General features: G+C 44.6%; 2 protein-coding genes across 10 annotated transcripts; both read left to right on the top strand.

The window, feature by feature from the left end:
- The first annotated feature begins 27650 nt into the window (after positions 1–27650).
- Positions 27651–45364, top strand: LOC125537871 (phototropin-2). Of its 9 annotated transcripts, none has more exons than XR_007296132.1 (25): positions 27659–27938; positions 28506–29035; positions 29112–29294; positions 29378–29469; positions 29569–29818; positions 29903–30113; positions 30199–30269; positions 36274–36380; positions 36516–36565; positions 36682–36786; positions 37191–37250; positions 37639–37728; positions 38447–38523; positions 38933–39017; positions 39115–39195; positions 39379–39482; positions 40970–41019; positions 41203–41309; positions 42255–42377; positions 43197–43248; positions 44004–44116; positions 44379–44519; positions 44607–44745; positions 44841–44970; positions 45052–45364. XR_007296132.1 is itself a non-coding variant. In XM_048701196.1 (24 exons), exons 2-23 carry the CDS (start codon positions 28596–28598, stop codon positions 44697–44699), a joined length of 2685 nt encoding a protein of 894 aa, XP_048557153.1. In that variant the 5' UTR covers positions 27651–27938; positions 28511–28595; the 3' UTR covers position 44700; positions 45052–45364. The 9 variants fall into 9 exon arrangements, 6 of the variants coding, with proteins under 6 accessions (XP_048557153.1, XP_048557150.1, XP_048557154.1 ...); XR_007296130.1 differs by having other exon boundaries at positions 44826–44970; XM_048701196.1 differs by lacking the exon at positions 44841–44970 and having other exon boundaries at positions 27651–27938; positions 28511–29035; positions 44607–44700.
- A 24298-nt stretch (positions 45365–69662) lies between these two features.
- On the top strand, positions 69663–75746 carry LOC125537870 (UDP-N-acetylglucosamine transferase subunit ALG13 homolog). Its single transcript, XM_048701192.1, has 4 exons — positions 69663–69964; positions 71305–71488; positions 74629–74725; positions 75306–75746. The coding sequence occupies exons 1-4, from the start codon at positions 69678–69680 to the stop codon at positions 75560–75562; spliced, it is 825 nt and encodes a 274-aa protein (XP_048557149.1). The 5' UTR covers positions 69663–69677; the 3' UTR covers positions 75563–75746.
- The last annotated feature ends 67156 nt before the right edge of the window (positions 75747–142902 follow it).

The following is a 142902-nucleotide window of genomic DNA, read 5'->3' as shown; positions in this document are numbered from 1 at the left end:
CTTGGTCCAGCATCCCTCCTGGGGCTCGAGTGCCAAGAGTAGACGCGCTCCCAAAGTCGGGCCACAGGCTGGGGCTCCCGCGACAGGTGGCCGCGGGAGCTCCTCCCGAGGCTGCGTTGTCCTTTAAAGCGGTGGTGTCGCCGATGGCTTGAAGAGCCGCTCCTCGAAGACGCTGGGCTCTTGGGGTTGTCGCTTGGATGCCCTTCTGGCGATGTCATAGGCTTCCTTATTGGTTCCCCGGGGCACGTGCTGCAACTCCAGGCCCAGGAATTGCTTCTCCATCTTGCGTACTTCCGTGAGGTATGCCTCCATGTGTTCGTCCTTCGGCTCGTATACCTTGTTGGAGAAGTTGACGAGGAGCTGCGAGTCCCCCCTGATAGTGAGACGCTTCACCCCCAGTGCCACCGCACCCTTCAGGCTAGCTATGAGGCCTTCGTACTATGCAATGTTGTTGGAGACCTTCTCGCCCTGCTGGAAGCAGAGCTGCACGGCGTTGTAGAGCTTGTCCTGAGTGGGCGAGATGAGCACTGCTCCAGCCCCCGCGCCTTGGCGCGCGAAGGCACCATCGAAATACATGACCCAGCCGTCGGGCGCCTCACTTCCCTGCGAGAGGGACCGGTCCTCACCTATCTCAAGCGTTGGGGCATCCGTCCATTCTGCCATGAAATCGGTGAGCGCGGCTCCCTTGATGACCCCGGTGGTGCTGAACTCCAACTAGAATTCCTGCAGCTCGATGTTCCACTCGGCGACCCTCCCGGCGGAGTTGGGGCTCCTGAGCACCCTCTCCAGTGGGTAGGCTGAGACGACTTTGATAGGGTAGCCTTGAAAGTAGTGCCGCAGCTTTCGTGAGGCCACCAGGAGTGCTAGTAGGAGCTTCTGAGGCATGGGGTACCGTGCTCTTGCATCCCGCAACATCGTGCTGACGAAGTATACCGGGTGCTCGACAAGGGTAGGCGCGCTGATGAGGCTTGCACCTTCCAAGAGTTGGGGTGCCTCTTGAGGCGGTGGAGCCCCCAACGCTTGATCGCTTGTCGGGGCCTTCGCGGGTTTGGGTGCGTCGTCCTGCTGAGCTTGATCCTCTACGGCCCTTGTGGCACCCTCCTGGTCTTGCGTCGTCTCTGCTGGGGGCGTAGCATGGCGTGATGCGCCCTTGGCTTGGTGTTCTTCCCGAACCGCCACTAGTGTCACGCTGGCGGAGTAGGAAGTTGCGGCAAGATAAAGCACTAGGGGCTCAAGAGGTCGCGGCGCCACCATCACTGGAGGGCTGGTCAGGTATCTCTTGAGGTCTTGAAATGCTCGGTCGGCCTCCGGGGTCCACTCGAATGGGCCCTTCTTATTCATCAGCTTGAAGAAGGGTAGGGCACGCTCTCCCAACTTGGAAATAAAGCGTCCCAACGCAGTCACCCGTCCAACAAGCTTCTGCATTTCCTTGAGGGTTTGCGGTGGGCTCATGTCTTCAATGGCCTTGACCTTCTGTGGGTTGGCCTCGATCCCCCTATGGGACACAAGGAAGCCTAGCAGCTTGTCAGAAGGGACGCCAAACACGCACTTCTCCGGGTTGAGCCGCAAGTCCACCTGGCGGAGGCTTTCAAAGGTCACCTCCAGGTCTTGGATCAAGGCCCTCGCCTCCCGAGACTTCACCACGATGTCGTCAACATAGGATTCGGCGTTTCTCCCGAGCTGCCGCCCCAAGGCGATGTGCATGAGCCGCTGGAAGGTTGCGCCCGCGTTGCGCAGCCCAAACGGCATGCGAGTGTAGCAGTACACCCCACACGCGGTCAGGAAGGCCGTCTTCTCCACATCTTCTACCGCCATCTTGATCTGGTGATATCCTGAGAATGCATCCAGGAAGCATAGCAAGTCGCACTCGGTAGTGGAGTCGACGGTCTGGTCGATGCGTGGAAGAGGGAACGGATCTTGGGGGCAGGCCTTGTTTAGGTTGGTGAAGTCGATGCACATCCGCTCCTTCCCGCTTTTCTTGGGGATGACGACGGGGTTTGCCAGCCACTCGGGATACCAAACCTCGGGAATGACACCCGCAGCCTCCAACTTGCGGGTTTCTTGGACGATGAAAGCTTGCTTCTCCATGGACTACCGCCTCGCCTTCTGCTTCACGGGGCGTACGTTGGGGCACACCTTCAGGTGGTGCTCTATCACCCCTCTTGGGACCCCTACCAGCCGATCGGGCTCCCAAGCGAACACTTCCTTGTTTGCACGCAAGAACTTCACTAGCGCCTCCTCCTGACCAGGCTCAAGGTTGGCGCCTATGGTAAAGGTTGCCCCCGAGGACCCGTCCTCCTCGACTGGCACTTGCTTGGTTTCTGCCTTGTCTTGAGTGAAGAACTGCTTCTCCTTGGTTGGTGCGGCTCCCTTGGCCTTGGAGGTATCCGCGTTGGCGGGGTGTGCTGTCAAGGAGGTCTTGAGGGCGAGCTTGAGTGTCATCAAGGCCTCCTTGGTGTCCCCAACTACCATGAGGACACTCTTGTTCTCGGGCATCTTCATGAGGTTGTAGGCCGGATGGGTCGCCGCCATGAACTGAGACAGGGCCAGGTACCCGAGGATGGCGTTGTACGGGAGGCCAATGTGGGCGATGTCGAAGTCGATGAGCTCGGTGCGGTAGTTGTCGCGCGTGCCGAAGGTCACGAGGAGGTGGATCTGCCCCAAGGAGCATGCGGAGCCTCCACCAACCCATGAGAAAGGCTTGCTAGGGCGGAGCCGCTCGAGCGGTACGTGAAGAAGGCTGAAGGCCTCGACGGAGAGCACGTTGAGGCCAGCGCCGCCGTCGACGAGTGTCTTGGTGATGGATACGTGGTAGATGGTGGGCGTGCAAAGCATTGGGAGCGCACCCGAGCCGACGGTGGAGGCGGGATGATCCCCTGAGTCGAAGGTGAGGTCAGCCTCGGGCGCGGCCCAACCCGGTGGAGCCCCAGGGCGCTTGGAAGTGGCGCCGATCTGGTGAAAGAACGACTTGACGTGACGATCCGAGGGCGGTGCTTGTGAGCTACCGAGGAGGGCCGAAACCGCGTGGTGCACCGGCGAAGAGGTCGTGCAACTCCTCCCAAGATGCCACCGTGTATCCGGGGAGGTTGAGCAGCCAGGCGCGCGGTGCGCCAGTGAGGGCCATGGGAAGCCAGTTGGCCATGACCTTGTCGTCGCCCCCGGCCTTAAGGACGGCCTCCTCATACACCAGCAGGAAAGCCGACGGGTCCGCCATGCCGTCGTAGCGCGGCGGCATCTATGGCTTGAACTTGGGTGGCCACCACACCTGCCACAAGGCGGGAGCAAGGGCTCAGAGCCCCCGAGCGCCACTGTGGGCACCCATAGATCCAGCCGGAAGTGCGGCGCCAGCCATGGAGAATCGACGCGAAGATGGTGGAGCGCGAACCGACGGAAGGAAAACTCCGGCGCACCCCTACCTGGCGCGCCAAATGTCGGATTTCGGGTTCCGGCAAAACCCTTAAGGTTTGAACACTGGAGTGTGCACGAAGATCTCTCCCTCACCGATCACGCCCTCACACACTTCGCGATTTCTAAGGCTAGCTCGACAAACTCACAACACAAGGGACACAAGATTTATACTGGTTCGGCCACCGTTGCGGTGTAATACCCTACTCCAGTGTGGTTGTGGTGGATTGGCTCTTGGGCTGATGATGAACAGTACAAGGGGAAGAACAGCCTCCTGAGGAGAGGTGTTCTTGTGCTTGGTGAACTTGTGGTTGTTCGGATTGATCTCCCTCTCTCTCTCTCTCTGTGGTGGCTAGTCCTATTTATAGAGGCCCTGGTCCTCTCCCCAAATATTGAGCGGGAAGGGAGCCAACAATGGCCAATTTTGAAAGGGGACAGCTAGTAAAAGTTATCCTGACAAAAGGTGGTCTTCGCCTGCCAAAGGCTCTGGTGGTGACGCCGTCTTGGGCTCCACAGTGACCTCCGTCCTGCCGTCCTGCTGGTCTTGGTATCGTTGCACCGATATGGAAACCTTTGCCTGATGCCTCGGAACTCCTCGCCTGCGCTTGCCTCCTTGGAACCAAAGAGGAAACAAAGACACTGTGCATGCCGGCGCCCGCCTGGCTCCCGCCTGGCCTTGGTCGTCATGGCTCACATCATTGGAACCTCGCGAGGTTTTTTTTGCCTTGATCTCTCCGCCCCTCGCGAGCGAGCCTAGTGAGGCCGCTCCTGAGGAGGTCTTGTGTCGTTCACCTCCCGAGGCTTGGCCCCTCACGAGGGTATTGAATGCTTGTTGGTGAAGATGGGTCGTACGTGCCCACTTGTAGAGCCACGCCATGGGCCGCAGGCAGGCAAGTCTAGGGACCCCCGTTCCCAAAACGCCGACAGGGCGCGCCTAGGAGGGCCGGCCTCTCCCCTCCTCCACTCTTTATATACGGGGGAGGGGGCACCCCATAGACACACAAGTTGATCATTGATTTTTTAGCCGTGTGTGGTGCCCCCCTCCACCATAATCCACCTTGGTTATATCATAGCGGTGCTTAGGCGAAGCCCTGTTCCGGTAGAATCATCATCACCGTCATCACGCCGTCGTGCTGACGAAACTCTCCCTCGTAGCTCTACTAGACCGTGAGTTTGCGGGACGTCACCGAGCTGAACGAGTGCAGATCGCGGAGGTGTCGTACCTTAGGTGCTAGATCGATCGATCGTGAAGACGCACGACTACATCAATCGTGTTGTCATAACGCTTCCGCTTATGGTCTACAAGGGTATGTACACGATACTATCCTCTCTTGTTGCTATGCATCACCATGATCTTGCGTGTGCGTAGGATTTTTTTTGAAATTACTACGTTCCCCAACAAGAGCTTGCACATTCGAAAATAAAAAGCGCACGATAGCCTCTGCTTCCCTTTGCGAAGGGTCTATCTTTTACTTCTTTGTATTTACTTTTATGCAAGAGTCAATAATGTGCATCCCTATTTCGCTCTATTTATTATCTAGTTAGCAAGCATCATGTGGTGGGGAAAGTTCCAGGCATATGTATCTAGTTGGATGTAGGTGATCAGAGTTATTGTTGTTGACATTATCCTCGAGATAAATAAGTTGGCAGTGAAAACTATAAACCCCCATCTTCCTATGTGTTTGACTAAAACTTTTCCTCTATAAATATGTCGTGAGTGTCAGCAATCATAGAAGATTATATGATAGTTGAGTATGTGAACTTGCTAAACAAAGCTCTTACATAGACTCTTTCTCAAAATATGATGGATTGTAATAGTTACAATGACTAAGATCATAGTTTGATAGTTTCCAATGAAGTTTATGGTTCATACTTTAGCATGTGGATGAATTGTTACTTTATCATGAGAAAATTTACGATAATATATTGCTGTTATGATAATGATCATGATGCTTTCATGTTTGCATTTTGTTTTTATCGACACCTCACTCTCTAAACATCTGGTCATGATTATCGAGTTCGGCTTTCAATTTAGGACAAGCGAGGTCTAAGCTTGGGGGAGTTGATACGCCCATTTTGCGTCATGTTTTCCTACTGTTATTTATTATGTTTTGGATTGATATTTCACTTTATGATGCAATTCTAATGCCTTTTTTCTCTTATTTTGCAAGTTTCACATGAAGAGGGAGATTGCCGGCAACTGGAATTCTGGACCTGAAAAGGCTACAACAGAGAAAACTATTCTGCACAACTCCAAATGACTTGAAAATTTATGGAGAATTATTTTGAAATATAAAAAAAATACTGGAAGAAGAATTACCAGAAGGGGGTCCACCAGGGAGCGACGAGCTCAAGGGGCGCGCCCTATAAGCTTGTGGCCCCCCTGGGTCGCCTCCGATACCCACCTTCTCCTATATGAATCCATTTTCCCTAGAAAAAAAATCAGGAGAGGACTTTCGGGATGAAGCGCCGCTGTCTCGAGGCGGAACCTGGGCAGTAGCACTTTTGCTCTCCGACGGAACGATTCCGCCAGTGAAACTTCCCTCCGGGAGGGGGAAATCAAAGCCATCAACACCACCAATGATCCTTTCATCATGGGAGGACCATTCTTCATAAACACCTTCACCAGCACCATCTCATCTCAAACCCTAGTTCATCTCTTCTATTCAATCTTTGTCCCAAAACCTCAGATTGGTACCCATGGGTTCCTAGTAGTGTTGATTACATCATGTAGTGTTGGGAACAAAGTATTTCAAAAGTTTTCCTACGACCATGGAAGATCTATCTAGGAGATGCATAGCAACGAGAGGGGAGAGTGTGTCTACGTACCCTCATAGACCGAAAGTGGAAGCGTTTAGTAACGTGGTTGATGTAGTCGAACGTCTTCGCGATCCAACCGATCAAGTACCAAATGCATGGCACCTCCGCGATCTGTACACGTTCATCTCAGTGATGTCCCTCGAACTCTAGATCCAGCTGAGGACAAGGGAGAGTTTCATCAGCACGACGGCGTGTTGACGGTGATGATGAAGTTACCGATGCAGGGCTTCTTCTAAGCACTACGACAATATGATCGAGGTGGAAATCTGTGGAGGGGGCACCGCACACGGCTAGAAAATCAACTTGTGTGTATATGGGGTGCCCCCTCCCCCGTATATAAAGGAGTGGAGGAGGGGGCCGGCCGGCCTCATAGGGCGCGCCCCAAGGGGGGATCCTACTCCAACTAGGAGTAGGTTCCCCCCTTTCCTAGTCCAACTAGGAGGGGAAGGAAAGGGAAGAGGGGAAGAAGGAAAGGGGGGCGGCCCCCCTCCCCAATTCGGATTAGGCTTGGGGGTGCGCCCCTCCTCTTGGCCTCCTCCTCCTCTCTACCACTAATGCCCATGAAGGCCCATTAACCCCCCGTACTCCGGAAAATGCCCGAACCTATCCGAAACCTTTCCGGTGTCCAAACATAACCTTCCAATATATCAATCTTCATGTCTCGACCATTTCGAGACTCCTCGTCATGTCCGTGATCACATCCGGGACTCCGAACAACCTTCGGTACATCAAATCACATAACTCACAATACATATCATCATCGAATGTTAAGCGTGTGGACCCTACGGGTTCGAGAACTATGTAGACATGACCGAGACTCATATCCGGTCAATAACCAATAGAGGACTTGGATGCTCATATTGGTTCCTACATATTCTACGAAGATCTTTATCGGTCAAACCGCATAACAACATACGTTGTTTCCTTTGTCATCGGTATGTTACTTGCCCAAGATTCGATCATTGGTATCATCATACCTAGTTCAATCTCGTCACCGGCAAGTTTATTTACTTGTTTCGTAATGCATCATCCCGTAACTAACTCATTAATCACATTGCTTGCAAGGCTCATAGTGATGTGCATTACCGAGAGGGTCTAGAGATACCTCTTCGACAATCGGAGTGATAAATCCTAATCTCGATCTATGCCAACTCAACAAACACCATCAGAGACACCTGTAGAGCATCTTTATAATCACCCAGTTACGTTGTGATGTTTGATAGCACACTAAGTGTTCCTCCGGTATTCGGGAGTTGCATAATCTCATAGTCATAGGAACATGTATAAGTTATGGAGAAAGCAATAGCAATAAACTAAACAATCATAGTGCTAAGCTAACAGATTGGTCTTGTCCATCACATCATTCTCTAATGATGTGATCCCGTTCATTAAATGACAACACATGTCTATAGCCAGGAAACTTAACCATCTTTGATTAACGAGCTAGTCTAGTAGAGGCATACTAGGGACACTCTGTTTGTCTATGTATTCACACATGTACTAAGTTTCCAGTTAATACAATTCTAGCATGAATAATAAACATTTATCATGATATAAGGAAATATAAATAACAACTTTATTATTGCCTCTAGGGCGTATTTCCTTTAGTCTCCCACTTGCACTAGAGTCGATAATCTAGATTACACAGTAATGTTTCTAACACCCATGGATCTTGGTGCTAATCATGTTTTGCTCGTGAGAGAGGCTTAGTCAACGGGTCTGCAAAATTCAGATCCATATGTATCTTGCAAATCTCTATGTCTCCTTCCTTGAATTGATCGCGGATGGAATTGAAGCGTCTCTTGATGTGCTTGGTTCTCTTGTGAAATCTGGATTCCTTTGTCAAGGCAATTGCACCAGTATTGTCACAAAAGATTTTCATTGGACCTGATGCATTAGGTATGACACCTAGATTGGATATGAACTCCTTCATTTGCTGCTTCCGAAGAAGCTATGTATTCCGCTTCACACGTAGATCTTGCCATGACGCTCTGCTTAGAACTGCACCAACTGATAGCTCCACCATTCAATAAAAATATGCATCCGGTTTGTGACTTAGAGTCATCCAGATCAGTGTCAAAGCTTGCGTCGACGTAACCATTTACGACGAGCTCTTTGTCACCTCCATACATGAGAAACATATCCTTAGTCCTTTTCAGGTATTTTAGGATGCTCTTGACCGCTGTCCAGTGATCCACTCCTGGATTACTTTGGTACCTCCCTGCTAAACTGATAGCAAGGCACACATCAGGTCTGGTACACAACATTGCATACATGATAGAACCTATGGCTGAGGCACAGGGAATGACTTTCATTTTCTCTCTATCTTCTGCGGTGGTCGGGCATTGAGTCTGACTCAACTTCACACCTTGTAACACAGGCAAGAACCCTTTCTTTGCTTGATCCATTTTGAACTTCTTCAAAACTTTATCAAAGGTATGTGCTTTGTGAAAGTCCAATTAAGCATCTTGATCTATCTCTATAGATCTTGATGCCCAATATATAAGAAGCTTCTCCGAGGTCTTTCATTGAAAAATTATTATTCAAGTATCCTTTTATGCTATTAGAAATTAAGTATCATTTCCTATCAACAATATGTCATCCACATATAATATCATAAATGCTATAGTGCTCCCACTCACTTTCTTGTAAATACAGGATTCTCCAAAAGTCTATATAAAACCATATGCTTTGATCACACTATCAAAGCATATATTCCAACTACGAGATGCTTGCACCAGTCCATAAATGGATCGCTGGAGCTTACACACTTTGTTAGAACCTTTTGGATCGACAAAACCTTCTAGTTGCATCATATACAACTCTTCTTTAAGATATCCATTAAGGAATGCAGTTTTGACATCCATTTGCCAAATTTCATAATCATAAAATGCGGAAATTGCTAACATGATTTGGAAAGACTTGAGCATCGCTACGGGTGAGAAGGTCTCATCATAGTCAACTCCTTGAACTTGTCGAAAACCTTTTGCAACAAGTCGAGCTTTGTAGACAGTAATATTACCGTCAGCGTCAGTATTCTTCTTGAAAATCCATTTATTCTCTATGGCTTGCCGATCATCGGGCAAGTCAACCAAAGTCCATACTTTGTTCTCATACATGGATCCCATCTCATATTTCATGGCCTCAAGCCATTTCGCGGAATCTGGGCTCATCATCGCTTCCTCATAGTTCGTAGGTTCGTCATGGTCAAGTAACATGACTTCCAGAACAAGATTACCGTACGACTATGGTTGACCTACGAGGTTCAGTAGTAACTTGATCAAAAGTTTCATGATCATCATCATTAGCTTCATCACTAATTGGTGTGGGAATCACTGGAACTGATTTCTGTGATGAACTACTTTCCAATAAGGGAGCAGGTACAATTACCTCATCAAGTTCTACTTTCCTCCCACTCACTTCTTTCGAGAGAAATTCCTTCTCTAGAAACGATCCACTCTTAGCAACGAATATCTTGCCTTCGGATCTGTGATAGAAGGTGTACCCAACAGTCTCCTTTGGGTATCCTATGAAGACACATTTCTACGATTTGGGTTCGAGCTTACCAGGTTGGAGCTTTTTCACATAAGCATCACAACCCCAAACTTCAAGAAACGACAACTTGTGTTTCTTGCCAAACCACAGTTCACATGGTGTCGTCTCAATGGATTTCGATGGTGCCCTATTTAACGTGAGTGCAGCCGTCTCTAAAGCATAACCCCAAAACGATAGCGGTAAATCAGTAAGAGACATCATAGATTGCACCATATCTAATAAAGTGCGGTTACGACGTTCGGACACACCATTACGTTGTGGTGTTCCAGGTGGTGTGAGTTGTGAAACTATTCTGCATTGTTTCAAATGAAGATCAAACTCGTAACTCAAATATTCACCTCCACGATCAGATCGTAGAAACTTAATTTTCTTGTTACGATGATTTTCCGCTTCACTCTGAAATTTTTTGAACTTTTCAAATGTTTCAGACTTATGTTTCATCAAGTAGACATGCCTATATCTGCTCAAATCATCTGTGAAGGTCAGAAAATAATGATACCCGCCATGAGAATCAACACTCATCGGACCGCATACATCAGTATGTATTATTTCCAATAAGTTTGTTGCTCGTTCCATTGTTCCGGAGATCGGAGTCTTAGTCATCTTGCCCATGAGGCATGGTTCGCAAGCATCAAGTGATTCATAATCAAGTGATTCCAAAAGCCCATCAGCATGGAGTTTCTTCATGCGCTTTACACCAATATGACCTAAACGGCAGTGCCATGAATAAGTTTCACTATCATTATTAAACTTATATCTTTTGGCTTCAATACTATGAATATGTGTATCACTATTATCAAGATTTAGTAAAAATAGACCACTCATCAAGGGTGCATGACCATAAAAGATATTACTCATATAAATAGAACAACCATTATTCTCCTATTTAAATGAATAATCGTCTCACATTAAACAAGATCCAGATATAATGTTCATGCTTAACGCTGGCACCAAATAACAATTATTCAGGTCTAAAACTAATATCGAAGGTAGATGTGGAGGTAGCGTGCCGACGGCGATCACATTGACTTTGGAAACATTTCCCACGCGCATCGTCACCTCGTCCTTAGCCAATCTTCGCTTAATCTGTAGCCCCTATTTTGAGTTGCAAATATTAGCAACAGAACCAGTATCAAATACCCAGGCGCTACTGCGAGCATTAGTAAGGTACACATCAATAACATGTATATCAAATATACCTTTCACTTTGCCATCCTACTTATCCGCCAAATACTTGGGGCAGTTCTACTTCCAGTGACCGGTCCCTTTGCAGTAGAAGCACTCAGTCTCAGGCTTAGGTCCAGACTTGGGCTTCTTCACTTGAGCAACAACTTGCTTGCCGTTCTTCTTGAAGTTCCCTTTCTTCCCTTTACCCTTCTTCTTGAAACTGGTGGTCTTGTTGACCATCAACACTTGATGCTCCTTCTTGATTTCTACCTCCGCAGCCTTTAGCATTGCGAAGAGCTCGGGAATTGTCTTATCCATCCCTTGTATATTAAAGTTCATCACGAAGCTTTTGTAGCTTGGTGGCAGTGATTGAAGTGAAGGAAATATGCCCTAGAGGCAATAATAAAGTTATTATTTTTTTTCCTTATATCATGATAAATGTTTATTATCCATGCAAGAATTGTATTATCCGGAAACATAATACTTGTGTGAATACATAGACAAACTAAACGTCACTAGTGTGCCTCTACTTGACTAGCTCGTTAATCAAAGATGGTTATGTTTCCTAACCATAGGCATGTGTTGTCATTTGATTAACGGGCTCACATCATTAGGACAATGATGTGATTGACATGACCCATTCCATTAGCTTAGCACACGATCGTTTAGTATGTTGCTATTGCTTTCTTCATACCTTATACATGTTCCTATGACTATGAGATTATGCAACTCCCGTTTACCAAAGGAACACTTTGTGTGCTATCAAACGTCACAACGTAACTGGGTGATTATAAAGGATCTCTATAGGTGTCTCCAAAGGTACATGTTGGGTTGGCGTATTTCGAGATTAGGATTTGTCACTCCGATTGTCGGAGAGGTATCTCTCGGCCCTCTCGGTAATACACATCACATAAGCCTTGCAAGCATTGCAACTAATGAGTTAGTTGTGAGATGATGTATTATGAAACGAGTAAAGAGACTTGCCGGTAACGAGATTGAACTAGGCATTGAGATACCGACGATCGAATCTTGGGCAAGTAACATACCGATGACAAAGGGAACAAAGTATGTTGTTATGCGGTCTGACTGATAAAGATCTTCGTAGAATATGTGGGAGCCAATATGAGCATCCAGGTTCCGCTATTGGTTATTGACCAGAGACATGTCTCGGTCATGTCTACATTGTTCTCGAACCCGTAGGGACCGCACGCTTAACATTACGATGATAGTTTCATTATGAGTTTATATATTTTGATGAACCGAAGTTTGTTCAGAGTCCCGGATATGATCACGGACATGATGAGGAGTCTCGAAATGGTCGAGACATAAAGATTGATATATTGGAAGCCTATGTTTGGACATCGGAAGTGTTCCGGGTGAAATCGGCATTTTACCAGAGTACCGGGAGGTTACCGGAACCCCCCGGTAACCTAATGGGCCTTAATGGGCCTAGTGGAGGAAGATGAGAGGTGGCCTAGGGGCTGCCGCGCGCCCCCCCCCCCCCCCCCCCAAGTCCAAATTGGACAAGGAGGGGGGCGACGCCCCCCCCCCTTTCCTCTCTTCCCTCTCCTTCTTCCCCCCCAAGTCCTAATCCAACTAGGGAAAGGTGGGGAGTCCTACTCCCGGTAGGAGTAGGACTCCTCCGGCGCGCCTCCTCCTAGGGCCGGCCGCACCCCCCCTTTTGCTCCTTTATATACAGAGGCAGGGGGCACCTCTAGACACACAAGTTGATCCTGGTGATCGTTTTCTTAGCCGTGTGCGGTGCCCCCTTCCACCATACTCCTCGATAATATTGTAGCGGTGCTTAGGCGAAGCCCTGCGACGGTAGAACATCAAGATCGTCACCATGCCGTCGTGCTAACAAAACTCTTCCCCGACACTTTGCTGGATCGGAGTCCGGGGATCGTCATCGAGCTGAACGTGTGCTAAAACTCGAAGGTGCCGTAGTTTTGGTGCTTGATCGGTCGGGCCGTGAAGACGTACGGCTACATCAACTGCGTTGTCATAATGCTTCCACTGTCGGTCTACGAGGGTATGTAGACAACACTCTCCCCTCTCGTTGCTATGCATCACCATGATCTTGCATGTGCGTAGGAAAATTTTGAAATTACTACTTTCCCCAACAGTGGTATCAGAGCCTAGGTTTTATGTGTTGATGTTATATGCACGAGTAGAACACAAGTGAGTTGTGGGCGATATAAGTCATACTGCTTACCAGCATGTCATACTTTGGTTCGGCGGTATTGTTGGATGAAGTGGCCCGGACCGACATTACGCGTACGCTTACGCGAGACTGGTTCTACCAACGTGCTTTGCACACAGGTGGCTGGCGGGTGTCAGTTTCTCCAACTTTAGTTGAACCGAGTGTGGCTACGCCCGGCCCTTGCGAAGTTTAAAACATCACCAACTTGACAAACTATCGTTGTGGTTTTGATGCGTAGGTAAGATTGGTTCTTGCTTAAGCCCGTAGTAGCCACGTAAAACTTGCAACAAACAAAGTAGAGGACGTCTAACTTGTTTTTGCAGGGCATGTTGTGATGTGATATGGTCAAGACATGATACTAAATTTTATTGTATGAGATGATCATGTTTTATAACCGAGTTATCGGCAACTGGCAGGAGCCATATGGTTGTCGCTTTATTGTATGCAATGCAATTGCGTTGTAATGCTTTACTTTATCAATAAGCGGTAGCGATAGTCGTGGAAGCATAAGATTGGCGAAGACGATAACGATGCTACGATGGTGATCAAAGTGTCGCGCCGGTGACGATGGTGATCATGACGATGCTTCAAAGATGGAGATCGCAAGCACAAGATGATGATGGCCATATCATATCACTTATATTGATTGCATGTGATGTTTATCTTTTATGCATCTTATGTTGATTTAATTGACGGTAGCATTTTAAGATGATCTCTCACTAATTATCAAGAAGTGTTCTCCCTGAGTATGCACCGTTGTGAAAGTTCTTCGTGCTGAGACACCACGTGATGATCGGGTGTGATAGGCTCTACGTTCAAATACAACGGGTGCAAAACAGTTGCACACGCGGAATACTCAGGTTATACTTGACGAGCCAAGCATATACATATATGGCCTCGGAACACGGACCCCGAAAGGTCGAGCGTGAATCATATAGTAGATATGATCAACATAGTGATGTTCACCAATGAAACTACTCCATCTCACGTGATGATCGGACATGGTTTAGTTGATTTGGATCACGTGATCACTTAGAGGATTAGAGGGATGTCTATCTAAGTGGGAGTTCTTTAGTAATATGATTAATTGAACTTAAATTTATCATGAACTTAGTACCTGATAGTATCTTGCTTGTTTATGTTTGATTGTAGATAGATGGCCCGTGCTGTTGTTCCGTTGAATTTTAACGTGTTCCTTGAGAAAGCAAAGTTGAAATATGATGGTAGCAATTACACAGACTTTGTCCGTAACTTGAGGATTATCCTCATTGCTGCACAAAAGAATTACGTCCTGGAAGCACCGCTGGGTGCCAGTCCTGCTGCTGGAGCAACACCAGATGTTATGAACGTCTCGCAGAGCAAAGCTGATGACTACTCGATAGTTCAGTCTGCCATGCTTTACGGCTTAGAATCGGGACTTCAACGACGTTTTGAACGTCATGAAGCATATGAGATGTTCCAGGAGTTGAACTTAATATTTCAAGCAAATGCCCGGATTGAGAGATATGAAGTCTCCAATAAGTTCTATAGCTGCAAGATGGAGGAGAACAGTTCTGTCAGTGAGCATATACTCAAAATGTCTGGGTATAATAATCACTTGATTCAATTGGGAGTTAATCTTCCAGATGATTGCGTCATTGACAGAATTCTCCAATCACTTCCACCTAGCTACAAGAGCTTCATGATGAACTATAATATGCAAGGGATGAATAAGACAATTCCCGAGCTCTTCGCAATGCTGAAAGCTGCGGAGGTAGAAATCAAAAAGGAGCATCAAGTGTTGATGGTCAACAAGACCACTAGTTTCAAGAAAAAGGGCAAAGGGAAGAAGAAGGGGAACTTCAAAAAGAACAGCAAGCAAGTTGCTGCTCAGGAGAAGAAACCCAAATCTGGACCTAAGCCTGAAACTAAGTGCTTCTACTGCAAGCAGACTGGTCACTGGAAGCGGAACTGCCCCAAGTATTTGGCGGATAAGAAGGATGGCAAGGTGAACAAAGGTATATGTGATATACATGTTATTGATGTGTACCTTACTAATGCTCGCAGTAGCACCTGGGTATTTGATATTGGTTCTGTTGCTAATATTTGCAACTCGAAATAGGGACTACGGATTAAGCGAAGATTGGCTAAGGACGAGGTGCCGATGCGCGTGGGAAATGGTTCCAAAGTTGATGTGATCGCGGTCGGCACGCTACCTCTACATCTACCTTCAGGATTAGTATTAGACCTAAATAATTATTATTTGGTGCCAGTGTTGAGCATGAACATTATATCTGGATCTTGTTTAATGCGAGACGGTTATTCATTTAAATCAGAGAATAATGGTTGTTCTATTTATATGAGTAATATCTTTTATGGTCATGCACCCTTGAAGAGTGGTCTATTCTTATTAAATCTCGATAGTAGTGACACACATATTCATAATGTTGAAACCAAAAGATGTAGAGTTGATAATGATAGTGCAACTTATTTGTGGCACTGCCGTTTAGGTCATATCGTATAAAGCGCATGAAGAAACTCCATACTGATGGACTTTTGGAACCACTTGATTATGAATCACTTGGTACTTGCAAACCGTGCCTTATGGGCAAGATGACAAAAACACCGTTCTCCGGTACTATGGAGAGAGCAACAGATTTGTTGGAAATCATACATACAGATGTATGTGGTCCGATGAATGTTGAGGCTCGTGGAGGATATCGTTATTTTCTCACCTTCACAGATGACTTAAGCAGATATGGGTATATCTACTTAATGAAACATAAGTCTGAAACATTTCAAAAGTTCAAAGAATTTCAGAGTGAAGTTGAAAATCATCATAACAAGAAAATAAAATTCCTACGATCTGATCGTGGAGGAGAATATTTGAGTTACGAGTTTGGTGTACATTTGAAACAATGCAGTATACTCACGCCACCCGGAACACCACAGCGTAATGGTGTGTCCGAATGTCGTAATCGTACTTTACTACATATGGTGCGATCTATGATGTCTCTTACTGATTTACCACTATCATTTGGGGGTTATGCTTTAGAGACGGCCACATTCACGTTAAATAGGGCACCATCAAAATCCGTTGAGACGACGCCTTATGAACTGTGGTTTGGCAAGAAACCAAAGTTGTCGTTTCTGAAAGTTTGGGGCTGCGATGCTTATGTGAAAAAGCTTCAACCTGATAAGCTCGAACCCAAATCGGAAAAATGTGTCTTCATAGGATATCCAAAGGAAACTATTGGATACACCTTCTATCACAGATCCGAAGGCAAGACTTTTGTTGCTAAATTCGGAAACTTTCTAGAGAAGGAGTTTCTCTCGAAAGAAGTGACTGGGAGGAAAGTAGAACTTGATGAGGTAACTGTACCTGCTCCCTTATTGGAAAGTAGTATATCACAGAAACCAGTTTCTGTGACACCTACACCAATTAGTGAGGAAGCTAATAATGATGATCATGAAACTTCAGAACAAGATACTACTGAACCTCGTAGATCAACCAGAATAAGATCCGCACCAGAGTGGTACGGTAATCCTGTTCTGGAAGTCATGCTACTAGATCATGATGAACCTACGAACTATGGAGAAGCGATGGTGAGCCCAGATTCCGCAAAATGGCTTGAAGCCATGAAATCTGAGATGGGATCCATGTATGAGAACAAAGTATGGACTTTGGTTGACTTTCCTAATGATCGGCAAGCAATTGAGAATAAATGGATCTTTAAGAAGAAGACTGACGCTGACGGTAATGTTACTATCTACAAAGCTCGACTTGTCGCAAAAGGTTTTCGACAAGTTCAAGGGATTGACTACGATGAGACCTTCTCACCCGTAGCGATGCTTAAGTCTGTCCGAATCATGTTAGCAATTGCCGCATTTTATGATTATGAAATTTGGCAGATGGATGTCAAAACTGCATTCCTCAATGGATTTCTGGAAGAAGAGTTGTATATGATGCAGCCAGAAGGTTTTGTCGATCCAAAGGGAGCTAACAAAGTGTGCAAGCTCCAGCGATCCATTTATGGACTGGTGCAAGCCTCTCGGAGTTGGAATAAATGCTTTGATAGTGTAATCAAAGCATTTGGTTTTGTACAGACTTTTGGAGAAGCCTGTATTTACAAGAAAGTGAGTGGGAGCTCTGTAGCATTTCTGATATTATATGTAGATGACATATTACTAATCGGAAATGATATAGAATTTCTGGATAGCATAAAGGGATACTTGAATAAGAGTTTTTCAATGAAAGACCTCGGTGAAGCTGCTTACATATTGGGCATTAAGATCTATAGAGATAGATCAAGACGCTTAATTGGACTTTCACAAAGCACATACCTTGACAAAGTTTTGAAGAAGTTCAAAATGGATCAAGCAAAGAAAGGATTCTTGCCAGTGTTACAAGGTGTGAAATTGAGTAAGACTCAATGCCCGACCACTTCAGAAGATAGAGAGAAAATGAAAGATGTTCCCTATGCTTCAGCCATAGGCTCTATCATGTATGCAATGCTGTGTACCAGACCTGATGTGTGTCTTGCTATAAGTCTAGCAGGGAGGTACCAAAGTAATCCAGGAGTGGATCACTGGACAACGGTCAAGAACATCCTGAAATACCTGAAAAGGACTAAGGATATGTTTCTCGTATATGGAGGTGACAAAGAGCTCATCATAAATGGTTACGTTGATGCAAGCTTTGACACTGATCCGGACGATTCTAAATCGCAAACCGGATACGTGTTTACATTAAACGGTGGAGCTATCAGTTGGTGCAGTTCTAAACAAAGCGTTGTGGCGGGATCTACATGTGAAGTGGAATACATAGCTGCTTCGGAAGCAGCAAACGAAGGAGTCTGGATGAAAGAGTTCATATCCGATCTAGGTGTCATACCTAGTGCATCGGGTCCAATGAAAATCTTTTGTGACAATACTGGTGCAATTGCCTTGGCAAAGGAATCCAGATTTCACAAGAGAACCAAGCACATCAAGAGACGCTTCAATTCCATTCGGGATCTAGTCCAAGTGGGAGACATAGAGATTTGCAAGATACATACGGATCTGAATGTAGCAGACCCGTTGACTAAGCCTCTTCCACGAGCAAAACATGATCAACACCAAAGCTCCATGGGTGTTAGAATCATTACTGTGTAATCTAGATTATTAACTCTAGTGCAAGTGGGAGACTGAAGGAAATATGCCCTAGAGGCAATAATAAATTTATTATTTTATTTCCTTATATCATGATAAATGTTTCTTATTCATGCTAGAATTGTATTATCCGGAAACATAATACTTGTGTGAATACATAGACAAACTAAACGTCACTAGTGTGCCTCTACTTGACTAGCTCGTTAATCAAAGATGGTTATGTTTCCTAACCATAGACATGTGTTGTCATTTGATTAACGGGATCACATCATTAGGATAATGATGTGATTGACATGACCCATTCCATTAGCTTAGCACCCGATCGTTTAGTATGTTGCTATTGCTTTCTTCATAAAGTATACATGTTCCTATGACTATGAGATTATGCAACTCCCGTTTACCGGAGGAACACTTTGTGTGCTACCAAACGTCACAACGTAACTGGGTGATTATAAAGGAGCTCTACAGGTGTCTCCAAAGGTACATGTTGGGTTGGCATATTTCGAGATTAGGATTTGTCACTCCGATTGTCGGAGAGGTATCTCTGGGCCCTCTCGGTAATACACATCACATAAGCCTTGCAAGCATTGCAACTAATGAGTTAGTTGCGAGATGATGTATTACGAAACGAGTAAAGAGACTTGCCGGTAACGAGATTGAACTAGGTATTGAGATACCGACGATCGAATCTCGGGCAAGTAACATACTGATGACAAAGGGAACAAAGTATGTTGTTATGCGGTCTGATCGATAAAGATATTCGTAGAATATGTGGGAGCCAATATGAGCATCCAGGTTCCGCTATTGGTTATTGACCGGAGACATGTCTCGGTCATGTCTACATTGTTCTCGAACCCGTAGGGTCTGCACGCTTAACGTTACGATGACAGTTTCATTATGAGTTTATATATTTTGATGAACCGAAGTTTGTTCGGAGTCCCGGATATGATCACGGACATGACGAGGAGTCTCGAAATGGTCGAGACATAAAGATTGATATATTGGAAGCCTATGTTTGGACATCGGAAGTGTTCCGGGTGAAATCGGCATTTTACCGGAGTACCGGGAGGTTACCGGAACCCCCCGGTAACCTAATGGGCCTTAATGGGCCTAGTGGAGGAAGAGGAGAGGTGGCCTAGGGGCTGCCGCGCGCCCCTCCACCCCCCCCAAGTCCGAATTGGACAAGGAGGGGGGGCGGCGCCCCCCCCCCCCTTTCCTTTCTTCCCTCTCCTCCTTCCCCCCAAGTCCTAATCCAACTAGGGAAAGGTGGGGAGTCCTACTCCCGGTAGGAGTAGGACTCCTCCGGCGCGCCTCCTCCTAGGGCCGGCCGCACCCCCCCTTTTGCTCCTTTATATACGGAGGCAGGGGGCACCTCTAGACACACAAGTTGATCCTGGTGATCGTTTTCTTAGCCGTGTGCGGTGCCCCCTTCCACCATACTCCTCGATAATATTGTAGCGGTGCTTAGGCGAAGCCCTGCGACGGTAGAACATCAAGATCGTCACCACGCCGTCGTGCTGACAGAACTCTTCCCCGACACTTTGCTGGATCGGAGTCCGGGGATCGTCATCGAGCTGAACGTGTGCTAAAACTCGGAGGTGTCGTAGTTTCGGTGCTTGATCGGTCGGGCTGTGAAGACATACGACTACATCAACCGTGTTGTCATAACGCTTCCGCTGTCGGTCTACGAGGGTACGTAGACAACACTCTCCCCTCTCGTTGCTATGCATCACCATGATCTTGCGTGTGCGTAGGAAAATTTTGAAATTACTACGTTCCCCAACATGAAGAACTCTGTCAATGACACTATCAACCGAAAGATTAACTCCCAGTTGAGTCAAGTGATTGTGGTACCCAGACATTCTGAGTATGTGTTCACTGACAAAACTATTCTCCTCCATTTTGCAGCTGTAGAACTTATTGGAGACTTCATATCTCTTAATCCGGGCATTTGCTTGAAATATCAACTTCAACTCCTGGAACATCTCATATGCTCCATGACGTTCAAAACGCCGCTGAAGTCCCGGTTCTAAGCCATAAAGCATGGCACACTGAACTATCGAGTAGTCATCAGCTTTGCTCTGCCAGGTGTTCATAACATCTGGAGTTGCTCCTGCAGTGGGTTTGTCACCTAGCGGTGCGTCCAGGATGTAATTCTTCTGTGCGGCAATGACGATAATCTTCAAGTTACGAACCCAGTATGTGTAGTTGCTACCATCATCTTTCAACTTAGCTTTCTCTAGGAATGCATTAAAATTCAACGGAACAACAGCACATGCCATTTATCTACAACAACATAGACATGCAAAATACTATCAGGTACTAAGTTCATGATAAATTAAAGTTCAATTAATCATATTACTTAAGAACTCCCACTTAGATAGACATCCCTCTAATCATCTAAGTGATCACGTGATCCATATCAACTAAACCATGTCCGATCATCACGTGAGATGGAGTAGTTTTCAATGGTGAACATCACTATGTTGATCATATCTACTATATGATTCACGCTCGACCTTTTGGTCTTAGTGTTCCAAGGCCATATCTGCATATGCTAGGCTCGTCAAGTTTAACCCGAGTATTCTGCTTGTGCAAAACTGCCTTGCACCTGTTGTATGTGAATGTAGAGCTTATCACACCCGATCATCACGTGGTGTCTCGGCACGACGAACTGTAGCAATGGTGCATACTCAGGGAGAACACTTGTACCTTGAAATTTAGTGAGAGATCATCTTATAATGCTACCATCGTACTAAGAAAAATAAGATGCATAAAGGATAAACATCACATGCAATCAAGATAAGTGATATGATATGGCCATCATCTTCTTGTGCCTTTGATCTCCATCTCCAAAGCACCGTCATGATCCCAATCGTCACCGGCTTGACACCTCGATCTCCATCATAGCATCGTTTTCGTCTCGCCAACTATTGCTTCCACGACTATCGCTACCGCTTAGTGATAAAGTAAAGCAATTACATGACGATTGCATTTCATACAATAAAGCGCAACCATATGGCTCCTGCCAGTTGCCGATAACTGTGTTACAAAACATGATCATCTCATACAACAATTTATATAATCAAGCCTTGACCATATCACATCACAACAAGCCCTGCAAAAACAAGTTAGACGTCCTCTACTTTGTTGTTGCATGTTTTACGTGGCTGCTACGGGCTTAGCAAGAACCGTTCTTACCTACGCATCAAAAAACCACAACGTGGTATAGTGATTGCTTTTTGATCTTCAGAAAGAACCCTGTTCATTGAATCTGATTCAACTAAAGTAGGAGAAACTGACACCCGCCAGCCACCTGTGTGTGCAAAGCACGTCGGTAGAACCAGTCTCATGAACACGGTCATGTAATGTCGATCCAGGCCGCTTCATCCAACAATACTGTCGAATCAAGAAACAACTAGTGACGTCAAGCAATATGTATATACCCACACCCACAACTCCTTTGTGTTCTACTCATGCATATAACATCTATGCATAGACCTGGCTCGGATGCTACTGTTGGGAGCGCATTATTTCAAAAAAATTCCTACGATCACGCAAGATCTATCTAGGAGATGCATAGCAATGAGAGGGGAGAGTGTGTCTACGTACCCTCGTAGACCAAAAGCGGAAGCATTGAGTAACGCGGTTGATGTAGTCGAACGTCTTCGCGATCCAACCGATCAAGTACCGAACACACGGCACCTCCGCAATCTGCACACGTTCAGCTCAGTGACGTCCCTCGAACTCTAGATCCAGCTGAGGCCGAGGGAGAGTTTCATCAGCATGACGGCGTGTTGACGGTGATGATGAAGTTACCGGCGCAGGGCTTCTCCTAAGCACTACGACAATATGACCGAGGTGGAAATCTGTGGAGGGGGGCACCGCACACGGCTAAGAAATCAACTTGTGTGTCTATGGGCTGCCCCCTCCCCCGTATATAAAGGAGTGGAGGAGGGGGCCGGCCGGCCTCATAGGGCACGCCCCAGGGGGGAATCCTACTCCTACTAGGAGTAGGTTCCCCCCTTTCCTAGTCCAACTAGGAGGGGAAGGAAAGAGAAGAGGGGAAGAAGGAAAAGGGGGGCCAGCCCCCCAATTCAGATTGGGCTTGGGGGCGCGCCCCTCCTCTTGGCCGCCTACTCCTCTCTTCCACTAAAGTCCATGAAGGCCCGTTAACCCCCCGGGGGGTTCCGGTAACCCCCCCGGTACTCCGGAAAATGCCCGAACCTATCCGAAACCTTTCCGGTGTCCAAACATAACCTTCCAATATATCAATCTTCATGTCACAACCATTTCGAGACTCCTCGTCATGTCCGTGATCACATCCGAGACTCCGAACAACCTTCGGTACATCAAATCACATAACTCACAATACATATCGTCATCGAACATTAAGCGTGCGGACCCTACGGGTTCGAGAACTATGTATACATGCCGAGACTCATCTCCGGTCAATAACCAATAGCGGAACCTGGATGCTCATATTCGTTCCTACATATTCTACGAAGATCTTTATCGGTCAAACTGCATAACAACATACGTTGTTCCCTTTGTCATCGGTATGTTACTTGCCCGAGATTCGATCATCGGTATCATCATAGCTAGTTCAATCTCATCACCAGCAAGTCTCTTTACTCATTCCGTAATGCATCATCCCATAACAAACTCATTAGTCACATTGCTTGTAAGGCTCATAGTGATGTGCATTACCGAGAGGGCCCAGAGATACCTCTCCAACAATCGGAGTGACAAATCCTAATCTCGATCTATGCCAACTCAACAAACACCATCGGAGACACCTGTAGAGCATCTTTATAATCACCCAGTTACGTTGTGACGTTTGATAGCACACTAAGTGTTCCTCCGGTATTCGGGAATTGCATAATCTCATAGTCATAGGAACATGTATAAGTTATGGAGAAAGCAATAGCAATAAACTAAATGATCATAGTGCTAAGCTAACGGATGGGTCTTGTCCATCACATCATTCTCTAATGATTTGATCACGTTCATCAAATGACAACACATGTGTATGGCTAGGAAACTTAACCATCTTTGATTAACGAGCTAGTCTAGTAGAGGCATACTAGGGACACTCTGTTTGTCTATGTATTCACACATATACTAAGTTTCCGGTTAATACAATTCTATCATGATATAAGGAAATATAAATAACAACTTTATTATTGCCTCTAGGGCATATTTCCTTCATGTAGTTGATGCTAGTTGGTTTGTTTGGTGGAAGATTAATTATTTAGATCCTAAAGCATATTCAATACACCTTTAATCTTGAACATTAATATGATTTGTGAGTAGTTACTTTTTTTCTTGAGGACATGGGAGAAGTCTTGTTATAAGTAATCATGTGAAGTTGGTATTCGTTCAATATTTTGATGAAATGTATGTTGTTCTTCCTTTAGTGGTGTCATGTGAACGTCGACTACATGACACTTCACCTTACTTGGGCCTAAGGGAAGGCATTGGGGAGTAATTAGTAGATGATGGGTTGCTAGAGTGACAGAAGCTTAAACCCTAGTTTATGCGTTATTCCGTAAGGGGCTGATTTGGATCCATATGTTTCATACTATGGTTAGGTTTATCTTAATTCTTCATTCATAGTTGCGGATGCTTGCGAGAGGGGGTAATCATAAGTGGGTTATTTGTTCAAGTAAGAACAACACCCAAGTACCAGTCCACCCACATATGAAATTATCAAAGTAACGGACGCGAATCAACTAAACATGATGAACGTGACTAGATGACAATTGTCATGTGTCCTCGAGAATGCTTTGCTTTATATAAGAGAACTCTCCGGCTTGTCCTTTGCTATAAAAAGGATTGGGTCACCTTGTTGCATCTTTGTTACTATTTCTACTTGTTACTTGTTACAAATTACCTTGCTACAAAACTATCTATTACCGCTTCTTTTAGTACTTGCAGAGAATACCTTGTTGAAAACCGCTTATCATTTTTTATCCTCGTTGGGTTCGACACTCTTACTTATTGAAAGGACTACGATTGATCCCCTATACTTGTGGGTCATCACCACCATGACTTCTCCCTTCACCGGCTCGATGCCGGCTTGTGACTTGACTCTTTCTTTTATGTCTTCCATTTACCTGTTTGAGTAGTTGTACTAGTTCTCGGGGATATGGATGAACTTTATGTATTTACCTGATGCGATCAATTATCTTCTTGTTCATGTTTGAGTTATAGCCGTCACGAATGCTGAGAGGAGAGCTCGCTCGCATTATCGCCGTGATTGGCCGTGAAGCATATTATTATCATTGCAGGAGTTAAGATGTCGAGGTAATTAGAGGTGACAATAAAAGCCTCAATTCCGCGCCTTTACAATTGTAGGGGAGTAATAGGGAAACCATGGGGAAACACTTAATTAACCATATGTGATAACCAGTGTAGAAAAACTACGGTTGATGGCGTATGTGATATGAAGTCTACCTAGAGTAGAACATATTCTGTACCGAAGACCGCCCGCTTATGCGCATGAAGAGTGGATTGGAGTTAAGTTCATATTAGTAGTGATGATCCCAGAACCCTCAATAACGCTTTACTGCTCAAGCACCGTCTCGACTAACTTAGTGTCTTTTATTTCCTATTTTTACCTTATCGTTTATAGTTTAGTAAACCCCCTTTTATTCCGTTTCCCCGGTAACTTATAACATAGACTAGTTCCAAACTCCGGTTTGGGTGTGTATGGAACTGCGTAAGTGACAACTTAGTTGCGGGATTTGTGGTGCCTTCCTATTCACTCCATGTGGGATCGACAAACCTTACTTACAGCAAAATTGCTACAATATGTTGAATCTGTTGTGAATACTTTCCTCTCTCTACGTTCTCTGTCTGTGTTGTGAAGACTATCACAATGATCCTTTTTATTCCGCTGCATGTGACATGTCTTAGTTTATCTTCACTATTATTACAATGTGTGTAGTTTGCTCTATGTTAGACTGTGCTTAGATAGTTTGTCTTCGCTACTGATACTCTGTTTATCCTCCCTGATTTTCTTCTGATAGTTTAGTTGACTAGAAGTTTTAAAATCTCTCATTCACCCTCCTCTAGTCGATATTTTCTCTTATAGAAGGTCAATGTCTTAGCCTCCTTAATCGAGGTGATGATGTGGTGGTGCCCTTCTACCAATTCCCTCTATGGATCCTTCTGGAGGTGAGTTTTTCTATTTCTGGTTCATGGTTTTGGCTCAGCATGGGAATGGACCGACCCAAACCTAGCCAATTCGAGAGGCCACGGGTCGTCCCATATAAAGAGTAGTCAGCGGCCTCGTAGTTCCGATGGGTATTTTGGGTTGACCCAAATTCTTGTTTTACATTGCCTTGTGGACAAACAAGATGTGTAAATTAGACACGGTTTAATTCACTCCGACTAGTGTAAGAATTACAATTTCTGTAAACACAAAGAATTAAGATTTCTAATACATGGTTAATGAAAAAATCATGTCGTCTATTTGTAATTTTGTACGTGCACATATTGCTGAAACATATCAAGATAATTTTGTAATTCATATATGGAGCATTCATATGACAGTTTGCGTAGTAAAGTTGGGTCCTACGACAAGACCGGTGCAACGGAGATTTGCAGTTGCTGCGAGTTATAAGACTATAAGGTGGGCTGATCCTGCTGGACCCAGCGGGTCACCCAATGCCGGTTCTGTTGACCCAAATCTCGTTTGAGACCAACCCACATGACCCATTGTCCTCGAGTTTTTGGGTTAGATCAGCAACCCGGCGGGCCGACTCAGCTCATCTCCTTCATGAATTTTGGCCTTTTTGTTCCTTCTTTGCGAGATCCAATCACACGAGTGTAAAACAGTTGACCGGATGGTAGCGGCGCCATATGGTACAAGCATCGCTACGAGTGGGGGATGCTCATACCACACGCCGCCTTCTTCTCTGGAAGTTCCTACACAATTGGTTTTCTTCCCACATGATCTTCTCTTCATGGTAGATTATTATGATGTTAATTAGCATGATTTTCATCCAGAAAGTACTCCCTCCGGTCCTTTTTACTCTGCACATTGGATTTGCCGAAAGTCAAACTTTCCTAAGTTTGACCAAATTTGTATTAGAAATTATCAGTATCTATAATAATATGAAAATATATTTCAAGATGAACCTAACAATATTGGTGTTGTTATGTAAATGCCCATAATTTTTTATATAAACTTGGTCAAAGTTGAATGAGATTGACTTCGAATAAACCTAATATGCAGAGTAAAAAGGACCGGAGGGAGTATTCAATGCTCAAAATCTCCTACTTCTTTAAAAACCTGGCCTGTGCCAACACCTATTTTATTTTAAGTTCTTACAAGTATCATGAAAAATAATGGAAATTCAATTTGGCTCCACGGAGCACATGCTCCCGAACCCAATTTTTTTCGAATGTCAAAAAAATCAAGCTAAATTTTTTATGTGATCTTAGTCACACACAAATGCTACTTGCAAATTTTAAGGCAAAAAGGTTAAGCATTTTGGCCTGTGAAAAAAAAACAAATTGAAGACCAAATGTCACCCATTTTTTTCACCGACGAAACACTGTTGTTCCATTTCACATGAAATTTGTCAAGCATGCTTGCGACACTAATACAAACATCTACAATTTTTTTTTTGAATTTACTGTTCATCCAGGAGTATATGCTCCCGGGAGACAAAACGCCCTCCTTTGATAAATAAAAGGCACAAAGTGATGCAAGAATTCTGAAATTCCTACTACTACTACTAGATAAGGCGGCATTTAGTACTTCTCGGATAGTACTACTAGAGGTGATAATCGGCAAAAGATCTGCAAGTGTTAGAAGATAGCCATCTCATTGAGTTTTCTTTTTCATAGAACAGTGCAGCCGTTTTGTCTCCCTTCTCCTAATCACGCTGAGCGGACGGTCCACAAGAGAAGCTAGTGGGTGTCCCCCAGCACAACCCAATCATCTCATCTGCAATCATCATAGGTTTGTGACGCGGGAAAATCCCCCCCATCCATACACAAAACTGTACTCTTTCTTGTTAAATCTCTACTGCTAAAAAAGAAGACCTCGAATGAAGGCGCAATTTTGTAACGCGTGTCGTCCCATCGTATTTGTACCCGATTGTTCCTAGTTATCCACAGCAGCCGGCCACACTGATCTCGCCCATCGCCGTCCCACACTCAGGAACAACCTCGCGACAGCGAAGCTCAGGCGGACCTCCCCGGCAGCCCGTCATCCACTGGATCCCCTCGCGCGCTCCCGTGGCCGCACACCCGCCCCGAAAAATCTCCCCGTCGCCGTCGCCGTCGCCGTCAACACCACCCCCACCCCCACCCCTGGGCAAAACGCGTCCGCACGATGCCTCGCTCGCTGGCTCGCTGGCGACGACGCCTCCCCGTGTCGCACCGGCCGGGGTCCGTACGTGCCTCCATCGCTGGCCACAAAACGGGGGCGCCAGGGCGAGGCGACGCCCGTGAGTCGACCACGGGCAGGATTGCATTATCCTCTCCCTTGCGCCACGCCCGCCATTCTTTTCCGCTGCCGCTCTGCTTTCCATTTCCAGGCGCAGCAGCAGCACCTGATTCCGCACGGACTAGATAGGTCCAGCTGCTCCTCTCTGCTCTGCCATTGGGAGGTGCCGCACCTGACACCTGATTCCTCAAGGTTGGTCTGGTTGATCCTCCTCTGCCTTTTGCTCTTTTTGGTTGGGCCGTGCACTTGTGTCCTTTGATGCTTGGTCCGTTGTCTTGCCGCTTTCCTTTTACGTATGTTCTTGCCGTCTCTGTACACCGGTATTCCGTGCTGGAGCTGGAGCTGGACGTAGCCTAGCTGCCAACGGGGCGTTCAGAGTATTTCATTGGTCTGCTTTGGATAATGGAACAGTGAGGGTAGGTTCCACTGTACTATATCTATCAGGTTCGGTATGTTGGAAGTAGTTCTTGACTTATCTCCACTCACATGTCGGTTGTGTTTCCTTAAAAATATACATATCCAATTCCCCTGTTCGGTTTTGTTTGGAGCCCTTGATTGGTCACTATACTACAGTAGAAAAGTGGTTACTCAAATTTTCACCTGTTGGAGTTGACAGCCTCAAATGTACGTGCGATTTGATTGGATTTCTCTTCATTCTCCCCAAATCACGGACACGGTGTGCTGAGTGAATTTTACGACAAGATCATAGCAACACTGCCTGCGAGATACGTACCTGAATTTTGCGTTTCTTCTTTTCAGCGCAGAAACTCAGCAGATGGTTGTTCCACCATAGCTGCTGCACCGCTGATCAAATCAGTCTCGTCAGCGGCGTAGCACGTGACGTAATCCATGGCGGGCGCGGGCAGCTCCAAAGATGTAGCCGACTCGGTGGAGAAGTGGATGGCGTTCCCGTCCGGGTCCGGGTCCGGCGAGGAGACCAGCTTCACCCTCCCGACGCCGCCGTCGCTGTCCAGCGGGAAGGAGATCGTCGAGGAGCCGGGCGGTTCAGGCAGCGGCAGCAAGCCGCAGGGGTGGTGGCCCAAGCCGGAGCAGCGGCGCCGCAGCAGCAGCGGCACCGGCATGGGCAGCGCCAAGCCGTCCATGGAGGGGCGCGGGTCGTCCGACGCGCTGCCGCGGGTGTCGCAGGAGCTCAAGGACGCGCTGTCCAACCTGCAGCAGACGTTCGTCGTCTCCGACGCCACCCGCCCAGACATCCCCATCATCTACGCCAGCGCCGGCTTCTACACCATGACTGGGTACTCCGCCAAGGAGATTATCGGACGCAACTGGTACGTGCGCCATCGTCGCCGGTTTCTTGGTCGACCGATCAGTGCGATGCATGTTTGAGCTCTGCTTTTTGTGCAGCCGGTTTCTTCAGGGCCCGGAGACGGACCAGAACGAGGTGTCCAAGATCAGGGACGCCGTGAAGGCCGGCAAGAGCTTCTGCGGCCGGCTGCTCAACTACCGCAAGGACGGCACGCCGTTCTGGAATCTCCTCACCGTCACCCCCATCCGCGACGACAACGGCAAGGTCATCAAGTTCATCGGGTACGCGCTCACCTTATACTTGTCCAATGCCATTACATGTTGTTGCTCGAGCTGCGCTCTTATTTGTGATGATGGACGCGCAGGATGCAGGTGGAGGTGAGCAAGTACACGGAAGGGCTGAGCGACAAGCGCATGCGGCCGAACGAGCTGCCGGTGTCGCTCATCCGCTACGACGGTGAGCCACGCGCAACAACTCTGCCTTGGCCGTCGTCGGGTCACTCTCGACTCGATCGGCGCTGAAACTGACAATTCTCTGCACTCCGTGGGAACGCAGACCGGCAGAAGGAGAAGGCCATGTCCTCGATGACGGAGGTCGTGCAGACAGTGAAGCACCGGCGCGCGGACTCGCCGGAGCGGGAGCCGCCCAAGGCCAGCGACGCGGACAAGATGAGCTCGCCGCTCGTGGCTCCTGCCACCCCGTCCGGCGGCGGCTACAAGTCGCCCTACTGGGACCTGAAGAAGGAGGAGTCACGGATGAGCAAGATGATGAGCGGGCGCAAGTCCGGCCGCTCCTCCCTCATGGGGTCAGTCACCTGATCGCCGCACAGGTACTGTACACTGAATGAATTGGAACCTCGTCCTCACAATTGCAGAGGCTGTATGTGCAGATTCAAGGTGGGGAAGAGGAGCTCCGTGGGGAGCAGGGAGCCGGCGGTGGTGGAGGCGCCGGAGTTGAAGATGACGGTGGAGCGCACCAACAGCTGGGAGCGCGCGGAGAGGGAGAAGGACATCAGGCAGGGGCTGGACCTCGCTACCACGCTCGAGCGTATCGAGAAGAACTTCGTCATCACTGACCCCAGGCTCCCAGACAACCCAATTGTATGTAGTCGTAGCTGAAATCAGTTTTTACTTGTGCATGATGAAGACTAGTACAGTACTGATGGAATGGTCTTTTCTTGGGCAGATTTTCGCGTCTGATAGCTTCCTGGAGCTGACGGAGTACACGCGCGAAGAGATCCTAGGGAGGAACTGCAGGTGAGAAAAACAAAACTACAAATCCTGAAATACTTCCGTTTTGTGAATAAGCCTCGCCTTCTCAACTCACTAGATCATGAGTAGAAGTAACCAAACATATTGGTGCAATGGTAGTTTCCTAGTCAAAAAGCAAAGAAAAAAAAAATGCATTCTTGAACAGATTTAAAACCTCCGATAATTCGCTCGGTATCCGGGCTCATCTACACCTGGTGAACAGTAAAGAAAATTCCTATTTCTTGTGTGGCGCTAGATGCTCGAATGTGACGTTTGTGCAAAATTTCGAGGTGTTTGAACATTTGAAGAGCTCGTGGCAAAAAAAAGACAAAATCGGACGTGAACAATGTTGTTTCCAAAAATTTCTCCGGCACCCGAAAATCTTATTTTTTGCTATAAACTCCTCGAATGTTCAAACTTCATCAAATTTTGCATGGGCATCACGCACCTGGGCATATTGCACCACAAAATAATTCATATTTTTTTACCATTTAAAATGATTTTACTGTTCACACCCACTCATATGAGCCCGGGTGCAGAATAGCCGCGTCCTAAAACCTTCCCCTTCAAGGGTGTTTCGAGGACAACTCCGCTCCATAGCTTCACTAGTTGAGGAGATATGTTTGTCCTAAAAAAAACTCAACTTGCTATTGTAGGTAGAGTAAAATTACAATGACCACTAGTTGATTTGACTAGAGATGCTTCACGTGCCCAGAGCTTGGAGTTATATGAAAACGCCCATCAATGATACCGAGTGACTCCAAGTCACTAGCCCACCCACTGCCTGTTTTCTCTCTAACTACCCTATGTCTTCCTCAAATCTTTTTCATGGCACAGTATGACAACACCTAGGGTTAGGGTTTGTCTTCACAGGCTTCCTAATGATCCTCATCTTCTCAAAAGCTTCAATCGCTTGTCCTCTCTTATCCCCTTCTTGTTTCTTCCGTCTCCCACCATTGTCAGTAATGGACTAACATGTTGTTGTCACCTCGTTCTTCTAAAGTACATCGTCAATGCCCCTCATTCTCCCATAGTACATGTTGTTGCCGTCTCATTCTTCTAGAATTTTTCTCAATCTCATCACCGTCTGATGGAGGGAGGATCGACTTCGTCCCCTGCTAGAGCACTCCACCGACCAAGACTTTCTGCCAACGAACTTCACCATCACCTTCTTGATCACACTCCGGACAAACACATGATGCTTAGCAAGGAAAGTGATACACAAGCATATTGATTGAAAAAACAAGAAAATAGGTAGTTAGTTTAGACATTTCACAACAACTTCTCCCTAATATGAAATTTGGAGCTAGTTTGATAGCCAGCACACATTTCACACCTTTATAATCTAGGGGTGGAGTGGAATTTAGAGATAGAGTGGGAGATGAGGTGGAGATTTCTCAAACTTACTTCTTAGCTAATCGTGGGCTTGTCTCGTCTAGGGTGGAGTTTTTTGTCAAGATAAATGACCCTACAAAAGGATATATTAGAATCAAGACAATATATCTCAAAATTCTTATCAAAACCAAAGGCGAACTTGTCATCGTTATGCTACCATAGCTCTTGTAGACGATTGACAACATCAATAAATTTAGCCACTAAAGCACCCGCAAAAGCGTATGGATGACCAAACCTTGTTGAATTGCCACAATTGTAGACTACCTTGTAGAAACGAAGATTGACAATAGCGCCAACATATCAGGTGAACTACCCCAATATAGGTAAACAATGGTGGTTGTACCACTAGGTCAGGCTCATGACCTTTCTCGCGAAGGTTCGAAAAAGAAGAGCGCATTGAAGAAGAATAAGGATGGCAGTGCAGTGGGTTTGGCCGCGTATAGCTCCTCTAGATCACCCATATCAAGCTACTCATTCTTGTTTCTAGCCACGTTAATATCCATGTGGCACAAATTCCTATGCATGCACACAACTTCCAGATACCCAACTATTCATGGATATTCATGGAGCAAATGCAAAAAGCATTAGCAACAATGGCAAATAAAAGCCCCAAACACAATAAGAGTTACATATTACCAATATAATACAAATATTTAATCATGGATATATGCCATTGGATTTCTAGACCATCTATAAGGCTTAGGGTCACTATCATGTGGAATCTACCTGTTAGATAAGTATCTACAACAAAATCTACATCATGGCCAATCCTTGAGCTCGTGGATACCCATCATGAAAAATAGTGGGCATAAACTGCCCTCCAAACCACACCTTACATGCACGGTGTCCATGGGTATTGGGATTCATAATAATATTGCCCCTACCTTTTTTATTATGATTTCGTCGGAAATACACATGGAGCCATGCCGCTGACAAACACGGAGTATCATCATGTCATCAATGAAGAATGATGAGAACAATAAGGCCTACAAGTTTCTCCAGGACACCGCACATATCATCGACGAAACATTGGAGACGAAAGATTCTTATTCGAGACTACGTCACCATCACATCGCAGCGATATCACCACAACACCAATAGCTAAGGGCAACTCTAATCGATCCCCAAAACTTAACTCCAATGGATAAGAGCAACTCTAATCGATCCCCAAAATTTTACTCCTAAACCCGTTTTCAAAACTTAATCCCAAAAATTCAGTGTATTGGAAGGGTGTTTCTAATCGATGCCAACATTAATCCCCAAAAGACACAATTCCAAACCAGACCATTCCAGCGTTTGTGCACCCACATGATTTGCCCCTAGTTTTTAACATACTTAACATAAACTACTGATCATTTTAACATCCAATTGCTATAAATGGAAGCTCCCAGTTTCTATTAAATTGAGCTGCTCATTAAACCACATATTTGAATCAAAAGCTTTCGTGCTAATTTGTGCAACTAGCTCAAACGAAATATAATCTAAACTGAACTAAAATTAAAAGTTACTCCCTTCATCTCCCAAAAGGTCTACAAATTTTGTCTCAAGTCAAACAGTGTAAAGTTTAACTAAGTTTATAGCAAAAAATATTAATAACTAAAATACAAAATTACTATAACTAAATACATAATAAATTTATTTTTGTATGATATTATTTTGTATCTTAGTTGTTGATATCTTGTTCTTATAAACCTCGTGAAACTTTGCACAATTTGACTTAAAAAAATTTAGAAGAGTGGACTAACGGGAGAACGTTATATTTTTAGAGATATATACAAACACCTTATCTTTTCCTCCTCATATGCACATGCATGCATACACTAGAGGACAAAAGCTAGTGTCATACTGATTCTTCTCATTTCAAAAATTCAAAATGTTTTGTAACTCAAATCGGTGGTCGACTTCAAGCCAGATTCCATGTTGGTATGTTTCAATGATTTTTATTCGGGTCCAAAGTTACCACGTCTAGATTATGTAAGTTATCATGTTTGTGTACATAAGTTATCATAGCAAAAGAGCATGTGCATTGCAACGAGAGAGAGAGAAACTACCACACGCCCCTAACCCAATAACCATGATTCAAGACCCCAATAGACTCACGTGCTTTATTTCAAACACATGTCATTCCATTTGTGTTTTTGCTTATCCTTCTTCTCACCGTCGTCGACGATGGCCTCAGTGCTCACACAATTTCAGCACGGTTGAATGTGGTCAATCATAAGGTATCTCTCTCGCGCGGCATAAGATGAGAAATCTGTTTTTACTGTGAGGTTTTGATCAGGCGTGCATGCGTGATCAAAGATGGTTTCTTTCATCTCCACTTTGATTTTGGTGAGGTATTCATTTTCAATTTGGATTGACACTAGTACGAAAGAAAGACGGACCATGCGCTACTGGTTTAGGTTGCACCCTAAATATCATTTAAAAATTTGCAAACACGTAAAATAACATATTCAGACTGTACACATTTTTCTAATTAAGTTCCATATATAAAAAGTTAAATTTGGAGTTAGGGTTTAAAAGATATGGATTTTTTTTAAAAACATTTAATATGAACTGTGGGTTGATTAACCTAAATATGAGGCGGTTTGTTGCAAAAGTGAAAATCTGACTCAAAACTTGACTTAGGGTTGATTAACGAAAATGTTAGGGTTTTTTTTGCAAAAGGGAAAATCTAACTTAAATCTAGACTGCAAATTGATTCTCAGAAAAGTCAAGGCTTTTCTGCAAAATACATGACGAACGGGCAGAAACAATCCTCCCTTTATTAGTAGGTCTAGATGTTATTTACACTGAAATTAGCGGGGCATAAAATAGGTTTCCCAACCTTCTCCCACATGCAATAAAGGACAAAAAACGGATGCTATCCTAGATTCTCCTCATTTCAATAATTAAAATGTTTTGTAGGTCAAACAGCCTGTCTGATTTAAAATCTATTTTTATATTGAACCCGTCACGACAAAATCTTCAAAACTAGATCCCTTGATGATATGGGGCTGTTTGGTTCTAATAAGTCACCTGACTTATAAGTCAGGTGACTTAAAACCACTGACTAAGTCATGCCTGTTTGGTTGTCACCTGACTTATAAGTCATCTGAGCATACCTTCCCACCTTGTTTTTTATGTAAAGGTGGTGGGACCCATGTAAAAGAGGGTGACTTATAAGTTTTAAGTTGGGGTGGAGCAACTTATGACTTATAAGTTAGGTCTATTTGGCAAAATAAGTCATTTTTTACACTTTTCGACTTATAAGTTGGTGACTTATTTAGAACCAAACAAGGCCTATGTTTCATGGGTTTTTTCGGATCCAAAGTTAGCGGGTACCTAAGTTGTCCCGTGGTACGTATGTTGCCACACTTTTTACACAGAATTTAATGGTGTTTGTTTTCAACAACTTTTTTTCATGAGTCAATGTTACCATTGTGTTGTACTTAAGTTATCAGGTCTGCGGTGCGTAAATTATTATACTTCACACAGAAGTACGAGTCAATGTTGCTATTGTGTTGTACGTGAGTTATTAGGTCTGCGTTGCTTAAATTAACATGCTATTCAAACAAAAGTTATTGTGATATGTTTCAATAATTCCTTTTCTTTTTCATTATTAAGTCCATTGCGATGAGATCTTCAAAAACCGGATCTCATGTTTCTGTCGAGGGTCTCTCGATTGGCTGGTCTGATTAGTAACAAGGTTCGCTTGTATACAAAGAAAATCATAGTTTAGAGTTGTACCAAAATATTGTCCTAGTTGACTAGAGATGCAATCTCTCAACTCCCAGGCCACAGTTCAATTCTTAGTTTTATCATGCTTCTTTTCCTATTAAAACTGCAGGGCGCTACATCCACCACACTCATGTAAAAAGGAAACAAATCTTGATCAATACAAAGTACCAACTAATCAACTATCCCTGTAAAATGAAATCTCGTTAAGGCCTTGTTGGGTTTCATAGGATTTTAAGGGGTTTGAAGGGGATTGGAAGGGATTAAATCCTGAGCAAGTCAAAATCCACCTCAAATCCCTTCATTCCTCTCCAATCCCCTTGCGGTGAGGATTAACTGAACGTGCCCTAAAGCGCCAACAAATCGCAGTGACTCATTACAGCCGCACGATCACGGTCGGACGGATCCAAAGCCGTTCGGATCTATCTCAAACAGGCGCTGTTCTCCATTTAACCATGAACAGAGAAGCTTAGCTTCGCGAGGAGATTGATGTCCATCGTCAGCGTCGCGGGGGACTCCTCCCCTCCCTCTGCCCCGCGGCGCCGGAGCTGTGGCCGGAGAGTATGGGAGAGGAGTTTGATCTGGATATGGCGGCTAGGGCTTTGGAACGTGAGCACGGTGCGGCCGGAGTTTAATTGTGCCCCGGCCTTGCATGAGAGGCTGAATCCTGACTGATATCGAGTCCCCGCCATCAGCCACATACCGTCAGACCTTCGTGCAAGAGCAGCGCCACCGCCCCATGGCGGAGGTCGCCGCATTTCTAGCCACCACATTTTTGCAATGCTTGTTTCCCCCCTTCGATTTTCCCATGTCTCTTCTGCTTTAGTTTCCCATGTGTTCTTGTCAGTCTCTTAGCCTTAGGTGATGTAATGTGGATTGATTTTGTTGGTGCTTGCAGATTTCTTCAGGGGTCAGAGACCGACCAGACCACCGTTGACAAGATCAGGGAGGCCATCAGGGAGCAGAAGGAGGTCACCGTCCAGCTAATTAACTACACCAAGAGCGGTAATTTTTGCATCATCTAGTGACAGATTCCTGGACTCACATTTTAGTTCTGCTCCCTCCCCTATAGGCAATCCAGTTTCTAGGATGTAGTGGGATATTTGCTTACCATATCTGCTTTTGCTTCTGATGGATCAGGGAAGAAGTTCTGGAACTTGTTTCACCTGCAGCCTATGTGGGATCAGAAGGTAGCGAAATGTTATCCAAATGCTGAATTTGTTCTGGAGCTTGCAGTTACAGTTACATAGATGGAGCCAGCATGGTGCTGTAACGATTGTGCATTTGTATGCTACTATGGATACAGGGGGAGCTTCAGTACTTTATCGGCGTGCAACTTGATGGAAGTGATCATGTTGAACCCCTCAGGAACCGACTCTCGGAGAACACTGAGATACAAAGTGCCAAACTGGTAGGTCAGCTCAGCTTGAGTAATTTCCCTTTTGAGGATGTGAAGGTACTTTGGTTCAGAAAAAAATATGTTGGGAATCGAAGATAAAATTAATCTAGAGACCTATAATTAGTCAGCTGGATATCATTTGGGTGCTTAAGCTCCATGGCCTTTTTTACTGTAGATGATTTGTTTTGTAAATTAAATGCAACGTTCCAAAAACACACAACAGATTGTGTATTTTCAAGAAGCGTGGGTTGTAGTAATGTTTCTGCAGTCAACAGCCTCTGTAAGAAATTCTAAAATAGGCTGGAAGGTTCCAAAATCATTGCAATATGGGACTACTTAAAAACCTAGACACGTAATGTTCCTGTAATAGTAACACTTGAGTTTTGCTAACTATTTGTAGAATGAGATCTAACCAGGTCAAAGCTACAGCAGGGAATGTGGATGAAGCAGTCAGGGAGCTTCCTGATGCCAACTTGGTAAGGTACATCTACTTTTTGTTTATTTAATGTTCCTAAAGGAATCTGAACTCAACATTGCTTTGGCATGTTTTGTTCTTGATTGGTATATGAAAGAGTGGATAGATGATTGTCGAAGTCAATTTAAAGACCGAATAAAGTCTTAGTTATTCCTATGCAAATAATACAAAAACCAGAATATGCAACATAAGGTATAACATCGTAAATTTATACGAACACATGCTGGCATGCACATTGGACTGATCAGATAGGTTGCTACTTGGTCCTTGCAGTACACAATAGATTTTTTTCCTGGATATTGTTACTTGATATGAATATATTGGAAAAGTTATTTGTTTAGCCAGTTCTTTGTGATTGGTGGACGTCATGCTATCTGTTACTTTCCCAGAGACCAGAGGACCTGTGGGCAATGCACTCACTATCTGTTTCTCCAAAACCTCACAAACAGAATAACTCTTCTTGGAAAGCTATAGAAAAGGTATATTCTATCTGTTGTTTGACAAGATAGTTCTGTATTCTTGCAGTAGCAATAGCAGAGTCAAATTGTCTCAACCTACATGAACTTGAATATATTAGTATAATAGTTGATGAATTAGAAATAAGAGAGGGGTTTATCTGGACCTACGAGCACCAGCTCTAATGTCCTCCTAGACCCCCATGATGTCATCATGATTTGGGTCATATTAACCATTGAAAGCGCATTCGCAAAAAAAAACCCCATCAAAAATGCAGATGCTTTTTGATTATGATGTGTGCAACATGGTATTAAAAAATGATAGAGATACATTGTGTTCAACATGGCCAAAAGTTAGCTTCTGAAAGAAATTCTTCATTTTCTTAGTTCCTAAAACAATCTTAGTTAATTAGATTTTCTTAGCTATAAGGGTGCATGCATCTCGAGACGAGGAGTTATGAATTGACAGCTTGGAGCTGCAGCCCCTAGGTTCAGCCAATCATTGCCCTTAGAAACAATAGAACCCCTACCTTAGTATCCACTAATTTAACTTGGGACTTCGTTTAGTGCTTCAAGGCACATCATTTAGTGCGTGACCAATAGGGTCTTATCTCTTATGTTATCTTTTTTGACATGCCTGCCCGGCAAGCGTGCTTTTAAGTTGCTAGAAAGAAGGCAAGGAACAAAAGGGGGAGATTGTTAATTACCCACATACTTTTAATGTTTTTTTTTGGCATTGCAGATTATAGAAACTGGGGAGAAGATTGGCTTGAAACACTTCAAGCCAGTTAAACCTCTGGGGTGTGGGGACACTGGCAGGTACAACTCCTCAACGGTGTCTAAACTTTTTAGCTAATCTCCATTTCTACTGTTATGAGAGCATGGGGCTGCAAGAACAGTGTGTAGTTCAAAATAGTACCTATGTCTACGTAGACAGGTCTGGTTAATTCAGTAAGCTTGGCTGTGTCATGTCTAACTTATTTATGTGGTAGCCATCTTGTATGATTTTCCTGCAGTAAATTCGGTGTTTTAGGCAATCCTGTTCAAATTTATCCCTATTTATGTAGGCAGGTCTGGTTAATTCAGTAAGCTTGGCTGTGTCATGTCTAACTTATTTATGTGTGGTAGCCATCTTGTATGATTTTCCTGAAGTAAACTTCGTGTTTTAGGCAATTCTGTTCAAATTTAGCCCTATTTCTGCTATCAAATTATTCTTTTTTGTCTTCAGTGTACACTTGGTTGAGTTGCAAGGTAGTGGTGAATTATTTGCGATGAAGGCAATGGACAAATCAGTGATGTTGAACCGCAACAAGGTATTTTTTTATAAATAAATATTGACATGCTATTATAGATTATCTTTCTGTACAATCTTTTGCATTGAATATCTTAATGAAGTTCTGTAATGCGCAGGTGCACCGAGCTATTATTGAAAGAGAAATATACTCTCTGTTGGATCATCCTTTTCTTCCAACATTGTATACTTCATTTCAGGTTTGTTTCATGACCTTATGCCTTACCTGAGTTATTTTACATTTCTAGTAAACAAAATATGGAAGGTAATATGAAGATTTAAGCCCCATTAGTTGCTTCCTGTTAATCTCCACAATGGCCAATACTATATTTCAAGATAACTTTATTGGAACATTTATGCTAATTCTTATTGTCTATTTTCAGACGCCAACACATGTTTGTCTTATAACAGACTTTTGTCCCGGAGGAGAATTGTTTGCGGCACTGGATAAGCAACCCTTGAAAATTTTCAGAGAAGATTCTGCAAGGTAGCTGCTCAAATCGTAACATCTGGGCTAGTCGTTACATGCACGGTATTTTCTAGAAATTGTAATTTGCTTCCAAAGTTGCCCTTTAATTCACTCTTTACTTATGGGCTTTGTGCTTCCAAATTTAGCTTCTTCTAAGGAAAATACTAACTAATCCTACACTTAATCCCATGATCCTGCAACTGCTGTTCCCTATTTTCCACGTGGAGATTATATTTGTCGATATGTAATCAAAAGTGCTTTCGTTGTTATATTCATACTATTAAAATGACGGTCAAAATTTCATCATGTAGACTCTGGACACTGAGAGCTGGAAAACCAAAAATCATTTATTTGTAATGGAGGGACATCTTTTCCTTCGGGCATTTCCAGTGGTTCAAATTTTGTATGTGCTGATTCCCTGAAAAGGGAACGTGAGGTCTTTCCAAAAGGTTGGAAAACTTAAGTTTTAGCCGTGGGAAATAAGAGGAATAGCTCTAGCAGCCAGTCATGATTCTTTTCTTGCCCAGGCTGTTGTGGCCAAATGGTAGAAATGGGAACAATTGACCGCACAACTTTTTGCAAGTTCCCTTATAACTGAACCAACCCATATGGTAAGATTTCTGGTCTGACAGTATAGGGCAGGGATAACAAAGACAGCAGAGATCACGGGAGCGAAGGACACTTTGGGATTCTCTCTTTTTACTCTCCCATCCAAACCTGTATTACAACTCCTTTATATGATAAGCAAACTGGCAATCTAGATGGAAACTAGCTTAATGTCTTTCTGTAAAAAAATAGTAACAAAGTCAAATGATTTATGGTCAGCCTATTCCTTCCTGAACTCAAATAGTAATTATTTCAACTGGCTCTAGAAAATTACTGAGTAAAACATGTGGTATTTTTTTGATAATACCTTGTATTTACAGGTATTGCAATATCTGAATATTTTACCTGATATAAGCTTTTTTACTCACTATGGCACTAAGACGATATATCTAGGCATCTTTTGCTAATACAGTCGCTCTGATACACTTTTTCATACTGCTTTCTTTTCTGAGAAAACATAAGAGCTTTGTGTATCCATGCATTGATAGAAAGAAATAGTTTTGGACAAGCCTACAGGTAGGTCGGTTAGAACCAGAGCCCAGCTACACCCCTGAGCGCTAAGCTTGGTAGTGATGTTATGAGGCTAGCTGCCCCTGCAGTAGCCTGTGAGCAGCGCTATACTCTTTCTTACTATTCCACTGAATGAAACTGCTTCTAGCAAATATTATCATCAAATTCTTGTAGTTTGGAGTACATAACTTGCTTGTGTGAAGGAAAAATCTAGCTGCTCAAAACCACAGGACTGTTCACTATTTTTGCTCTTCTGTTTCCCATTATAGAAATAAGCAATTGTTTAGATTCTGCAGTGATAAGATCATGTCTTAACAATATGCGTCTACTATATTCAACTTACACATTTTCTTTTTCTGTAACATTCTTTTGATCTATGTTTTCTGTAGGTTTTATGCTGCGGAGGTTGTAATTGGTCTCGAGTATCTTCATTGTCTTGGTATAGCCGTGACTTCCTAACTTAATATTTTATTATTGACAAAGTTTCTTAGAAGACCGTGCATTAGTGTTTCACTGTTAACAATGTGGTGCTGTACTTGTATATGTTCTTTAAAGAGACCGACTTGGTATTTCTGTTATGATGTATGAGGTTGATAATTTGCATGCACTATTTCTGATGCAGGTATTATATACCGTGATTTGAAACCAGAAAACATTTTGCTCCAAGCCGATGGGCACATTGTGCTGACTGATTTTGACCTCTCATTTTTGACTTCTTCGAAACCCCATGTAAGTTGAGGAAACACATTTTAAGTGCTGTAAAACTTTTCTAGAATACTTAACTGATTCCTTATCAGCTGGTGAGTTGTTTCACACAGATAGAATTTGAAACATTTTGAAGATTAAATCAAAAGCATTCCTCATACTCAAGTAACCATCTTTGACTTTTTCACATCCATCGTATTCAAAGTGAAGATAACAGATTACCTAATTGCCAAGAACATTTTATGTAGACTAGTAGTACTTTTTTGACCTATATTAAAAACCTGGACTGGACCGCCTGTTCGACCAAAAAAGAACACAACCAGCAACCTTCTCAGCTTAGAGATCATCCATGCAGATGTGAAAAATGGGCAGGAGGCTGGCTTTTTACCTGAACCGCTGACCTGATCTGTCTGATAGTGAATTATTTGGATGAAGGCCGCAGTCGCTTACCACGTGTTTCTTGTCAAACTCTTACATGGTGCCTTCTTCCCTTGCTGAGGTGCAGGCGTGCAGTGGTGCACGGTGCACCGCCAGCCGTGCAAGGTCTGCACAATTGCCTTGGCCCATCTGAAGTAGTCTACTAACAGATATGGAGCCCACAGGCCAAAGGGCACACACCAGCCAGCCAGTGCTTGTATTGCATGGCATCTTGCTTGACATTTCCGTGCCCGAGCTTGAACTCCATAGTTAGCAAATTTGTCTCACTTAGAAAAATGGAAGTTAGCAAATCTATCACTTTTCTCAACCAACTCTCTGTATTTTCTGAACTAACTAATGCTATATGAGTATAATATCAAAAATTCAAAAACTGGTGACTGAATTATTTAACCGATATCCTGACTGTTCATTTGCCTGTCCAGTTTTAAAGTTGCTTTTTGTTTACTACAATTATACATCTTTATATTTTCTTGTAAGGAATCGCTTCAAACAAAATATTTATAAAATTCATGATGGGCATCTCTCCTGCAGGTTATAAAGCATTCAACATCACTAAAACGAAGGAGATCTCAAGAATTTACGCCGCCTTCATTTGTCTCGGATCCTTCCACTCCATCGAATTCGTTTGTTGGAACTGAAGAATACATTGCACCAGTACGATACCTTGCTCTCAGTCATAGCATGTCAACTTGTTGGTTTACATATAGTTTTTTGTTGGAACTCAATAATTTTCATTGTTGGAGTAATTGTTTACAATATAATCTTTAACGTAACCTGCATCATCATAACATCCTAATGTACTACGGCCTCCATCACAAAACAGATCACTTTTGGCCTAAACTTCCCATCTCCATATATACGTTTGGCCTGTTTCAGGTTTTGAAGGTATACAAAAGATAGATTATACTCACTTTTGGCCTAGACTTAGTTACAGTAGATAGATTAATCCACTCAGATTCAAACTTAGTTACAAAAGATAAATTATAATCTATCACAACTGTTTCAGGTTTTGACATTCCATTTTCACTTTTAGCCTGTCTCAGGTTTTGGCCTAAACTTAGTTACGAAAGATAGATTCAACTTACCTTTCGCCTGTTTCAGAAGATGGAATGTCAAAATCTGAAACTTGCGATGATAACCCATTCTCTCTTTCATGTATATTCTATTGTCTCTAATAGTTCTATAAAATTTAATGTTCCCAACATTGTCTCACTGATATTCATGACCACAATAAATAGCATGGTCATCTTTTGAGAAAATATGAATCTTACATCGCCAAAACACTATTTTATAACATGAACTTTATGCTAAAACATCATCTATTTCAAAGTGAAGGGAGTTTTATAACAGAGTAAGTTGTTTTTTGATCTTCCACGTAGTCTGAAATGTACTATTCTAAACCACCTGATGTTATTGTAGCTATTTCCTAATAATTAACACAATTGCCTTGCCTTTTTTTGTGTGTTATTTTAGGAGGTCATCACAGGTGCAGGACATACAAGTGCCATTGATTGGTGGGCTCTTGGTAAAGCTATAACACTAATAAATATATTTTATTATATATAAATTATCTGATGTACCAGTGTAGTAAACCACGAGTAAAAAACGGTTAATTTTTTTCTCCTCTCTTCTTAGTAGGAGTAGCAATCACCTGAAAAGGTGTAGATAGCTGAAATTTCTGAGGGTCAGCTACATCTCAGCCATATATATTGTCAGTTTGACTACAAAAAGTCTCTGTACACTAATATAAGACGTTTTTGCAGTTCAATTTGAACCGCAAAAACATCTTACATTAGTTTACAGAGGGAGTAGTGGTTAAGTTGATTGTTTCTCGAACACATTTAAGCCGAGTGTTTAGTTTCACAGTATTGTTTATATCTCATGTAGTCACGTGGAAACATTTCAGCAAACTGGGTTTGCAGTGATAAATCAGGGATAAATCCTTAAGGTTTACATACCTGTTCTTTTCATGTTGTTTCCTGCTTTTTTTCTGTATAAGAACTCTTAAGGTTCACATAATTAAATCAGGGATAAATCCCTTCTATCAAAAAATATTATATGCATACTAAATTCTTTGGTTCCAACTTGAAGCGGATAAACCATGTGATGTTTGTATGATGTAGAGTGGTGCATATGATCCTATATCTGCAATATCTAGATAATTATGAAATGTGTTAGAAACGAGATGTATTCTTAAGTATCTCCAACCATTCTAATTGTAAGGTGACGTTAATAGGTAATACTACTGTGAAGTCAGCTAACATCCTTTCCATGCTATAGGAATTCTATTGTATGAGATGCTGTATGGGCGTACACCTTTTCGAGGAAAGAACAGGAAGAAGACATTTTATAACATCCTGCACAAAGATCTTACCTTTCCTAGTAGCATCCCGGTAAGATTTTTTTCTTCCCTATCTATAAAACAAAGAGCTGAGTATTTTGTGATGTAGGCCAATTATTCTTGCTCAATATATTCAGTTCTAAATGGTAAAACTTGAATGTAAGTACAATCTCTTGAGCAAATTTCGGTTGTTACACAGCTGTATTTTACAGCGTGGAATGAATAACGACACGTCATGTCTGTCTAAAACTGCTTCAGTATATAGTACATTTTGTTTGTTTGTGTCAATTTGTTAACTGAAGTACGTTCTTCAGGTTAGCCTGGAGGCGAAGCAACTAATCCATGGACTGCTTCAGAGAGATCCCTCTTCTCGCATAGGTTCAAATACTGGTGCAAATGATATCAAGGAACATCCATTTTTTGAAGACATCTATTGGCCACTTATACGTTGCATGGTGATCTAAAAGTTTTTGGTTGCAGAAAGCTTCCAGAGTATGATAGCTTAGTTTGTTATTAATGTTTAAATAAGTTTGGATTTGCAGAGTCCCCCGGAGCTTGATGTTCCGTTGAAGCTGATTGGCAAGGAATCTCAACCAAAAGTGAAGCCCGAGGAAGGTGTTATCGATACATTTTAAGGTGGAAATGACGCAAGATAATTTCACAACATGTTCTCCGTGTCAAGTAATGTTTGTCATTGTCAATGTTTTGTTACGAACTTGCAAGAAGATGAATAATTGACATTTATAATGATTAAAATATAGTCAAACTCTAATTAGATAATGAGAAAACGGGGGCGAGTATGAACAAGCGGATGAGTATGCGTGGACATATCATACGCGAAGGCTTGGTCTGTGCCTAGTAAAAGCAGGTCTTGTGTAATCAAAGCAGGCCGTCGTACTGAAATAAGTACTACATTACTTACAGTGTAAATTTTTTCTTGATTTATGTTTTTTCTTGTTTGTAAACTGATATTATTGATTTTTGCAGGACTGTTTGCACGACGTCCATGTGGTAGGAACGGTTGTTCTTAACCAAATAAGAGGCTTGCAAGTCCTGTGAAGTGATAGAAGGAAGCGTGGCCTTCAGTGTTTTCACTTTGAGATGCCTCGAGATCCTGTACATGAGCTATTCTTTTGGTTAGATTAGGAGCTTAATGTATCCTGTAAATAGGATATTATTCCTGTAAAGTTTCACTCTTCCTGGAGATGGTATGGTAAGATGTACGCGGCACGGATAATGTACTTTGAAAAGATCTGAAAATTTGCTTCTTTACAATAAAGCTTGTATTTACAAACCATCAGGATTACTGTAATACCTGTTTTAAGGATTTTCGGCTCATTGGATCCTCCTTCGATAGCTAAAAAGGAAATAATTTTCTACACGACAAAATACAGAAATCCGTTGCCGCATCTCGGTCTCGAATCTATTTTGTTCTACATAGAAACTATTTCTCTGTCAAACATTTCAAGCCAGTACCTTAGCAGGTCCATAAAACTCATGGTAATTTCAAGTAAACTATTCTAGCTATCTATATACTCCTATATACCAAAACTAAATTCTGCACAAGGTGTTATTGCTGGAGCCTCTCGGCCATACGACTGAAAAGAAAAAAAAAACGGCAGTCCGAGGATTGGAGTACATCAGACATCGAGTAAATTACATAGAAGTACCACAATTGAGGCATTGGAAGCAGATTGGTATCAAGATTGGTAATTTTTACATGTCAGTACCAAGATTGGGGCGAGCCGTTGCAAAAAATACTAAAGCTGCGTTTTATACGTATTGACAGAAAAGCTGACCGGTTGGGCCCGCCTGTCAGGCGCCACGCTGGCCAGTGCGCGCGTGCCCGCGCGCTGACTCGGACGAGCCCGGGTCGAGCCGTTTAGGGCGCGGCTGGTGCGGTCGAGCCACACCCCGCTCACTCCCCCCGCTCTGCTCTGCGTTCTTCTTCCTTCTCTCTGCCTCGCCGCCGCCTGCGCCCGCCCCCGCCGGCCGCCACACGAAGCTGCCGCAGCCATGGTTTTTGAAGACGAGAGCAGCGACGACAACTCAAGCCTCCCGTACATGCACTCGGAAACCTCCACCGATGGGCTCAACCAGGTCAGTTACTCCATTGGAGCTAGGGTTAGGGCTAGGTTTAGAAAAAATTGGGGATTTTTCTGTGTAGGTGGTCTTTGGTGTGAGGATTTCGTTTGATTTGCTTTGTCCTCGTCCTCTGCACATGATGCTAACTTGGATTTTGCTTGGGCAGGTGCCTTTCTCTCTTGAGGACCCGGATTACAAGGGTCTTGAGCTAGATCTGATAGTGCTGTGCGAGAAGCATGGGAAGCCACCAGAGAGGCTTGTTGCATTTGAAGGAACAATGACTGGGAGAAGGTTCTTAGCATGTGCAGAGCCGGTATTTTTCTTGCCTTATTGATTATGCACAGGATATGTTCATTGGAAATGACAGAGTCTTGTTTGCCAATTGTGATTCAGTTATGTGTATGGTAATTTTGTTATTCATATATGTCATACTGTAGTGCTCATTGTAGGAATGGTGAATATTATGGTCAGTGGAGTGCATTTAGGCTAAATATAGGCTCAAGCATGCTCTGTTGTGTGCACATGAATGCTCTGTTGTGTGCACATGCTATTTATTTATGCTTGTATGCAATGTTGCTTAGTACTCACATTAGCCCCTCCATTAGCTGATGTGTGACTCTTAATAAGTAACTGTTGCTTACTGCTGACAGTAGGTACTGTCATTAGCTAGTTTGTTCCTGTAGGCTAATGTAGTGTATTTAGCTAGGCTAATGTAGTCTGGTTTGATAACTCTTCATTCAGTAATTTCTATGTTCCATTTGTTAGTGATATATGGCAAAGTAGTTCACTGCTAGAGTGGTAGTGCAGATTGTAGGATTCCATTATATTAATGGCCAATTGTAAGTTGGTTATTATGCAAAGTTGAATGGAGTGTTACTCTGCTAATTATATACTGATCACCCTCTTGCTTAGCACATGGCTGTGCAAATTCAGTGTTGGTCAGTACCAACATTAGCTACTGGCATGAACTAACTGTTGCTTACTACTCATAGTAGTTGTATTGTACTAAATTTTGCCTTGTTATTTTTCCAGAAAGGTTAGAATTGTGGGTTTGTTCAGTGGGTTGATGAGCAGTGGCCCCCAACAATGAAGAATGCATTGCTGAAGCTTTGGTCAATGGTTGAAGAGAGCAAGTCTGCTAGGGTGAATGATAATCTTCAAAGTGCTTTAACTATTCACCATTTGACAGAAGAAAAGAAGAAGCTGGATGCAGATTATGACAAGTTAGTGAAATATGTGCATCAACTTGTGGACTTTCAGCAGGATAGGGTTGTGGATTTTAGTTATCTGCAGTCAGCTGTCACATATCAGCACGAATGCAGAGCTGAATTGGTGGCTCGTAAGAATGCAGAAATGGCAAAGAAAGATGCAGCTACAGAGAAGCTTCAACAGAAGTATGAAATCCTGTGCAACCTGACAAGTGCTCAAGCAATTGCCATCCAAAACCTCAAGTTGAAGAATATGAAAGAGAAGGAATTGCTGAGTGAGGCTAGGATGAATTTGGAGTTGAAGAATGCAGAGTTCACAAAGTTTGAGGAGAAGCTCGCCCAAGAGAAGCTAGAGTTGAAGTTCCAGGTTGCTGATCTGCTGAAGCTCAAGGAAAACCATAATGAAGAGAAGCAAATGCAAGAGTTTAAGATAACTGAGCTCATGAAGGCAGAGGAGAAGCTGAAGGAGAAGATCAAGGGGATCTAGGCCATCTTGGAGAACTGAACAAGATGAATTGAGATTAGTGGGCATTGCAGACCTTTTGAGAAGGATGGTTGTGCAATGACCTAGTAACTTAGAAGTATGGTTGTGTAATGTATGGTTCTAGTACTAATTGTGAACTCTGGCTGTTTATCTACCTAGTAATATGCTATTCATCCTTTTGTGAGAAAAGGATGGATTGTGCATTTGAACTCCACCATGTAATGTGAACTCCAATGATGCTTATGTTAGACTGAAAATGTTTACATACTGATGCTTATGTTATTCTGATGGTTAAATGCTTCTTAAATGCATATAGTTACATATGTTAGAGTGATTCTTAAATGCTTAAATGCATTTGCAAAAGAAATAGTTTGTTATGGTACAGTGATGCTTTAGGTGGTTTCATCGACCCCGAGCCACCGTAGACCCTAGTTGATGGCTTTAGGTGGTTTCGTCGACCCCGAGCCACCCTAGACCCTAGTTGATGGCTTTAGGTGGTTTCGTCGACCCCGAGCCACCCTAGACCCTAGTTGATGGCTTTAGGTGGTTCCGTCGACCCTGAGCCACAAAAACCCAAATTGATCGCTTTAGGTGGTTTTGTCGACCCCGAGCCACCGTAGACCCTAGTTGATGGCTTTAGGTGGTTTCGTTGACCCCGAGCCACCGTAGACCCTAGTTGATGGCTTTAGGTGGTTTCGTCGACCCCGAGCCACCCTAGACCCTAGTTGATGGCTTTAGGTGGTTCTGTCGACCCCGAGCCACAAAAACCCAAAATGATCGCTTTAGGTGGTTTCGTCGACCCCGAGCCGCCATAGACCCTAGTTGATGGCTTTAGGTGGTTTCGTCGACCCCGAGCCACCCTAGACCCTAGTTGATGGCTTTAGGTGGTTCCGTCGACCCCAAGCCACAAAAACCCAAAATGATCGCTTTAGGTGGTTTCGTCGACCCCGAGCCACCGTAGACCCTAGTTGATGGCTTTAGGTGGTTTCGTCGACCCCGAGCCACCCTAGACCCTAGTTGATGGCTTTAGGTGGTTCCGTCCACCCCGAGCCACCGTAGACCCTAGTTGATGGCTTTAGGTGGTTCCGTCGACCCCGAGCCACCCTAGACCCTAGTTGATGGTTTTAGGTGGTTCCGTCGACCCCGAGCCACAAAAACCCAAAATGATCGCTTTAGGTGGTTCCGTCGACCCCGGGCCACAAAAACCCAAAATGATCGCTTTCGGTGGTTTCGTTGACCCCGAGCCACCGTAGACCCTAGTTGATGGCTTTGGGTGGTTTCGTCGACCCCGAGTCACCCTAGACCCTAGTTGATGGCTTTAGGTGGTTCCGTCGACCCCGAGCCACCAAAACCCAAAATGATGGCTTTAGGTGGTTTCGTCGACCCCGAGCCACCCTAGACCCTAGTTGATGGCTTTAGGTGGTTCCGTCCACCCCGAGCCACCAAAACCCAAAATGATGGCTTTAGGTGGTTCCGTCGACCCCGAGCCAGCCTAGACCCTAGTTGATGGCTTTAGGTGGTTTCGTCGACCCCGAGCCACCCTAGACCCTAGTTGATGGCTTTAGGTGGTTCCGTCCACCCCGAGCCACCAAAACCCAAAATGATGGCTTTAGGTGGTTCCGTCGACCCCGAGCCAGCCTAGACCCTAGTTGATGGCTTTAGGTGGTTTCGTCGACCCCGAGCCACCCTAGACCCTAGTTGATGGCTTTAGGTGGTTCCGTCGACCCCGAGCCATCAAAACCCAAAATGATGGCTTTAGGTGGTTTCGTCGACCCCGAGCCACCAAAACCCAAAATGATCGCTTTATACAACATATCAATAGGATCAACATATCAATCATATAAAGAACATTTTCAGCATACACAACATATCAATAACTCCATTAATATATCCAGCATATCAATAACTCCATTTTGAGTACTCATCAACATATGAATCATAAAAAGAACATACACACTATGAAGATATCCAATATAATGAGTACTCATCAATAACTCCAAAATATCAATAACTCCAGCAATATATCCAATAATATATTGAGTACTCATCAACATATCACATGAAGATATCCAATAATATGCATCCACATGAACAAAAGCCATACATGGCATTGATTCTTAAAGTACATCATCAAAGCAAGATCACCGTTGTATCATAGGATGCAAGAACACACACATGAAGTATCTAGTTGCCACTTGCATAGAAGTACCTCCTCCATCCACTATGTGTAACACCAGCACCTGTCCCAGCAGTAGATGTGGATGGACCAGATTGCCTTGGGGCAGAGAATGTACCTCTCCCTCTCCCGGCACCTCTCCCAGCACCTGCAGCTGCAGCACCTCTCCCAGCACCTCTACCAGCTCCTCTCTCAGCTCATGTCCCAGCACCTCTCCCAGCACCTCCTGTTCCAGCTGTTGGTGTTGTTGTAGGAGTTGGTTGAGAAGTTCTTGCTGCTGGTGTAGTAGCAGCAGCACCAGCATTGGGATTCCTTGCAAGAGGCTTGCATAAACAAGAAGGAAAATGAGTTAGTACTTAAAAAATGGAATGTACAAGAAGGAAAACATGTTACTACTTATAAGAGGATTACCACATGTTTGTTCTTCCTCAAAGCCAGCTCAGGCTTCAACTGCTTCATGCAGCTAGTGTACCTATGTCCTTGTAGTCCACAATTGCCACATGTTATAGTCCCCATTCTGGATGTGTCCTTAGGCTTTGGAACTTCAATTTTCCCCTTGATCCTTTTCTCTTTCTTTCTTCCTCTCTTCACTTTAAATGCAGGTGGGTCAATGTCAGAACCAGGGGTCCTTGTCCAGTCATGCTCACCAGGAACTGGATAGTGTTGGGGAACGTTGCAGAAAACAAAAAAAATTCCTACGTTTCACCAAGATCAATCTATGGAGTCAACTAGCAACGAGAGGAGAGTGCATCTACATACCCTTATAGATCGCAAGCGGAAGCGTTCAAGAGAACGGGGATGATGGAGTCGTACTCGCCGTGATCCAAATCACCGATGACCAAGTGCCGAACGGATGGCACCTCCGCGTTCAACACACGTACGGAGCGGATGACGTCTCCTCCTTCTTGATCCAGCAAGGGGGAAGGAGAGGTTGATGAAGATCCAGCAGCACAACAGCGTGGTGGTGGATGCAGCAATGATCGCAGCAGGGCTTCGCCGAGCTTCTACGAGAGGGAGAGGTGTAGCAGGGGAGGGAGGCGCCAAGGATTCAGGTGTGGCTGCCCTCCCTCCCCCCCTTTATATAGGCCCCCTAGGGGGGCGCCGGCCCTGGAGATGGGATCTCCCAAGGGGGGCGGTGGCCAAGGGGGTGGAGTGCCCCCCAAGGCAAGTGGAGGCGCCCCCCACCCTAGGGTTTCCAGCCCTAGGCGCAGGGGGGCCCAAGGAGGGGGCGCACCAGCCTATTATGGGCTGGTTCCCCTCCCCACTTCATCCCATGGGACCCTCCGGGATGGGTGGCCCCATCCGGTGGACCCCCGGGACCCATCCGGTGGTCCCGGTACAATACCAGTGACCCCGAATCTTTCCCGATGGCCGAAAATACACTTCCTATATATAATTCTTCACCTCCAGGCCATTCCGGAACTCCTCGTGACGTCCAGGATATCATCCGGGACTCCGAACAACTTTCGGATTACTGCATACTCATATCTCTACAACCCTAGCGTCACCGAACCTTAAGTGTGTAGACCCTACGGGTTCGGGAGACACGTAGACATGATCGAGACGGCTCTCCGGCCAATAACCAATAGCGGGATCTGGATACCCATGCTGGCTCCCACATGCTCCTCGATGATCTCATCGGATGAACCACGATGTCGAGGATTCAAGCAACCCCGTATACAATTCCCTTTGTTAATCGGTACGTTACTTGCCCGAGACTCGATCGTTGGTATCCCAATACCTTGTTCAGTCTCGTTACCAGCAAGTCACTTTACTCGTACCGTAATGCATGATCCCGTGATCAACCACTTGATCACATTGAGCTCATTGTGATGATGCATTACCGAGTGGGCCCAGAGATACCTCTCCGTCATACGGAGTGACAAATCCCAGTCTCGATTCATGCCAACCCAACAGACACTTTTGGAGACACCTGTAATGTACCTGTATAGTCCCCCAGTTACGTTGTGACGTTTGGTACACCCAAAGCACTCCTACGGTATTCGGGAGTTGCACAATCTCATGGTCTAAGGAAATGATACTTGACTTTCAGAAAAGCTACAGCAAACGAACTACACGATCTTTGAGCTAAGCTTAAGATTGGGTCTTGTCCATCACATCATTCTCCTAAAGATGTGATCCCGTTATCAATGACATCCCCATGTCCATAGCCAGGAAACCTTGACTATCTATTGATCAACGAGCTAGTCAACTAGAGGCTCACTAGGGACACATTGTGGTCTATGTATTCACACATGTATTACGATTTCCGGATAATACAATTATAGCATGAATAATAGACAATTATCATGAACAAGGAAATATAATAATCATTTTATTATTGCCTCTAGGGCATATTTCCAACAGTCTCCCACTTGCACTAGAGTCAATCATCTAGTTACATTGTGATGAATCGAACACCCATGGAATTCTAGTGTTGATCATGTTTTGCTCTAGGGAGAGGTTTAGTCAACGGATCTGCGACATTTAGATCCGTATGTACTTTACAAATATCTATGTCTCCATCTTGAACATTTTCACGAATGGAGTTGAAGCGATGCTTGATGTGCCTGGTCTTCTTGTGAAACCTGGGCTCCTTGGCAAGTGCAATAGCTCCAGTGTTGTCACAGAAGAGTTTGATCGGCCCCGACGCATTGGGTATGACTCCTAGGTCGGTGATGAACTCCTTCACCCAAATTGCTTCATGCGCTGCCTCCGAGGCTGCCATGTACTCCGCTTCACATGTAGATCCCGCCATGATGCTCTGCTTGCAACTGCAGCAGCTTACTTCTCCACCATTCAACATATACATGTATCCGGTTTGTGACTTAGAGTCATCCAGATCTGTGTCGAAGCTAGCGTCGACGTAACCCTTTACGATGAGCTCTTCGTCACCTCCATAAAGGAGAAACATGTCCTTAGTCCTTTTCAGGTACTTCAGGATATTCTTGACCGCTGTCCAGTGTTCCTTGCCGGGATTGCTTTGGTACCTTCCTACCAAACTTACGGCAAGGTTTACATCAGGTCTGGTACACAGCATGGCATACATAATAGACCCTATGGCTGATGCATAGGGGATGACACTCATCTCTTCTATATCTTCTGCCGTGGTCGGACATTGAGCTGAGCTCAATTTCACACCTTGCAACACAGGCAAGAACCCCTTTTTAGACTGATCCATATTGAACTTCTTCAATATCTTATCAAGGTATGTGCTTTGTGAAAGACCTATGAGGCGTCTTGATCTATCTCTATAGATCTTGATGCCTAATATATAAGCAGCTTCTCCAAGGTCCTTCATTGAAAAACTCTTATTCAAGTAGGCCTTCATGCTGTCCAAAAGTTCTATATCATTTCCCATCAAAAGTATGTCATCTACATATAATATGAGAAATGCTACAGAGCTCCCACTCACTTTCTTGTAAACGCAGACTTCTCCATAAGTCTGCATAAACCCAAACGCTTTGATCATCTCATCAAAGCGAATGTTCCAACTCCGAGATGCTTGCACCAGCCCATAAATCGAGCGTTGGAGCTTGCACACCTTGTCAGCATTCTTAGGATCGACAAAACCTTCCGGCTGCATCATATACAATTCTTCCTTAAGGAAACCATTAAGGAATGCCGTTTTGACGTCCATTTGCCATATTTCATAATCATAGAATGCGGCAATTGCTAACATGATTCGGACAGACTTCAGCTTCGCTACGGGTGAGAAAGTCTCATCGTAGTCAACCCCTTGAACTTGTCGATAACCCTTAGCGACAAGCCGAGCTTTATAGATGGTCACATTACCATCCGCGTCTGTCTTCTTCTTAAAGATCCATTTATTTTCTATGGCTAGCTGATGGTGTCCTGGACTAGGGGGTACTCACCACGTCGTCTCACGATCTATTAGATTGGGCCGAGGACCCCCGTGGCCGTATACTCATGGGCCAGTTCGGACGGCTACCGCATATAAGGAAGATTCCACAAGACTTGGCGATCAACACAAGGACTTCTCCCCACCGGCGTATTCGGCTAGGACTCTTGTTATCCTAGGCCTCCGGTGCATTATATAAACTGAGGCCAGGCTAGTCGATAGATATACAATATATACAACAATCATACCATAAGCTAGCTTTTAGGGTTTAGCCTCCTTGATCTCGTGGTAGATCTACTCTTGTACTACCCATATCATCAATATTAATCAAGCAGGACGTAGGGTTTTACCTCCATTAAGAGGGCCCGAACCTGGGTAAAACATCGTGTACCCTGCCTCCTGTTACCATCCGGCCTAGACGCACAGTTCGGGACCCCCTACCCGAGATCCGTCGGTTTTGACACCGACATTGGTGCTTTCATTGAGGGCTCCGCTGTGTGATCGACAAAAGGATCGATGGCTCGCCTGCAGATCAACTGCGACTTCGGCATCTTCGTCACCAGCTCGACTGGTCACCTTGGTTCGACCAAGAATTGCGCCCCGTGTTTGGATCACCATGTCCGGACGAGGGCCTTCATGAAACATCAACTCTGATCTCTATCAAGATCACGGAGGAATCATCTATGGAGCTCGCGGGCTCAACGTTAACATTGCCCTCGGGCGACCATGCTGTTTTTCTGAACAGCGAACTTGTATCCTCCGCCACCGCCTCCTCAAGTGTCGTTTTAACGATTGCTTCAGTGGGATTGTGCGGAATTGGGTCTACAACAACCCTGAAAAATTTCGTCGAGTTCCGATGGAGGAATCTCTGGCAATCCGCGATATACCGGAGCCCTGTCAAATCTGGACGGGAATCTGGACGAGTTTAGGGCGTGGTGTCCAGCTTCTAGCTCAGACGTCCTTTGGAAGATCCAACAGTTCATCGGCTGCAGAATTCCTATATCTACCAGCCCTCCAAATTTCAGCTCGATCCGACCGTCCAAACTCCGGAAACCTTCCGATTAGTGCATCACTTTTCGGATCTGTTTTCTGCGCGAAAACGAATCCGACCCGAGTTCGTCTTTTTTATGAACGGGATTTCGGACATCCTTTTTGAAGGAAGTTTTGTATGGGGTATTGTGTTTTGTTCCCGAACACATCCCACTAAAATCTTTTGAACATGATCTTCAAACATCATGCTGGTGTCAAACCAGTCCGGCAATATTGCTCCACGGCGGCCGACCTGCGCTAGACACGTTGTCACTTTATTGAGCCGAGCTCAACTTCTTCGGATCATCACCTCGGTAAGTTGAACAACAGTTCGGCATCGCAAAGAATAAATCATCACCAACATCGCCGCCCCACGGGTTACACGGAGCGGGCACACCGGCATCGCCGCACGGTCACTTCATCAAGCCAGCATTGACCACGTCACGACCTGCATCGGCAGGGCCGCACTATTGCTCCTCCGAGCCGGTGTCCATCACGCTGACCTACTTCGACATCTCGGCTGGATCGGGGGCTTCATCATCTCTTCATCAACCTACTCCGATAACGGGTGTGCGGATCGAGTCCCAATTTTGGAACCACCTTCCTCTGGATTGCTACAACAAATAAACCAGGTGCTATTAATCCTAGTATTTTTTGCTTGTTTGGGTTCAATTTTTTCCAAGGAATTATTACTCTGGTTTGTCCATCATATGCACACAGGTCTATCAAATGGTGGCCGCATTAACGACGGTCGCATGGTGGTCCGGTCAGTCTTCGTACATAGTCCGGCGAATGCCGCATCCGGAGCTTGGACCGACCTGTGAATTCAGGCTTTGCCACGCCCTTACCGCATCACGCCGACGCCCTGCATCGACATTGACTTCGGCGCCAGGCCATATTTCTTTTATTACTCACTTTGCATAAATTATTGATTATGCAACGATTTTTATTATTATAATTATTACTATTATCTCCGGTTTGCACTATTTTATGTGGCACAGGAAAATGATCCAGCCAGACTATATCCTTTGGCGTCACCTCGGCTGGACGGGGGGCTTCGTCAACACTTCATTACCCCATGCCGAGGACTTCGGCATCACTCTGCCGGCCTGCATTGACCGTGCTATGTCATCACTTTGGAGTGCCGAGCTCTTCGCTCCGCCACCTCGGGACCGGCTTGGGGGATGGCACCTTGTCCCGCATCAAGCTCGGACCGCGTCATCAATACCGAACACATTAACCAGCTAAGTTGCCTTCATGCTCAAAGTTTTAAATTTCTAACTTGTGTTCGGTTCGACCAAGCATTATACTTTTTTGAAAAAAAGTTGCTTGTAAAATTTTTTCCTTGTCCAAACTTTGTTTGTGACACACAAATTCAAGGACCCAATTCACTTGGGGGCTTCATTTATGAAGCTTTTCCTCTTGCATATGATTATACTTGTACGTCTTTGTTCCTTGTTCGTGTATTATGCCACAATATGCACCATATTGACTTAAGCGATTTGCAAGCTGGGTTGCCTCGCTCCTGTGTTTACCCCTACGTTCCCGATTGTTCGGCTAGGGAGTAAAGGGAGCACCTCTGCGATTGTCACGATCGGGTCAACTGAGCCGGACCTCAGACTGGGTGAAGCCGAAAGCTAGCGCTCTTATAGTTTTCAATGATGGTCGGCACACAACGGAACTCATGAGTACAAAAAATCTATTGCACAAGTCTCATAATAACAATGAGCACCGAAGAAAGGGGTACTATTTTCTTCGAAGATGCTTCTTACACTTCACGGTAATATAGCATAAGTTCCCTGAGCGCGCTTTGTCTGTTACAGCCTTATGGCCTGATTGCCTGGTTATTGGAAACACCGTCGATATTCTCGACCGATGGAGTACATAACACTTTTCGGTCCTTGACCGAAGAGGGAGAAGCTGACGGTCGGTTAAGACGCGTTTAAAGTTCGGTTGAACATAGATATGATATAAGTACTTCGGTACATGCAATCATTCTTCTACCCAAGTCACTTGGGGGCTCTTAAGTTTATTTGAGCCGTTTTATAATAAGTGTCTTCTTCTTAGTCGTTGCAAAGTTTTATTATTATTATTATTCGTCACTCCTTTTTTCGACGCGAGTGTGTGGTCACTAGCCGGGGAGCCTAATTTCTCTCTCAAAGCCGCTAGAGTTTAGTTTGCTAAACTGGCCTAATGAGAAGTACTCCGCCCTCGGGGTAGGAGGTCGAAGCCGTAGGCTGACCCGCTCGAAGTCTTGAGATAGGATGTATCATGTTAAGGCACGACAGAAGCACTTCCTTTTTCTAAGACCAATTTTCGGATTGGCACCGAACACTTGATCTTGTTCGGGACGTTCATGTTTTTACTGACGTTCTTGGTTTTCCAAGCTTTTTGGCACTTTTAAACTAATTTGTGCCTTTTCCAGCATTAAGTCTCGCAGTGCAACGCCGGACACCTTTAGGGATTCGCAAAAACATTCTCAGATTATTGCTATATATGCATTGGTTCGAATTGTGTCTGGTCAATAGTTGGGGGTTGCCCGGCTCCTGCACTTGCTTCCTACGTTCCGTTTTGTTCGGCTAGGCGTGCAAAGGGAGAACCACTGCGATTTGTGCTTCCAGCTCACATGGTTAAGCACCTTAGTGGAGAAAGCCGAAAACTGACTGTCACAATAAGCGTAAACTGGTCAGCGATCCGATGACTATGACGGGCCATTCATAACATTGGCCGAAGTGTTTACGGCTTGCTGTCGCCGAACACTACCGGGGGCTATTAACTGGCCTCCCAAACTAAATCCTCGATATTTTGCTCTTACATTCGAGCTGAGGTTTCATGATCATGCTTAGCATGACAACCCAAAGAAAGGAACCGATAGCGGGACTATTTTCTTTGGAATACATTTCTTCTGTTAAACAGTAATATAACATATCTCTCTGCGTACCTTTGTTTATAAAACCGTGTGGCCAGATTGCCTTGTTTGTCGTAAATCTTTGCCCTCATAAAGGCTTTATAAAGTAGGACAAACACTCCTCGGCTACTGGCCAAGGAGGTGGAAGCCGATGGTCGGTCAACAAAGTTTTGTACAATGCGGATCCGAGCATTAATGACGTAAAGTACTTGGATACATAGAGTCATTACACATAATTTGTGATTTTACTATGGATATTGATCCTTAATTCGGCCACCCGTGCCCGCATTAAGGCTCGGGGGCTACCGGGCTTCGGGCTTATTATTTACAAATATTAAAGGGGCATATCGATCCCCTGATCTGGTGTTGCCACCCGACCAGTGTCTCGGGGGCTACTGCATTGCTTGTCCAATGCAGAAAATTTTATGTGCAATATAGTTTTCGAGGATATTTTGATCCTCAGGTTGGTCGGCCGCACCCAACCTGAGTCTTGAGGACTGAGCACGCCGCTTTTGTGTCCCGAAGTATTTTGCCGAGCTAGGACTTGATCCTCAGGCCGATTTTGCAAATCAACCTGAGTCTCAACGGCTACTGGGATCAGCGGTCTTATGTCATCCTTCATGTGCATCTCGGGTTTTAGACCGATACACACCTTGAGGGCTACTGGCTATATATCTCGGCAGAGAATAAATTGCACCAATAAAAAATATTGACAAAAAATCGGCCCATAGTCGGGGTGGTGCACCACCTCGGAAGCAGTCCGGCATAAAGCTCGGGCGCTAGTGGCTGGCTCCATAGAGGGCATTTCCGGCATTAAGCTCGGCTAAACTCCTTCAACTTTTTTGAACCAAGGTGATATGACACCTCGGATATAGTCCGGCATTGGAGCCTGGACACAGTCCGGCGTTGGAGCTCGGATATACAGTCCGGCGTTGGAGCTCGGATGCATAGTCCGGCGTTGGAGCTCGGATACATTCCGGCGCTAGAGCTGGGAAGCAGTCCGGCGTTGGTGCTCGACTGCAAAAGATACCTCGAATGCAGTCCGGCGTTGGAGCTCGGACGCAAGAGGACCCTGCCTCCCGGGAACAACTTCAAACCCGAGGTGTGGCATAAAAATAAACAAGGCATTGATAAAGGCTGGAAACTTAAAGGGGCTCCTCGGATACCCGACGTGTAAACTCGTCGAATGCATTTCAGCGATCCTCAAGATCGAAGATAAAGAAGATTTGTTGAACTAGTTTTCAAGACCGGCAACCGAAGATGAAGAACAGTTCGGAAGAATCGAGGAGCATCCCTAACTTGAAGACCGGTTCAGGGGGCTACTGACGGTGTCCTGGACTAGGGGGTACTCACCACGTCGTCTCCCGATCTATTAGATTGGGCCGAGGACCCCCGTGGCCGTATACTCATGGGCCAGTTCGGACGGCTACCGCATACAAGGAAGATTCCACAAGACTTGGCGATCAAGACAAGGACTTCTCCCCACCGGCGTATTCGGCTAGGACTCTTGTGATCCTAGGCCTCCGATGCATTATATAAACCGAGGCCAGGCTAGTCGATAGATATACAATATATACAACAATCATACCATAGGCTAGCTTTTAGGGTTTAGCCTTCTTGATCTCGTGGTAGATCTACTCTTGCACTACCCATATCATCAATATTAATCAAGCAGGACGTAGGGCTTTACCTCCATCAAGAGGGCCCGAACCTGGGTAAAACATCGTGTTCCCTGCCTCCTGTTACCATCCGGCCTAGACGCACAGTTCGGGACCCCCTACCCGAGATCCGCCGGTTTTGACACCGACACTCGCCGATCAACGGGCAAGTCAGTCAAAGTCCATACTTCGTTTTCATACATGGATCCTATCTCGGATTTCATGGCTTCCAGCCATTTGTCGGAATCTGGGCCCGCCATCGCTTCTTCATAGTTCGAAGGTTCACCATTGTCTAACAACATGATTTCCAAGACAGGGTTGCCGTACCACTCTGGTGCGGAACATGTCCTTGTGGACCTATGAAGTTCAGTAGGAGCTTGATCCAAAGTATCTTGATCATCATCATTAACTTCCTCTCTAATCGGTGCAGGCACCATAGGAACATTTTCCTGAGCCGCGCTACTCTCTGCTTCAAGAGGCAGTACTTCATCAAGCTCTACTTTCCTCCCACTTACTTCTTTCGAGAGAAACTCCTTCTCTAGAAAGGATCCATTCTTGGCAACGAAGATCTTGCCTTTGGATCTGAGGTAGAAGGTATACCCAATGGTTTCCTTAGGGTATCCTATGAAGACGCATTTTTCCGACTTGGGTTCGAGCTTTTCAGGTTGAAGTTTCTTGACATAAGCATCGCATCCCCAAACTTTTAGAAATGACAGCTTAGGTTTCTTCCCAAACCATAATTCATACGGTGTCGTCTCAACGGATTTTGACGGAGCCCTATTTAAAGTGAATGCGGCAGTCTCTAAAGCATAGCCCCAAAATGACAGCGGTAAATCGATAAGAGACATCATAGATCGCACCATATCTAATAGAGTGCGATTACGACGTTCGGACACACCATTACGCTGAGGTGTTCCAGGCGGCGTGAATTGTGAAACTATTCCACATTTTCTTAAGTGTGTGCCAAATTCGTGACTCAAGTATTCTCCCCCACGATCTGATCGCAAGAACTTGATTTTCCTGTCACGTTGATTCTCAACCTCACTCTAAAATTCCTTGAACTTTTCAAAGGTCTCAGACTTGTGTTTCATTAAGTAGACATACCCATATCTACTCAAGTCATCAGTGAGGGTGAGAACATAACGATAGCCACCGCGAGCCTCAACACTCATTGGACCGCACACATCAGTATGTATGATTTCCAATAAGTTGGTTGCTCGCTCCATTGTTCCTGAGAACGGAGTCTTGGTCATTTTACCCATGAGGCATGGTTCGCGTGTCAAATGATTCGTAATCAAGAGACTCTAAAAGTCCATCTGCATGGAGCTTCTTCATGCGTTTGACACCTATGTGACCAAGGCGGCAGTGCCACAAGTATGTGGGACTATCATTATCAACCTTACATCTTTTGGTATTCACACTATGAATATGTGTAGCATTACGCTCGAGATTCATTAAGAATAAACCATTCACCATCGGAGCATGACCATAAAACATATCTCTTATGTAAATAGAACAACCATTATTCTCGGATTTAAATGAGTAGCCATCTCGAATTAAACGAGATCCTGATACAATGTTCATGCTCAAAGCTGGCACTAAATAACAATTATTGAGGTTTAAAACTAATCCCGTAGGTAAATGTAGAGGTAGCGTGCCGACGGCGATCACATTGACCTTGGAACCATTCCCGACGCGCATTGTCACCTCGTCCTTCGCCAGTCTCCGCTTATTCCGTAGCTCCTGCTTTGAGTTACAAATGTGAGCAACCGCACCGGTATCAAATACCCAGGAGCTACTATGAGTACTGGTAAGGTACACATCAATTACATGTATATCACATATACCTTTCGTGATGCCGGCCTTCTTGTCCGCTAAGTATTTGGGGCAGTTCCGCTTCCAGTGACCACTTACCTTGCAATAAAAACATTCAGTCTCGGGCTTGGGTCCATTCTTTGGCTTCTTCCCGGCAGCTTGCTTACCGGGTGCGGCAACTCCCTTTCCGTCCTTCTTGAAGTTCTTCTTACCCTTGCCTTTCTTGAACTTAGTGGTTTTATTCACCATCAACACTTGATGTTCCTTTTTGACTTCTACCTCTGCTGATTTCAGCATTGCAAATACTTCAGGAATGGTCTTTTCCATCCCCTGCATATTGAAGTTCATCACAAAGCTCTTGTAGCTTGGTGGAAGCGACTGAAGGATTCTGTCAATGACCGCGTCATCTGGGAGATTAACTCCCAGCTGAGTCAAGCGGTTATGCAACCCAGACATTGTGAGTATGTGCTCACTGACAGAACTATTTTCCTCCATCTTACAGCTGAAGAACTTGTCGGAGACTTCATATCTCTCGACCCGGGCATGAGCTTGGAAAACCATTTTCAGCTCTTCGAACATCTCATATGCTCCGTGTCGCTCAAAACGCTTTTGGAGCCCCGGTTCTAAGCTGTAAAGCATGCCGCACTGAACGAGGGAGTAATCATCAGCACGTGTCTGCCAAGCGTTCATAACGTCTTGGTTCTGTGGGACGGGTGCGTCACCTAGTGGTGCTTGTAGGACATAATCTTTCTTGGCAGCTATGAGGATGATCCTCAGGTTCCGTACCCAGTCCGTATAGTTGCTGCCATCGTCTTTCAGCTTGGTTTTCTCTAGGAACGCGTTGAAGTTGAGGACAACGTTGGCCATTTGATCTACAAGACATATTGTAAAGATTTTAGACTAAGTTCATGATAATTAAGTTCATCTAATCAAATTATTCAATGAACTCCCACTTAGATAGACATCCCTCCAGTCATCTAAGTATAACATGATCCGAGTTGACTAGGCCGTGTCCGATCATCACGTGAGACAGACTAGCCAACATCGGTGAACATCTTCATGTTGATCGTATCTTCTATACGACTCATGCTCGACCTTTTGGTCTTCTGTGTTCCGAGGCCATGTCTGTACATGCTAGGCTCGTCAAGTCAACCTAAGTGTATTGCGTGTGTAAATCTGTCTTACACCCGTTGTATGTGAACGTTGGAATCTATCACACCCGATCATCACGTGGTGCTTCGAAACAACGAACTGTCACAACGGCGCACAGTTAGGGGGAACACTTTCTTGAAATTATTATGAGGGATCATCTTATTTACTACCGTCGTTCTAAGTAAACAAGATGCAAAAACATGATAAACATCACATGCAATCAAATAATAGTGACATGATATGGCCAATATCATATAGCTCCTTTGATCTCCATCTTGGGGCTCCATGATCATCTTGTCACCGGCATGACACCATGATCTCCATCATCATGATCTCCATCATCGTGTCTCCATGAAGTTGCTTGCCAACTATTACTTCTACTACTATGGCTAACACGTTTAGCAATAAAGTAAAGTAATTTACATGGCGTTTCTCAATGACACGCAGGTCATACAAAAAAATAAAGACAACTCCTATGGCTCCTGCCGGTTGTCATACTCATCGACATGCAAGTCGTGATTCCTATTACAAGAACATGATCAATCTCATACATCACATATATCATTCATCATTCATCACAACCTTTGGCCATATCACATCACAAGACACTTGCTGCAAAAACAAGTTAGACGTCCTCTAATTGTTGTTGCAAGTTTTTTACGTGGATGCTATAGGTTTCTAGCAAGAACGTTTCTTACCTATGCCAAAACCACAACGTGAATTGCCAATTTCCATTTACCCTTCATAAGGACCCTGTTCATCGAATCCGATCCGACTAAAGTGGGAGAGACAGACACCCGCCAGCCACCTTATGCAACTAGTGCATGTCAGTCGGTGGACCGGTCTCACGTAAGCGTACGTGTAAGGTTGGTCCGGGCCGCTTCATCCCACGATGTCGCCGAATCAAGATAATACTAGTAACGGCAAGCAAATTGACAATATCGACGCCCACAACTACTTTGTGTTCTACTCGTGCATAGTAACTACGCATAGACCTAGCTCATGATGCCACTGTTGGGGAACGTTGCAGAAAACAAAAAAAATTCCTACGTTTCACCAAGATCAATCTATGGAGTCAACTAACAACGAGAGGAGAGTGCATCTACATACCCTTGTAGATCGCGAGCGGAATCATTCAAGAGAACGGGGATGATGGAGTCGTACTCGCCGTGATCCAAATCACCGATGACCAAGTGCCGAACGGACGGCACCTCCGCGTTCAACACACGTGCGGAGCGGATGACGTCTCCTCCTTCTTGATCCAGCAAGGGGGAGGAGAGGTTGATGAAGATCCAGCAGCACGACGGCGTGGTGGTGGATGCAGCAATGATCGCAGCAGGGCTTCGCCGACCTTCTGCGAGAGGGAGAGGTGCAGCAGGGGAGAGGGAGGCACCAAGGCTTCAGGTGTGGATGCCCTCCCTCCCCCCTTTATATAGGCCCCCTAGGGGGGGCACCGGCCCTGGAGATGGGATCTCCCAAGGGGGGCGGCGGCTAAGGGGGTGGAGTGCCCCCCAAGGCAAGTGGAGGCGCCCCCACCCTAGGGTTTCCAACCCTAGGCGCAGGGGGGCCCAAGGAGGGGGCACACCAGCCCACTATGGGCTGGTTCCCCTCCCCACTTCAGCCCATGGGGCCCTCCGGGATGGGTGGCCCCACCCGGTGGACCCCCGGGACCCATCCGGTGGTCCCGGTACAATACCGGTGACCCCGAATCTTTCTCGATAGCCGAAAATACACTTCCTATATATAATTCTTCACCTCCGGACCATTCCGGAACTCCTCGTGACGTCCAGGATCTCATCCGGGACTCCGAACAACTTTCCTATTACTGCATACTCATATCTCTACAACCCTAGCGTCACCGAACCTTAAGTGTGTAGACCCTACGGGTTCAGGAGACACGTAGACATGACCGAGACGGCTCTCCGGCCAATAACCAACAACGGGATCTGGATACCCATGTTGGCTCCCACATGCTCCTTGATGATCTCATCGGATGAACCACGATGTCGAGGATTCAAGCAACCCCGTATACAATTCCGTTTGTCAATCGGTACGTTACTTGCCCGAGACTCGATCGTCGGTATCCCAATACCTTGTTCAGTCTCGTTACCAGCAAGTCACTTTACTCGTACCGTAATGCATGATCCCGTGATCAACCACTTGATCACATTGAGCTCATTGTGATGATGCATTATCGAGTGGGCCCAGAGATACCTCTCCGTCATACGGAGTGACAAATCCCAGTCTCGATTCGTGCCAACCCAACAGACACTTTCAGAGACACCTGTAATGTACCTTTATAGCCACCCAGTTACGTTGTGATGTTTGGTACACCCAAAGCACTCCTACGGTATCCGGGAGTTGCACAATCTCATGGTCTAAGGAAATGATACTTGACATTCAGAAAAGCTACAGCAAACGAACTACACGATCTTTGAGCTAAGCTTAAGATTGGGTCTTGTCCATCACATCATTCTCCTAATGATGTGATCCCGTTATCAATGACATCCCCATGTCCATAGCCAGGAAACCTTGACTATGTGTTGATCAACGAGCTAGTCAACTAGAGGCTCACTAGGGACACATTGTGGTCTATGTATTCACACATGTATTACGATTTCCGGATAATACAATTATAGCATGAATAATAGACAATTATCATGAACAAGGAAATATAATAATCATTTTATTATTGCCTCTAGGGCATATTTCCAATAGATAGATCATTGGTTCATAAGCTGCCACATAAAATTCTTTCTTGAAGAACTTGCTGACATAATCCTCTGGTTTTCTTTTGCCCTTGTTTATTGCTGAGATGGCATGGTTACATGGGATGCCACTGAGGTCCCATTTTCTGCACCCACATGTGTGCACTTGCAAGTTAACAACATGGGTTTGCTGCCCACTTGTAACTTGCCACAAGTCCACACCAGTTTGAATTGGTTTGCAATATTTGGCCCTCTCCTTCTCAACCTCTAGCTTCTCACTATGATGGGGTGTTATGTCCCATCTAGCTGTCTTTGCACTCTCCCTATTCCTATGCCACCTCATCATCTGCTTATCCTTTATTCCATCACACATTGTCCTAATTGGTTTCTTCCTAACATCTAGGACATACTTGTTAAACACCTCAGACAAATTGTTGACTACAAGGTCAGTCTTGGAGTTTGTGTCAAATGCATGCCTTGCCCATGTTTTCTTGGGTATTTGACAAAGCCACTCCCATGCTTCCTTACATTCAGCTCTAAGGTCATTCATTGCAATGTTAAATTTGTGTTCACTATATGCATAGGCATCATTATCCATACACTTCTTCAGATCTTCCCCCCTAAACCCAGCAGTTTGGAAGTTTTCATAGATATGCCTAAGGCAGAACCTTTGGTTGCACTTAGGAAAGACAGCATTCACTGCATATAGTAGGCCCTGGGACACACAATTAAACTAGCTTAGCTAATTCTAGCACAAAACAACCTTATAGGAACAAGGACATAAGATGCAAGCACATACCTTTTGCCTATCTGACATTATTGTATATGGACCAAAATGTCCCTCTTCTCCTCCTAGGCAGATTTTAAGTTGGTCTAGAAACCAACACCAATTAGCTTTGTCCTCTTGCCCAACAATACCAAATGCTAGTGGGTATATATTGTTGTTGCCATCTCTATCAGTGGCAGCAAGTAGTTGAGTACCAGTAGTTAACTTAATGAAGCACCCATCAACACCTAAATGAGCAAGGAAATTCAATATTTAGAACATTCAAATGCATTTAAAGATGAAACAATATGTAACTAATGCACAAGGTGAACAAACTAACCAATGAATGGTCTGCACCCCTTGAGAAACCCCTCCCTTGCTCCATTGATGCAATGGAACATAGCATGAAATCTTGGACCTGGATGGGGGATTTTTGCATTGGGTGTTGGAGTTACAGTAGTGACAACTACTCTACTCCCAGGGTTTGTATCCATCACTGTCTGAGCATAGTCTTTCAACCTAGGGTATTGCTTCTTGTGGTCTCCTAGCACAGCATCAATAGCTAGGTTCTTTGCCCTATATGACATTGACTTGGGCACATCCACACCATACTTCTCCATGCAGGCATCAATCAAAGTCTGAATGCCAGTTGTTAGATCAGATCTGAACAGTGACTCATACTTCTGTGCAAGCCACTTGGCACTTACCCTTGTTGTCTCTGTACTAATAGGGCAAATGTGCTTAATTCTCATCTTCTTAATTACAAAAATAGTTTCACCTTTTATAACTGCTGCCACCATAAAGAAGTTGCAATGTTTTTGGTTGCATTCTACAATTATTTTTTTATCTGAGTTCCTATGATATCTGCAGTTTCTGTCTTGAGTGATGTACAAGTTCAACAAAGCCTCTCTGAATTGATGTTGATCCAAAAAACACATCTTTATACATAATTGCTCATGTGGTGCCTCCATCTTCTCATTGTACCATTTTCTAGGAGGCCTCTGCTTTGCCCTGCTCTTCCTTTTCTTTGGCAGTACAAATGACAATGGCTCATAACCATCATCATCAGCCTTCTTCAACAATCCTTTCTCTTCTTCATCAGATGAAGGTTTGAAATCAGATTCCTCCTCTTGAACTACACTTGAATGTGTCCTTGTTGTAGGCCCTTTCCTATCTGGAAGCTTCTGTTTCTTCTTCTTCTTCTTCTCTTCCTGTACAATTACAGTTTCTTCATCCTGTGAAACAACTTTCTCATCTTCATCCATTTGGAAAGGTTCCTCAACCTCTGTGTCATCCTCATAATGCACCACTTCTTCCACCTCAGATTCTTCATCATTTGTTTCTTCCTCTTCTATTTCATCATACTCTCTCTGTTTCTTTCCCTCCTCCATCTCTATATCACCAGCATCACCCATATAAAAAGGGTTTACATCACTGTCATCTTCACCTTCACAATCAGAACCACCACTGCCATCATATCCCTCTTCTTCTTCTATTTCCAACACAACTTTCAGTTTTCCTTTTACATTCTTGCTCTCTTGTGTGCAAACACCAGTACCATGAGCTACACTGAAGCTGCTACTCTGACTTTCAAAGGCAACTCCTTCTTCATCAACAGCATAGATGGGTGGCTCACTGAGATCATATAACACAGGCTCTTCATACACAACAGTGGATAATTCTTGCCTCTCAAATGGGCTGCAAAGAGGTGGAACAGTGGATAATTCTTGCCTCTCAAACTGGCTGCAAAGAGGTGGAACAGTGGATAATTCTTGCCTCTCAAACTGGCTGCAAGGAGGTGGAACAATGGATAAATCTTGCCTCTCAAACTGGCTGCAAGGAGGTGGACATGCTCTCACTAACAAATTTAAAACCTTACACTCCTCAACCGCCTCTTTACTAGTTGCAACTCAGCATTACTCTCTACCATCTCTAATCCTTTCTTCCCTAAATCTGGATTCTCAATGTGAAACAATAGATCATATTCACTAAATCCTTGGGTTTCCATCACTGCAATCATATTCATGTATGTCACATCTGAACTGCAGAGCTTCAGCTCAAACATTTCTGAAGCATCAAAATGAAACCTAACATCCAAAATGTCATCATACAAACTGCAAAATGAAATAACAGACAAAATTGGTTAATAAACAATTTTTCTTAACAGATAGGCTAACATATAAACAAAGCTTTGTTTAATTTAGCCTTGCAATATGAATAAACTAAACAATTACTACAAAATCAAACAATGTAAACAACTATCTCAATGCAACCATAATTACAGAGTGGGTACTTAACTCACAGCAAACTGATGTTTTGTATTTTCATATAAGTAGTTAACAGAATTGTCCACTAATGATGCTCTGCTCTAGTTAGGACTCATTTAATCCACTATGCTTCTCTGCTCTGCTCTGGTCTAATGGTGCTCTGCTCTAATGGTGCTCTGCTCTAGTTAGGACTAAGAAATAACAATGTAAGCCACTAATGATGCTCTGCTCTGCTCCAGTTAGGTAACACATAATGCTGCTATGACAATTTGGACTAACAAATAACAATGTAATCCACTATACTTCTCTGCTCTAATTAGAACTAGCTATTAGAGTGCTAAACATGCAGGCAGTAGAAACCTAACCCTAATCCCCAATTTCAGTGAGCAAGAATGGAACAGTTGACCACTTACAGAACACCACCGAAGCCATGAGTCCAGTGATGGGCGGTGCTAGGGTTGGCCACCCAAATTCACGCCAACTGCAGCCTCTGCTCCATCGACAACGCCGGCTCCGCAAAATCTTCGTCCTCGCTACTGTACTCCGAGCTGGAGTAGCCGCCACTGCCATCGAGGCCTAAGCGGGGGAGGTCGCCGCCGCTCACATCGCCCCGGCCATCGCCGCCTGCCGGAGTCGCCGAGGCCATCGTCACCTAGGGAGGCACAACAGCGGGGGGGGAGAGGAGGGCGCGAGGGAGGAGCAGCCGCAGGGGAGGTGACAGTGCCTAAGCACTTCGATCCTAGGCTACGGCGGCGTGCTGTGGCGGGTGGCGGGGAGGCAGCCGCCGGCGAGGGGGAGGCAGCCGCCGGCGAGGGTGCAAGGGCAGAGCGGGGTCGGGGTCTGGCTCGGTCGCACCAGCGAGACCTAAACGGTGCGAGCCGGCATCGTCCTAGTCAGCGCGCGGGCACGCGCGCACTGGTTAGCGTGGCGCCTGACGGACGGGCCCAACCGGTCAGCTTTTCTGTCAATACGTATAAAACGCACTTTTAGTCTTTTTTGCAACGGCTCACCCCAATCTTGGTACTGACACATAAAAATTACCAAATTTGGTACCAATCTACTTTCAATGCCTCAATTGTGGTACTTCTATGTAATTTAAGGGCCCGTTCGGATCTCATCCACGATCCAGCTTCCCGAGAAGCCAGCGAGAAGCGACCCGAACGGTTCACCTCCGAGAATCCTGCTTCAGGAGACCGAGCGGCCCGCAGTGTAAATCCGTGGAGCAGCAGAAGCGTAGCTTCACGTAAAGGAGGAGGAGAAGTTGCTGGTAATTACTGGGAAATGCCCTTTCGAAGTGCCTCGGTGCGAACCGTTTTCTTTCGCTCAAACAGTTTTCCTCGTTACGAGCAATCAAACTGGGCCACAAACTCGCTTCCTGGGCTGCCAGCCCATAGTGACGGAGAGGAGGAGCTGGTGGTGGGGCGAACGCATTCGAATCCGGTCCGAAGCTGGCGGCGGCTGGCTTCTCAGGAAGCTGGCTATTTCATGAAGCTGGATGAGATCCGAACGGGCCCTTACTCTCAGACATCCGACTATTGTTTGTACAGCCCGCTCCTCTGTTCTCTTCAGTCCGTTCAGAACGACGCACGCCGCCCCGCTTCGTTCGCTCGCTCGGACTGCCCCTCCGCCCGCCGCCGGAGCTCCACCCTCCCGCCCCGCCCGCCGGTCCTCCTCCCGCCCCCGCGGGTCCTCCACCGCGCGATCCCGTCCCGCCCCGCCCTGCCTTCCGCTCGACCCCAGCTCGCTCCCGTCCGCGAATCGAGGGAGGGAGGTTCCTCTCAGGTGAGCTACCCTCTCCCAATTCTGATGCCCCATGTATCTGGTTAGTTCCCCAATTTGGGTGATTTCAGGGTTTCATGCGTGCCGCGATTTTGTTTGGTACGTATCAACTCTAGCACTAGCATGGGGAATTCACAGCACATAGTCGAGCATAATTGACAAAACTATTTTCGCAACAAAATTAGTACTCCCTACGTTCACAAATATTAAGATGTTTTGGATATTTCAGTATGGACTACATGCGGACTGAAATGAGTGAACAAACATACTAAAACGTGTCTACATACATCTGATTCACAAAAAAGTTAGGACGTTTTATACTATTTGTGAACGGAGGGAGGAATAATTATGACAAATTGCCATCTAAATCTTGAAGGCCGACTTGTTAACGTTTTAGTCTCTCAGTAATGAGGGACATCTTGTGGATTAGATGCAATGAATTGGATGAAAGAGCATGTGCAAGTGTTGTACGAATTGACACACATAAAAGTGTGCTGTCGGGTCGTTCAAGATGTGAAGAAATGGAAGGCAAAGGTGGAACATAACCATTGGATGAGATATAAACTGGAATAAACATTTTTGCTTGGTTAAGTATTTTTTACATTCCTATAGATAAATAGTCTTCTTTTGCTTGGAAACTCAGTGCCTTAACCCATGTACAAGCATAAGTCAGCTCCCACCGGTGTAATATGTAAATTTTTTTGGACATTGACACTTTGACATAGTCTTCAAGATTATTATTTTTTGATCATCAGTTTATGTGCAAACATGTTCTCACACATAAAAATGATTATACATTATTGCAAGTATATGTATTGATAAATCTAACAATATTAAGTTTTTTTATGGATTCTTGCAATTCTTTGTTTATACATGTTTAAACTTAGAAACATTTTACTAGCATTAAATTTTAAAGAACTTACGTTTTGAATCAGAGGTAGTATCCTGTATCCGTTTCCTTTAGTTTCCCTTTTAAATGTTAACAAGTGATATTGAGTCGCCGATTAGTTGGCGGCTTGGTGCTTAATTGCTGCGACTACGCACTTGCCAGTGTAGCGGTTGTGGCTTGCTTCTATGATTCGAGCCACACATATGGAAGGCGACTTGCTCCTACTAGTCGGTGACTATGAACGCGGAGCCATGCGTGTCTCGATTCGGTGAGACCCAGTGGCAGGAATCTATTTTGAAGATAGTTGTTCCGTGCTATTGGATCAAGTGGGATCTGAAAATAAGAATGTTATAAAAGGACACACCTTTTTTTGGATCACGACTATAGTCTATAGTCGTGACTCTGACTGTATTTGACAACAAAAAAACCTTGATACTAACTTGTTTTTCTACAGAGCTTACTCTTTAGAAGGAATGGGAGATAGAGAAAGGCGAGTGGTGTTTGTCACAGTAGGGACGACATGTTTCGATGCTCTTGTCAAAGTGGTAGATTCTGAGGAACTCAAACAAGCACTACTGCAGAAAGGTTACACAGACCTTCTGATTCAAATGGGCCGAGGAACATACAAGCCATCCAAGGTAACATCTGTCTCCATCTTGCAGTCAATTTTCTTTGTGTGGTTTTGCTTAGTGACTGGCCGACTGCACCTTTTAGTCAATGCAGTATTTTGTTATCAAAATCGCAATCTACAGCATACTTAATAGGTAAGAAGGGAAAGTCCGATAATGTTTTGCAATCTCATCAGGTTCTACTACTGCAAGGAGTAATTGATTTGTAATGTTGCTTATTAATCCTTAAATGGACATAGTATCTGACCAACTGAGATCTGTAACTGCTGATCTGACATCTAGGTGTAAATTGCGCATTGCTTGTGGAAAGAAATTGCATGAAGATATTTGTAACTAATTGTGGCATCCTTATAGATGCTGACACTTTTAATGCTACAATCATTTACATCTTTTGATGCATCACATGAACAAAATTCCAGACTTGCAAAATTTATGATAAAGCTAGACAGGAAAGGTGGCAAAAAAAAAGGGAACATAGGCAACATTAGGATAACACATTGGCAGAGATAAGTTTGATTGTCCAGACTTCAGGCAAGTTCACAATGTTTTACTTTTTTGTGTGCTAACTACTCCCTCCGATCCATACTGGTCTTAGATTTGTCTAGATACGGATGTATCTAGACACGTTTTAGTGTTAGATACATCCGTATCTAGACAAATCTAAGACAAGTAATATGGAGGTAGTATGATAATTTGAAGTCTCATAATGGAAAAGATCAAATTATGGTCTAGTGAACTGGTGCCTTTTATATATAGTATTATAGACTGGAATACCAGAATCTGGTTACAAGAGCATTAGGCTATTGTGCAATAGAAGGTGGAAATAAACTGGGACAATGAAGGATCTGATGGGAAAATAGGAAAGTAACTCGCTTATATGTTAGGGCATCTCCAACGCCGACCCTCAAACCGCCTGCAACCGTCCGGACCGCGTGGTCCGGACGTGTTTTGCCATCCAACGCGGGCCTGTATCAGTCTGCCGACCGTTCCTGACGTGCTTTTTCCCGCAAACCGGAAACAAAACTGGGGGAAGGGGGGGCTTTGCGGGCGTCTGGACCACTGCCACGCCCACATCTGATTGTCGTGGCCGACCCCAAAAAACATCCTGTCTCTCCCGCGCTTTCCATCCAACGCCCGCGCCGCATTCATGCCGGTCCAGAGCACGCAGCGGCCGGTATTGATGCCGAGCAACGTGACCGGACGGGAGGGCAACGCTGACGGACACGACATCTCGGGCGTTGCCGCTTCAATGCAGACGACGCGTCCCGAGAAACCAACTCCGGTTGCTGCGCCGCATTGAAGCGGGTTGACCGGCCCTTCGCATGGCCTGGCCACGGCTATTTAAGTCGTACCTCGGCGATGCACATATCCAAGCCCCTCCTTCCCGAGCATTTCCAACTCCAGCGATGTCGAAGTCATGGTTCTCCGCGCTGGCGGGCGGAGACGGCAGCAGTTCTTCGTCAGGCGGCTCATGGCGCCGCCGCCCTCATTCTCGGGGCCCCTCGGCATCCACAGTGGTCGACTCCTCTGGCAAGGACGAGATCATCATCTCCTTCGGCGACGAGGAGGACCAGGCGCCGCCGCAGGAGCAGCAGCTGTAGCAGCAGCTACGCCTCCTCGCGGAGGCAACTCTGACGGACTAGGAATTCGTCCGTCAGATGGAGCTCATGACGAAGCATCGCTCCGTCAGATGGGCTCGGTGCCACCCTCGCAGCCACGTGCGGTCAAGGAGGAACCGCCATCCCTACCTCGCTACCGCATGAAGAGGGAGCCGGTGTCCCCTCTCCGGCGAGTGAAGGAGGAGACCGCACCCCCCACCCTCACGCAACCGAGGTTGCGTCCAGATCGGACGCTGCATCAAGGAGGAGCCGCCACGCAACCGCAGCGTCCATGTCAGGCACCGCGTGAAGGAGGAGCCAGCGTCGCCGCCAGCACACAACCGCTAGGCCCGCCCATATTGACGGGTCTGTGTCGCCGCCCCACGAAAACCGCCACGGACAGTTTGTCAAGGACGAGCTGCCGCCCATGATCACCAAGGCATGAGGGCTGTCGGGTCCGAGGAGGAGCGGGCGGCGAGGCAACAGGCACGCTGCGAGCAGCGCAACGCCGCCCGACGCTCCGCATTCGCTAAGTTGGACGCAGCGCCGGAATGGGTCCGCAACGGCCCAGACCTCCCTGCCGCCTGGGCCCTCGACCGCTCCATCACCACCGCGGAGACTGCAGCCAAGCGCCGCCTTGACGGCGAGCTTGCCAAGATCGGTGAGGACTGGTTGCTTAGCGATTCCTTCGCCAACGCTGGCAGGGGCAAGGCCGCCGCCTGTGCTCCGCAGGTGCCGTCGGCATTGTCTGCGGCGGCCCTCCGACCGCGCAGGAGGAAGTGGAGCGGCTCCTCCGCAAGTGCAAGCTACGGCCGGACAAGGCTGTCGCGGCCCACCGGCGCCCTACCACAGCTGGAGGGATGACGGTGACGGCACGAACAGCGACGACATTGCGGTCGGGCAGGGCGGCCACGTGTACGAGGTGGTTGTCCAGTACAAGCAGTTTTTTTAGTTTTCAGTAAAAACGGCCGAAATATAGGCCGTTTATGTAAATTATGACAGAACTTGAATGAATTTCGTCGTGTTTGATTAAATTTTGCCCGGTTTGTTAAATAAACTTCGAAATGTTTTTGCATGGCCGGCTCCCGCATCCTTGTCCGCGGATCCCCCCCCCCCCTCCCCCCGGCTGTCCGCGGACGGATGTGGTGTCCGGTTTGCGGGTTAGCGTTGGAGATTCCCTTACTCGTGTCGTGGTGTCGAACTAAAACCATGACACTTATTATGATCAAAGGGAGTAATTGATTTCTTGTGGGTATAAACTTCATTTCGATACGTCACCGCTTTGTTAAGTCCAGGAGATAATTTGATTTTTGAATAATAACTGCAACTATATACTTTAATAACTGGCAGGATCCTCAAAAAAAAGTTGGCAAGGCAGAAGGCCTACGTAGGTTCTAGTTCTTACATAGTACTATCTAATATCTTTTTTTTAGGATAGTACTATCTAATATCTTCTGCTGCACTGTACCGTAATCATTGGTTGTAGTTTGTATCTAACGGTTATAAGTGTGTGAATGTACCATGAATTTAGTTTTTTCTTCTTGAATATAGGCCTCAGGAAATTCAAGTCTTCAAGTTGAGCATTTCACTTTTTCACCAAGCATAGCTGACAACATACGGGAAGCATCCTTAGTCATCAGTCATGCAGGTGATGATCAAATCTGAATAATAGATTTATTTTCTTGAGAAACTATAATGGAACGATACTTGAAGCAGATTATTTGATGGTGAATCCTTTGGCCTATGTATATTGGTTGTTGTAATGATATAGCCCTAAGCAATCTCTTTCACACTGATATTGTCACAACTCTTAAACCTGTAGAAATCTATGTTAAGGATTTTGATTCTTCTGTCATTATTTATGGATTTGGAGTTTCAACTTCAAATAGGAGTAACTTTTTTGGCGAGAAGGAAATAAATACTACAGACTAGCATTTCGACACATGTCCATTACTAGGTGGTCACTATCGTGCACTATCCTGTGAATTTTGTAGAAGGCGGACAAAGGTGCCTGCTGAATTGGCATTAGTCACTAGTGATCATGGAATCAGGACTTGTAGTTGCATCTGTATGTAGTCTTTTGGACTTTTGTTGTTGGAAAACTTGCTATATTTTAGAGCGAGAGGGTTATGGAAATATAATATGCTGCCCGTGTTGCATTTTAGCGACATGAATGGTTGGAAAAAGCATTCCAATCCATCGTTTGTTTAACTTGTTATTGCTGACAGGTTCTGGCAGCATATTTGAGACGCTGCGACTGGGCAAACCTCTTATCGTGGTTGTGAATGAAGACCTGATGGACAATCACCAAAGCGAGCTAGCAGAGGAACTGGCCGAGAGGAATCACCTTTTCTGTGCCCATCCACACACGTTGCGGGAGACCGTCGAGGCGATGGATCTGAAGACGCTCCAGCCTTACGTGCCAGGAGAGGCCAAGCCAGTTGTGGCACTGATAAACAGATTTCTTGGTTTCCCTGTTGATTGATAGTGCGTATTTTCTCTTCATGGAACAATCATTTATTCAGCTTTGAAGGGCCTGTAAGACGTGGAAAAAAGATTTCAAGAATGTACAGATTTACACCGTTTTATGGCGAGATGTTTTTCTGGGTTTGACCCCATTTGTAAGATGCAATTTAAGAACACCTGAATGAAGTTATTACGGATCCAAAGTGCATACTCCGTTCATTTACTTAAGGCTCTTCCTAGTGCTCCATGGTGGACAGGTGCTAAGCATGTCACATAAGTGAAAAATTGGCATGGCATAATAATTAAGGAGAAAGAGCACTTTGGTGACCCGGGAAGAACCAATGCCAAATGCGTGAACCTAGGCAAACCATTTAAATGAAATAACTTGACCAATGGATGAAAGACTTTAAGTGTTAACTTATTAAATAAAGTGTGCTTAGCAACAAGTTAAGCACCTATGCACTGGGGAGTTGAGTTGCTAAGGTATTTAATGCACTTATCACTTTATCTAAGCACCTTTGCATTGGAGGAGGTCTGAGTATACAAGATCACATACTCCCCCGTTTCAGTTTACAAGTCCTGCGCGTATACCTAGGTTGCCAATTTTATCACTCTAATATAAACTATATAACACAAAAATTATACCGTTTGAAAATAGAACATCTGAAGTTTATATTGGTATATTTTTTGTAATATATGACTTGTATTAGGTTGGTCAAATTGACGACCTAGGGGTACGTGCACACCCTGTAAACTGAGAGAGAGGAAGTACTTGAATTACAGGTACCAAGATAAAAATTAATATCTATTTTGTAAGTCAACTTGTCTTCTGTTTACTAGGTTAATTAATAGGGCACATGCAAATTAGAGAAAATTGAATGGAACAAAGGGAGAAAGTAGTTGAGACTATTATTGTCATTCACTGCATGCATGCGAGCAGTTAAACCATGAGTTGCTAATATGAGGCAAGGTCATCAATTTTTGCATCGGTTACTCTTGGTAGCCTTGTATAGCTACAAAATGTATTTTCATAGTGGTCTTGTTGTATACAAAAACTGAAGTAGTAGTTTAAATACTTTGAAGGGTGGTTATGTACTCCCTCTGTGCAAAACAGAAATGAAGCAAGACCACGACACTTATTTTGCGGAAAAAATAAATAACAACCATGATACTTATTTTGGAACCGAGGAAGTTTATCAAAACCATCGGATGAATATACTGCGTTTTCATCGATACAATGGAACTGGAAATTATTTTGTTGGTTGTCACTAGGTGAGTAAATTACAAAATAAAAAATGCATTTGTGGTTAAGGCATCTCCAATAGGTCCCTATTTTAGGGCACTAATAAACTGTACTTGGAGCAAAATTTGCAACATCTCAAAGTAATTTTCAGGGTACCAAAAAACGTGCATCTCTAATAAATGCCCTAAAATAGGGCACTAGTGCTCAAACAGTTGCCCTAAAATAGGGCATTCGCACCATAAATGCATACATATTGCAATCAAACAAATATCAAACTTATGTCAAATCAATCCAAAACAAACATAACAATAATTCGACCCATGACATCAAATTCAACACAATACAACAAAGTTTAGCACACAATGCAATAAAGTTCATCAACAATACAACAAACACACAGATGAAAGGAACTAGGGGCGTAGAAACGGTATGGTTTGGCAAGGTAGCATTAGCTTTGCCCCGGCAAAGGCCATCTGGAAGTGTTGGGCTCCTCTCTCCTGCAAGCTGTTCATGTGGCTAGCCACACATTATCGTATCTAGACGACCGATCGTAGATTCAGACATGGGCTTCAAGATCATCGATCGCCATGCTACATATGTGCCCAGGAGGAAGACACTATGGATCACATCCTGGTTCAATGTGTTTTTGCTCGACAGGTCTGGCATAAATGCTTTCAACAAGCTCGGTTGGATATCTCTCTGGTCCCGACCACAAATGACTCCTTGGAGGACTGGTGGATGGCGAGTCACGCTCTAATACCAGCTGAGCACAGAAAGGGTTTTGATTCGCTGGTAATGCTATTCACTTGGCAGCTGTGGAAGCATAGAAACGGTATGGTTTTTGGTCAGAGAACTGCGATTGACACGGTGCAGCATTTTACCATGCAAACTTTCGAAATTATGCGCACTTGGGTGTTGGCAGGAGGACGTGCAGTTAGCATATTTTGTGAGTAGTAGAGTGTAGTGTTGGAGTGGAGCTGGGGATCTCTGGCAAACATCGGTTAGGTTGTGTGCCAGATCATACCTCTCATTTGTAACAATTTCTTGTACATATTTCCATCTTTTATAAAGCTAAGGTACGCGATTGCGTACTCTCAAAAAAAAGAAAGGAACTAGGGGCGTTGTTTCCCATGCCATGCCACCCTCCTCCATGATATCTTTTTGAAGAACATTATGAGTATCGGACTCTGATGTCATGGTACACCTTAACAAAAGCGTTGGATTTGATCTTGCCTTCTAGTTGGCCGCATCGGTTTTCTGTGAGGTGATAGAAGGTGTAATCTAAATTTTATCCACACTCGTTCTCAATGACAATGTCGTTCAAGATCATGCAAGTTATGATGGTGTATCAAAGGTTCTCTTGATTCCAAAATCTAGCCGGTCCTTGCACAATAGCAAATTGGATGGTTATCCCTATTCTATAGCCTGTCCTTCTTAGTGCAACCCAGGCACCTAGGTGGGTGCCCCATATAATTTACCTATATATATATATAGAAAGTCTATTCATCACCCAGTGTGCAGAATAAATTATTCTTCACTCGAGGTAATCTTAAGATCATTTCACAAATAAATTACATTTTAAATACGAATAGTTACATTCATATTGATTCACCGTGTAAAATTTGGCATAAGAAAAAAGGTGATAAGACTAGAAAAATTACATTTTATGTAAATTTTACATTATGTTTTTACATTTGTAATTTTACATAACATACAATATTTTTTACGAAGATTTTTTTACGTTCTCTTTTTATGTCTGAAATAAGATAAAATTTATGATTTTACAGTGCATTGATATTAAAATAGAGGGGGGGGTGAAGAATAACCATTCCTCACTCAGGGTGACGAATTGTCAATGAGCTAGTCTAGTAGAGGCTTACTAGGGACACGGTGGTACAAGTGTAGTATGAATAGTAGATATAGGTTTTCGTAATATGAAAATATAAAAATAGCAAGGTAGAAGTGATAAAACGGAGCACACACGATATTGCAATGCTTGAAAACAAGGCCTAGGGTTCATATCTTCACTAGTTACAATCTCCCAAGAGTGCTAATATAATTGAATCATATAACAATCCCTCAACGTGCGACGAAGAATCACTCCAAAGTTCTTATCTAGCGGAGAATATAAGACGAAATTGTTTTGTAGGGTACGAAAGTTATCCTTTCCGATCAATCTATTAAGCTATTCCTATAAGTGTCACAAACAGCCCTAGAGTTCGTACTAAAATAACACCATATGATACACATCAACCAACTCTAATGTCACCTAGATGCTCCAATGTCACCACAAGTATCTGTGAGTTGATTATTCGATACGCATCAAACAACTTCAAATTCATAATATTTAATCCAACATAAAGAACTTCAAAGAGTGCCCCAAGATTTCTATAGGAGAAAGTAGGAAGAACACATGTATCAACCCCCATGCATAGATTACCCGGATGTCACCACAGGAATCCACAAGCTGAGTACCAAAACATACATCAAGTGAATCAATAGAACACCCATTGTCACCACGGGTATCCACATGCAAGACATATGTGACGCCCCCGATTTAATCATACACTAATCATGCACGCAAACGTGTACGATCAAGATCAGGGACTCACGGGAAGATATCACAACGCAACTCTAAAAACATAAATAAGTCATACAAGCATCATAATACAAGCCAGGGGCTCGAGGGCTCGAATACAAGTGCTCGATCATAGACGAGTCAGCGGAAGCAACAATATCTGAGTACAGACATAAGTTAAACAAGTTTGCCTTAAGAAGGCTAGCACAAAAGTATCAACGATCGAAAAGGCGAGGCCTCCTGCCTGGGACCTCCTAACTACTCCTCGAAGCCGAACTCCACGTAGATCCTCGGGATCCTCTGGCTCCTGGACTCCATCATATGATCGCAATAACCGGGAAAGGGGGGAAAAGAAATAGCAAAGCAACCGTGAGTACTCATTCAAAGTACTCGCAAGCAAGGATCTACACTACATATGCATTGGTATCAATGAAATGGGTAGTATCTGTGGACTGAACTGCAGAATGCCAGAATAAGAGGGGGGGTATCTAGTCCTACCGAAGACTACGCTTCTGGCAGCCTCCATCTTGAACCAGTAGCTGAGAGTAGAGGTAAGTTAACCAAGTATCAATGTATAGCATAAACCTACCCGGCGATCCTCTCCTCGTCGCCTTGTGAGAGAGCGGTCACCGGGTTGTATCTGGCACTTGAAAGGGTGTGTTTTATTAAGTATCCGGTTCTAGTTGTCATAAGGTCAAGGTACAACTCCGGGTTGTCCTTTTACCGAGGGACACGGCTATTCGAATAAATAAACTTCCCTGTAGGGGTGCACCACATTTCCCAACACGCTCGATCCCTCTGGCTGAACATGAAGGAAATATGTCCTAGAGGCAACAATAAAGTTATTATTTATTTCCTTATATCATGATAAATGTTTATTATTCATGCTAGAAATGTATTAACCGGAAACATAATACATGTGTGAATACATAGACAAATAGAGTGTCACTAGTATGCCTCTACTTGACTAGCTCGTTGATCAAAGATGGTTATGTTTCCTAACCATAGACATGAGTTGTCATTTGATTAACGGGATCACATCATTAGGAGAATGATGTGGTTGACTTGACCCATTCCGTTAGCATAGCACTTGATCGTTTAGTTTGTTGCTATTGCTTTCTTCATGACTTATACATGTTCCTATGACTATGAGATTATGCAACTCCCGTTTACCGAAGGAACACTTTGTGAGCCACCAAAATTCACAATGTAACTGGGTTATTATAAAGGTGCTCTACAGGTGTCTCCAAAGGTACTTGTTGGGTTGGCGTATTTCGAGATTAGGATTTGTCACTCCGATTGTCGGAGAGGTATCTCTGGGCCCACTCGGTAATGCACATCACTATAAGCCTTGCAAGCATTGCAACTAATGAGTTAGTTGCAGGATGATGTATTACGGAACGAGTAAAGAGACTTGCCGGTAACGAGATTGAACTAGGTATTGAGATACCGACGATCGAATCTCGGGCAAGTAACATACCGATGACAAAGGGAACAACGTATGTTGTTATGCGGTCTGACCGATAAAGATCTTCGTAGAATATGTAGGAGCCAATATGGGCATCCAGGTCCTGCTATTGGTTATTGACAAGAGAGGTGTCTCGGTCATGTCTATATAGTTCTCGAACCCGTAGGGTCCGCACGCTTAACGTTCGTTGACGATATAGTACTATGAGTTATGTATGTTGGTGACCGAATGTTGTTCGGAGTTTTGGATGAGATCACAGATATGACGAGGAACTCCGGAATGGTCCGGAAGTAAAGATTGATATGTGGATAGTAGTGTTTGATCTCCGGAAGGGTTCCGGAATTCACCGGAAGGGGTTCCGGATGTTTCCCGAAATGTTTGGGCACGAGAACACTTTATCTGGGCCAAAGGGGAAAGCCCACGAGGCTTTTGGAAAGTGCAAAAGGAAGTTTTGCGGAGACCAGAGGCTAGACGCCAGGAACCCTGGCGTCTAGGGGGTAGACGCCGGGAACCCTGGCGTCTAGCGCTGGGGTCCGAGAAGGACTCTTGCCTTTCGGGTGAAACCGACTTTGAGGAGGCTTTTACTTCAAGTTTCGACCCCAGGGCTCAACATATAAATAGAGGGGTAGGGCTAGCACCAAAGACAGATCAAGAAACACCAAGCCGTGTGCCGGCTACCCCGTCTCCTCTAGTTTATCCTCCGTCATAGTTTTCGTAGTGCTTAGGTGAAGCCCTGCGGAGATTGTTCTTCACCAACACCGTCACCACGTCGTCGTGCTGCCGGAACTCATCTATTACTTCACCCCTCTTGGTGGATCGAGAAGGCGAGGACGTCACCGAGCCGAACGTGTGCAGAACTCGGAGGTGTCGTGCTTTCGGTACTTGGATCGGTCGGATCGTGAAGACGTACGACTACATCAACCGCGTTGATATAACACTTCCACGAATGGTCTACGAGGGTACGTAGACAACACTCTCCCCTCTCATTGCTATGCATCACCTGATCTTGCGTGTGCGTAGGAAATTTTTGAAATTACTACGTTCCCCAACAATGGCATCCGAGCCTAGGTTTTATGCGTTGATGTTGTGCACGAGTAGAACACAAGTGAGTTGTGGGCGATATAAGTCATACTGCTTACCAGCATGTCATACTTTGGTTCGGCGGTATTGTTGGATGAAGCGGCCCGAACCGACATTACGCGTACGCTTACGCGAGACTGGTTCTACCGACGTGCTTTGCACACAGGTGGCTGGCGGGTGTCAGTTTCTCCAACTTTAGTTGAACCAAGTGTGGCTACGCCCGGTCCTTGCGAAGGTTAAAGCAACACCAACTTGACAAACTATCGTTGTGGTTTTGATGCGTAGGTAAGAACGGTTCTTGCTAAAGTCCGTAGCAGCCACGTAAAACTTGCAACAACAAAGTAGAGGACGTCTAACTTGTTTTTGCAGGGCATGTTGTGATGTGATATGGTCAAGACATGATGCTAAATTTTATTGTATGAGATGATCATGTTTTGTAACCGAGTTATCGGCAACTGGCAGGAGCCATATGGTTGTCGCTTTATTGTATGCAATGCAACTGCGCTGTAATGCTTTACTTTATCACTAAGCGGTAGCGATAGTCGTGGAAGCATAAGATTGGCGATACAACAACGATGCTATGATGGAGATCAATGTGTCGCACCGGTGACGATGGTGATCATGACGGTGCTTCGGAGATGGAGATCACAAGCACAAGATGATGATGGCCATATCATATCACTTATATTGATTGCATGTGATGTTTATCTTTTATGCATCTTATCTTGCTTTGATTGACGGTAGCATTATAAGATGATCTCTCACTAAATTTCAAGATAAAAGTGTTCTCCCTGAGTATGCACCGTTGCCAAAGTTCGTCGTGCCCAGACACCACGTGATGATCGGGTGTGATAAGCTCTACGTCCATCTACAACGGGTGCAAGCCAGTTTTTGCACACGCAGAATACTCAGGTTAAACTTGACGAGCCTAGCATATGCAGATATGGCCTCGGAACACTGAGACCGAAAGGTCGAGCGTGAATCATATAGTAGATATGATCAACATATTGATGTTCACCATTGAAAGCTACTCCATTTCACGTGATGATCGGTTATGGTTTAGTTGATTTGGATCATGTGATCACTTAGAAGATTAGAGGGATGTCTTTATAAGTGGGAGTTCTTAAGTAATATGATTAATTGAACTTAAATTTATCATGAACTTAGTCCTGGTAGTATTAGCATATCTATGTTGTAGATCAATAGCTTGCGTTTAGCTCCCCTGTTTTATTTTTTGATATGTTCCTAGAGAAAACCAAGTTGAAAGATGTTAGTAGCAATGATGCGGATTGGATCCGTGATCTGAGGTCTATCCTCATTGCTGCACAGAAGAATTATGTCCTTGATGCACCGCTAGGTGACATGCCTATTGCAGGAGCAGATGCAGACGTTATGAACGTTTGGCTAGCTCAACATGATGACTACTTGATAGTTTAGTGCACCATGCTTAACGGCTTAGAATCGGGACTTCAAAGACGTTTTGAACTACATGGACCATATGAGATGTTCCAGGAGTTGAAGTTAATATTTCAAGCAAATACCCGAGTTGAGAGATATGAAGTCTCCAACATGTTCTATGGCTAAAAGATGGAGGAGAATAGCTCAAGCAGTGAGCATGTGCTCAGATTGTCTGGGTACTACAATCGCTTGAATCAAGTGGGAGTTAATCTTCCAGATAAAATAGTGATTGACAGAATTCTCTAGTCACCATCACCAAGTTAGTAGAACTTCGTGATGAACTATAATATGCAAGGGATAACGAAAACGATTCCCAAGCTCTTCGTGATGTTGAAATCGACGGAGGTAGAAATCAAGAAAGAGCATCAAGTGTTGATGGTTAACAAGATCACTAGTTTCAAGCAAAAGGGCAATGGGAAGAAGGGGAACTTCAAGAAGAACGACAAGCAAGTTGTTGCTCAAGTGAAGAAGCCCAAGTCTGGACCTAAGCCTGAGACTAAGTGCATCTACTACAAAGGGACTGGTCACTGGAAGCGGAACTACCCCAAGAATTTGGCGGATAAGAAAGGATGGCAAAGTGAACAAACGTATATTTGATATACATGTTATTGATGTGTACTTTACTAGTGTTTATAGCAACCCCTCAGTATTTGATACTGGTTTAGTTGCTAAGATTAGTAACTCGAAACGGGAGTTGCAGAATAAACAGAGACTAGTTAAGGGTGAAGTGACGATGTGTGTTGGAGTAGTTCCAAGATTGATATGATCATCATCGCACACTCCCTATACTTTCGGGATTAATGTTGAACCTAAATAAGTGTTATTTGGTGTTTGCGTTGAGCATGAATATGATTTGATCATGTTTATTGCAATACGGTTATTCATTTACATTAGAGAATACTTGTTGTTCTGTTTACATGAATAAAACCTTCTATGGTCATACACACCAACGAAAATGGTTTGTTGGATCTCGATCGTAGTGATACACATATTCATAATATTGAAGCCAAAAGATGCAAAGTCAATAATGATAGTGCAACTTATTTGTGGAACTGCTGTTTAGGTCATATTGGTGTAAAGCGCATGAAGAAACTCCATGATGATGGGATTTTGGAATCACTTGATTATGAATCACTTGATGCTTGCGAACCATGCCTTATGGGCAAGATGACTAAAAACTCCGTTCTCCGGAACAATGGAGTGAGCAACTGATTTATTGGAAATAATACATACTGATGTATGCGATCCGATGAGTGTTGAAGCTCGCGGCGGGTGTCGTTATTTTCTGACCTTCACAGATGATTTGAGCAGACATGAGTATATCTACTTGATGAAACATAAGTCTGAAACATTTGAAAAGTTCAAAGAATTTTAGAGTGAAATGGAAAATCATCGTGACAAGAAAATAAGGTTTCTACAATCTGATCGCGGAGACAAATATTTGAGTTACGAGTTTGGTCTTCAATTAAAATAATGTGGAATAGTTTCACAAATTCATGCCACCTGGAACACCACAGCATAATGGTGTGTCTGAACGTCATAACCGTACTTTATTGGATATAGTACAATCTATGATGTTTCGTACCGATTTACCACTATCGTTTTGGGGTCATGCATTAGAGACAGTTGCATTCACCTCAAAAAGGGGCACCATCTAAGTCCGTTGAGACGACACAATATGAACTATGGTTTGGCAAGAAAGCAAAGTTGTCGTTTCTTAAAGTTTGGGGTTGCGATGCTTATAAGAAAAAGTTTCATCATGATAAGCTCAAACCCAAATCGGAGAAATGTGTCTTCATAGGATACCCAAAGGAGACAGTTGGGTACACCTTCTATCACAGATCCGAAGGCAATATATTCGTTGCTTTGAATGGATCCTTTCTAGAAAAGGAGTTTTTCTCGAAAGAAGTGAGTGGGAGGAAAGTAGAACTTGATGAGGTAACTGTACCTGCTCCCTTATTGGAAAGTAGTTCATCACAGAAATCTATTCCTGTGACTACTACACCAATTAGTGAGGAAGCTAATGATGATGATCATGTAACTTCAGATCAAGTTACTACCGAATCTCGTAGGTAAACCAGAGTGAGATCCACACTAGAGTGGTACGATAATCCTTTTCTGGATGTCATGTTACTAGACCATGACGAACTTGCGAACTATGAGGAAGCGATGATGAGCCCAGATTCCGCGAAATGGTTTGAGGCCATGAAATCTGAGATGAGATCCATGTATGAGAACAAAGTATGGACTTTGATTGACTTGCCCAATGATCGGCGAGCCATTGAGATTAAATGGATCTTCAAGAGGAAGACGGACGCTGATAGTAGTGTTACTATCTACAAAGCTAGAATTGTTGCAAGAGGTTTTCGACAAGTTCAAGGTGTTGACTACGATGTGAGTTTCTCACTCGTATCTATGCTTAAGTCTGTCCGAATCATGTTAGCAATTGCCGCATTTTATGAAATCTGGCAAATGGATAAACAAAACTGCATTCCTTAATGGAGTTATTAAAGAAGAGTTGTATATGATGCAACCAGAAGGTTTTGTCGATCCTAAAGGTGTTAACAAAATGTGCAAGCTCCAGCGATCCATTTATGGACTGGTGCAAGCATCTCGGAGTTGGAATATATGCTTTGATGAGTTGATCAAAGCATATAGTTTTATACAGACTTGCGGTGAAGCCTGTATTTACAAGAAAGTGAATGGGAGCACTACAACATTTCTGATAAGTATATGTGAATGACATATTGTTGATCGGGAATGATGTAGAATTATTCTGCAAAGCATAAAGGAGTGTTTCAAAGAAAGACCTCGGTGAAGCTGCTTACATATTGAGCATCAAGATCTATAGAGATAGATCAAGACGCTTGATAAGTTTTTCAATGAGTACATACCTTGACAAGATTTTGAAGTAGTTCAAAATGGAACAGTTAAAGAAAGAGTTCTTGCCTGTGTTACAAGGTGTGAAACTGAGTAAGACTCAAAGCCCGACCACGGCAGAAGATAGAAAGAGAATGAAAGTCATTCCCTATGCCTTGGCCATAGGTTCTATAAAATATGCCATGCTGTGTACCAGATCTATTGTATACCCTACACTGTTTTTGGCAAGGGAGTACAATAGTGATCTAGGAGTAGATCACTGGACAGCGGTCAAAATTATCCTTAGTGGAATAAGGATATGTTTCTCGATTATGGAGGTGACAAAAAGGTTCGTCGTAAAGGGTTACGTTGATGCAATTTTTTACACTGATCCAGATAACTCTAAATCTCAATCTAGATACATATTGAAAGTGGGAGCAATTAGCTAGAGTAGCTCCGTGCAGAGCATTGTTGACATAGAAATTTTCAAAATACTTACGGATCTTAATGTGGCAGACCCGTTGACTGAACTTCTCTCACAAGCAAAACATGATCACACCTTAGTACTCTTTGGGTGTTAATCACATAGCGATGTGAACTACTCCCTCCGTTCCTAAATATTTGTCTTTCTAGACATTTCAAATGACTACTACATACGGATGTATGTAGACATATTTTAGAGTGTAGATTCACTCATTTTGCTCCGTATGTAGTCACTTGTTGAAATGCCTAGAAAGACAAGTATTTAGGAACGGAGGGAGTAGATTATTGACTCTAGTAAACCCTTTGGGTGTTGGTCACATGTCGATGTGAACTATGGGTGTTAATCACATGGTGATGTGAACTATTGGTATTAAATCACATGGCGATGTGAACTAGATTATTGACTCTAGTGCAAGTGGGAGACTGAAGGAAATATGTCCTAGAGGCAATAATAAAGTTATTATTTATTTCCTTATATCATGATAAATGTTTATTATTCATGCTAGAATTGTATTAACCGGAAACATAATACATGTGTGAATACATGGACAAACAGAGTGTCACTAGTATGCCTCTACTTGACTAGCTTGTTGATCAAAGATGGTTATGTTTCCTAACCATAGACATGAGTTGTCATTTGATTAATGGGATCACATCATTAGGAGAATGATGTGATTGACTTGACCCATTCCGTTAGCATAGCACTTGATCGTTTAGTTTGTTGCTATTGCTTTCTTCATGACTTATACATGTTCCTATGACTATGAGATTATGCAACTCCCGTTTACCGGAGGAACACTTTGTGTGCCACCAAACGTCACAACGTAACTTTGTTATTATAAAGGTGCTCTACAGGTGTCTCCAAAGGTACTTGTTGGGTTGGCGTATTTCAAGATTAGGATTTGTCACTCCGATTGTCGGAGAGGTATCTCTGGGCCCACTCGGTAATGCACATCACTATAAGCCTTACAAGCATTGCAACTAATGAGTTGGTTGCGGGATGATGTATTATGGAACGAGTAAAGAGACTTGCCGGTAACGAGATTGAACTAGGTATTGAGATACCGACTATCGAATCTCGGGCAAGTAACATACCGATGACAAAGGGAACAACATATGTTGTTATGCGGTCTGACCGATAAAGATCTTCGTAGAATATGTAGGAGCCAATATGGGCATCTAGGTCCCGCTATTGGTTATTGACAAGAGAGGTGTCTCGGTCATGTCTACATAGTTCTCGAACCCGTAGGGTCCGCACGCTTAACGTTCGTTGACGATATAGTACTATGAGTTATGTATGTTGGTGACCGAATGTTGTTCGGAGTTTTGGATTAGATCACAGATATGACGAGGAACTCCAGAATGGTCCGGAAGTAAATATTGATATGTGGATAGTAGTGTTTGATCTCCGGAAGGGTTCCGGAATTCACCGGAAGGGGTTCCGGATGTTTCCCGAAATGTTTGGGCACGAGAACACTTTATCTGGGCCAAAGGGGAAAGCCCACGAGGCTTTTGGAAAGTGCAAAAGGAAGTTTTGCGGAGACCAGAGGCTAGACGCCAGGAACCCTGGCGTCTAGGGGGTAGACACCGGGAACCCTAGCGTCTAGCCCTGGAGTCCGAGAAGGACTCTTGCCTTTCGGGTGAAACCGACTTTGAGGAGGGTTTTACTCCAAGTTTCGACCCCAGGGCTCAACATATAAATAGAGGGGTAGGGCTAGCACCAAAGACAGATCAAGAAACACCAAGCCGTGTGCTAGCTACCCCGTCTCCTCTAGTTTATCCTCCGTCATAGTTTTCGTAGTGCTTAGGTGAAGCCCTGCGGTGACTGTTCTTCACCAACACCGTCACCACGCCGTAGTGCTTAGGTGAAGCCCTTACGGATTATTTTATATTAATTTTCAAAGTTCTAATCAATTTCTGGAGTTATTATTAATTCGAAAATTAACTAGCTAAATGCTATGGGTACACATCAGTGTACCCAGCATTGTGTGCATGTGCATGACATGTTGGGCCAGAGGGCCCAGTTGATCCAGTCAAATTGACACATGGGCCCCGTTTGTCATTGATTGAGACTAACTAATCAGGATTAACTAGATTAGTTAAATGATTAGGTTAATTAATCAAAATTAATTAAGTTAATTAACTTAGTTAATTAATTAATTAATGAAATTATTATTATTATTTTAAATTCCTTTTTTATTAAAACATTTCTCTGCGGGGGGCCCATACGTCATAGGCCCTTGGAGGGCCTTTAGCGGGCAACGGCCTTAGCGGGCAGCGGGCGTGTGGCGCGGTTCGGGCACTGCGGCCCGGCGCCGGTGGCCACGGGCGCAGCCGGAGCAGGGCGGCGCGGCGAGCGGGGCAGCAGGCAGCGGACAGGGGGCGCGAGGCAACGACGGGCGACAGAGCGCTGGCCGATGCGAAGCTGCACCAGCGGTGGCTGGAGCGGCTCCGACAACAGCAGCATCACGGGGCGGGGAGCAGCGCAACACGGGGCGGCGAGCACGGGCGGCCGCGGGGAGGAGCAACGGCGCCGGGGGAAGAGGGGCACGAGCGAGTGGAGGTGGCCGCCAGCGGTAGCAGCACAACTTGAGGGGAGCGGCGCAGCGCGCTGGCCTTGGCGGAGGTAGGCGGACGCGGCGGCGGGGACGTGTGCGCGTGTAGCGACCCGACCTCAAATGGTCAAGCCTCTGTGTATCCGTGCCATCCCTGGATCGGTATACTGGCACACACAGTACATCAATGTATATATCAAAGTGCAATCACATGTATAAATAACATAAAACTGATATATACCTCATAAGTCTCAGCGGAAACAACATAAGGGTGTGGAGTCCATCAACGCCAACGGCAAGTTGAGTGTAGACCGTAACCCTACAACATAACTCTTACTCGTCGTAGAAAAAATCCCTACAACATAAGACGTTGCAGCCCTGTAGGTCAGTACATTGAATGTACTGGCAAGTCACATCATAAGAATAATGGACCTATTTGTACATGCAATTTGGCTGGTGGAAAGCTCTAAGTTTAGTTTTTGCATAAAGCTAGTTTTTCCCTAGAATAAAAGATATTATTCTACCACTACTGTATAGCATAGGATGAGTAATCCATTCCCAAAGTTTCATTAAAACCCAACTGTTTAATTAAGGGTGATGAGATCTCCCAGCATTTCCACTACTAGATGCTCAAGTTGTCCGTAACCGGGGACACGGCTAATCGATTAGGTTTTAACACTCTGCAGAGGTTTGCGCACTTTTCCCCACAAGACTCGATCGCCTCCCTTAAAATTCTCGCACTGCCTGGTGTTTGAGAACAGGATGACCGAGACATAGTCTTTCGAAAATGCCCCCCCTTAACCCACGGATAGGCCGGTATACCTACAACATTCTACATCTGCTAGCCCATCCCGAAAGGGGTCACACTAACTACTCGACTAAGCCAGAGCCCATATTGGCTTGTGGCTGCACACGTAAGCTTCTAGACATGAGAATACGATTGATCTCTTTGAGCCTGGGCGGACCATCCACTAGTGGTGCACCACCATGGATTTCCCATGCATGCTCCTGCTACGTCTTGAGCTTGCGTTGGTTTTCCCCGAAGAGGAAGGGATGATGCAGCAGAGTAGCGTAAGTATTTCCCTCGGTTTTTGAGAACCAAGGTATCAATCCAGTAGGAGCTCACACTCAAGTCCCTCGTACCTGCACAAAGCGATAGCTACTCGCAACCAACGCGATTAGGGGTTGTCAAGCCCTTCACGGTCACTTACGAGAGTGAGATCTGATAGATATAATATTTTTGGTATTTTTGGTATAAATATGCAAAGTAAAAAAGTAAAAGCAAAGTAAAAAGCAAAGCAAGATTAAAGTAATGGAGATTGATATGATGAGAATAGACCCGGGGGCCATAGGTTTCACTAGTGGCTTCTCTCAAGAGCATAAGTATTCTACGGTGGGTGAACAAATTACTGTTGAGCAATTGACAGAATTGAGCATAGTTATGAGAATATCTAGGCATGATCATGTATATAGGCATCACATCCATGACAAGTAGATCGAAACGATTCTGCATCTACTACTATTACTCCACTCATCGACCGCTATCCAGCATGCATCTAGAGTATTAAGTTAAAAACAGAGTAACGCCTTAAGTAAGATGACATGATGTAGAGAGATAAATTCATGCAATATGAAATAAAACCCATCTTGTTATCCTCGATGTCAACGATACAATACGTGCCTTGCTACCCCTTCTGTCACTGGGTAAGGACACTGCAAGATCGAACCCAAAGCTAAGCACTTCTCCCATGGCAAGAACTACCAATCTAGTTGGCCAAACCAAACGGATAATTCGAAGAGACTTGCAAAGATAACCAATCATACATAAAAGAATTCAGAGAAGATTCAAATATTATTCATAGATAGACTTGATCATAAACCCACAATTCATCGGTCTCAACAAACACACCGCAAAAGAATATTACATCGAATAGATCTCCACAAGAGAGGGGGAGAACTTTGTATTGAGATTCAAAGAGAGAGAAGAAGCCATCTAGCTACTAACTATGGACCCAAAGGTCTGAGGTAAACTACTCACACTTCATCGGAGGGGCTAGGATGATGTAGAAGCCCTCCGTGATGACGGCCCTCTTCCGGCGGAGCTCCGGAACAGGCCCCAAGATGGGATCTCGTGGATACAGAAAGTTGCGGCGGTGGAATTAGGTTTTTGGTTCCTGTTCTGATCGTTTGGGGGTACGTGTGTATATATAGGAGGAAGGAGTACGTCGGTGGAGCACCGAGGGGCCCACGAGGCAGGGGGGCGCGCCCTAGGGGGGGCACCCCCACCCTCCTGACCTCTTCTTTGATCCCTTGCAGTAGGGTCCAAGTCTCCTGGATCACGTTCGGTGAGAAAATCACATTCCCGAAGATTTTATTCCGTTTGGACTCCGCTTGATATTTCGTTTCTTTGAAACACTGAAATAGGTAAAAAACAATAATTCTGGGCTGGGCCTCTGGTTAATAGGTTAGTCCCAAAAATAATATAGAAGTGGAAAATAAAGCCCAATATAGTCCAAAATAGTAGATAATATAGCATGGAGCAATCAAAAATTATAGATACGTTGGAGACGTATCAGCTCCCACTGTACTTCGCCACCATTCAAACCAAACCTCCGCCCAGGTAGTTCATTAAGTTATCTTGGTCCTGATTACTACTTTGTCACTCATATCTCACCATGTTCGCTTCCCAAACCACGTCTACATTTGGCGAGGCAAAAAAATAAAATAAACTTACACGTTGGTGACAAGGATGTATAGATCAGACCTACCTCAAATGAACTACTAGGTAATGGCATAGCCATCTGGAAACAATAAATCCTACCATGCAATCCTACCACAAAAGGACTAAGTGCATAATAAAAACATAGGTAATTGAAGGAATGGTCAAATGTGAACTTGCCTGGTAATAGTTGATGAAGATTATATCACTCTCAGAAATTTACTTAATAGAACTATTCGTCACTCTCCAATGAAAATCTATAAAGTCAAACATTGCATTCACATAAGCAATCATTTCAGAGAACCAAATAACATGCAACATGAAAAGACTCAGAAAATCCAAATGAACACACAACACACTTAACTATCAGAAGTAAATACTAAGTGCAAAACAACATAGGGCATGGGTGCCAAAAATTGTGACGTGGACCACAGTGCATACTAGGCATACGAGTAAAACTACTATGGACAGATCATAATGTGTGAAAAATATCGTGAGATAGGTCCAAGTGATAGGGTTTGGCAACGGTGACACGGTGCAAAAAGAATCACATCAATCGAAGCTACGGTTTAGGAGATATGGCTAGTTGAAGTTTGAATTCAAACCTGAATAAATTCAAATTTGAAATTGGCCAAAAGTTTTAAAAGTTGGTTCTCTGGATAGAGCTATTCGATACAAACATTTTGCCGCTGGTTTCATCGAATTTGGACTTACGGTTAAAAAGTTGTGGCTATTCTAAGTTTAGGGGCTAAACTGCTAATTCCAGGGACCTAACCGTGAAAGAAATAACTATGAACAGGCCGTGGCCATGTGGCGGCTTGCGGGTGGCTGAGCAGCGTTCGCTCTGGAAGCCTATATGGCGAACAGTCGCTATATAAGTAAAACAGTGGCGTCGGCTAATTAGAATAAAAACTGATCGTTTTTTTAATAAAACCCACGGTTTAAGGAAACCTCGGTTAACCGATCTAATACTAAACCAATAACAAAAGAATAAAAGAAAACTAAACGAACCGGGGGGTTTCGCCTTACAAAAGCGACGACGACAAGCAGGAGACGGCGGCGCTGGCTTCAGGCGGCGGACGGCGGCTCCGGCGGTCCTCAGCGGCGGCGAAGGGGTCGGGAAGGTCGGGCGCAGCGTGGGCGGCGTGCTAGTGGGGTCGGCGGGCGGCGGGGTGGCCGGCGACGAGCGGAGGGAGGCGGCGGCGTTCAACGCTCCGGTGAGGACGTGGCACGTCAGGACGTCGTCTCCGGTGGTTCCTAAGAGCAAAGAAAATGTCAAACGGATGCTCATCGACCCGGGCAATATTTTGGTGAAGAAGAACAGGGTCGGGGCGGTTTACTGGCGGCGTTTTACTCCGGCAAGGAAGCTCCGGCTCCGGCGAGATCCAACACGGCAGTGCGGTGGTTGCGAGGAGCTAGGGACGACGTGGAGTGGCAGAATGGAGAGAGGGGGTCGAGGGCTCTTTATAGGCGAGGTTAGGGCGTCGGGGAGTACAGGGATAAGCTCTACCCCGAGAGCTTCGGCCGGCGGGTTCGGGAGTGCGTGTGTGCGTGCTCATCCAGCGGGAGGAGCAGGAGGTTGGGGGTGACTCGGGTGGGGCCCTCCTGCAGCGGGTGCTGCGTGTGAGCGAGAGGGAGAGGCGGGGAGCGAAGGTGCTCGGGCGCTGGCCCTGGGCCGAATTGGCCAGCGGCTAGCGGCTGGCTGGGCCGTGGGGTGCTCCTGGGTCGAGCTGGCCACGATCCAGGTGGTGTGTGTGTTTTTTTTCTTAACACAAAGGAAACTGTAGCAGAATAAAATAAAATAAAAAATTAACATAGGCATATTATATATCAAAATGCTCAGAAAAATACCAAGAATAAGATGAACTATTTTCCAAGTTCAAACAAATTCCAAAGAAAATCATAAAAGTCAAATAGTGCTAGTTTTGCATTTAAAATCAATAAAAATCATTTTTAAAATAGCAAAATGATTTCAAATTTATTTTCTCCTAATTTTCCATTGAAGGGAATCATTTTACCCTTATTTCCATTTATTTATTTTTAGGAGAAAATATTTTGAAAAGAAACTCAAATAACTCCCAATTGGATTTGAATTTGGGAATTTCAAACAACTTCGAATGGAAAAAAATGAGTTTCAAATAACTTCAAAGTGACTTCCAATTTATTTCTTTGAAACTTCCAACTCTCTTTCCTCAAATATGAAGAAGTCATTTAATCTTCCCTCATGAACTCATTGAGTTGCTTAAAGTTTCTAAATTTGAAATATTTCAAATGGAATTCAAATTATTTTTGAACCCCTTTTTATTTATTTAAATGGAAGAGGTCATATTCTCTTCACTCTAGGGTTTTGTAATGAAATGAATTTGAACTCAGGGAGATCAAAATGCAAGATGAAAGTTTTGGGAAAGTCCTTTTATTCCCTCTCATTCAACTTTCAAAAAGTTTCAATTTCCACTCAGTGTCACACAATCAATCACACAAAAATCAAACAAACAATCACAATTATTTATTTAATATAACATTCCAAAATTTAGAATTTTGGGATGTTACAGCGCGTGGGCAGGCGGCGAGCGCGGGCGTGGCGGGGCTGCAGGGCAGGTGCGGCAGCAGTAGGAGATGCAGCACGCAGGGGGAGCGAGCGGCCGGAGCGGACGGGCTAGGCATCGAGCGCACGGGTGAGGGGCGACGACGTGTGAGTTGTAGTAGCAGCGAGCGGGGCTTGGCCTGTGCAACGGCACGGTAGGGCACGTCAGACAGCGTCCGACAGGGGGAGAGGGGAGAGGCTGGGGCCTCACCGCGGGAGCGTAGGGGTTCGGGCAGTGGGGGTAGAGGAGGAGGACGGGGACGACGACGACGTAGGGGAGGCAGTCCAGCAAGGTGGCCGAGGCGGAGGCGCTCCGGGCGGCGGTGGTCGACGAAGGGCGACGACGCCATTGCACCTAATTTAGTAAACTTAATTATGCCACATTTCGAACATTTTTTTGATATTTGAAAACTTTTATTGTTTGTCAAAAATTTAAATTTGATTTTGAAACGTTCGTACTTACGAAAGAATAGGAGGGAAAACTACAAGGACAGATGTTGGGGAACGTAGTAATTTCAAAAAAATTCCTACGCACACGCAGGATCATGGTGATGCATAGCAACGAGAGGGGAGAGTGTTGTCCACGTACCCTCGTAGACCGAAAGCGGAAGCGTTAGCACAACACGGTTGATGTAGTCGTACGTCTTCACGATCCGACTGATCCAAGTAAAGAACGTACGGCACCTTTGAGTTCAGCACACGTTCAGCTCGATGACGTCCTGCGAACTCTGATCCAGCAGAGGTTCATGGGAGAGTTCCGTCAGCATGACGGCGTGATGACGGTGATGATGTTGCTACCGACGCAGGGCTTCGCCTAAGCACCGCTACGATATGACCGAGGTGGAATATGATGGAGGGGGCACCACACACGGTTGGGAGAGATCAACAGATCAACTTATGTGTCTAGAGGTGCCCCCTGCCCCCGTATATAAAGGATGGAGGAGGGGAGGCCGGCCAGCCCCTAGGGCACGCCAGAACTGTGGAGTCCTACTAGGACTCCCTCGTCCTAGTAGGATTCCTCCTCCCACATGGAATAGGAAAAAAGGGAAGGGAAAAGGAGAAGGAAGGAAGGGGGCGCCCCCCTTCCCTAGTCCAATTCGGACCAGACCATGGGGAGGGGTGCGTCCACCTTTTGAGGCTTTTCTCTCTTTTCCCGTATGGCCCATTAAGGCCAATATGAATTCCCATAACTCTTCGGTACTTCGAAAAATACCCGAATCACTCGGAACCTTTCCGATATCCGAATATAGTCGTCCAATATATTGATCTTCACGTCTCGACCATTTCGAGACTCCTCGTCATGTCCCCGATCTCATCCGGGACTCCGAACTACCTTCGGTACATCAAATCACATAACTCATAATACAAATCGTCACCGAGCGTTAAGCGTGCGGACCCTACGGGTTCGAGAACTATGTAGACATGACTGAGACACATCTCTGGTCAATAACCAATAGCGGAACTTGGATGCTCATATTGGCTCCTACATATTCTACAAAGATCTTTATCGGTCAAACCACATAACAACATACGTTGTTCCCTTTGTCATTAGTATGTTACTTGCCCGAGATTCGATCGTCGGTATCTCAATACCTAGTTCAATCTCGTTACTGACAAGTCTCTTTACTCGTTCCGTAATACATCATCCTGCAACTAACTCATTAGTTACAATGCTTGCAAGGCTTATAGTGATGTGCATTACCGAGTGGGCCCAGAGATACCTCTCCGACAATCGGAGTGACAAATTCTAATCTCGAAATACGCCAACTCAACAAGTACCTTCGGAGACACCTGTAGAGCACCTTTATAATCACACAGTTATATTGTGACATTTGGTAGCACACAAAGTGTTCCTCCGGTAAATGGGAGTTGCATAATCTCATAGTCATAGGAACATGTATAAGTCATGAAGAAAGCAATAGCAACAAACTAAACGATCATCGTGCTAAGCTAACAGATGGGTCAAGTCAATCACATCATTCTCTAATGATGTGATCCCGTTAATCAAATGACAACTCATGTCTATGGTTAGGAAACTTAACCATCTTTGATTCACGAGCTAGTCAAGTAGAGGCATACTAGTGACACTATGTTTGTCTATGTATTCACATATGTATTATGTTTCCGGTTAATACAATTCTAGCATGAATAATAAAAATTTATCATGAAATAAGGAAATAAATAATAACTTTATTATTGCCTCTATGGCATATTTCCTTCAGTCTCCCACTTGCACTAGAGTCAATAATCTAGTTCACATCGCCATGTGATTTAACACCAATAGTTCACATCACCATGTGATTAACACCCATAGTTCACATCGTCATGTGACCAACACCCAAAGGGTTTACTAGAGTCAACAATCTAGTTCACATCGCTATGTGATTAACACCCAAAGAGTACTATGGTGTGATCATGTTTTGCTTGTGAGAGAAGTTTAGTCTATGGGTCTGCCACATTCAGATCCGTATGTATTTTGCAAATTTCTATGTCAACAATGCTCTTCACGGAGCTACTCTAGCTAATTGCTCCCACTTTCAAAATGTATCCAGATTGAGACTTAGAGTCATCTGGATCAGTGTCAAAATTTGCATCGACATAACCCTTTACGCTGAACCTTTTGTCACCTCCATAATCGAGAAACATATCCTTCCACTAAGGATAATTTGGACCGCTATCCAGTGATCTACTCCTAGATCACTAATGTACTCCCTTGCTAAACTCAGTGTAGGGTATACAATAGATCTGGTACACATCATGGCATACTTTATAGAAACTATGGCTAAGGCATAGGGAATGACTTTCATTCTCTTTCTATCTTCTGCCGTGGTCGGGCTTTGAGTCTTACTCAATTTCACACCTTGTAACACATGTAAGAACTCTTTCTTTGACTGTTCCGTTTTGAACTACTTCAAAATCTTGTCAAGGTATGTACTCATTGAAAATACTTATCGAGCGTCGTGATCTATCTCTATAGATCTTGATGCTCAATATGTAAGTAGCTTCACCGAGGTCTTTATTTGAAAAACTCCTTTCAAAAACTCCTTTATGCTTTCCAGAAAATTCTACATTATTTCCGATCAACAATATGTCATTCACATATATTTATCAAAAATGTTGTAGTGCTCCCACTCACTTTCTTGTAAATACAGGCTTCACCACAAGTCTGTATAAAACTATATGCTTTGATCAACTCATCAAAGCGTATATTACAACTCTAAGATGCTTGCACCAGTCCATAGATGGATCGCTGGAGCTTGCACATTTTGTTAGCACCTTTAGGATCGACAAAACCTTCTGGTTACATCATATACAACTCTTCTTTAAGAAATCCATTAAGGAATGTAGTTTTGGCATCCATTTGCCAGATTTCATAAAATGTGGCAATTTGCTAACATGATTCGGACAGACTTAAGCATCGCTACGAGTGAGAAAATCTCATCGTACTCAACACCTTGAACTTTGTCAAAACCTTTTTCGACAAGTCTAGCTTTGTAGATAGTAACACTACTATCAGCGTCCGTCTTCCTCTTGAAGATCCATTTATTTTCTATGGCTTGCCGATCATCGGGCAAGTCAACCAAAGTCCACACTTTGTTCTCATACATGGATCCCATCTCAGATTTCATGGCCTCAAGCCATTTCGCGGAATCTGGGCTCATCATCGCTTCCTCATAGTTTGTAGGTTCATCATGGACAATTAACATGACCTCTAGAACAGGATTACCATACCACTCTGGTGTGGATCTCACTCCGGTTGACCTACAAGGTTTGGTAGTAACTTGATTTGCAGTTACATGATCATCATCATTAGCTTCCTCACTAATTGGTGCAGGAGTCACAGAAACAGATTTCTGTGATGAACTACTTTCCAATAAGGAGCAGGTACAGTTACTGTAGCGACCAGACCTCAAACAGTCCGATCTCTGTGCATCAGTGTCATCCCTGGATCGGTAATGCTGACACACATAGTACTTGAGCATTTATAACAGAGTAGCAATCACACACTAATTACATTGAATGTCTCAAAAGAGAACTTATTACAATAAATATGGCTTAAGGCCATCTAATACAATAACAGCGGAAGGCTTAGAAGATAAAGTGAGTCCATCAACTCCAACGGCATCACTGAGTGAAAGAGAACGACCTATGGCTCCTTACTTGTCATCTGAAAAGTCTGCAACATGAACGTTGCAGCCCGAAATGGGTCAGCACATGGAATATGCTGGCAAGGTAACACAAGAGTAATGAACAGAATAAATGCTATCACTACATGCATATATGGCTGGTGGAGGCTGTATGGTTAATATGTTTTTGCGAAAAGCCAATTTTTCCCTACAACAAAGGAATACATTTTATTTAACTATCATGGTAGTCGTTAAACATTGAGAAGGTTCCTCCAACTCAATCCCAATTAGACATCATCATTAAACCCAATCAAATTATATTAAGAGTGATGAGATCAATCATGATAATCTAAGAACCAGATACTCAAGATGTCCATAACCGGGGACACGGCTAACCATGATTAGTTTATACACTTTGCAGAGGTTTGCGCACTTTTCCCCACAAGACTCGATCTCCTCCGTTGGATTTCTCGCACTACATGATGTTTGAGAAACGGATGACCGAGACACAGTCTTTCTGAAGCATTAACTCTCTACTCTGGATAGACTGTACCACCTACAACCCACTACATCTGCTAGTCTACCTCTTCGAGAGCTTCACACAACTTACTCAACTATGCTAGAGCCCATAATGGCTTGTGGCTGCACACGGAAGTTTCTAGCATGAATAATCTTATGATCCCTTTGAGCCTGGGTGGCGGGCCGTAGGATGATCACACGGGTCCTCCGGGATATCCTAGGACAACACTGGATTCTTCACGTGCCCACAAGCAATCCACCCAGATGTGTATTTAAGTTGCCACCTTAAGTGGAACCATTAATTAATAACTCACATCTGTCATGAATACTCTCAAACGCAAACCACGTCTACGAGCATAGCATAGCAATATAAGCAACGTAGAAGTAACTCCCAAGGGTTTGATAATAAAACAAGTAATAGGTACTACCTCGTCTACTTCCCAAAACCCACAGTTTAATCAGATCCTAACCATGCAATTGTGTGAGGATTGATCTAATGCAATAAAACTGGGTAGTAAAGAGGTATGATCAAAGTGTTACTTGCCTTGCTGATGATCCGTGAAACCTAGAGACTCGTAGTAGCATGCTTCGCACTCCGGGTACTCTATCGCAAGCAAACAAGCATACAATAAGCACTCACTAGAAGCACATGTAAAACTCAAATAAGAGATCTAACCAGAAAGTTCAACTTAAGAACTCCGGTTGGCAAAAAGAATCAAAGCAAACTAAGCAACGAAACTCAAACTACGAAAAAACAAGATCCGTGTACTAATCTGCACTTAAGTCAAATTTTACAGTTGAAAAATCTCGTTCAAGTTGGTTAAACAGAAAGAGGGCTTCGAAACGAAGATCTAGGCGCTTGAATCGCGTGATTCGATAAACGAGCGAAAAGTTATACTCGAACGAAGATTAGGGCAGGAATCGCGATAAAAAATAATCACGGAAAATCCTGGAAAAAGAAAACTGACGAACAGGCTAACGAACGTTTCGTTGTCTGCGGCTAAAGGGTGAAAACCATTCGTTAAAACAAACGTACGAACGGGCATTCGCTAAATAAATAAACCGGGAAAAAATAAAGCCGATCTAAATCTAGGGTTTTAGAAAAAACCCGAAAGAAAACCGATCGGTTTTCCGAAGAAAACCGGCGGCGCCGGCGGCGAACTACCTCGGCGAGGTCCGGTGAGGGGATCCGGTGGCGGCGGGGCGCGGAACGGAGCGGCGGCGGCGGCACGACGCGGTTCCGGCGACGGCGGCGGGGCGACTCGAGCGGCGCTAGGGTTTCGATGGCTCGGGCGATGCGGCTCGGGCCTCCGCGGCTTTAAAGGGTCGGCCGAGCTAGTGTCCAGGTCGGACACGGCCCAGTTAGGTTGGTTGACTTTTTTTAAATAATTCCGCTCAGAAAAACAAAGAAAATAAATACTAAACAAACTTCAAAAATCCTGAAATAAAATTTTCCCATCCTCTAAAAATCTAACGGACAAGGTGAACATTTATTTGGGCCTCTAATGCAATTTTGAAAAACGCATATTTTTCCTAATTCAAATAAAATAGCGATAAAACTCTGAATAAAATCTTATTTGATTTTAATATTAAATCGCTAATATTTCTTTATTTTGGGGAAGTCATTTTATCCCCTCTCTTTTTATTTTCATAAAAGAAATATTCAAAGAGAAAATAATTAAAATCAAACGATCCTCTTTTCAAAATTTGAGAAAACTCAAATATGAAAATAACGAAATCCCCAACTCTCTCCGTGGGTCCTTGAGTTGCGTAGAATTTCTAGGATCAAGCCAAAATGCAATAAAATATGATATGCAATGATGATCTAATGCATAACATTCCAAATTGGAAATTTGGGATGTTACAAACCTACCCTCTTAAGATGAATCTCGCCCCCGAGATTCGGGTTGGCTAGAAAATAGGTGAGGGTGATCCTTCCGTAGGTCTTCCTCTCATTCCCAGGTGGCTTCATCCTCAGTATGGTGGCTCCACTGAACTTTACAGAACTTGATAACTTTACTGCGTGTGACTCGGCTGGCAAAATCAAGAATCTTGACTGGTTTCTCCTCGTAGGTCAAATCACTATCCAACTGAATTGCTTCCAATGGTACTGTATCTCTCAGAGGAATATCAGCCATCTCTGCGTGGCACTTCTTCAACTGAGAAACGTGGAACACATCATGAATTCCTAACAATCCTTCGGGCAATTCCAACTTGTAAGCAACTTCTCCCATACGTTCCAAAACTTTGTATGGTCCCACAAAACATGGTGCTAACTTTCCCTTAACTCCAAAACGCTTCACTCCTCGAAGTGGTGACACACGAAGATACACTCTGTCTCCGACTTCGTAAACTGTCTCCTTGCATTTGGAATCCGCATAACTCTTCTGCCTGGACTGGGCTACCTTGAGTCTATCGCGTATCAACTTAACCTTCTCTTCAGATTCTTTAATCAAATCTGGTCTAAACAACTGACAGTCTCCAACTTCATCCCACAACAATGGTGTCCGGCACCTCCTTCCGTACAATGCTTTGAAAGGGGCCATCTTCAAACTGGCTTGATAGCTGTTGTTGTAAAAGAACTCTGCATAAGGCAAATTGTCATCCCAACTAGATCCATAGTCTAGCGCACAAGCTCTCAACATGTCTTCCAGAATCTGATTGACTCTCTCAGTCTGTCCATCCGTCTGTGGGTGAAAGGCTGTATTGAACTCTAGCCTGGTTCCCAAAGTCTCATGCAGCTGATTCCAAAATTTTGAGGTAAACTGGGTTCCTCTATCTGATACAATGGTCCTTGGAACTCCATGTAGACATACAATCCTGTTCATGTATATCTTTGCCAACTTAGCACTGGTGTAGGTGGTCTTCACTGGGATGAAATGAGCTATCTTCGTGAAACGATCGACTACAACCCATATCGAGTCATAGCCTGAACGAGTCCTGGGTAATCCCGTGATAAAGTCCATGCCTAGTTTATCCCACTTCCATTCGGGTATTGGCAATGGCTGTAATAATCCCGCTGGCTTCTGATGTTCTACCTTCACTCTCTGACATACATCACAAACTGCTACATACTCCGCAATGTCATTCTTCATTCCGGTCCACCAGAAACTATTTTTTAAATCCAGATACATCTTGGTATTTCCTGGGTGAATCGAATATGGTGAATCATGGGCCTCTTGCAGAATCAACCATAGGGTATCGTGCTCATCCTCACGTAATCCCTTAGCTTTTCCTTTGCTCATCCTCTCTTTTATCTTAGCAATCTCCTTGTCTGTCTTCTGAGCTTCCCTGATCTTATCCATCAAAGTTGACTGAATCTCCAATGCTGCTACATAACCCTTCAAAACTATTTCCAAACATAGCTCACGAAGATCCTCTGCTAACTCCTTGGGTAACTCTCCGGTCATGAGTGTATTGACATGACTCTTGTGGCTCAACGCATCGGCTACTACGTTAGCCTTTCTGGGATGATAATGCAACTTCATATCATAATCCTTGATGAGCTCCAACCATCTCCTCTTCCTGAGGTTCAACTCCTTATGCGTGAAGATATACTTCAAACTCTTGTGATCCGTGTACACCTCACAATGGTTTCCGATGAGAAAATGTCTCCATGTCTTCAACGCATGCACTACGGCTACTAACTCCAAATCATGGGTGGCATAATTCAACTCATGGGGTTTAAGCTGTCGTGAGGCATAAGAAACAACTCTTCCTTCCTGCATAAGCACTGCTCCAAGTCCTCGACGAGAAGCGTCGCAATACACCTGGTAATCCTTGCGTTGATATGGGAGAATCAACATTGGAGCTGTAACCAAGCGTTTCTTCAACTCCTGAAAACTGGCCTCACATTCCTCAGTCCATTTGAACTTGGTGTCCTTCTTCAACAACTCTATCATGGGTTTTGCAATCTTCGAGAAATTCTCAATGAACCTCCGGTAGTATCCTGCGAGTCCAAGAAAAATCTGGATCTCTCCAACTGATGTGGGGGCTTCCCAATTTGTCACTGTGATGACCTTGGTAGGGTATACGGCTATTCCTTCTCCGGATATAACATGTCTGAGGAATCCAACTTCTTTCAACCAAAACTCACACTTGATGAAGTTGGCATATAGCTGATGTTCTCTGAGTTTCCCAAGTACCAGTCGCAAATGCTCCTTATGCTCCTCGTCATTCTTCGAGTAGACCAAAATATCATCAATGAACACTACGATGAACTTATCAAAAAACTCCATAAACACCTTGTTCATCATGTTCATAAAATAGGCAAGTGCGTTAGTCAAACCAAATGACATAACGGTATACTCATATAGCCCATACCTTGTGGTAAATGTTGTCTTAGGTATATCCTGCTCTCGAATCTTCAGCTGGTGGTACCCTGATCGCAGATCGGTCTTGGAAAATACCTTAGCTCCTTGCAGCTGGTCAAACAAATCATTGATCATCGGCAGTGGGTACTTGTTCTTGATCGTCACCTCATTCAATCCTTGATAATCAACAACCATCCTCAACGATCCATCCTTATTCTCCACTAGAAGTACTAGTGATCCCCAAGGTGACAAGCTTGGGCGAATATATCCTTTATCCAGTAACTCCTTAATCTGCTTCTTAATTTCCTCTAAATCCTTAGCGGGCATCCTATACGGTCTCTTAGATATTGGCCCTGTGCCTGGCAAAAGCTCGATCAAAAACTCAATGTCTCTATCCGGTGGCATGCCTGGCAACTCTTCTGGAAATACATCTTGGAAATCCTTTACCACTGGTACTTCCTCCTGTACAACTCCTGATAAGGAATTCACTTGAGTCTTATTCGGCACATGCCGGGATACATACTTGATCCTTCTTCCTTCTGGGGCGGTAAGCAAAATCGACTTACTGATGCAGTCAATGTTCCCTCCATACTTCGATAACCAATCCATGCCTAATATCACATCCAGTCCTTGTGACTCCAATACTATTAGGTCTGAGGGGAACACGTAGCTACCAATCCTTAATGGTAACCGATCACACCATAGGCTAGCCATATACTCCGCTCCTGGCGAGGTTACTAACATGGGTGTCCTAAGGGCTTGGGTTGGCAGTTTAAACTTTTCCACAAATCCCCTTGATATGTATGAATGCGATGCACCAATATCAAAAAGAACGATTGCAGTAAATGACTTAATCATAAACTTACCTATTACTGCATCCGGTTGCGCTTCAACCTCCTCCACGTTCACGTGGTTTACTTGTCCCCTGTTGGTGGGCTTCTTCCCAGAGCTTCCACTGCCATTCCCATTCTTTGCTTCAGAACATTCCGTGGCATAATGTCCATTCTTCCCGCACTTGAAGAAAGTAATATGACTTAGATCCTTCTTGGCGGGTGTTGCTGGGTTGGAATGGTTCTGTCCGTTGCTTCTTCCATTACCATTCCCATTCCTGGGGCCACTATGGTTGTGCGGAATCCCTCCATTGTGGTTGTGACCTCCATGGTTATGTTGAAGGGGTCCTCCCGAGTTCGGGGTAAGACGGGGTCTCTACTGAGCTCCAGAATAGTATTTCCCTTGTCCATACTTCCTCTTGCGGTTGTCAATCTGCTGCTGCTTCTCTTCAATCATGAGAGCTATATCTACCAACTCCTGGTAGTTAGTGAAAGTTGCTACCATCAACTGCATGCTCAGCTCATCATTCAGTCCTTCCAAAAACTTCTCCTGCTTTGCGGCATCCGTGGCAACGTCATCTGGGGCATAACGTGCCAGCTTACTAAAGTCATCCACATACTGGCCAACGGTGCGTCCTCCTTGGCATAAGTTGCGAAACTCGCGCTTCTTCACAGCCATAGCTTCTGCTGATACATGAGCGGTACGGAATGCTTGCTGAAACTGCTCCCAAGTGACATTGGCTATAGGAAAAGTGGTTGTGTAATTCTCCCACCATGAGGCTGCTGGTCCATCCAATTGGTGCGCGGCAAAACGCACCTTCTCAGCATCTGTACATCCTACAGTGGTCAACTCCCTTCCAATCCTGCGGAGCCAATCATCTGCAACTATCGGCTCGGTGCTACTAGAAAACACCGGCGGTTGCAACCTCATAAAACGGGCTAAGTTGTCAACTGGAGGTGGTGGTGGTGGTGGGTTGTTGTTGTTGTTGCCTTGGTTCTGAACTAACAACTGCATCAAGGCATTCTGCTGCTGGATCAACTGAGTGAGCTCCGGTGGGAAAGTAAATCCGGGGTCACGTCTCGGAGGCATCTGAGGGTTTAGAGGGAAGAGAATAGAATAAAATGAGGTCTAGTGAGAAAACACTACCCATATGCACATTAGACAAACACAATCATATCACTTCAATCAATTCAAACAAGGGCATACAATCGGTCTAACTATCGTTACAAAAGTGCTCGGACTATACTATATACATGGGGGAATACTACTACTGATATGGTGGTTGACTAGAAAAATTGATCGGTGGAAGAGTCCATAATATCAGCTCCAACTTCATCAACAAAGTCATCATCGCTATCGCTGGGGTCCGAGTCGGTGTCGTCGATGATGATGTAGTTCTCTGGGCAAGTGGAATTGTCGTCTTCTCCTCCTGGCGCGGGGTCTCCCATGAATACTCCTAACTTCCTTGTCAGATCGTCATTCATCTCCACTAGTATCATCATTTCCTCCTCGTATCCATCACGTGTAGACTTGAGTCCTTCCTCTAGCTCAATGATCCTGGTCATTTCCCTCTTCAGATCTATCATGCGTGCGCACATCTGGTTCTCCTGGCGACGAATGTGCTGGTTTAACTCCTGGATGAAAGCGGCAATAGACCAATCCTTCCTGGTGCTGATCATCTCCCATTGCTCATCTCGGTGCCAACAAATCTGGTAGATAGTATCCTTGAGATCCTCGTGATAAACTTCTCCAATGCGTCCCATGGTGATGTGGGCTGGCATGCTCTTGCCTAGACTCCAGGTTGGTGCATCAAAGGAAAACTCTATGGGCTCAGTGACTGGCGCGAACGTCCTTCCTGGAACTTGAAATCGAATCATCCAATGCTCCTCTTCTGATAAAGTGGCGTTGTAGGTCCCGGTGAAGCTTGGTATTCCGATGTTCAGGTATCTAGTAACTTCCTTCAAGTGTCGTCCAAAAGGCGTATCTTCATCCGGTTGAGTGAACTTGTTCCTTGCATCCGCCATCCTAAAGAGTAGAAAAGGGAGAGGAGTCAGAAATGAGAAGAGAGTAGTGATCTAGGGTTTTAGCTTAGTGGTTGTGTCCTACAGTCAGCGTGTGCTTGATACCATCTTGTAGCAAACAGACCTCAAACAGTCTGATCTCTGTGCATCGGTGTCATCCCTGGATCGGTAATGCTGACACACACAGTACTTGAGCATTTATAACAGAGTAGCAATCACACACTTATTACATCGAATGTCTCAAAAGAGAACTTATTACAATAAATATGGCTTAAGGCCATCTAATATGATAACAGCGGAAGGCTTGGAAAATAAAGTGTGTCCATCAACTCCAACGGCATCACTGAGTGAAAGACAACGACCTATGGCTCCTTACTCATCGTCTGAAAAGTCTGCAACATGAACGTTGCAGCCCAAAACGGGTCAGCACATGGAATATGCTAGCAAGGTTACACAAGAGTAATGAACAGAATAAATTCTATCACTACATGCATATATGGCTGGTGGAGGCTGTATGGTTAATATGTTTTTGCGAAAAGCTAATTTTTCCCTACAACAAATGAATAAATTTTATTTAACTATCATGGTAGTTGTTAAACATTGAGAAGGTTCCTCCAACTCAATCCCAATTATACATCATCATTAAACCCAATCAAATTATATTAAGAGTGATAAGATCAATCATGATAATCCAAGAACCAGATACTCAAGATGTCCATAACCGGGGACAGGGTTAACCATGATTAGTTTATACACTCTGCAGAGGTTTGCGCACTTTCCCCCACAAGACTCGATCTCCCCCGTTGGATTTCTCGCACTACATGATGTTTGAGAAACGGATGACCAAGACACAGTCTTTCTGAAGCATTAACTCTCTACTCTGGATAGACCGTACCACCTACAACCCACTACATCTGCTAGTCTACCTTTTCGAGAGCTTCAGGCAACTTACTCAACTATGCCAGAGCCCATAATGGCTTGTGGCTGCACACGGAAGTTTCTAGCATGAATAATCTTATGATCCCTTTGAGCCTGGGTAGCAGGCCGCAGGATGATCACACGGGTCCTCCGGGATATCCTAGGACAACACTGGATTCTCCAGGTGCCCACAAGCAATCCACCCAGATGTGTATTTAAGTTGCCACCTTAAGTTGAACCGTTAATTAATAACTAACATCTGTCATGAATACTCTCAAACCCAAACCACGTCTACGAGCATAGCATAGCAATATAAGCAACATAGAAGTAACTCCCAAGGGTTTGATAATAAAACAAGTAATAGGTACTACCTCATCTATTTCCCAAAACCCACAATTTAATCAGATCCTAACCATGCTATTGTGTGAGGATTGATCTAATGCAATAAAACTGTGTAGTAAAGAGGTATGATCAAAGTGTTACTTGCCTTGCTGATGATCCGTGAAACCTAGAGACTCGTAGTAGCATGCTTCGCACTCCGGGTACTCTATCGCAAGCAAACAAGCATACAATAAGAACTCACAAGAAGCACATGTAAAACTTAAATAAGAGATCTAACCAGAAAGTTCAACTTAAGAACTCTGGTTGGCAAAAAGAATCAAACCAAACGAAGCAACGAAACTCAAACTGCGAAAAAAAGATCAGTGTACTAATCTGCACTTAAGTCAAATTTTATAGTAGCAAAATCTTGTTCAAGTTGGTTAAACAGAAAGAGGGCTTCAAAACGAAGATCTAGATGCTTGAATTGCCTGATTCTGACAAACGAGCGAAAAGTTATACACGAACGAAGATTAGGGCAGGAATCGCGATCGAAAATAATCGCGGAAAATCCTGGAAAAAGAAAACTAACGAACATGCTAACGAACAAACGTTCATTGTCTGCGGCTAAAGGGTGAAAACCGTTTGTTAAAACAAACGTATGAACGGGCGTTCGCTATATAAATAAACTGGGGAAAAATAAAGCCGATCTAAATCTAGGGTTTCGGAAAAAAAAACCCGAAAGAAAACCGATCGGTTTTCCGAAGAAAACCGGTGGGGGCGGCGAACTACCTCGGCGAGGGCCGGCGAGGGGATCCGGCGGTGGCGGGGCGCGGAACGGGGCGGAGGCAGTGGCGCGGCGCGGTTTCGGCGGCAGCGGCGGGGCGACTCGGGCGGCGCTAGGGTTTCGGTGGCTCGGGCGCTGCGGCTCGGGCCTCCGCGGCTTTAAAGGGCCGGCCGGGCTAGTGTCCAGGTCGGACATGGCCCAGTTAGGTCAGTTGACTTTTTTTAAAATAGTTCCGCTCAGAAAAACAAAGAAAATAAATATTAAACAGACTCCAAAAATCCTGAAATAAATTTTCCCCGTCATCTAAAAATCTAACGGACAAGGTGAACATTTATTTGAGCCTCTAATGCAATTTTGAAAAACACATATTTTTCCTAATTCAAATAAAATAGCGATAAAACTCTGAATAAAATCTTATTTGATTTTAATATTAAATCTATAATATTTCTTTATTTTGGGGAAGTAATTTTATCCCCTCTCTTTTTATTTTCATAAAATAAATATTCGAAGAGAAAATAATTAAAATCAAACGATCCTCTTTTCAAAATTTGAGAAAACTCAAATATGAAAATAACAAAATCCCCAACTCTCTCCGTGGGTCCTTGAGTTGCGTAGAATTTCTAGGATCAAGCCAAATTGCAATAAAATATGATATGCAATGATGACCTAATGCATAACATTCCAAATTGGAAATTTGGGATGTTACAGTTACCTCATCAAGTTCTACTTTCCTCCCACTCACTTCTTTCGAGAGAAACTCCTTCTCTAGAAAGGATCCATTCTCAGCAAGAAATATCTTGCCTTTGGATCTGTGATAGATGGTGTACCAAACAGTTACTTTTGGGTATCCTATGAAGACACACTTCTCCGACTTGGGTTTGAGCTTATCAAGATGAAACTTTTTCACATAAGCATCGCAACCCCAAACTTTAAGAAACGACAGCTTAGGTTTCTTGCTAAACCATAGTTCATACGGTGTCGTCTCAACGGATTTAGATGGTGCCCTTTTTAATGTGAATGCAACTGTCTCTAATGCATAACCCCAAAATGATAGTGGTAAATCGGTAAGAGACATCATAGATTGCACTATATCAAATAATGTACGGTTATGACGTTCAGACACACCATTACGCTGTGGCGTTCCAGGTGGCATGAGTTTGTGAAACTATTCCACATTGTTTTAGTTGAAGACCAAACTCGTAACTCAAATATTCGCCTCTGCGATCTGATCGTAGAAACTTTATTTTCTTGTTACGATGATTTTCCACTTCACTCTGAAATTCTTTGAACTTTTCAAATGTTTCAGACTTATGTTTCTTCAAGTAGATATACCCATATCTGCTCAAATCATCTGTGAAGGTCAGAAAATAATGATACCCGCCGCGAGCCTCAACACTCATCGGACCTCATACATCAGTATGTATTATATCCAATAAGTTAGTTGCTCGCTTCATTGTTCTGGAGAACGGAGTCTTAGTCATCTTTGCCCATGAGGAATGGTTCGCAAGCATCAACTGATTCATAATCAAGTGATTCCAAAAGCCCATCAGCATGGATTTTCTTCATGTGCTTTACACCAATATGACCTAAACGGCAGTGCCACAAATAAGTTGCACTATCATTATTAACTTTGCATCTTTTGGCTACAATATTATGAATATGTGTATCACTACGATCAAGATTCAACAAACCATTTTCATTGGGTGTATAACCATAGAAGGTTTTATTCATGTAAACAGAATAACAATTATTCTCTAACTTAAATGAATAACCGTATTGCAATAAACATGATCAAATCATATTCATGCTCAACGCAAACACCAAATAACACTTATTTAGGTTCAACACTAATCCCGAAAGTATAGGGAGTGTGCGATGATGATCATATCATTCTTGGAAGTACTTCCAACACACATCGTTACTTCACCCTTAACTAGTCTTTGTTTATTCTGCAACCCCCGTTTCAAGTTACTACTCTTAGTAACTGAACCAGCATCAAATACAGAGGTGTTGTTATAAACACTAGTAAAGTACACATCAATAACATGTATATCAAATATGTACTTTTGTTCACTTTTCCATCCTTCTTATCCGCCAAATACTTGGGGCAGTTCCGCTTCCAGTGACTAGTACCTTTGCAGTAAAAGCACTTAGTCTCAGGCTTAGGTCCAGATTTGGGCTTCTTCACTTGAGCAACAACTTGCTTGCCGTTCTTCTTGAAGTCCCCCTTCTTCCCTTTGCCCTTTTCTTGAAACTAGTGGTCTTGTTAACCATCAACGCTTGATGCTTTTCTTGATTTCTACCTTCGTCGATTTCAGCATCACGAAGAGCTTGGGAATCATTTCCGTTATCCCTTGCATATTATAGTTCATCATGAAGTTCTAGCAACTTGGTGATAGTGACTAGAGAACTCTGTCAATCACTATCTTATCTGGAAGATTAACTCCCACTTGATTCAAGTGATTGTAGTACTCAGACATTCTGAGCACATGCTCACTTAGCTGAGCTATTCTTCTCCATCTTGTAGGCAAAGTACTGTCAGAGGTCTCATACCTCTTGATACGGGCATGAGTATGAAATACCAATTTCAACTCTTAGAACATCTTATATGTTCCGTGGCGTTCAAAACATTTTTGAAGTCCCGGTTCTAAGCCGTAAAGCATGGTGCACTAAACTATTAAGTAGTGATCACACCGAGCTTTGTCAAACATTCATAACGTGTGCATCTGCTCCTGCAATAGGTCTGTCACCTAGCGGTGCATCAAGGACATAATTATTCTGTGCAGCAATGAGGATAATCCTCAGATCATGGATCCAATCCGCATCAATGCTACTAACATCTTTAAAATTTATTTTCTCTAGGAACATATCAAAAAATAAATGGGGAGCAACAACGCAAGCTATTGATCTACAACATAGATATGAAAATACTACCAGGACTAAGTTCATGATAAATTTAAAGTTCAATTAATCATATTACTTAAGAACTCCCACTTAGATAGACATCCCTCTAATCATCTAAGTGATCACGTGATCCAAATCTACTAAACCTTGCCCGACCATCACGTGAGATGGAGTAGTTTTCAATGGTGAACATCACTATGTTGATCATATCTACTATATGATTCATGCTCGACCTTTCGGTCTCCAGTGTTCCGAGGCTATATCTGCATATGCTAGGCTCGTCAAGTTTAACCCGAGTATTCTGCATGTGCAAAACTGGCTTGCACCCGTTGTAGATGAACGTAGAGCTTATCACACCTGATCATCACGTGGTGTCTCGGCACGACGAACTTTGGCAATGGTGCATACTCAGGGAGAACACTTTTATCTTGAAATTTAGTGAGAGATCATCTTATAATGCTACCGTCAAACAAAGCAAAATAAGATTCATAAAGGATAAACATCACATGCAATCAATATAAGTGATATGATATGGCCATCATCATCTTGTGCTTGTTATCTCCATCTCCGAAGCACCGTCATGATTACCATCATTACCGGCGCGACACCTTGATCTCCATCGTAGCATCATTGTCGTCTCGCCAACTATTTCTTCTACGACTATCGCTACCTGTAAGTGCATCTAGTGCCACCCCTAGTTGGTTTTGGAGTATTGACGACAAACCTAGTTGAGGGACTAATGTGTTTGTGAGAATTGCAGGATAACACAGGTAGAAGTCCCTCATTGATTCGGTTTTCCAACCAGAGATGACCCCTAAAAATGTATGAAGACATTGAAGTCAAAGGTGGTATATGAAGATATTCACATTGAAGACTATGACAAGAGAAGACACCACATGAAGCCTATGGAGCTCGAAGACTTAGATCTTTCGTAGTTCTTTTTATTTTGTGTTGAGTCATAGGAACCACCGTACTGTTAAGTGGTGTCCAAGAGAACCGGTCAGACTGACTGAAGTGATGCCTAACCAAAAACCTATGTCTTCGAGTGAAGACTATGAGAGCGAATCTTGTCGAGAGTCGGACAAGTCAGCTTTGCTTGTAGCCCAAGTAAAGTTGCCGTGTGAGTTTGAAATCTGACCGTTGGAACACGTGTCAGTTCCTTAGTGACCCAGGGTCATTTCAGACAAATCAGGTCGGGTTGCCAAGTGGCTATAAATAGCCCACCCCCACAACCATAAACGGTTGGCTGCTCAGATTGAGAGTACGGCTTTTGTCGTTTGAGAGCAACCCACCTCGAAGCCTTTGAGATAGAATTCCTTGCGAGGATAAAGCCCTAACCACCCAGAGCCAGAGAGAATTGGGCATCACTTAAGTCTTCTTGTCTGTGTGATCTGAAGACTTATTACACTTGAGGACTGTGCATCCTCCAGCCAGTTAGGCGTCGTGTTCTGAGCATCCAAGAGACATTGTGGATTGCCGGTGAACGAAGTCTGTGAAGGTTTGGGAGTCTACCTTGAAGACTTACCAGAGTGATTGGGTGAGGTCTGTGTGACCCTAGCTCAAGGGGAATACGGTGAGGACTGGGTGTCCTGAGCTGCGTGTTCAGGACTGGGTGTCCGGGACTGTGTGTCCTAAGGTTTAAATACCTAGCCGCCCCAACCAGACGTACAGTTGTCACAACAACTGGAACTGGTCCAACAAATCATTATCTTCAACGAGTCACTGGTTTCATCTTCCCTTCCCTTTACTTACTGTTGCTCCTTGTGAAGTCATTGTATGTTTGCACTATCTTTTGTCTTCACTGAGTGACTGCATGCTCTGTATGGCTTCATAATATCTTCCTACCCAATCCTTACTACATTGCTGCTATTAAGTCATTGTGCTTTCACTTCATTGAACACTTGACTATGGCTTGCCTAGTGTAGTCTACCTTCCGCTGCATGGTAATAGGTTTATTTCTATCGTTTGTCTTCCTAACTTCCACGTTTTGAAGACTTTCATAAAAATCGCCTATTCACCCCCCTCTAGTCGATATAACGCACTTTCACTACCGCTTAGAGATAAAGTAAAGCAATTACAGGGCGATTGCATTGCATACAATAAAACGACAACCATATGGCTCCTGCCAGTTGCCGATAACTCCATTACAAAACACGGTCATCTCATACAATAAATATAGCATCATGTCTTAACCATATCACATCACAACATGCCCTGCAAAAACAAGTTAGACGTCCTCTACTTTGTTATTGCAAGTTTTACGTGGCTGCTACGGGCTGAGCAAGAACCGTTCTTACCTACGCATCAAAACCACAGCGATAGTTCGTCAAGTTAGTGCTGTTTTAACCTTCTCAAGGATCGGGCGTAGCCACACTCGGTTCAACTAAAGTTGGAGAAACTGACACCCGCCAGCCACCTGTGTGCAAAGCACGTCAGTAGAACTAGTCTCGCGTAAGCGTACGTGTAATGTCGGTCCGGACCGCTTCATCCAACAATACCACCGAACCAAAGTATGACACGCTGGTAAGCAGTATGTCGTCGAAAACGGCGTTCCCAAGGCTGGAGAAGGTGTCACTGCTGCTGACGTCAAGAAATTTGTTCAACTGGACTCTACTGCCAAGAATATCATCTGTGGTCACCTGACCAAAGGATAATATGGCCGTGTGAGTGCTTTGAAGACATCTAAGCTGGTCTGGGACTGGCTCTCCAAGGTCAATGAAGGCATCTCAACCCAGAGAGATCAGAGAATCAGTGTCCTTCGCAACCTCTTCAACCGCTTCAAGCGAAATGACAATGACAATGTCCAGCACACTTTTGACCGACTCACTGACATCACAAATGAGCTTCAAGCCCTCGGCGCTACTGAGATCACCAAACATGAAGTCGTCAAGACACTACTGAGATCACTTGATAGTACGTTTGACATCCTAGCCCTGATGATTCAAGAACGTCCTGATTTCAAGACACTCGATCCATCTGACATACTTGAGAGGCTCAACACACATGAGTTTCAGCTTTCTGAAAAAAGAGATATCTACGGTCCAAACTATGGGCGAACTCGTGCCTTGAAGGCAAAAGCTGTCTCCTCATCTGAAGAAGAATCTAACAGCAGTTCTGATGATCCTGAAGACATTGGAAGAGAACTTGCTATGCTTGTGAAGAAGTTCCAAAAATTCACCAAGAAGAAAGGCTTCAGAAAGTCTTCCCGATCAAGCTCAAAGAATGATGAAGCTTCTGCTCACGACTACAAGAAGAAAACATGTCACAAGTGCAAGAAACCTGGCCACTTCATCTCTGAGTGTCCATAGTGGGACAATGAGAATAAAAAGAAGAAGAAGAAGAGCAAGGAATGTGACTCTGACGACAAGAAGAAGAAGAAATACTCAAAGTCTTCGTCCAAGTCTTCCTCAAAGTCTTCATCACACAAGAAGAGCTCATCTGGCAAGGCACGTGCGTTTGTTGGCAAGGAAATGGACTCGGAGGAGGAGTCCGCTTCTGAGGAGGCGGAGGTGGAGTCTGAGGAGGAGTCCGATTCAGGCGTCGCAAGTCTGGTTACAGCATACGTTGCTAAGTCCATCTTCAATACCGAAGACAATGACCTCGTCACCGACACCGATGCAAATGACAAGGACTACTCCGCTTCTACCTACTGCTTCATGGCTCGCGGTGCCAAGGTAAACGCACGCACTACTCACTATCAAACATCTAGTGACGATGACTCTGATTGTGATTCAAAACCCAGCTACAAAACACTTGCTAAAATTGCAACTGAACACAGAAAGCTATGGAACATATTCAAAAACTGTTAGACAGAAGCGATGATCTGTTAGGTGCTGAAATGACTCGATCTGAATCCTTAATTGAAGACATAAAAAATCTTCACGATAAGTATCAGGAACTTCAAAGTCGTCATGAAACTCTCTCAACAACTCATGAAAAGCTTTCCTATGATTATCTTCAAAGGAAGCAAGATCTTGAGAAATTGAGAGCGGTTCATGAAGATCTTCAAAAGGAAAACGAGTCACTTCACTCCAAACAGATCAGTCCCGCTCAGGAAGGATTTGAACCACCATGTCTTAATTGCATTGAGCGTGATAATGCTACTTCTGTTGCTGAATGTTCTACTGCTACTACTATTGCAATATCTTCAACTGTTGATGTGGTAACTAACCCCTCTGCTGAGGATACCACTGCTATTGCTGATGAGAATGCTAGGTTGAAGACATTGCTTGAAACAGGGATGTACAAAAGTCTTAAAGGGCATCAGACACTATGTGATGTCCTCAAAAAGCAGATTCTGAACCGAAACCCAAGGAAAGAGGGTGTTGGGTTCGTAAGGAAAATGAATGCTGATGGCTCTTACTGGAAACCTGAGCAGTACCCCAAAACCATGTGGGTTGCTGCAAAGGAACCTTCAGCAGACCCATCCAATCTATCTGGCTTCACCTCTGCTAACCCCATTATCATTGATGAATCCTTTGATGCAAACTATATACTGTTTAAGAATCAGAATGGTGAAGTGTTTGCCAGGTACATTGGTACTAACTGCAGGAATGGACCGCCTATGAAGAAGATCTGGGTTCCGAAAAGGTGTCTGGAGAATCTTCCTGTGAATGTCATCATGACACCTCACGTGAAGAAGACAAACCTCAGACCAAAGGCTTCATACGGTCCAAAGGCTTCATACAGACAGAGGACTCATCTGAGTCACACTAACGCAAATGTTTTGCAGGGAAACCATACTCAGGCATATGAATATGAGAGCGGTTCATCAAACCTCCATGTTCATAAGACCAAGAACTATTCTGCTTATTCTTATGAGTACTATTGTCCGCCTGCAAGACTGTTTGCTAGGGCTCCAAAGCCAAAATTCTCAGATGCTGCACTTAGACTTATTGCTTCTCAGCCACCCTTGAAGATGTGGGTGGCTAAGAAAGCTTAACTCTCTTTTGCAGGGAAAGGTCTCCAGCAGAAAACCAAAATCGTCTGACGCCATTGATGGGGACCTTAAACATCTTGTAGGGCGCAAGATCAAATGCCTGAATGGTCTTACCATGTACTTCATTCCTGAATCGCTTGCTACTCTCCCTATCAGTCCTAATCTGGATCTAAGATTTCATAACCCATTGGTTCGTCAAATGTTTTTGCTTCACAATGCTCTTGGTGAAGCCTATCCCCCTAACTGCACTGTAGGGTATGACACCGGCGTCTTCAGAATGGATTATTGATAGTGGGTGTACAAATCACATGACTGGAAAAAGAAGTCTTCTTATGGACTCAACCTTACGTCCATCCGACAAGAGCCACATCACATTTGCTGACACTGGTAAAAGTAAGGTATTGGGTCTAGGTAGAGTTGCAATCTCAAGGGATCAACACATGGACAAAGTCATGTTTTTTGAATCCCTTGGCTTCAACTTAATGTCTGTCTCAATGCTTTGCGATTTGAACATGATCGTAATATTTGGAAAATATCGTTGCCTTGTACTAATGGAATCTGACAAGTCTCTAGTGTTTGAAGGGTATCGAAAAGATGATCTGTACGTAGTAGATTTCTCAGCAGGACCACAGCTTGCCGTATGTCTTCTAGCAAAAGCTTCAGAATGCTGGCTCTAGCATCGGAGGCTTGGGCATGCTGGCATGAGGAACCTCCACACCCTTGCGAAGAAGAAGCATGTCATAGGCATCGAGGGCGTCAAGTTCAAGAAAGACCACTTATGCGGTGCCTGTGAAGCAGGGAAGATGACGAGGGCCAAACATCCTTCGAAGACAATCATGACCACTACTCGACCCTTCGAACTGCTTCACATGGATATTTTCGGTCCCACTCATTACTCAACTCTTACTACTACTGCATGCCTCTATGGCTTCGTTATTGTTGATGATTACTCTAGATACACTTGGGTGCACATAATCCTTTACAAGACTGAAGTGCAGGATGTCTTCAGACGCTTCGCCAATCGAGCTATGAACAATTATGGCGCCAAGATAAAGCACATCAGAAGTGACAATGGCACTGAATTCAAGAACACTGGCCTTGATACATATCTTGATACCTTGGGCATCACACATGAATTCTCGGCCCCGTACACGCCACAGCAGAATGGCGTCGTCGAACGCAAGAACAGAACACTCATTGAGATGGCCAGAACGATGCTAGATGAATACAAGACCCCAAGAAAATTCTGGCCTGAAGCCATTGATACTGCATGCCATACAATCAATCGTGTTTATCTTCAAAAGCTTCTGAACAAGACATCTTATGAGCTCCTTACTGGCAAGAAGCCAAATGTCAGTTACTTCAGAGTATTTGGCGCAAGGTGCTGGATCAAGGACCCACATCACACCTCAAAGTTTGCACCAAAAGCACATGAGGGTTTTATGCTTGGATATGGAAAGGATTCGCACTCCTACAGAGTCTTCAATCTCTTTCATCACAAAGTGGTTGAAACAGTGGATGTGCGGTTCGATGAGACCAATGGTTCACAAAGAGAGCAACTGCCAAATGTGCTAGATGAAGTTCCATCCAGTGAATCAATCAAGCTAATGGGAACTGGAGAAATTATACCTTCTGAAGCTCATCCTGAAGAAGAACTTATCATCTCAGCACTTGATCAACATGAAGACAATGCTCAGCCTGAAGACATTCCTTCTAACAACGACAATGATCAGCAAGAGCAAAGTCTTCGCCCTGTACATCCTCGCGTTGCCAATGAAGTGCAGATTGAAAGAATAATTGATAGCATCAATGCACCCGGTCCACTCACTCGTTCAAGGGCAAGTCAGCTAGCAAATTTTTGTGGGCACTTCGCATTCATCTCAATAACAGAACCCAAGAAAGTTGAAGAAGCCTTCATGGAACCTGAATGGATTCAAGCTATGCAAGAAGAGCTTCAACAGTTTGAGCTGAATAATGTATGGGAACTAGTTAAGCGTCCTGATCCACGGAAGCACAATATAATAGGCACCAAATGGATATACCGCAACAAGCAAGATGAGCATGGTCAAGTTGTCAGAAACAAAGCTCGTCTCGTTGCTCAAGGATATACTCAAGTGGAAGGCATTGACTTCGATGAAACATTTGCTCCTGTGGCTAGACTTGAAGCCATACGCATACTGCTGGCCTATGCAAATCATCACAACATACTTCTATATCAAATGGATGTGAAGAGTGCTTTTCTCAATGGAAAGGTTGAAGAAGAAGTGTATGTTGCACAACCGCCTGGCTTTGAAGATCCAAAACATCCTGACATGGTATACAAGCTCAACAAGGCACTGTATGGCCTCAAACAAGCCCCTCGGGCCTGAAGTACAGTGAAGAGTTTGGATATATGATGCAAGAGCAATATCAGATGTCCATGATGGGAGAGCTGAAGTTCTTCCTCGGTCTTCAAATACGACAACAACGCAACGGCATCTTCATATCTAAAGAGAAGTATCTCAAAGATTGCCTGAAGAAGTTCAGTATGCAAGACTGCAAAGGCTTCACAACACCAATGCCAGCCAAACATCATCTGGGTCCCGACGACAATGGTAAAGAGTTCGATCAAAAGGTATACCGCTCCATGATTGGTTCTTTACTTTATCTATGTGCATCTAGGCCAGATATTATGCCTAGTGTTTGCATGTGTGCTCGATTTCAAGCGGCACAAAAGGAGTCGCATCACTTAGCTGTGAAGCGAATTCTTCGATATTTGGCTCACACCCCAACTCTAGGATTATGGTATCCAAAGGGCTCAGAGTTTGATCTGGTTGGATTCTCGGATGCTGATTATGCTGGTGACAAAGTTGATCACAAGTATACATCAGGCACATGTCACTTTCTGGGACGATCACTTGTATGTTGGTCTTCAAAGAAGCAGAACTGTGTATCTCTCTCCACTGCTGAATCTGAATACATTGCTGCTGGATCTTGCTGCGCTCAGCTTCTGTGGATGAAGCAAACACTCAAGGACTATGGAATTCATCTGAAGCAAGTGCCACTTAACTGCGACAACGAAAGCGCCATCAAGATCGCCAACAACCCAGTTCAACACTCGAAGACAAAGCACATTGAAATTCGTCATCACTTTCTCAGAGATCATGTTGTGAAGGAAGATATTGATATCATACACGTCAACACTGAAGAGCAATTGGCAGATATCTTCACCAAGCCCTTGGATGATAAGAGATTTTGCAAGTTACGGTGTGAGCTAAATATCCTGGAATCCTCAAATGTCCTGTGATCAGGCACACATCCTAACCCTTATGCATATTGATGACTTAGATGTGAAACACACGAAGTAAAGTATATCTTCAATCAATGAAGACATACATTCTAAGTGTGAATACATTAATGTGGAATTTGACTTCGGAGCGCCATGATAATTGTGCGCCGTGTCTGGGTATAATACTTCCTATACGGTGGGTAACGCCACCACCAAATGTTCTATTTTGAAGTGTTTCACTCATGACGTTACCTTGCAATGTCTTCACATTTGGTTTGGCTTCGATCTCAACATATCTTCATGATTATCTTCACTATGTTGATTATATATATATATATATTAGTGTTCTGTCCTCTACAGCATTCACTTATAGCTATGTCTTCATTGTTGAATCTTTTGAACTAAGTGAATGTGATCGGACCCTAACCTCTCTATGCTTTCTATCTCAAATTCTATCTCTCCAAATCATATGCATTCTATTGAAACTGTCGAATGTCTTCTCTGCGTCCTTGTCAGCAGAAGATACAGAGACAACCATTAAGTCCGTTTTCAATGCTCATTCCTCCACATGAAGTAGGAACGACCACCCGACAATCAAGGCGTGCGTGGGACGTGGAACAAACCCCAAAATTCCGCATAATGGCCACGTGTTCCTCAGATGCGAATCGCCAGGGGCACCTGTGTAATAGCGCAGTGCCGCCCATGTACCTATAAATACACACTTCACAGCGGTCATTATCTCTTCTTCCACTCTCGCACGAACCCTAGCGCCACCACTAGCCCTCGACAATGCCGGCGACGAAGCGCTTCGCTGCCGCAACCTCTCCGACGCCGTCTTCAGGCCGACCGCGGACATGATCCTCTCCGCCGTCGCCGTAGGTGTCCTCCGTCGCCAAGTTAGGGCACGGAAGATCGAACTGCTCGGCCTCATCTTCCACTTCGTCTAGTAGTTCTTAGTGTGGTAAATAAAACTTCCTTTTTACAGCACAGTTGATCCTATGGATTTGTAACTTTCTACCACAAGCAGTTTCTATTCACATAAGTTAGATCTCTCTCATACTGCATCTCATAACATGCCTAGTATATTCACTTATGCTTCACAAAGTAGTTAGATTCCTCACTTGTACTGATCTGTGGATTAGTACAAATCTGGAACCAACTCCTTATCTATGAGTGAATGTCTTCGCAAAATGAGGTCAATGTCTTCTAAACTGATTTATCTTCAAAATCTTCTGAGAATGCATATGACCTCTTCCCCTTCCCTCGCACCTTAATGCTGTCACAGGTACATGTCCGTGGGAGAATCCTTTGGTTCTCATAGTCTGCATTCATTTGCAGAATTCTTACAGCATCACATTAATTCTCCCGAAGCCAGTTCCTGTTGGTCCGGCAAGCGAAAACCTTTGAAGCCTTTGAACGTGTTGAAGCCTTTCAAGTTAAAGTTTATGGCTTCAGAGAAAGCAGCAAGGAAGGGTGGTAGAAAGCGTCATGGAGAAACATCCAGAGATCTGCCAGATGAACTCTCAGAACTGTACAAGACAGATCCTGAAGAGGATTACAATCAGTGCAAGACCCGAATCCAATGGATTCGAAGATATTGGGCAGAACAATGGTTCAAATACTGATTTGTAACCCAAGAATATGCTGAGAAAAATGCCATTAAGAGACCATGGGGAGACATCCAATACAAGAATCTTCTACCCAGGTCCAGAGATGAAGCCATTGCTCAAGGCTTCTATCCCTGCATGGTCCATGGGCCACAGCCAGCTGAAGCACACCCATCGTCACTACTATGGTGTCGTGACGACAATTTGTTCAAGCGCAACTTCCAGTTTTCCCAGAACTCAGCGAAGCAGAACAAGAAGACTTTGGGGTTAGACTTCAACCCTGGTCCCTCAGCACCAAGGGCAGATGGCACACGAGATGCAGAACCCAATGTCATCGGTCCTTTCTACAACCTTGAAGGCCTCATCACCCGCATCTTAGTTCAAGGGACTGCAGTGAATGAGTCTGCAGCTGACGCTGAATCAGAAGAAGCTCCTGCAGCGCCGAAGACAAAGAAGATGAAGAAGCCCAAAGCTTCAGAAGAGGCAACTGCACCTCCTGAAGACTGTGTGCAGTCCGAAGACTTATCTCGCATCTCCAAGCCCCAGAAAGTCATGATTCTGCCTCACACCGGACAAGAGCTAACTGCTGCTACCATTCTGCACAATGACGACATTGATCTGTCAAGTGATGAAGATCTAGCAGATGACGCTCTTGAGCAACTCATCAAGAGCAAAGAAGAAGCAGAAATCTTCAATGATCTGCCTCTCTTTGATGTGACCATCATCCACAACTTCATTGACGAGTGGTTTGACACGCCAAGCATCAGCTTTGAAAATCTGCAGCTACCAATTGGCCTCAGTGTCGCCTTCCAAGGCACCATTGCTTCAGAACTCGCTATTGCCCAGCGCATTGTTGAACTGAAGCAAAAGATTTACTATGAAAAGGCTTAGTTCAAGAAGCATATGGCCAAACTCAGCGTGCAGGAAGTGAAGAACTTCATGAGTATGATGCACGAGCTCAAGGAAGCCTTTATAAAGAAACATGCAGAAGCTCAGGGTTCGCGTGAGCGCATGAAGACTCTGGCTGACAGATGTGTGCAAGCCTATAATGAGGCTGAGAAGCGCAAGGCCCTTGGGCGTCCTGGCATCGACCCCAGGATGGCCGCAAAGAAGAAGAAGAAGCCTGCTACGGCTGAACCTGACGCACCAAGGCAGGAAGCAGTTCCTATTGTCTTCACAACTAAAATGACTGGCTCGAAGCCAAAAAACCGGTCAACAGCTTCAGAGCTCAAGAAGACAAGGACTGCTGAGGCTGAAGCCAGGAAGAGGAAACATTCTGAAGCCTCTCCAACTGCCCCCTCCAAGAAGAAGAGGAAGACCAAGAAAGATCGGGCAGCTCCCACAGAGCCCTTGATAGTTGAACCCATTTCTATGGTCTATCCTGAAGCTGAACGCCATGAACGCCAACTGACTATCCATGAGCCTGCTTCCACAGAGGCTCATGAAGCTGAAGACTTTCCAGCAGCTGATGCCATCGCTGCTGAAGACATTGGTCAACATGACAATGTAGAAGATGGTGCAGTCCTTCCTCAGAACAGCGAACTCATCAGCATTGGTCGTCCACTAACGCCAATTGCACAGGATGCTTCATGGGCAGATCGCCCACAAGAGGAAGAAGACTATGAGGCGCAACCCACTCCAACTCCACAGGCGTCGCCCGCATTGCGCAGGCTTCGCAAAGGTCCAAGGCCTCAAGTCTCTGCTAAAGACAATCCGGCTACATCAGCCGCGGAAGATGAATTCCCACAAGTTGCCACTCCACTGTCCCACCAAGAAGCAGTTCTCAAGGAGAATGTTCTTGAAAATCTTGCGGCTGCCACAACCACCAATAAAGCTAATGTGGAGCCCTCCCCAACGAAAAAAGAAGACAACGAAACCACTGATCCCGTCACTTTTGTTCCTGAGTCTGCTGCCGGTCCACAGTTCGACTATCATGTTGAGCACAGGCCTCAGGTACAGAAGCCAGTCCCAAGATTGCCAAGGTTCCTAGGTCCTGCATCAGCACCTGGCTCCTTCAATATCAATGGCTTCAGGGCAGACAACACATTCTTAGATAGCTCCAGGAACCCCTATTCAAGGGAAAGGATATCATCTGATCGGTTCTGGAGCTATCCTCAGCGAAGCTATTACTCATGCATTCTTTACAACCAAGGTCGCATCTTCCCACACAAGCGCCTTGACATTGAAGCCGTAGCTGGTCTGCCTTGTCTAGAAGAAGCTTTGGATTGCTTCAAGGAAGTTGGACTGCTGCCGTTCGTTACTGACCAAGAGCATTGGAATGAAGAGCTGCTGCTCCAATTCTATGCCACACTTCACATCCGCGGGTACAGCAGAGATCCGAAGACTTGGGTCCTAGAGTGGATGACCGGAAATGTTCATCACGAAGCCAATGCATTTGACATCATTGAGCTCACTGGTTTGCCCACTCCTGGCGATCTCTACGAGCATGGCTGTCAGCTGCATAGTGAAGCTATTGAGAGCATCTTTAAGAGGCCAGAACCTGATATGAGTCAGATGCTCAGCATGATGAAGCCATTGCCCCAAGATGCTGCTTATCCAACAGAGTTCTTCGTTGAAGACCTTGAGTATCTGCCACGAACCATCTATCACATCATCAGGCGAACTCTCTGGCCCATCAAAGGGCACTCTCCAAATGCCAAGCTTGAGGGTGCAATGAAGACTTTGGTCTTCTATATTCTTCATGGAAAATGCTTCAATGCACATGACTTATTCATCCGCCAACTTGCTGCCTCGGGCTCTGATCTGTTTGGCTTGAAGTTCTACGTCCCATGGGCAATGCGGCTAATTAAACTTCACTCCGATATCTCATATCAGCCATCTGCTCGCAATCATAGGATTTTTCTGCCTGATGTGGATATCTCTACTGAAGCCATCTATCCTGAGCCTGCAAAGGAACCTCTAAGTTTTCAGAATGCAGAGCATCAGAGTTTCTCACAGAACATTGAAGGAGTTGAAGCAGTCACTCGGGTGTATCCTTTGGCTGGCACTACACGTGCACCACACCCTGCGTATACTGAAGCCACTGATAGTACAACTGCTCCAAGACCCAAGAAGCGCACTCGGGTTCTCAATGACTGAGAGCTTCTTGTGGCTCTTCATCAGAAACAGGATAGGCATCATGACTGGCTGAAGCGTCAGATGAAAAGCCTCTTGGTGGAAGTTAATCGCATTCGCAATCTTGCCACCAAGAATGCTTTCGTTGCCCATGAAACCTGTCGCCGTACATGGAAAGGGCTAACGATGATGTGTTCTGAAGATGATCTCTAAGAGGATGGCTTCACTGAGCGATTCAAGTTTGACTCCACACCTCCTCAAAGAGCTGTGCTGCTAGGAACTCCACCCCTTGAAGACTCTGAGTTCTCTTCATCTGCTGCAACAGTGACTGCCAGAGTTATCGAGGATGAAGATGATGCTACTTCACCACCACCTCCTTCAGCACGCGTCAACTCTGCTCCAAGCTCTTCAGCACCGCCAAACACCACCAACGACCCTGCTACTTCACCTACTCCGCATGGGAACAAGTAGATGCTCTATGTCTTCAAACCTTTTTGGTCCTTACTGACAAAAGGGGGAGAAGCATCTGAGGTTGATAGTCTTCAAGTGGGTCCATATGGGCGGGTGCTTTATATTTTGCTTCGTGCTTACAACTCTCGTTTTGCTACATTTGGTTCTTTGAGTTGTAACACTTAAACTCGATGGTCGTCTGCTACTTATCTGCCACTTTGTTTTGCGATGATAAATTCCGCATGTGCGACGATAAATTCCGCACTTAGATCATTCTGCAGACGTCCATTTTCCATTATGCATGTCATTATCTTCATATACTTTCACATGCATAGTGGATTGTCATCATAAGTTGAAGTGGATCTCCACAAGTACAACCTGCCATGTGCATTTGCATTCCAAAAGAAAATTACCTATATGCACATCTTCAGGGGGAGCCCTTGCAACTTATGAAGACAATTCCTTATCCATTACAATTTCACAGATTATATTCCCCGTTGAAAACTTCAACTAGTTTGTCATCAATCACCAAAAAGGGGGAGATTGTAAGTGCATCTAGTGCCACCCCTAGTTGGTTTTGGAGTATTGACGACAAACCTAGTTGAGGGACTAATGTGTTTGTGAGAATTGCAGGATAACACAGGTAGAAATCCCTCATTGATTCGGTTTTCCTACCAGAGATGACCCCTAAAAATGTATGAAGACATTGAAGTCAAAGGTGGTATATGAAGATATTCACATTGAAGACTATGACAAGAGAAGACACCACATGAAGCCTATGGAGCTCGAAGACTTAGATCTTTCGTAGTTCTTTTTCTTTTGTTGAGTCATAGGAACCACCGTACTGTTAAGTGGGGTCCAAGAGAACCAGTCAGACTGACTGAAGTGATGCCTAACCAAAAACCTATGTCTTCGAGTGAAGACTATGAGAGCGAATCTTGTCCAGAGTCGGACAAGTCAGCTTTGCTTGTAGCCCAAGTAAAGTTGCCGTGTGAGTTTGAAATCTGACCATTGGAACACGTGTCAGTTCCTTAGTGACCCAGGGTCATTTCGGATAAATCAGGTTGGGTTGCCAAGTGGCTACAAATAGCCCACCCCCCACAACCATAAACGGTTGGCTGCTCAGATTGAGAGTACGGCTTTTGTCGTTTGAGAGCAACCCACCTCGAAGCCTTTGAGAGAGAATTCCTTGCGAGGATAAAGCCCTAACCACCCAGAGCCAGAGAGAATTGGGCATCACTTAAGTCTTCTTGTCTGTGTGATCTGAAGACTTATTACACTTGAGGACTGTGCATCCTCCAGCCGGTTAGGCGTCGCGTTCTGAGCATCCAAGAGACATTGTGGATTGCCGGTGAACGAAGTCTGTGAAGGTTTGGGAGTCTACCTTGAAGACTTACCAGAGTGATTGAGCGAGGTCTGTGTGACCCTAGCTCAAGGGGAATATGGTGAGGACTGGGTGTCCTGAGCTGCGTGTTCAGGACTGGGTGTCCGGGACTGTGTGTCCTAAGGTTTAAATACCTAGCCGCCCCAACCAGACGTACAGTTGTCACAGCAACTGGAACTGGTCCAACAAATCATTGTCTTCAACGAGTCACTGGTTTCATCTTCCCTTCCCTTTACTTACTGTTGCTCCTTGTGAAGTCATTGCATGTTTGCACTATCTTTTGTCTTCACTGAGTGACTGCATGCTCTGTATGGCTTCATACTATCTTCCTACCTGATCCTTACTACATTGCTGCTATTAAGTCATTGTGCTTTCACTTCATTGAACACTTGACTATGGCTTGCCTAGTGTAGTCTACCTTCCGCTGCATGGTAATAGGTTTATTTCTATCGTTTGTCTTCATAACTTCCACGTTTTGAAGACTTTCATAAAAATCGCCTATTCACCCCCCTCTAGTCGATATAACGCACTTTCACTACCGCTTAGAGATAAAGTAAAGCAATTACAGGGCGATTGCATTGCATACAATAAAGCGACAACCATATGGCTCCTACCAGTTGCTGATAACTCCATTACAAAACACGGTCATCTCATACAATAAATATAGCATCATGTCTTGACCATATCACATCACAACATGCCCTGCAAAAACAGGTTAGACGTCCTCTACTTTGTTGTTGCAAGTTTTACATGGCTGCTACGGGCTGAGCAAGAACCGTTCTTACCTACGCATCAAAACCACATCGATAGTTCGTCAAGTTAGTGCTGTTTTAACCTTCTCAAGGACCGGGCGTAGCCACACTCGGTTCAACTAAAGTTGGAGAAACTGACACCCGCCAGCCACCTGTGTGCAAAGCACGTCAGTAGAACCAGTCTCGCGTAAGCGTACGTGTAATGTCGGTCCGGACCGCTTCATCCAACAATACCGCCGAACCAAAGTATGACACGCTGGTAAGCAGTATGACTTGTATCGCCCACAACTCACTTGTGTTCTACTCGTGCATATAACATCCACACAATAACCTGGCTCGGATGCCACTGTTGGGGAGCGTAGTAATTTCAAAAAAATTCCTACGCACACGCAGGATCATGGTGATGCATAGCAACGAGAGGGGAGAGTGTTGTCCACATACCCTCGTAGACCGAAAGCGGAAGAGTTAGCACAACGCGGTTGATGTAGTCGTACGTCTTCACGATCCGACCGATCCAAGTACCGAATGTACGGCACCTTCGAGTTTAGCACACGTTCAGCTCGATGACGTCCCGCGAACTCCGATCCAGCAGAGTTTCACGGGAGAGTTCCGCCAGCACGACGGCGTGATGATGGTGATGATGTTGCTACCGACACAGGGCTTTGCCTAAGCACCGCTACAATATGACCGAGGTGGAATATGGTGGAGGGGGGCACCGCACACGGTTGGGAGAGATCAATAAACCAACTTCTGTGTCTAGAGGTGCCCCCTGCCCCCGTATATAAAGGATGGAGGAGGGGAGGCCGGCCGGCCCCTTGGGCGCGCCAGAAGTGTGGAGTCCTACTAGGACTCCCTCGTCCTAGTAGGATTCCTCCTCCCAATGGAATAGCAAAAAAAGGGAAGGGAAAAGGAGAAGGAAGGAAGGGGCGCCCCCCTTCCTTAGTCCAATTCAGACCAGACCATGGGGAGGGGTGCGGCCACCTTTTGAGGCCTTTCTCTCCTTTCCCGTATGGCCCATTAAGACCCAATACGAATTCCCGAACTCTCCGGTACTCCGAAAAATACCCGAATCACTCGGAACCTTTCCGATGTCCGAATATAGTCGTCCAATATATCGATCTTTACGTCTCGACCATTCCAAGACTCCTCGTCATGTCCCCGATCTCATCCGAGACTCTGAACTACCTTCAGTACATTAAATCACATAACTCATAATACAAATTGTCACCGAACATTAAGCGTGCGGACCCTACGGGTTCGAGAACTATGTAGACATGACCGAGACACATCACCGGTCAATAAACAATAGCGGAACCTGGATGCTCATATTGGCTCCTACATATTCTACGAAGATCTTTATCGGTCAAATCGCATAACAACATACGTTGTTCCCTTTGTCATCGGTATGTTACTTGCCCGAGATTCGATCGTCGGTATCTCAATACCTAGTTCAATCTCGTTACCGGCAAGTCTCTTTACTCGTTCCGTAATACATCACCCCACAACTAACTCATTAGTTGCAATGCTTGCAAGGCTTATAGTGATGTGCATTACCGAGTGGGCCCAGAGATACCTCTCCGACAATCGGAGTGACAAATCCTAATCTTGAAATATGCCAACCCAACAAGTACCTTTGGAGACACCTTTAGAGCACCTTTGTAATAACCCAGTTACATTGTGACGTTTGGTGGCACACAAAGTGTTCCTCCGGTAAACGGGAGTTGCATAATCTCATAGTCATAGGAACATGTATAAGTCATGAAGAAAGCAATAGCAACAAACTAAACGATCATCGTGCTAAGCTAAGAGATGGGTCAAGTCAATCACATCATTCTCTAATGATGTGATCCCGTTAATCAAATGACAACTCATGTCTATGGTTAGGAAACTTAACCATCTTTGATTCATGAGCTAGTCAAGTAGAGGCATACTAGTGACACTATGTTTGTCTATGTATTCACACATGTATTATGTTTACGGTTAATACAATTCTAGCATGAATAATAAACATTTATCATGAAATAAGGAAATAAATAATAACTTTATTATTGCCTCTAGGGCATCTTTCCTTCAACAGAGGCCTGCAAGGACTGATATTCAGTAATTCGCTCAGGGATTTTAGCCTAAGGTATCTCTCGAGTTGAAACTTAGGAGAACATTGAGAGCAAAGTAAGAAGGTGCAATAAGGAGTTTCAAGCGGACAGGCAATCGTTCGATGTCTGTTACAGGGCGTGAAAGGGGTTCAAAGCAATGGAAATAAGTATTGTGTCTGATACCAGAATTCATGATCTCTCGGAAGGTGGCTCAAGAATTACAAACAAGGCCACACGCGAGGAACAACCTTGGGAACAGGGGTGTGTACAGGAGAGTCAAGTTTCGATCCTGTGGAACTATGGGTTATGGGCCCACTATGTGGGTTGAAAGTAGAATGGGCACTGACATCTTACACAGACATGACAGCAAGGCATTCCAGAGGATAACCTGTCGTTATGTCGGCAACAACATCGGTACCAAGGGTGAGGGACGAAGAGAACCATTCTCCTGCTCGTTAAACGAGGCGGACCAATAGGCAAAGTGTAACATCCAAAATTTTCAATTTGGAATGTTATACATAGATCATTCATGCATATCATATTTTATTGCATTTCTTTTTGCGATCCTCGAAATCCTAAGCAACTCAAGGACCCTCGGAGAGAGTTGGGGATTTCCCAGTTTTCATATTTGAGTTTTATCAAATATTGAAACGAGGATTTTGGTTTTAATTATTTGTAACACCCCGGATGTAACTTTCCCTATTTGTACTCCAACTCTTGCCGTTCCCGGCGTTAAGTTATATTTATTTCTCGGGTTCGGGTCTTTGTCTCCGTGTGTTGTTTTTCGTTTTCATGCATCTCATATCATGTCATCATGTGCATTGCATTTGCATACGTGTTCGTCTCATGCATCCGAGCATTTTCCCCGTTGTCCGTTTTGCACTCCGGCGCTTCGTTCTCCTCCGGTGGCCATTTCTAGTTTTCTTTCGTGTGTGGGGATTAAACATTTCCGGAATGGCCCGAGACTTGCCAAGCGGCCTTGGTTTACTACCGGTAGACCGCCTGTCAAGTTTCGTATCATTTGGACTTCGTTTGATACTCCAACGGTTAACCGAGGGACCGAAAAGGCCTCGTGTGTGTTGCAGCCCAACACCCCTCTAATTTGGCCCAAAATCCACCAAACTCTGCTCCATGTCCTAGAGCGTTCGATCACGATCGCGTGGCCGAAAACCGCACCTCATTTGGACTCTCCTAGCTCCACTTATGCCTATAAATAGAACCCCTTCATTTTCGGATCTCCTTCCACCTCCAAAACCCTAATAGATCCCCGCGCCGAGCCGGACACGTCCGACCCGGCCGGACAAATCGCCACCCGCCACCGCTGCCACGTGGCGCGTCCTCGTTGGCCCGCGCCTCAGGCCCACTTCGCCGCCGCCGCCAGCCCGTGGAGCCCAGGGCGGGCCCTCCCGGCCCGCAGCCACCGCCTCCCGTGCCCGCATCGCCCCGCCGCCAGGGACGACCGCGCCGCCGTCTTCCTCCCGGTCGGCGACCGCGCCGCCATCGCCGGCCGGCGCTGCCACGCCACCGCGGCACGCCTCCCGCCGCCCCTTGCCGCGGAGGAGCCCGCCGCCTCACGCCCGGGCCGGCCTCGCCTCCCTCTTCCTCCGGCCGACCTCGCCCCGGCCATCTTCTCCGGCGACCTCGAAGAACTCCGACGAGCTTCTCCGGCCGACCTCGGTTCCCGTGCAAATCTGGATCTGAAATCTTCAGGGTTGACTTTTCGCTCCCAAACCCTAATTTTTTATGCAATCTTTGACTGATGATATCTCCGCATCCGTAGCTCCGTTTTGGGCATATTATATATCAAAATGTTCGCCTCGACGAGTACATCATTTCATTCCATTGAATCATTTTCATTTGAGTTCATCTTGGTGCCAAAAATGCTGTTAGAAGGAGGCTTCGTGAGTTAATTGTCAGATCTGCTAGTTCATCTTAGACTTTTGTCATTTTTGCCATGATTATTGTGTGCATGATATGCCTGTGAGTCCTTCATATGTTTTGTTAAGCATTTTGTCTTCTTTCCAGAGGTGCAACCCATGCATTTTTAGGATGTGTGTGGTGACTTGTGCAAGCTTGCAAAGAGAGGCACCCGAGAAATCTGTTTTCAGGGACTTAGTTGTTTTCACTAAGTCTGGGATATTTTAGTTCATGATGCCATATGTTCAGCTTGTTTCCTAGTGATCCGTGCCTCTTTTGAGGATGATCAGTAAAGGAGTTTTGTTAATCATGTTATGCTCTATCCATCCATGTATTTACTTGCTATTATGGAGCACTATAGCTTGAGTCAATCGAGCTCTACTTTTGCTTCGTGGTGAATCTGGGCAGCTCATCAACTCATTTACGATTTTGCCGGCGTTGTTGTAGTTGATCCGTGCATGCTATGCCATTGTTCTTGCCATGAATAGCTTGTATTTTGTGCCTTCTTAATGGATGTATGCTTGCCTTGCTGTGAATTGCACCATGGTGAGTGCATCGAGCTCGTTTACATGCCTTCGTGAGTTATATTTCAGCATGTCTCAGTTTTCACTAAGTTTGAAAACTGATTGTGTTTTAGCTATGTTCGTGTGCCCGTTAATATATTTTGTGAACCCTTTTGGCCCCAGGTCACTTTGGGTCTTTTGTTAAGCTTGTTGAGTAGCTCCATGCCATGTTCTTACTTGTCTTATTCAGGTCATGTATCATGTTGTTTTGCTGCTCCGAAGAGAGCATCGTGATCTGAAATTTCAGACTAGTGTTAATTTCACTAAGTCTGGAATCTGTTTTGCATTTGCGTTTTTGCCATGCTTGTTTGAACCTCATAATCGATGAATTGGCCGTGGATCAGTGCTAGTCTTTTGTTAAGCATCTTGTGTGCATCCCTGCCATATCTTTTTTTGTCATGTTTGGTGGCTGTAGCATGTTCGTTGCATTGCATTTAGATGCCTACTTGCTGTAAATCGCAGACCGGTTCATATCTTAAAACGCTTGCCATTTCCAAACCGTAACTCCGATTCCAATGATCTTTATATCGTTTTCACGCGATTTCATCCCCTCTATCCAGTGGCACCCTTGGAATTCCAATTTGAGGCCAGGTTCATGCATTTCCTGTCATATCTTGCATTTTGCATCCTACATCGCATCCCACATAGCATATCATCATTTCATCATATTGCTTGTTCTTGCACGTGGTTGATTTTATCCTTGTTGCTTGTTTGTCTTGTTGGGTAGAGCCGGGAGACGAGTTCGCTACCGAGGAGCCCGTTGAGTTTGCTTGTGAGGATCCAGTCAACTCTGACAACTGTGCAGGCAAGACGATCATACCCTCGAAATCACTACTATCTTTGCTATGCTAGTTTGCTCGCTCTTGCTATGCAAATGCTACGATGCCTACCTTTTGCTTGTCAGCCTCCTAACTGCCATGTCAACCTCTAACCCACCATGTCCTAGCAAACCGTTGATTGGCTATGTTACCGCTTTGCTCAGCCCCTCTTATAGCGTTGCTAGTTGCAGGTGAAGATTGGAGGCCGTTCCTTGTTGGAACATCATTTATTTACTTGTTGGGGATATCATTATATTGCCATGTTATCTTAATGCATCTATATACTTGGTAAAGGGTGGAAGGCGCGGCCTCTCGCCTAGTGTTTTGTTCCACTCTTGCCGCCCTAGTTTCCGTCATATCGGTGTTATGTTCCCGGAATTTGCGTTCCTTACGCGGTTGGGTTATAATGGGAACCCCTTGATAGTTCACCTTGATTAAAGCTTTTCCAGCAATGCCCAACCTTGGTCTTACCATTTGCCACCTAGCCTTTTCTTTCCCTTGGGTTCTGCAGACTCAAGGGTCATCTTATTTTAACCCCCCCCCCCCCCGGGCCAGTGCTCCTCTGAGTGTTGGTCCCACTGAGCGATGTCCGAGGCTACCAGGGGAAACTCTGGGCTGGCTTACCCGACGTCTGGCTCATCTGAGTGTGCCCTGAGAAAGAGATATGTGCAGCTCCTATCGGGATTTGTCAGCACATTCGGGCGGTGTTGCTGGTCTTGTTTTAACCTGTCGAATTGTCTTGTTGTACCGGGTTACCGAGTCTGATCGGTGTGTCTCGGGTGGAGGTCTATTCCTTCGTTGACCGTGAGAGCTTGTCATGGGCTAAGTTGGGACTCCCCTGCAGGGATTGAACTTTCGAAAGCCGTGCCCGCGGTTATGGGCAGATGGGAATTTGTTAATGTCCAGTTGTAGATAACTTAAACCTTAATTAATTAAAATGAATCAACTGTGTGTGTTACCGTGATGGCCTCTTCTCGGCGGAGTCCGGGAAGTGGACACGGTGTTGGAGTTGTGCTTGCGCAGGTTGTCCTTCTAGATTCTCGCTCGTGCTTTGCCTCCTCTTCTCGCTCTCTTTTGCGTATAAGATAGCCACCACATATGCTAGTCGCTTGCTGCAGCTCCACATATATTTGCCTCATCCATTCCTATAAGCTTAAATAGTTTTGATCGCGAGGGTGCGAGATTGCTGAGTCCCTGTGGCTCACAGATACTATAATTCCAGATGCAGGTCCAGGTGATTTCGCTCCAGGTGCCGAGTACGAGCTCAAGTGGGAGTTCGACGAGGACTCTCAGCGTTATTATGTTTCCTTTCCCGATGATCAGTAGTGGTGCCTAGTTGGGGTTCGATTCAGGGCCTTGTCGCATGTTGGGTTATTTTCTATTTTGGCGCCGTAGTCGGGCCATGAGTGATTGTTTGATGGATGTTATTTATGTACTCTGATGTGACGTGGCGAGTGTAAGCCAACTATGTATCTCCCCCTTTTATTACATATTACATGGGATGTTGTAATGATTGCCTGACTTGCGACATTGCTTTCAATGCGGTTATGTCTCTAAGTCGTGCCTCGACACGTGGGAGCTATAGCCGCATCGAGGGCGTTACAAGTTGGTAATCAGAGCCTTTCCCGACCTTAGGAGCCCCATTGCTTGATCGTTTTTAGCAGCCGAGTTGTGTCTAGAAAAATGTTTTGAGTCTTTTAGGAATTATATATCGGAGAGCTTAGGAATTCTTTTTACTTCCCAGTCTCCTCATCGCTCTGGTAAGGCATCCTGACGTAGAGTTTTGACTCTTCTTCTCAAATTTCACTAAATTTTTTTTAGGATCACGCGAGTATCTTGGATTTGTTCCGATGGTTTATGATGAGAATACTGTCTTGGTGCCTCCTGTCAGGGGTTTAGTGGAAGTGTCCCGGGGAGTTGAGCTTTGAGGTGTTGTCATCATAATTTTATCGTTGCAATTTTGGAATACTTGAGATATGTTCGCCGACATCGAAAATCTCTTTTATGCAGTTCGTTGGTGAGATAACCTCGACGCCACCCAGTACTGGGGCAGGAGTTCGGGAGTATCGCCATAACTTGTATAACGGATGCTTTTCGAAGGTTGAGGTAGATGGTTTCCGAAGTTTTCTTGGTTATGTGTTGAAGGATAGATACAGCTGGATGTAGGATTTGCTAGTTTGGGTGAGATATTATGCTTCCCCTGTATCCCCAACACCTGATTGCATAACCGGAAAAGTTCGGGAGTTTCATAGGTGGGAATTCTAGTAGCTCTAGTTCTTCTTCCACGGATATTGGTTTGAGATTGGGATTTCTTACCGATTATTCGTTCTTGATCCGTACCTTGTTGATTTATTTCTCTACCTTAATTCTATGTGGCTTCTCAATTTATGGATATGTGACCATTTGAAGAGGAATACATTCGTTCATTTTGTTCGGATGTGAAGACTATATGTTGCAATTTTCATTCCGTTGGTTTTAGCTTCATTTATCTGTCTATGTGCTAACGGTGGTCAACCTCTTCAGGATGGCTCCCGCTAAGAGCACCAGTCAGAACCAGAATCAAGATCCGCCACCGCCTCCACCTCCTCCAGAGGCATGGCAAGCTGTGATGGCCGCAACCAATGCAAACACTCAGCTGATCATGCAATTCTCGAAGAGCGCAATCAAGGCAGTCAAGGGAATCAAGGCAGCAACCAGAGTCACTTTGCTACACTCAACCAGTTCCTTGCTAACGGGCCAAAGACTTTCAGTAATTGTGTTGAGGCAACCGATGCTAATGATTGGCTTGTGGATCTGTGTAAGCATTTCGAGTGCAGTAACGTCAGGCCTGAGGACTTTGTCAAGTTCGCTTATTTCCAACTCAAAGATCAAGCTGCAGAATGGTTCCAGCAGTACAAGGATTCCAGAGGTGGATGTGTTATCACTTGGGATGATTTCCGTTGAGATTTCCGAGCTCATCACATTCCACAGAGCGTGGTTGAAAGCAAGCGTGAGGAATTCCGCAATCTGAAGCAAGGTTCTTTGTCTGTCTATGACTACAACAAATTGTTCCAGAAGCTTGCCCGCTTTGCCAAGCAGGACGTGCCTGATGAGAAGAGCATGATATATCAGTTCAGGGATGGTCTCAGAGAAGATATTCAGCTCGCTCTTGTCCTCTTCGAGCCCTTGAGATACGATGAGTTCTACAACATGGCACTGAAACAAGAGGCTGCTCAGTTGAGGTGTGATGCTTCTAGGAAGCGAGTCAGAGATGTTACTCCTTCTTCCTCTACTCAAGTGGCCAAGCAGCAAAAGTTTTGGCTTCCTCCTCCTCCGTTCCGTCAGCCGTATCAGCAGAAGAGCAAAGGTGGCAGTGGTTCTTCCCACCCACCCAACCCTGGCTTTCAGAACAAGACTTCGTCTCAAGCTCCAAGATCGAGTGCTCCGTATCACCGTCCGCTTTCTGAGGTCACGTGCAACAAGTGCCAACAGAAGGGTCACTATGCCAACAAGTGTTTCAACCAGAGGCGTCTTCCTCCTCCTCCTCCTGTCAGATCGGCAAGTACAGCTGTGGTCAAGCATAACCCCAAGTCCGCCAAGGTCAATTTGATGAATGCAGCTCAGGCAGAGGATTCGTCAGATGTGATCATGGGTAACCTTCCTGTTAATGATATTCCTGCAAAAGTTCTTTTTGACACGGGTGCATCGCATTGTTTCATCTCGAGGCCATTTGTTTCTAAGAATGAGTTGCCTTTGCAAGATTTGCCTAGACAGTTATCTGTGGTTTCTCCGGGTAAATTCATGAATGCAAGCGCGTTTGTCCCAGAAGTTTCTATCACATTGGGCGATTACAAATTTCTCTCTTCTCCGGTGGTTCTTGGTAACTCGGATATTGATCTTATTCTCGGAATGGATTGGCTTTCTAAGCACAAGGCACATCTTGATTGTGCTGCCAGGCAGATTCAATTGACTCATTCGTCTGAGGATGTAATTATCTTTGCCGCTCGGGATAATACTATCCGTCTGTTTTCTCTCAATGAGAAGGGTGAATTGGATGCCATCTCTCAAATTCCATTCGTTTGCGAATATCAAGACGTCTTTCCAGAAGAGCTCCCAGAAATGCCTCCACACCGGCCAGTGGAATTCGTTATTGAACTTGAGCCTGGCACGGAACCTGTGTGCAAACGTCCTTACAAGCTCGGACCCGAAGAGTTGAAGGAGCTGAAGAAACAACTTGATGAGCAAGAAAGATTGGGTCTCATCCGGCCTAGTACTTCTCCGTGGGGTTGTGGTGTTCTTTTTGTGAAGAAGAAGGATGGAACGGACCGACTTTGTGTTGATTACCGTCCAGCGAACAAGAAGACCATCAAGAACAAATACCCACTTCCCAACATCAATGAGCTGTTCGAACAACTCAAAGGTGCCCAAGTATTCTCCAAGCTTGATCTCCGTATGGGTTATCACCAGATTCGCATTCGTGAAGAAGATATTCCCAAGACAGCATTCAGAACAAGCTTTGGTTCATATGAATACACTGTCATGTCTTTTGGCCTCGCCAACGCTCCTCCGACGTTCTCTCGCATGATGAATTTCATCTTCAACGCCTACACCAATGACTTCATTTTGGTCTATCTCGATGACATTCTGGTTTTCTCGAAGAACAAGGAAGATCATGCCAAGCACTTGCGTTTAGTTCTCGATAAGCTCAGGGAACATCAGTTCTACGCCAAGTTCTCCAAGTGTGAATTTTGGCTCGATGAGGTTCTTTATCTTGGTCATATCATCTCTGCCAAGGGCATTTCCGTGAATCCCGAGAAGGTATCCGCAATTGTGAATTGGGAACCTCCTCAGAACGTGAAGCAACTCCAAAGTTTTCTCGGTCTCGCAAGCTACTGCCGAAGATTCGTTGAAAACTTTTCCAAGATCGCGAAGCCTCTCTCAAATCTTCTTCAGAAGCACGTCAAGTATGTTTGGTCTCCAGAGTGTGATATTGCTTTCAACACTTTGAAAGAGAAGTTGATCACTGCTCCAGTTTTGACTCCGCCTGATGAATCCAAGCCGTACGAGGTCTTTTGTGATGCCTCTCTCCAAGGTCTTGGCGCAGTATTAATGCAAGAGAAGAAAGTTGTTGCTTATACATCTCGCCAGTTGAAGCCTAATGAGAAGAACTACCCCACTCATGATCTCGAGTTGGCGGCAATTGTGCATGCTCTTTTGACTTGTTCTATTGGGAAGAAAAGTGGACATTTTCACTGATCACAAGAGTCTCAAGTACATCTTCACTCAGCCTAATCTCAACCTAAGGCAAACTCGATGGGTCGAAATGATTCAAGAATATAATCTGAGTATCGAGTATACTCCAGGAAAGGCTAATGTGATTGCTGACGCTTTGAGCAGAAAGGCCTACTGCAACAGTCTGATTCTCAAGCCACAGCCACCACCACCCAACCCCGCCACTGCAGCCCGCCCACCGCAGCGCCGCCGCCGCACTTGTCGCGCCTCGCCGCCGCCGCTGCAGCGCCGCTGCCGCCGCCCACCGCCGCGCCGCCACAGCCCCACCCCGCCGGAGCCTCGCCGGAGGTAACGCGCCGTTGCCGCCGCCGGTTTTTTAAAACCGATCCGGTTTTTTTAGAAACCCTAGTTCGTTTTTTAGATCGATTCACCAGTTTTTCTCGGTTTAGTTACTTTGCGGACGTTCGTCCGTATGTTCTCTTTAACGAACGGAGTTCACTCGTTAGTAACAGACAACGAACGCTCGTTCGTTAGCCTATTCGTCGGTTTTCTTTTTCTCGGATTTTCCGTGATTATTTTCAATTGCGATTTTTGATCCTTTTTTCGTTTTAGTTTATCTTTTCGCTCGTTTGTTGGAATCAGGCGATTCAAGCGCCTAGATCTTCGTTGCGGAACCCTCTTTCCGTTTAACCAACTTGAACAAGCTTTTGCTACTGTAAAATTTGACCTTAGTCCAGATTAGTAAACGGATCTTGTTTCTTTCGCCGTTTGAGTTTCGTTGCTCCGTTTGATTTGATTCTTTTCGCAAACCGGAGTTCTTAAGTTGAACTTTCTGGTAAGATCTTCTTATTTGAGATTTACCTGTGTTTCTTTGCTTGATTGCTTATGTATGCTTTTGTTTGTTTGCGATAGAACACCCGGAGTGCGATGCGTGTTACTACGAATCCCTAGGTTTTGCGGATCATCAGCAAGGCAAGTAACACTTTGATCATAACCCTTTATCACCCAGTTTTTATGCATTAGTTCCAATCCTCAAACATTGCATGGTTAGGATGTGATTAATATGTGGGTTGGGAAGTAGTTGATGAGGTAGAACCTATTGCCCTGTTATATTCAAATCCTTGGTAGTTACTTCTACGTATTGCTTAAATTGCTATGCTATGCCCATAGACGTGGTTTGGGTGACTGAAATCCATGACAGATGTGAGATTGTTAATTTAATGGTTCAATTTAAGGTGGCAACTTGAATACACATCTAGGTGGATTGTTTGTTGGGCACCTGGAGAATCCAGTGTTATCCTAGGATATCCCGGAGTACCCGTATGATAATCCTATGGTCCACCACCCAGGCTCAAAGGGAACTGTGATATTTTCATGCTAGAAACTTTCGTGTGCAACCACAAGCTATTATGGGATCTAGCATAGTTGAGTAAGTTGCGTGAAACTTCCGAAGAGGTGGATCAGCAGGTAGTGGGATGTAGGTTTGGTTGGTCTGCCCGGAGTAAGGAGTTAATGCTTCTAAAAGACTGTGTCTCGGTCATCCATTTCTCAAACACCTTTGTAGTGCGAGAAATCCAACGGAGGAGATCGGGTCTTGTGGGTAAAAGTTTGCAAACCTCTGCAGAGTGTATAAACTAATCATGGTTAGTCGTGTCCCCGGTTATGGACATCTTGAGTATCTAGTACTTGGAGTGTCCTAAGTATCTCATCACTCCAAACTAACATTGTTGGGTTGTTAATTACTTTAATTGGGATTGAGTTGGAGGAACCTTCTCAATGATGTTTCGACTACCATGATAGTTAAATAAAATCTATTCCTTTGTTGTAGGAAAAAATGGCTTTTCGCAAAAACTATAACCATAGAGCTTTCCACCAGTCAAATATGCATGTAGTGATAGCATTATCCTGTTCTTGCTTTACTGTGTTATCTTGCCAGCATATTCCATGTGCTGACCCGTTTTCGGGCTGCAACGTATTATGATGCAGACTTTTCAGACGAGGAGTAAGGTTCATTAGGTCGTTGTCGTGCAGCTCAGCTATGCCGTTGGAGTTGATGGACTCACTTTATCTTCCAAAGCCTTCCGCTGTTATCGTATTAGATGGCCTTAAGCCATATTTATTATAATAAGTTCTCTTTTGAGACATTCGATGTAATAAATGTGTGACTGCTACTCTGTTATAAATCCTCGAGTACTGTGTGTGTCAGCATTACCGATCTAGGGATGACACCGAAGCACAGAGACTTGACCGTTTGAGGTCGAGTCGCTACAAGATGGTATCAGAGCACACGCTGAGTGTAGGACACAACCACTAAGCTAAAACCATAGGTCACTCTTCTCTTCCCATTTCTGACTCCTCTCCATTTTCTACTCCTTAGGATGGCGGACGCAAGGAACAAGTTTGCACAACCGTATGAAGAAGCACCTTTTGGACGACACTTGAAGGAAGTCACTAGGTACTTGAACATTGGAATACCAAGCTTCACCGGGACATACAACGCCACTTTACCAGAAGAGGAGTGCTGGATGATTCAAGTTCAAGTTCCAGGTAGGACATTCACGCCAGTCACTAAGCCCATAGAGTTTTCCTTCGATGCACCAACCTGGAGTCTAGGAAAGAGTATGGCAGCTCACATCACCATGGGACGTATTGGAGAAGTTTATCATAAGGAGCTTAAGGATACTATCTATCAGATTTGTGGGCGCCGAGATGAGAGATGGGAGATGATCAGCACCAAGAAGGATAGATCAATTGCAGCTTTCATCCAGGAGTTAAACCAACACATTCGTCGCCAGGAGAACCAGATGTGCGCAGGCATGATAGATCTAAAGAAGGCGATGACAAGGATCACGGAACTGGAGGAAGAACTTAAGGCTACTCGTGAAGATTATGAGGAGGAAATCGTCGTACTAGTGGAGAAGAATGATGATCTAGAAATGAAGCTAGGAGTATTCCTAGGAGACTCCGCACCAGGAGGAGAAGACGAAGAACCCAAGGAGATTCGCCCGGAGGACTACATTATCATCGACGACACCGACTCGGACCCCGACAATAGCGATGATGAATATGAAGATGAAGCTGGAGCAGACATCATGGAGTCTTCAACCGAAGAATATTTTTAGTAGACCACCACAACAGTAATAGAATTCCACCATGTAAATAGTATAGTCCGAGCACTTTTGTAACGATAGTTAGATCGATTGTATGCCCTTGCTTGATTGATTGAGTGAAATGATTATGTTTGTATCATGTGCATATGGGTAGTGTTTTTCTCATTAGACCTCATTCTATTCTAATATCTCCCCTCTAAAAACCCATCAGATGCCTCCGAGACGTGACCCCGGATTTACTTTCCCACCGGAGCTCACTCAATTGATCCAGTAGCAGAATACCCTGATGCAGTTATTAGTTCAGAACCAAGGCAACAGCAATAACAACAAAAACAACCCACTGCCACCGCCACCAGTTGATAACTTAGCCTGCTTTTTAAGGTTGCAACCGCCGGTGTTTTCTAGTAGCACCGAGCCCATAGTAGCAGATGATTGGCTTCGCAGAACTGGAAGGGAGTTAGTCACTGCAGGATGTACCGATACTGAGAAGGTGCGTTTTGCCGCACATTAGTTGGATGGACCAGCATCCTCATGGTGGGAAAATTACACTGTCACCTACCATATAGCCACTGTTACATGGGATCAGTTTTAGCAAGCCTTCCGTACAACCCATGTCTCAACTGGAGCTATGAGTATGAAGAAGCATGAGTTTCGCAACTTACGCTAGGGGAACCGTACTGTGGCTCAGTACGCGGATGAGTTTAGCAAGTTATCTCGCTATGCCCCTGATGATGTGGCCACAGATGCCGCAAAGCAGGAGAAGTTTATGGAAGGGCTGAATGATGAGATGAGCATGCAGTTGATGGTGGCAACATTCAACAACTATCAGGAGTTGGTAGATAAGGCTCTTATGATTAAAGGGAAGCAGCAACAGATTGAGAGCCGTAAGAGGAAGTATGGACAAGGAAGGTACAATTCAGGAGCTCAGCAGAAGCCTCGCCTAACCCCGAAATCAGGAGGACTCGTTCATAACCATGGAGGCCACACCCACAATGGAGGAAGTAACCATAATCATACAAGCCGAAGGAATGGGAATGGGAATGGAGCAAGCAACAATCAGAACTATTCCAATCCAGCCACACCCGCCAAGAGAGACCTAAGCCACGTTACTTGTTTCAAGTGCGGGAAGACTGGACACTATGCCACGGAGTGCCCGGAAGCGAAGAATGGAAACGACAATGGGAGTGCTAGAAAGAAGCCCAATCCATTCAACAAAGGACAAGTGAACCACGTCAATGTGGAGGAGGTTGAAGAGCAGCCAGACGCGGTTATTGGTAAGTTTTTGGTTAAGTCTTTTACCGCCCTTGTTCTTTTTGATACTGGTGCATCGCATTCATACGTATCAAGGGGATTCGTGGATAAGTTTAAACTACTGACCCAAACCCTTAGGACCCATCTGTTAGTAAGTTCACCTGGAGCAGAGTATATGGCTAGTCGATGGTGCGACTAGATACCCCTAACCATTGGTAGCCATGTTTTTCCATCCGACCTAATAATCTTGGAGTCACAAGTACTGGATGTGATATTAGGCAGGGACTGGATGTCAAAGTATGGAGGAAGCATTGACTATGTTAGTAAGTCAATTTGCCTCACCACCCCTGAGGGAAAAAGGATCAAGTATGTATCTAGGCATGCGCCAAGAAGTAGCCAAGTAAATACCCTCACGGGAGTTGTTCAGGATGAAGTGCCTGTAGTGAAGGATTACCCGGATGTTTTTCCAGAAGAGTTACCAGGCATGCCACCGGATCGAGACATTGAGTTTTTGATAGAGCTATTGCCAAGCACCGGGCCTATATCGAAGGGACCATACCAGATGCCCGCAAATGATCTGGAGGAGATTAAGAAACAGATCAAGGAGTTATTGGAGAAAGGATACATTCGACGGAGCTCATCACCATGGGGAGCCCCAGTGCTTTTGGTCGAGAAGAAGGATAAGTCTCTAAGAATGGTTGTTGATTATCGTGCGTTAAATGAGGTGACAATCAAGAACAAATACCCACTATCGATGATTAATGATTTGTTTGACCAGCTACAAGGAGCTAAGGTGTTTTCAAAGATCGACCTACGATCTGGATATCACTAGCTGAAGATACGAGAGAAGGACATACCAAAGACAGCATTCACCACACGGTACGAGTTTCATGAATATACGGTCATGTCGTTTGGACTAACTAATGCCCCTACCTACTTCATGAGCATGATGAACAAAGTATTCATGGAATATTTGGATAAGTTTGTTGTGGTGTTCATTGATGATATAATGGTATACTCGAAGAATGAAGAGGAGCACGAAGAGCATTTGCGCTTAGTTCTCGAGAAACTCAAGGAACATCAGCTGTATGCCAAGTTCAGCAAATGCGAGTTTTGGCTGAAGGAAGTTGGATTCCTTGGACATGTTATATCAGGA

The sequence above is a fragment of the Triticum urartu genome, chromosome 2 (genome assembly GCF_003073215.2).
Source record: "Triticum urartu cultivar G1812 chromosome 2, Tu2.1, whole genome shotgun sequence".
NCBI classification, from domain to species: domain Eukaryota; kingdom Viridiplantae; phylum Streptophyta; class Magnoliopsida; order Poales; family Poaceae; genus Triticum; species Triticum urartu.
The sequence above is the reverse complement of the archived record's forward strand: the minus strand, read 5'-3'. Positions and strand labels throughout refer to the sequence as shown.

Excerpts from the sequence above, each read along its gene's own strand:
- LOC125537871 (XM_048701196.1), top strand. The coding sequence starts at position 28,596 with ATGGCGGGCGCGGGCAGCTCCAAAGATGTAGCCGACTCGGTGGAGAAG. Across the intron at positions 39,483-40,969 it reads TTCAGAGAAGATTCTGCAAG|GTTTTATGCTGCGGAGGTTG; the intron begins GTAGCTGCTCAA and ends TGTTTTCTGTAG. Across the intron at positions 41,310-42,254 it reads TGACTTCTTCGAAACCCCAT|GTTATAAAGCATTCAACATC; the intron begins GTAAGTTGAGGA and ends TCTCTCCTGCAG.
- LOC125537870 (XM_048701192.1), top strand. The coding sequence starts at position 69,678 with ATGAGATCCGAACGGGCCCTTACTCTCAGACATCCGACTATTGTTTGT. Across the intron at positions 69,965-71,304 it reads GGGAGGGAGGTTCCTCTCAG|AGCTTACTCTTTAGAAGGAA; the intron begins GTGAGCTACCCT and ends GTTTTTCTACAG. Across the intron at positions 71,489-74,628 it reads GAACATACAAGCCATCCAAG|GCCTCAGGAAATTCAAGTCT; the intron begins GTAACATCTGTC and ends TCTTGAATATAG.